Source organism: Ovis canadensis, chromosome 7, assembly GCF_042477335.2.
Source record: "Ovis canadensis isolate MfBH-ARS-UI-01 breed Bighorn chromosome 7, ARS-UI_OviCan_v2, whole genome shotgun sequence".
NCBI classification, from domain to species: Eukaryota; Metazoa; Chordata; class Mammalia; order Artiodactyla; family Bovidae; genus Ovis; species Ovis canadensis.
In genome coordinates, this window is record NC_091251.1 from 61,229,478 (window position 1) to 61,350,602 (window position 121,125).

The following is a 121,125-nucleotide window of genomic DNA, read 5'->3' on the forward strand; positions in this document are numbered from 1 at the left end:
TTATAATGAAATGAATGAATACCCACCAAGGTCGCAACGTGGGCATACAACGCATGCTGGGAACTGCCCGCTGCCATTAGTCCAGAGCCGAGATGGCACCCAGAGCTCTGGAGACCCAAGGATGGAGCAGCTCCCTGTGACTTTCCAAGTCCCAGCAGGTCTGCCAGGTCTCAGAGCACTTTATTTCAACCACCAAAATTTTCCCCAGGAAGCAAGAGATTTTTCTACCGTATTTTACCTAATTTACCTCCCATGAAAAGGCTTTTAAGAATCATACACCACATTGATTTGGAAGTTTTATTCTTTTTATTGCAAATTTCTGGTAAAGGAACGTACAGGGAAGCTGATTCTCATTTTAACTTTGGTGAAAAGAGGACATGGAGCTTAGGGACTCACAACACGTGAGTCACCTGGGGGCCTCTGACACATGCGGCTGCCTGCATCCCCTTCCAGAGGCTCTGACTTAGCTGGTCTGGGGGAGCAGCCCAGGCACTGGTAGCTTTTTGAAGTGCCCAGCTGATTTCAATCAGCCAGAGGGGCGAATCCCCGCCGAACTCCCGACAGGGGGACAGAAGCATCACCTGGTCACGTCACCCCTTGACCTTAGCCCCGCCAGTTCCCCTCCTCCCAGGTGTGATGTGTGCTGATTCCCCCTCCTCAGGGCTCCCAGAGGAGAGAGATGCTTGAGGAGCCGTGGCTGTCTGTGCTGTGGTCTGTGCTTAAACCAGGAGAACTGTATAAACACGGTTACTCGAGCACAAAGAGAAACTCACTTTCTGACTGCAGAAGAGCATTAACCTTTTTTTTTTTTTTTTCACTGTTAAGTGGAAGCAGTCTTCCTGAATAGAGACGGGAAGATTTGTGACAAAATAAGGAAATATATGTTGAATGACATATTCTTTGTATGACTTCTCAGGTACAAATTAAAAAGAAAAAACTTTGTCAAGCCACTGAGGGTTAACTATTATGTACTTTAGCAGCATAATTTATATGGGTAAACAGTAATAGCCAGTTACAGATTTCATTCAAGATTTAGTCTAAAATAGAAAATGCTTTAATTTTCCTGAGTCCTTGGCAGACAAAAAAATGTTTTTAAAATTTTCAAAGTATTCTTGTTTTCTTTTTCTTGGGTACCCTCACAGTTTGGAACGGCATGTGTCTCACTGTTAGTTTTTACATATACAGGTGAACAGATACCACTGGTGCCAGTTTCCAATGACTAATCAAATATGGCGATTGAAAAAAAACACCCATCATCTACGAAATTGCTCAAAATGAACATTTCTTGACATTGTTATAAATGCAGTATCAATTTGATTTTCTGGCCATACAAAAGTATGAATTTCTATTCCATTAATGATACTGAATGATTAACATCATAACAGTGATAAAATTTTTAAAACATTTAAAAAATACATAGGATCCCATTTTTACATCATAATTCTGATGTGCTATTGTGCCTTCTATTTTGTCTGCAAAACTTCTATAGGGTACAGTGCACTGATGTGATAAAACCAAGGCACAAGAATACAGTTACAATAATTGTATATAAACCTTTAGCACTCTGTGCCAATTTTGGAAAAATTTAGAGAGGAGATCAAAAAGCTTGAAAAATTTTCACATCCCATATGATTAATGAACAATCAATTATGTAATAAACAAGCTATTACCACCATTCCATTATTGAATATATGGCTCTCACTATATAGGCTGTGGATAATTGAAAAAGGCTTTCAGTATTAAAACCTGGTATAACTAGGTGGCTGATACAGATAATTGTGCCTTGCATTATCTAGATAAGTGTCTTAAGTTTCCATTTTAATTTGTAGTCTATATGGCAGTTATCAATTTTTAAACTATTTTCATTGCATAAGTGGTAGATTCTTTTCCCAAATGTTAAATCCCCTCCCCCTACAAAAGACAGAAGATTTACAAGAAGAGAATCAATATAAGAAATGCACAGATAACAATAATAAAATCCAAATAGGGACTCAAAGGTTGAATTCTAATCCATCAAAACATTAATTTAGAGTGAGGAGCAACACATTCCCAAGATGATTAATTAGTTTCTTAATTTTAAAAAAATCACCATGACATTTTCAAGAGTAAAGTCTTGGCTAGAGAGCATCACGAATCAAAGGGAAACTGTTAAGTCTTTTCATTCATAAAATGAAAGGGATAAAAGCCTTTTAAAATCCAGGGAGGGGAGGATATCTGATCGAATTTGAATAACGTGGTAAAAATTGTATGTAATCCTTTTAAAGAAGAGTGTTTTCAAGACTCAAGGTAAACATTTAGACCCATGAAAACACGTTTCTTGGCACATGCACACCATGAGCAGAACAATCCTGAAGGCAGCGACAGCCTGGCTACAGAGGTATCCAGCTTCTGGCCCCACTGGCAAAACCACCTTTGAGGTCCATGTCCCGAGTCCCTTCACATGGGAGCTTCTGGCTTCTGCATCTGTTGGATTTGCTTCTGTAGCTGGTCCTTGTCCAGCTTCATCTTGGCTTCAAGAACTTGCCTGAGGGATCCTATGCTTTCATAGATGGCAGTAAACCCTTTAAGAAAGGGTAAATTTCACAAGAGTTAATATTTAAAAACAACAACAACAACGCTGTATCAAATCCTACAGCAGACAGTACTCCTTGATTTGGGCAAAAATTATCAATAGATTCTCAAAGTACTGGAATAAAAGTTAAATGGGAAACAGGATAGTTGCATAGCTTCACAGTGTCTCCCTACAGATACAAAGGGAAACATGAAATATTACCATAGAGAAATGTGACAGACACCACTTTAACCAAGGGTCAAAGCTATCTTCACCAACACTGGGAGGATCCAACATTATGTACCCCTGATGAGAAAACCCTGGAAAGGAGCCTGGGCTCTGCATGCTAAGACAGACCACCTCAGTGCTGTCTGCACCTAAGTGCTCTCTGACTCAAGAAGCTAAATTCTGTGTCTCCATTAGTAGGATGCTCATGGTCTTCTTTCTTCACACTGATTTTGGAGAAGGGATTTCAGTACTGCCTCAGGACATCATTACTGGAAGTAGAGTCCTTCAGTTTCAGTCTGCTAAAAGATCAAACCCTGAGCCTCTGGAGTGGGAGCACTGACTTTAAGACCCTAGACTGTCAGAGAACTCCTAACCTTAGGGAGTATCAAATAGTGAGAACTTCTAGAAAGGAAACCACTTGAACACAAGACCTGACATCACCCAGCCACCAGTAGCCCCCTGTGCAGGACACCTCATCCAAACAACAAACAAGACAAAAATACAAACCCAATCATCAGCATTCAAGATTACCATGTCACTCAGCCCTGCCCATCAGAGGAAATAAAAAACTCAGCACAAATCTCACCCTATGTGAAGCTTACACAAAATTGGACCAAACTTAGGAGAAAGTGAAAGTGAAGTTGCTCAGTCATGTCTGACTCTTTGCGACCCATGGACTGTAGCCCACCAAGCTCCTCCATCCATGGGATTCTCCAGGCAAGAATACTGGAGTGGGTTGCCATTTCCTTCTCCAGGGGATCTTCCCAACTCAGGGATCGAACCCAGTTCTCTCACATTGCAGGCAGACGCTTTAACGTCTGCACCAAACTTAGGAGGGGAGAAACCAAAAGGAAGAAAGAATTCAACCTTGAAACCTAGGAAAGAGACCTCAAACACAATAAATTTAAAAATAATGAAAATCAGAGAAATACTGCATAATTGAAGGAACAAACTTAAACACAGAAGTCCAAATAAATAAAGAGGAAATAAGCAAACTACCTGAAAAAGAATTCAGAATAATGATAGTAAAGATGATCAAAACCCTTGAAAACACAATGGAGAAAATGCAAGAATCAATTAACAAAGACCTAGAAGAATGAAAGAATTAGCATACAGAGATAAACAACAGAATTACTGAAATTAAAAATACTCTAGAAAGAATCACTAGCAGAATACCTGAAGCAGAAGAATGGATCAGTGAGCTGGAAGATAAAGTGGTGGAAATAACTGCTGAAGAGCAGAACAAAGTAAAAAGAATGAAAAGAGCTAAGGATAGTCTCAGAGACCTCTGGTAAGATATTAAATGCACCAACATTTGACTTATAGAGGTCCCAGAAGAAGAGAATAAGAAATGGTATGAGAAAATTTTTGAAGAGATTATAGTTGAAAATTTCCCCAACATGGAAAAGGAAACAGTCAATCAAGTCCAAGAAGCAAAAGAGTCCCATACAGGAGAAACCCAAGGAGAAACACGCCAAAACATATACTAATCAAATTAACAAAGGTTAAACACAAAGAAAGAATATTAAAAGCAGCAAGGGAAAAGCAACAAGTAACATACAGTGGAAACCCCATGCATTTAACAGCTGACCTTTCAGCAGAAACCTGGCAGGCCAGAAGGGAATGGCAGGATATAATTAAAGTACTGAAAGAAAAAACGCTGGGAAGGACACATCACTTCTGCAGCATGTCTGTCCAAAACACACAACCTGAAGTGAATTAAAAAGAAGCAAGAAGACCCAAACGGTGGGACATTTCACAAAATACTGGCCTGTGTTCTTTAATGATGACAACATTACTGTGAAACTGATCCAGATTGAGAGAGACTAGATAAGCAACATGGTAACTAAATATGATGCGGTGATTCTGGATGAGAACCTGGACTGCGGATGGCTTGCTGTAAAGGAAACAATGGTGAAATTTGAAATGTGAATATTGAAAAATGTTTCGCCAATAGGACATTGTAGTATACTTGTTTAGTATACTTGTTTCATGATTTTCCACTAAGAAGTCTATTTTCATAACAAGAAAAAAGTAAATGTTTTTAATTTTTAAAAGGCTCATATGCATTTCTTATCACCATCTCATTAACCACTAATGAAATAGTCAAATATCATACTCTACTAGCCCAAAACACCAAGAAAGAAAATTCACTTTTATCTCCACGAAGTTCTAAAAGTCATAAATTTAATGGCACCCTCTCCTTAAATAAAATAATTAACTTGAGGTGGTTAAATAAGTAAGTAAGTATTAGCCGTCTAGTTGTGCCCAACTCTTGAGACCCCATGGTGGTTACAACAAAATCATTCTTGGGATGGGGCTACTTTTCTTCTCATGTAGCCAAAATAGAACAATTCCATGCAGAAAATTCACAGAACCAGAGGAACAGAAAGGAATCAGGAGATAATTTAGTTCCCCTTCCCACACTACCTGACTGTCTTCTCTTTCCTGACCACGGTCAACCAACCTTCACTTAAATACTTTCAGTAAAGAACTCCCAGGTTCACAAAGCACCTGTGTCTTTCTAAGACTTCTAACTGTAGATACTTCTGCTTCATAATATGTATTCACATAACTTCTGATTATTGGTCCCAGTTCTGTATTCTAGAGTTCACAGTATAAACTTAATCCCTCTTGGGACTTGCCTGATGGTGCAGTGGTTAAGACTTTGAACACTCAATGCAGGTGGCCTGGGTTCAATTCCTTGTCAGGGAACCATATGCCACAACTAAAAGATACTGCAAGCTGCCACCAAGACCTAGGGCAGCCAAATAAATAAATATTTAAAACGTAAATCTAATCCCTCCTTTATCTGGCAGCACTTTAGAACTTGAAATCAGCTCTGACACTGTGTTCCTAACAAGTGTGGAAGAATGAGCCCTGTGGGCTTCTGAGCAGAGAACACCATCCACTGCCATGGTGGGATACTGCCAGCAGCATAAAATAAGCCTTCAAAGGCCTCTCAAAGATATATGCTTGTTTCTGAGGCATACTGACCTTGGCTATGATCAGAAAAGAATCTGCAGACAGCACTAAAGCTATGTATGCAAGCTAAGCGATTTTAGGTTTGTTCGCCTGTCTCTCGAGGTCTGTCTGTCTTCATGTCCTTGAAGTTGAAGCAATACTTTAGCTCTACTTGGAAAATTACCTAAGGACATTCCATTATCCAGGTCTGTAGGCAGTTGTGGGGGAATACTAATTAGCTGACTTTCAGATCATACAGAAAATGAAGTGCGAGAACTGTTTCCTTACTGGCCTACCTGCGTCAACTTCGGCTTTCATTTCCTTCATGTCCTCGGTCATCCGTAACTCAAGCTTGCTGATCCGCCCATGCACCTTCTCCTCCTCTTGTTTTGTCCTCTGTACCTCCATATTCTTCTTCTGACTCTCTTCTATTTTGTCCAGTCTGGCTGACATCTGGCTGAGCTTTTTCTCCATGTCCCTTTCACTGGCTCCCTGAGATCCATGATAAGAACAGCAGGTGATTACTCCAAAGAGTCTGTATTGCATTCACATCAGTCATAATATCATTTAAGAACAATCTGCAGAGAACAGAATCAAAAAGGTTACTTGATGCTCACCCCAATATCCACTCTCCCCTTTTTCCATAACAGATCTCCAGTGTTCAGCTGGGTATAAGGTCACTCAGAATAAAGATTACCTTTTCTATTGTCTCTTGAGTTTGGTGTAGCCATATGATTAAGTTCTGGGTAATGAGACATAAGTATAAACATATGTGGCAACTTCTAGGAAAAGTTAAAAAAAAAATAGCTGAGACATAAATAAAAAACCTCTTCTTTCTTTCTTCTGTTCCTGGAATTCAAATGTAATGGCTGGAGCTCTAGCAGCCATATTGAGCTATGTATGCAAGGGTCACTGTCTAGGACTGGTAGAGACTTAAGCCAGAAAGATCATAGTTCACTGAGGATTGATGAGCTACCGTAACAGCCCTGCAATCCCTATACCCAGACTTCTTTTATGTGAAAGATAAATAAGCTTCTATCATATTAAAGTCACCATTATCCTGAAGTGTGTTAGTTATTAAGTCACCTCAGATATAAAAATAGTGATCCAAAGACACAGAAGACTACAAATCAATCAGTAGATCTGATAAAAACATGGAGACATGTAAAGAAATAGTTGAAATAGAACATTTTCTTTCCTTTTCTCTCTATCATGCTTCGTTCTTATGAGAATCTGGGTCTGCAGGCAAGCTTTAGAGGCCAGGACTACAAATACCAAGCTGTAAGTGGGCTAAAGCATAACAGAACTCTCATGATGTGCCCAGGGCACAGTCTGCAATTCAACAGCTCGGCATCAAGAGAGAGCAGAGCCAGAGATGCAATCTACACCAGTCACTTGTGCTCCATCAAAGTCCAAGGGAGAGGAAGCAGTGCAAGAAAAGAGAAGGGAGAGGGAGGTCAGGCTAGATAACCAAATCAAGAAGCATTTGCTTTCAAGTACTGATACTGAATGCTATATATGCAAGGCTTTCTGGGTATGGTTTTTGAGCACTTCTGCAAACCTTAGGCCTACAGGAGAGTGGGGTGAAATGAGAAGGAACACAGAAAAGAAAACTGGATGCTGCTGAGATGTTGCCCTGTGACACCTCACGCTGGGTTTACAGTGTGATGGAGGGGCCTGGCGCGAGAAATCTAGTCAAAGCGGCTTTTACCAGGCCATGAAACTAAAACTAAGATGAAGTGTGTAATTGCTATTTTTATTTAGAAATGCAGCTGGACAACTTGGTTCTTTAAGGTCTTGATTTGGATTTGTCTTAGTTGAAAGTACTGAAATTTTCTATTATTTTTCTTTGTTAACCAAACAAGTCAAAGTGCTCTGTCTCTTTATAACAAAGAATCAGTATGAACCATGGAAAGAGATTATAAGGCAAGAAACAAGCATTAACAGCTTAATGTAATGCTAAATAAATCAAACATACGTTACAAGGTATTATTCAAACGTTGCAGGTCTCACCGAATAACTTAACTATGTTATGGTTGAACATCAACACCTACACTGTTTTCCTTAACAACCAAGGAAAGCTGATCGATTTTCTGCAAAAGTTCTTTTTCTATCCGTTCTTGTTCCTGTTGCAACCAATTCCGCGCAGATAAAATCTGGTTACTGAGTTCCTCGATTGTACCTTTAAATCTAAAATAAGAAAAATTAGCTGTTAGATATAAAGCAACTTTAAAATGACATCAAACAACCTCCGTCTCTATCAAATCTCTTGGAAATATGTAAGCATTAAATTCCATTCACTCAGAATTACACGTTTTCCTTTTTCATAGAATTGCACTTGGCACTAAATTGAGAAGGAAGGAGAAGAGGAGGATGTAACAGAAAAGCACCCGATAGTACTCCCACCCGTGCAGACCTGATAGTGTGAGTACCAAGGCGTCACATACAGAGCCACTCCAAGCGCCTACCTCTGCAGTTTAAAAGGCCCAGGCTACTCCTGGCTAAAGACACAGTAGCCTGGCTCTCTTCTAGGCTCCTCCTTGCCCAGGACTCTTCCTCCTTCTCCATCTTTTCTCCCAGGACTGGAGCCTGGATCCCTTTCTCTCTTATGTTCTGCCAATTGCTCTTGTCCCATACAGATATTTCTTAGTTTAAATCAAACAGAGAATTTTTTTAAAACTCAAATTTCCATTCCTATAGTCCTCTCCCTTTCCAAATACCTTAAAATAACATCCCACTGCCTCCCCATCTGAATTATTTTTATTATGAAAACAATAAAAGTACACAAGAATATATGTGACTTAACAATAAAAATAATAAAATGTACCCCTCCCCTGTGGTATAAGTCCCCAATTCTCTGCAGTATCTGTTCTCTTCTTCCCTATTAAGAAACCCTCAAATGTGACCCGAGTCCACAACTACCTAGTTAAGACTACACTTATCAGCCCTCCTGGCAGCTATGTGTGACCACAGGACTAAGTCAGGCAATGGAACATGCATTGAAGTGATAAGTACACTCCCTGGTCATATCATCAAAAACAAAGCTTCTCAGTCTTACATGGGCAGGAAGTCAAGCCAGCAGTCCTGCCCCACTATGGAGACCCACCTGACCTGGGGGCCTGAGCACAGAGCACAGCATCTTTTATGAATTCATTTATCCTAACAGTTCTATGAGGGAGTCTTTAGAGTTTTCTCTATAAGATAATATCTGCAAGCAGGGATAACTTTGCTTCTTTTTTTGTTTTGAGTGTCTTTCATTTCTTTTTCTTGCTTAGTTGCTCTGGCCAGGACTTCCAGCACTATACTGAATAGAAGTGCTGAGAATGGGTATCCTTGTCTTACTTCTGATATTAGAGGAAAAGCTTTCAGAATTTCATCACTGAGTATTATGTTAGTTGTGGGCTTGTCATATGTGCCTTTATTATGTTGAGATACATTCTATTAATATACTCAAATTGTTGGTAGTCTTTATTATGATGTTGAATTTTGTCAAATGCTTTTTCTGCATCTGAGATGATATTGTTTTTATCCTTCATTCTGTTAATGTGATGTATCATACTGATTGACTTGTATATATTGAAACATCCTTGCATCTCAGGGATAAATTCCACTTGATTACGGTGCATGACTCTTTTAAAATGCTGTTGAATTGGTCTGTTAGCATTTGCAACTATGTTTATCAAAAATATTGGTCAGTAATTTTCTTTTCTTGTACTGTCTATCTGGTTTTGTTATCAGAATAATGCTCCTCGTAAAATGAGTTTGGAAGTGTTTTCTTCAACTTTTTGGAAGCGTTTGAGAATGACTGGCATTAATTCTTCTTTAATTGTTTGACAGAACTCACTCATGAAGCTATCTGGTCCTAGACTTTTTCTTCGTTGAGAGGTTTTAGATTGTTGATTTAATCTCCTTACTCATTATTGGTCTGTTCAGATTTTCTATTTCTTCATGATTCAGTCTTAGTAGCTTGTTTCAGGAGTCTATTCATTTCTTCTAAGTTATGCAATTTGTTGTCATACAATTGTTCATGGCAGTCTCTTATGAGCCTCTGTATTTCTGTGTTGTCTGTAGTAGTAGTTCCTCTTTCATTTATAATTTTATTTATTTGAGCCCTCTTTTTGTTTTGGTTAGTCTAGAGAAAGTTTTGTCTGTTTGGCTTGACAATTACTTTTTTAAATTTTCCCCCAATTTTTTTCTGTTGTTTACTCTTCTCTCATTTATTTCTGGTCTATCTTAATCATTTCCTTCTTCCTGCTATCTTGGGCTTAATTTGTTCTTCTTTTTCTAAAATTCCTTAAGGTATAAAGTCAGGTTGTTTATTCAAGGTCTTTCTTTTTTCTTAATGGAAGGATTTAACACTGCAGACTTCCTCACAGAACTGCCTCTGTGGCATCCCATAAGTTTTGGTGGGCTTCCCTGGTGGCTCAGATGCCTACAATGCAGGAGACCTGGATTCAGTCCTGGGGTCAGGAAGATCCCCTGGAGGAGGGAATGGCAACCCACTCTAGTATTCTTGCCTGGAGAATTCCACAGACAGAGAAGCCTGGTGGGCTACAGTCTATATATGCTGTGTTTCCATTTTCATTTGTTTCAAGATTTTTAAAAATCTTCCTTTTGATCTTCTTTGACCCACTGGTTGTTTAGGAATGTGTTGTTTAATTCCACATATTTGTGAGTTTTTCAAATTTACTCCTGTCATTAATTTTTAGTTTCATAGCATTTTGGTTTGAAAAGCTACTTGACATGACTTCATCTAGTTTCTTAAGACTTATTTTGTTGCCTAATGTATGATCTCTCCTGGGAATGTTCTGTGTGTACTTCAGAAGAATATGTATTCTGCTGCTGTTGGATGGCATGTTTTATAGCTGTCTGTTAGGTCTCTAGCTGGGCAGGGCTATTGCCCATGCTCTGAAGCACAGGTGGAGGGAGACTGTTGGCTGGGCTCAATGGTCACGTGATTCTCCTGGCTGGACTTCCAGGGTAGGCAGGGCTGCTGGCTGGGTTGCACAGTCAAATGGAGCCACTAAATGAACTCTGCCATTCCCTCTGGTCAGGTGGGGTCACTGTGTTCCCTGGTAGGGTGGTTGGACCCCCATGATAGGGCTTCAGGCTCCACAATTGGGTAGGCTGCTAACTATGCACCACTGGTAAGGAAGGTCACTGGCCAGAATCCCTGGTCAGGCAGGGCCACCAGCTGTACTGTGAAGTCAAGTGAATCTGGAGGCTGTGCTTGTGGTCGAGTGGGATTGCTATCTTGGCTCCCTAGTCAGGTAGGGTCACAGGGTATGTTCTGCTTTTAGGAAGTGTTGTTTGTTCGGTTCCTTGCTAGGGCAAGGCCAAAGGCTCTACTAAGCAATAAAGTGGGGTAATAGGCTAAGTTCCACTTCTAGGTAGAGTTATAGGCTGGACTCCAAGGCACCTGGGTCACTATTAGGCGCCCTGGTCAGGGAAGTTACATTTTGTTTTCAATGACTATATTTTCTAGAAGCCCAATTTGGTTGTTTGTCAATTCTGACTTTTTATTTTTTGGCCACACCATGTGGCTTGTGGGATTTTAGTTCCCCAACTAGGGATTGAACTGAGGCCCTCAGCAACAAGAGCACAGAGCCCTAAACACTGGTCTACCAGGAAATCCCCCTGACTGTTAATTTTTGGTACGCTCTTATTCCTTTGTCATATTTTCAAAAAGTGTGTGTGTGTGAATACTCACACATACGCATACATACATATATACACACACATCCATTTTATCCAATAATTCCTATATATGCAGTACTTAGGAGTCTGATTCTGCTTATTGTTGTTTCTTCTCACTTTATTATTTATGTGATTTTTTTTCCTTGTGTTGGTCTATAATTTCTGATTTACATTTATGTTCCTTAGAACTTAACTTGCCTGTGGGGAGCCTTGAAGACTGCATATTTGTATTTGCTTCGGCCAGGCGTCTTAGGCTACTACCGGAGATCATTCTAAGGTAAAACGTCTATTCTGGTTTCTTCAAAGTGGTTGGGTAATGTGAATTCTAACTCTAAATCCACATAAAGGTTGTACTGCGGTTTAGAATGTTTTAGGAATATCTTTTACACCTGTACTCAGAATCAAGACTAAGACAGGTAAGTTTCTTTATGAATTCTCTGCAGAGTGTGTTTTTTCCCTAGTTCATCCAACCAGGGTTCTACCTTTGGGTCTCTAATCTGTCTTTCTCCCTGACAAAGGCCCCAGGCTTAGTACCCTTTCCTCTGCGAACAGCCTTTGTGTCTAGACTTCTGGACTTTAAATTGTAGGAAGAAAAATAAAGATGTTCATGTCTGCTGACTAGTAATATCTCCTAAGGAGAAAATTCACAGAAAAAAATACTAATATGTTTATTTTCTTCCTGTATGATGGAAGGAAAGGGTCAGGAGATCTTTCTGCACTTGGCAAGCTTGTAGGATCTATGAGAAAGAGTGACATAACTCAGGAATGATATAAATACAGATAATTAGAGGAAAGGAAACATGGTTTCTGTAAGGGAATTCCTGTTCAATCATCAACGACCTTGAAGTGGTATTAAGCATGGACATAATGAGACAAAAGAACAGGAAGAATGATTAATTTAAAATTTCCAGAGACTTCCCCTGGTGGCTCAGCCGGTAAAAGCATCTGTCCACAATGTGGGAGACCCAGGTTCGATCCCTGGGTCAGGAAGATCCCCTGGAGAAGGAAATGGCAACCCACTCCAGTACTCTTGCCTGGAAAATCCCATGGACTGAGAAGCCTGGTGGGGTACAGTCCATGGGGTCACACAGAGTCAGACACGACTGAGCGACTTCACTTTCCCCTGGCAGTGCAGTGGTTAAGACTGCGCTTCCACTGCAGTTCCCTTAGTCAGGGAACCAAGGTACCATATGCCGCATGGTGTGGCCATAAAAATAATAATGATGATAGAAAACTGTCACAAATCTCTAACAAAGTCAGCTTCTAAAAAATATAATCGTCAAATACAAACATACATAAATAAACATATATGGTCACTATGGGCTCTGCTTTGGCAGGAAATTTGCCAAGCTTATGAAGATTCGTGACAGGGAAAAGTATATGGTTCTATGATTGAGCAGAAGAGCAGCAGATGAGTTTCACTGGGGGCAAATCCAGTTTAAAGTGTCACTGAAACACAATGCAAAGTATAACACCATACAATGTCCTAACGAGACAGCTCAGCTTCCCCCCCAGCACAGATCTCTCTCATCTAAATGCCTACAATGCCCCCAATCCACAACTCGGCTTCAGCCCTTGTGATCCATCTTCCAACTGCAATCAAGACCATTTTAAAAAATAACATAAATTGACTATATCACCCTACCTGCTTAAAATCCTTCAATGGCTTCTTCTTGCTCTAGAGAAAGAAACAGGAAGTCCTGACTGTGTGAAGTCCTGTACGCTGGCCTGCCTCCTCTCTAGCCTCATTCCCCACCCTCAGGCCCTGACCCAGCCCCTTCTACACTGTGCGTAGCCTTCACGTCACACTTCTCGCACGACAGGCTCTTCCATCTCCTGGGTCCTCACCGCACTGTTTACTTTGTTTTTCAGTTGCTAGGTCAAACCAAGCTCTCTGAGACCCTATGGACTATAGCATGCCAGGCTCCTCTGTCCTCCACTGACTCCTGGAATTTGCTTAAACTCTGTCCATTGAATTGATGATGCTATCTAACCATCTCCTCCTCTGCCGCCCCCTTCTCCTTTTGCCTTCAATCCTTCCCAGCATCACGGTCTTTTCCAATGAGTTGGCTCTTCACTTCAGGTGGCCAACGTACTAGAGCTTCAGCTTCAGCATCAGTCCTTACAATGAATATTCAGGATTGATTTCCTTTAGGATTGATGGGTTTTATCTCCTTGAGTCCAAGGGCTAGGGAATGCCATTCATTCTTCAGCTCTCACTGAGAACACCACCTCCTCAGGAAGGCCCCACAACCAGGCCTCTGTCACTCACCCCAGCAGCACTACTGCATTCAGTCCCCCAGCTGTTGTGACAAATCGCCATACACTTGGTGGCTTAGAACAACACATTTATTCCCTTTTGGTCCTGAGGGCCAGAAGTCTAAATTCAGTCTCACTGGACTAAAGTTGGGGTGTGAGTGGAGGTGGTCCCTTCTGACGGGTCTGAGGGGAGAATCATTCCCTTGCTTTTTTCAGCTTCTAGTGACTGCCTGTCTTCCGTGGCTTGTGGCCCCCTTCCCCACCTTCAAAGCACTCATATGACAATCTCCACTCTCATTGTCACATGGCCTTCTCTCCTGATTCTGACCCTCCTGCCTCCATCTGATAGGGACTCTAGAGAGTACATCAATAATGATGATACAAATAACACTACTCATCTTAAGACCCTCAATTTAATCACATTTGCAAAGTTCCTATTTGCCATTTAACGTGCCATAATTCAGCAGTGGCCACAGGACTGGAAAAGGTCAGTTTTCATTCCAATCCCAAAGAAGGGCAATGCCAAAGAATGTACAAACTATTACACAATTGCACTCATTTCACATGCTAGCAAAATAATGCTCAAAATTCTCCAAGCTAGGCTTCATCAGTACGTGAACTGAGAATTGCCAGATGTTCAAGCTGGATTTAGAAAAGGCAGAGGAACCAGAGATCAAATTGCCAGCATCCACTGGATCATCGAAAAAGCAAGAGAATTCCAGAAAAACATTTACTTCTGCTTCATTGGTAATGCTAAAGCCTTTGACTGTGTGATTCACAACAAACTGTGGAAAATTCTTAAAGAGATGGGAATACCAGACCACCTGACCTGCCTCTTAAGAAATATGTATGCAGGTCAGGAAGCAACAGTTAGAACTGGACATGGAACAACAGACCAGTTCCAAATCGGGAAAGGAGTACATCAAGGCTGTATATTGTAACCCTGTTTATTTAACTTATATGCAGAGTACATCATGAAAAATGCTGGACTGGATGAAGCACAAGCTGGAATCAAAATTGTGGGAGAAATATCAATAACCTCAGATATGCAGATGACACCACCCTTATGGCAGAAAGCGAAAAAGAACTAAAGAGCCTCTTGATGAAAGTGAAAGAGGAGAGTGAAAAAGTTGGCTTAAAACTCAACATTTAAAAACCAAAGATCATGGCATCTGATCCATCACTTCATGGAAAATAGATGGGGAAACAAAGGAAACAGTAACAGACTTGATTTTCTTGGGTTCCAAAATCACTGTGGATGGTGACTGCAGCCGTGAAATTAAAAGACGCTTGCTCCTTGGAAGAAAAGCTATGATAAAACTAGACAGCATATTAAAAAGCAGAGACATTATTTTGCTGACAAAGGTCTGTATAGACAAAGCTATGATTTTTCCAGTAGTCATGTATGGATGTGAGAGTTAGACCATAAAAGAGCTGACTGCAAAGAATTGATGCTTTCAAACTGTGGTGTTGGAGAAGACTCTTGAGAGTCCCTACAACTGCAAGGAGATCAAACCAGTCAATCCTAAAGGAAATCAATCCTGAATATTCGCTGGAAGGACTGATGCTAAAACTGAAGTTTCAATACTTTGGCCACCTGATGTGAAGAACTGACTCATTGGAAAAGACCCTGATGCTGGGAAAGATTGAAGGCAGGAGAAGGGGACGACAGAGGATAAGATGGTTGAATGACATCACCGACTCAATGGACATGAGTTTGAGCAAGCTCTGGGAGATGGTGAAGAACAGGGAAGCCTGGCGTGCTGCAGTCCATGGGGTCACAAAGAGCTGGAACAGTTGAGTGATGGAACAACAATGCCATAACATATTCACAGGAATTAGAACATGGTGATATTTGCAGGAACCATTAATCAGCCTGCCGCAATCATGTACCCTTCCTTCAAAGCATGTATCACCATTTAGTAATAACATAGCATGTACTCATTTAAGTGGTTATTCCATTAACATTCATCAGCTCCCTAGACTATCAGCTCCACAAGGGTAAGAACAAAGCCTATTCTTCTTCAGATTCTCAGCACCCAGGCCATGTTCATCTAGGCCCAGAAATATTTATTGGATGAATAGATGGATTATTATCCAGTTACTAAAAACAATAATTAGGAAGGTAAAGTGGTAACAGGCTACAAGGAAACTTTCCCTGTGAATTCCCATTATGGTTTTCACTTTGTACAATAAATAAAAACCAAAAGGGGAAAAAACTGTAGTATAAAGCACATCAACCAAAACAGATTTTTCTAAGTTGACTACTCACTTAGTATCCAAAAGCTGAAGCTGGTGGTTACTATCTCTGTGGGACATCTTCAGTTTGGTGCTTTGCTCTGATATTGATAAGTCCACTCTGTTTAAAAGCTGAGAGATCTGGAAAAGAAACTTCACTTGTAAACATCACATCAAACCTTTTCAGAGGTAATTTCAGAAAACATTAGTGACATGTATTTTCGTCCATGGCATTAAATTCAATCTAATGTAATAAATTCATTTAGGAGTCCACCTAATCTCTCCACTTCCAATTCTTTTACACACACCCATCAAAAATCAAGACCAGAGGAGTTTCCTGGTGGCCTAGTGGTTAAGATTCTGGGCTTTCACTGCTGTGGTCCAGGTTCAATCTTTGGTCAGGAAACTCAGATCCCAACAGGCTGCAGGGCATAGCCAAAAAAAAAATCAAGACCAGCAGCACTGCCAAAATATTCATCATGCAGTGAGCACTCAACTACAGGTCTCTGTTGAGCAAGCCCAGCTCCTGCCCAGGACCAAGACTTCCCCCTGCTGGCACAAAATAGAAGTCATTTTTACCTTGAAATTTCCACCGTTTGTGTGGCTACTAGTCATAAAGGATGGAATTCTTATCACTTACAAAACCCACTAGGTCTCAGATTTACCTCCAGATGCAGGTTAAGTTTCAGGAAACATAATTTTTCAGCTTCCCAGGTGGGGCTAGTGGTAAAGAACCCACCTGCCAAGGTTGTTGGCATTGGCATGTAAGAGATGCAGGTTCAATCCCTGAGTCGGAAAGATCCCCTGGAGGAGGGCACAGCAAACCACTCCAACATTCTTGCCTGCAGAATCCCCATCGACAGAGAAGCCTGATGGGCTACAGTCCATGGGGGGTCACAAAAAGTCAGACATGATTGAGCGACTAACACTTTTTCTTTCTTTTCATTCTAATAAAAGGGCGTACCTAGTCAATTTATTGGATTAGACATATTTGTGTCCTAGCTGCCTCCAATAAGGATCCAAAGCTGTTTCTGTAAAAAAATTAATTATTATAAAACTATGAAGCAGAATTCTCCAGGCAAGAATACTAGAGTGGTCTCTCTTCAAATGAAGAAGAGCAAGTAAAACAGACATTGTAGAGAAAGACCTAGAAGACAGGCCCCCTTATGGCAAAGGAAAACTTCTAAGCAGCCAAAAAACAAACTGTGAAATGCCAAGAATTTTGCTTTAAGAAATTAACCTATGAATTGCAAGGTGGAATACTCTGAAATTTATTAGCTAGCTAACCCTCTAGCTTTGTTCTAATCTTTCCCCATATACAAACTATGTGATGAGGCAGCCCATAAATCCTACGAATAAACTATTTCCTGAATCCAAAATTGAGATTAGTGGCCTGTAAAAGCCTGTAAAACCACACTTTTATCACTTACCTGTCTAAGAGATGGTTCTGGAGATATAAGTTAGAATTTCTGGAACATATTGTTTGAAGAATGAGGGAAAAGAATACTTAAAATTAGGAGTATACTGACAAATCTTGGCATTTTGGTTGCATTCTTACAAAGGGCCACTCCAGTGAAATAGAAGGAGGAAGAAGAAGAGGGATGCTTATGTTGAGTGCCCTGACTAGTTTCTCCTGCAGGAAATAATTAAACCCATGTTATTCTTAGATAAGAACAAATACCCACTTTCAAAAAGCTACCTGAAACAGGTCATACCTGTCCCTCTGCGTCTTTGATTTTTGTTTCCAAGATGAGTTTGGCAGCTTGCTGTTCTTTGTTCAAGTGCTGGAGGCCCTCATAGGTCGTTTTGTGCTCGGCAGAGAGTCTGGCTATGCTGGCGTCACATCTATCCAGATAAAGAACAAAGGAAATTCTTATCAAAGTTTTAAAACATGAGCTGAAGCTTCCTTGCATACTATAAAGTGCACGATCCCACTCAGAGAAACTACACTATGAATCATCCCTTTTAACAGAGATTTGGATGAATTCAGAGAGCTACTCACATTATGGTTTTTAAGTTAAACCACAGGGATGTTGCTCAGTAAGACTAGAGATGTAACCATTAACAAAACAAAGGCTTTACAATGCTCATCAGTACAAAACTGAATATGCAGTGAGAGCCCAGTAACAAAAAGCTTACAGAGTGAGCCAGATGTGGCCTGTCACTCTACAGTGCCCCCTCCACCTCTCAAGTTCAGGGCCTCTGGATTTTGGAGGCAACTTCTACCACATCTGAAAGCACTGTTCCCATTTTACCAAACCACCTATAAGGCTATGTGCTTTCAGTGTGCTCCAGAGCATGGGAAAGTTCTGCAGCTGGTCCCAGGTACTTTGCCCTTGAGCCTTATGACTTGGCAGTTCTAAAGGTATGCAAAGTATCTGTGGTAATCTGGGCTATGAAGCCTCTGTCAAACACAGAATGACCTCCTAGGAATTGAGAGCAAAGTCATGTCCTGTTCCAACACAATCATTCCTGCGCTAAGAAGGACCTGCCAGCTTGCTACTGGGCTCCAGTAGACACGACATGCCTAAGCAGGGGTCACTGGGGGACCAGGCAACCTGGGCAGCCCATTACGAACACCAAGCCACAGATGTGGGCACATGGGCAGGACACTATCTTGGAGGGGAAGGAATATGTAGACATCAAGCCTAATGGTCCTAAAGGCAGAAGTAAATTACGTGAGCCTGGGCCCCCGTGGCTTCTATTCTTACTACTGCCAGCTTTCCTACAACTCACATGTATGGCCTCGGATCAAGTGAGCTTAAAGTACATACGTGTTAGGTACTCAAAAAGGAAAGATAGATTAACATCCATCACGAGAACTCTTATTCTTTTTTAAGTAGAGATTAAAAAAAAGAACAAGCGGTTAAGAGAAGAAAATTAGAAATCCTAAAAATAAGCTAAAATTTTCTTAGTAGACCTGACAAACTCTAGACTAAACATGATTGAAGATAAAATCAATGAATTATAAGAAAGTAGCAAGGAGCCTGCTCAGAATGTACCAAAGCCAGACAGAGATGCAAAACATGAAGAAATAGTGAAGAAAGAGAGAGGACAAATAAAGAGATGCTAACATAAGTCAAAGGGAGGGTGAAGAATTTTTTAAAAAATGGAGAGAATGGCAAAGAGGCAATATTTCAGGTGTGAGTGCTGTAGATTTTCTAAGACTGAAGAAAGACATGAGTTTTAAAGTATTCAATGAATACCAAGTGGCATAAGTAAAACTAAACAGACTATGGTGAAATTCATATAACCCAAGATAAAGATAAAATCTTAAAAGCTACCAGATACCAAAGACAAAATGATTTTTTGACTGACTATAAGATTGATAGCACACTACAGATACCAGAAGACAATAAATATCAGAAGATATTGGAGAAACAGCTTCTATGGACTGAGGGGAACAAATCTATCATCCAAGAATAAGTGCAAAATAAAGACGTTTCAGACACACAAAGATTAAGAAATGCATCGCCCACACACTCATATTGAAAAAGTCATTAAATAATGTACTTCAGTAAGAAGAAAAGAACACCCAGAGAGAAGGAGTAGGATGCAAGAAGAAACAAACTGAGAAAATTTTTGGAAAATTTAATTTTTTGTAGACTCTGAAAAAAGTAAGCTACCAGCTCAATTACTTCAAACTTCTTGAGATTTTACTTGGTAATGACTCACATTTTCTCTAAGTTGAACAACCTGTTTAGCTTAATCATTTGACTAAAATGCTATAATCCTCTTTGGAAATAACAGAAAATGCATTAGGATAAAAAAATTTAATATTGATGAAAATATTTTTAATATTTTGAAACACAATCTGAAAAACTGCATATATACATGTGTAAATTTCAATAGTCATAATAAAATAGACACAAAGCAGAAATCATGTCACTATCCATCTATATTGGAAATATTTTTAACATTTACTGCCCAACATTGAAGTTTGTAGAATTAATCTACATCACACATTGCAGGTGGAACAGTAAATTTTACAAATCTTCTTGAGGGCAACTTGGCAGTATATACTCCAAATCTTGAAACATGAATATATTTTGATGTACCTTGCAATCTAGGTATTAACCCCAAAGAAACAAAAGTGTGAGCAAAGAAAAATCAAACTAAATTCTGCATTGCCCAACATTGGAGTTTGTAGAATTAATCTACATCACACATTGCAGGTGGAACAGTAAATTTTACAAATCTTCTTGAGGGCAACTTGGCAGTATATACTCCAAATCTTGAAACATGAATATATTTTGATGTACCTTGCAATCTAGGTATTAACCCCAAAGAAACAAAAGTGTGAGCAAAGAAAAATCAAACTAAATTCTGCATAAATTCTTTGTATGATTTCCTGCTTTTCTAGGATAAAACCAAAATCCTTCAAAATGCTTAGAAAGAGTCAGTCCCAAGCCACCTACCTCCCTGCATCATCTTATATATTCTGTCCCTTTTTTCCTCTGTACTCAGCCACACCATTACATTGCAGGCCTTTGAACTTACTTCACTTCTTCCCCACTTTAAGGCCTTCACCCGGGCTCTTCTCTCTGGATGAATTCTTCCTTGACCTTATCACTTGACTAGGTACTATACATCCCTCAAGCTAAGCACAATAGTCACTTCCTTACTGAACCCTTCCTGGAGATCAGGTATAGCAATTAAACATTTTCCGGATACCCCACATTTTTCTTTTGCTGAACTTCTTAAAATTTATTATTATTACTATTACTACCACTATTATTATCATTTTCTACTTGCTGTTGTTGTCCAGTCACTCAGTTGCGTCTGTCTCTTTGCAACCCCATTAACTGCAGCATGCCAGGCTTCCCTGTCCTTCACCAACTCCCAGAGCTTGCTCAAACTTATTTCCGTTGAGTCTGTGATGCCATCCAACCATCTTATCCTCTGTTGTCCCCTTCTCCTCCTGCCTTCAATCTTTCCCAGCATCAGAGTCTTTTCTAACAAGTTGGCTCTTCCAATCAGGTGGCCAAAGTATTGGAGTTTCAGCTTAAGCATCAGCCCTGCCAATGAATATTCAGGACTGATTTCCTTTAGGATTAACTGGTTTGATCTCCTTGCAGGTCAATGGAATCTCAAGAATCTTCTCCAACACCACAGTTCAAAAGCATCAATTCTTCAGTGCTCAGCCTTCTTTATTGTCCAACTCTCACATCCAACTCTCACATCCATACATGACTACTAGAAAAACCACAGCTTTGACCAGATAGACCTTTGTTGGCAAAGGTCTGCTTTTTAATATGCTGACTAGGTTGGTTATAACTTTTCTTCCAAGGAACAAGCATCTTTTAATTTCATGGCTGCAATCACCATCTGCAGCTCACTTTATTCATGGCTCACTTTATTCAGTTAATTATTTTTAAATACCTGTTCCTATTTTAAATCCTGTGTCACCATTCCCTTGTTCTCCTTTCAAGACTGTATTGCACACACACATACATGTCTGTTTATGTATTAGTATATATATACACACATATATATTGTGGAGAAGGCAGCGGCAACCCACTCCTATACTCTTGCCTGGAAAATCCCATGGATAGAGGAGCCTGGTAGGCTGCAGTCCATGGGGTCGCTAAGAGTCAGACATGACTGAGCAACTTCACTTTCACTTTTCACTTTCATGCACTGGAGAAGGAAATGGCAACCCACTCCAGTGTTCTTGCCTGGAGAATCCCAGGGACAGCGGAGCCTGGTGGGCTGCTGTCTATGAGGTCACACAGAGTCGGACACGACTGAAGCGACTTAGCAGTAGTAGCACACATATATATTTCTTAAAAGCATGTGTATGTGTGTATTAGTTGAATTCAACTGTTACAAAAGCCATTATGTCATAAGTAATATTTTGATACTTATTGTTTTCACTTATTGCTAAGCTTCAACTATATTGTTAAACACTACAGTAGTTATTCATTTTAACTACAAAATAACATTCTATTGTTTGTTACAATTTATTTTCCAAACTTCCACTAATGGGCACTTTGGGTTATTGCAAGACTTTGCTATTTCCAACAATGCTGCTATGAAGTACCCTCCTGTGGTACAACTTCAACAATTTATCTTGGGCATAAACTGATGGATCTCAAAGTACATGGATGTTCAGCACTGAGAGGTAATATCAGCCCTCACTAGTTTATACTCCCACTAACAATAGGTAAGAGATCTTGTGCACCTACAACCTCTCTAACGCTTGGCATTTTTGGACATTTTAGACGTCAGTCTACTGAGAGTGAGAAAGCATATATTGCTACTTTTTGAAATTTTCATTTCAATATCAACCAATGCTACTGAATCTCCTCACATGTTTATCGGCCATGAGTGTTTCTTCTTTGATGTCAGTTCATGTCTCTTACCCACTGTTACACTGGATTGTTTGCATTATTCTCAGCTTGTACATATATTCTTGACACAACTTTTTACTATACAATGTCTTCCTCCATTTGTAACTTCTCATTTTCTTATTTAAGAATGGTGAGCAACACTTGAAATTTTAACATAAACTTCTCAATGCCTTCTATATCAAGAAGAAATCCTCCCCTACCAAAAGGTCTAAAAGATATTTCTCTATATGTTTCTATTAAAAGTTTTAAGTCTTATGTTCAGCATTTAAGTCCTTTACTCATCTGGAGGTGATTTTATATCTGATATGAGATAGGGAAAAAAATGAATCTTTTTTGAAATGGATAATAAATTTTCTAGCTCCATTTACTTAACAGTCTCTTCTTTCTCCACGGATCTGCTACACCATCTATGACATATATCAAAGTCCCATACATGTGTGGTTCAATTCTGGACTTTCTATCCTGTTCCACTGTTCAATTTCTCTATCCCTAAGCCACCAACATAACATCTTAATAACTACAGTTTCATAGCAAGTCTTGGTATCTAGTAAGGCAACTCTCCCCTCTTTGGTCATCTTCATAAGTATCTTGAGTATTTCTGACTCTTAACTGATGTACAAACATTAGGATCATCTTATCAAGTTTCTCCATAAAACTCTGGAATCTAATTGGAATTTCATTGATTCTGAAGATTAATTTGTGAACACTGATATTTTTAAAGATATTAAAGACTTCCTACCCTTGAATATAATACCTGTTTCTATTTATTTATATTTTCTTATTATTTCTTAGCCAATTTTTTTTAATTTTCAAGAAGTCTTGAACAATTTTTGTTAGATATATGCCTAGTTATTACACATTCCCTGATTTTAGTTTAAATAACATCTTCATTTTAAGTATGTTTTCTAGTTATTTCCTATTGGTTTTTAGTAAAGAAACTGATCTTTGTACTTTAATATTAGTAACCACCTTGCTAAATTTACATTAACAGATTAAGAGAGAAATCTGTGATTTGAATAGATGCAAAAACACTTGAGAAAACTCAATACAAATTATAAAGAGTCTTAGTAAATCTGGAGTGCAAGAAAACTTCCCAAATCTGATGAATCCATGATTAATCATTATCCAAAAAATGTAAAAACTCTGAAGTATTCTCATTAAAGTTGAAAACAAGAGAAAGATGCTCATTGTTAAATTTCTAATGAACTGTACTGAAGATTTTACCCAGTACAAGATGACAAAAAAGACTAAGGATATGAGGATCAGAAAAGAAGAAATTAAACTGCCAATATATGCAGATGATACGATCGTTTCTATAGAAACTCCCCCCAAATCTATAAACCAGAATCATAAGTAAAATAAATAATTATTTTGCAATAATTTGCTTAATGTCTATCTCTCCTATTAGAAGGAATATAAACTACATTTAAGGAAGAAGGGCAACTGCCTTTTCTATCACTAAAACCCTAGTGCTGAGCACATTGCCTTGCTTGTAGTAGGGTCTCAATAAATACTTGCCAATGAATGACTGTAAGGAATATTTACTACGTACCATGCACTGTCCAAGATGCATAATATTATGCATGAATTAAACATGGACTTATGCATGAACTAAATATTAGTTCATTTAGTCCTCAAAATCATCCCACTCACAAATGATGCCTAAAAAACAATATCAAATACAGACCCCTCTTTTTAATTTTGAGCTCAAAATTTTTAAGCAAAACATTATCTAAATTATATTTGGAGAAATCTGAATTTTTAAATTACCATGAAATACAAAAATATTATTTTCCAATTCAAATAACAGCTTATAGGATGGAAATCTGTCAGATGGAAATTTACATCATACCAGTTTATCATCTTCACAAAGCAGTTCAAGGGACAGACTATGTTTAAATAAGTTACTTGAAAAGGTCTCAAAATGATCCTAAAGCTCATGGCTCACAGATTTGCACTAGCTATAGCTTGGCTTCCATATTTTGTCTCACTTTGGAAACACAAACACTACAACATTGTTGTTGTTCAGTCACTCAGTCATGTCTGACTCTTTGCAACCCCATGGACTGCAGCACACCAGGCTTCCCTGTCCATCATCTCCCGGAGCTTGCTCAGACTCATGTCCATTGAGTCAATGATGCCATCCAACCATCTCATCCTCTGTCTCCCCCTTCTCCTCCTACCCTGAATCTTTCCCAGCATCAGGATCTTTTCCAATGAGTCAGCTCTTCGCATCAGGTGGTCAAAGTATCAGAGCTACAACACACATTTCCATTAATACAGGAGTGGCTAAATATATTAAATTATGATACATACATGGAACAGAATATCCCATATTTAATTAAAAAGTCAGTCAGGTCATGTGCATACTGGAAGGAGGCCCACAATATACTGTCATGAAGAAACAAGTGACGGAATAGTATGTCTTCCTGAACCAGGGATCAAACCTGTGTCCCCTGCATTGGCAGGCAGACTCTTAACCAATGGACCACCAGGGAAGCCCCCTTCCTTTCTTCTCAAAAAACACACATCATAAAAGGCAGTCTTGAGGCTCACATGTAGCTGCAGGCATGACTTAATAGATTTAGTTAAACAAGAACCTGCACTGAATTCCGACCAGTTGTCCTGTTTTATCTTGATGTAATATTACAGATGAACTGCTGATGTATTCATTCCAAAATTTCCCTTTTCAGGTCTTTGGGCAGCTGTCTTCCAGGTACAGCTCTTGGTTGCGGCAGTTAGGTGGCAGAATGACTCTATCACTTGGCTGTCTGATCACTGATGGCAAGGAGGTGGTTAAAAGTCCAGAACAGGGTCCCAAATGTCTAACCACAGACATGACTTGAGTTTCATGCTGAGGCAGATCTTCTCTTACAGCTTGTGACACGGCAGCATACGGCGTTTAAAAAGCAATGCCACTTACAGGATGCCTATGCCATTCATTTCCCTTCACCTCTTCACACAGGCATTTTATAATCTCACAGCCTTGCCAAGGTAAATACACTGCACTAAGATATTCTGAGGGAGAGACCACATTCACACAATATTTTTTACAGTAAACTCTTATAATTATTCTATTTTATTATTAATGACTGTTAATCTCTTATTTTGCCTAAGTTATAAATTAGACTTTCTCACAGGGATAAGTATATAGGAAAAAACATAGTATATATTATAGGGAGGCTTCAGTGCTATCCCCAGTTTCAGGCACCCCCTGGGAGTCTCAGGGTGTATTCCCTTGGGATTACTGTATCATAACTAAGCTTCTAATATGGGTGTTACAGCCTAACAAAATATTGGCATGATCAAGAGGTGTTATGATATGTATGTATGGCTGAGTCCCTTCACTGTTCACCTGAAACTATCACAACATTATTAATAGGCTATGTGCGTGCTCAGTAACTTCAGTCATGTCCAACTCTGTGACCCTGTGGACTGTAGCCAGGTTCCTCCATCCATGGGATTCTTCAGGTAAGAATACTGGAGTGGGTTACCATGCCCTCCTCCAGGGACCTTCCTGACCCAGGGATTGAACACACATCTCTTGCATTGCAAGCGGATTCTCTAATGCTGAGCCACTGGGGAAGCCCTTTAATCAGCTATATGCCAATACAAAATAAAAAGTCTAAAAAAAAAAGAAAAAAGGAGGTGAGAGACGGGAGTAGAAACAGAGAGAAACATCCTATATCATCCTGAGAAGACCTTATTATTGCTCTACATCTTGTTTGTCCCCTTTGTGTAAATTTTGGTCTGTTCCCATGTTTTCACTGCATTTTGTAAGAGAGCCTTGGGATATATCTATATTAGAAAATAATTCAACATTAATAAAAGGGGTTCATGTTATAGGAGCACCTCAATATATAAGACAAATACTAACAGACATAAAAAGAGAAACTGACAGTAACACAATAATAGTAGGAGACTTTAACACCCCACTCACACCAATGGACAGATCATCAAAACAGAAAATTAATAAGGAAACACAAGTCTTAAATGACACATTAGATGAGATGGATCTCATTAATATCTTCAGGACATTCCATCCAAATGCAGAAGAATACACCTTCTTCTCAAGTGCACATGGAACATTCTCCAGGATAGACCACATCTTGGGTCACAAATCAAATCTCAGTAAATTTAAGAAAATTGAAATCGTGTCAAGCATCTTCACTGACCACAATGCTATGAGGCTAGGTTATCAATTACAAGAAAAAAGCTGCAAGAAACACAAACACATGGAGATTAAACAATATGTTGCTAAATAACCAACAGGTTACTGAAGAAATCAAAAGGGAAATCAAAAAATTTTTAGAAACAAATGACAATGAAAACATGAGAACTCAAAACCTATGGGATGCAACAAAAGCAGTTCTAAGAGGGACATTTATAGCGTTACAATCCTACATCAAGAAACAAGAAAAACATCAAATAGGCAACCTAACTTTACACCTAAAACAACTAGAAAAAAAAGAAAAAAAAATTAGTAGAAGGAAAGAAATCATAAAGAACAGAGCAGAAATAAATGAAAAAGAAATGAAAGAAACAATAGTAAAAGATTAATAAAACCAAAAGTGGGTTCTTTGGGAAGATAAACAAAATTGACAAACCTTTAGCCAGACTCATCAGGAAAAAAGAGAGAAGAATCAAATCAACAAACAGGAGAGGTTACAACAGACAATGCAGAAATACAAAGGATTATAAGAGACTATTGTGAACAACTATATGGCAATAAAATGGATAACCTGGGAGAAATGGACAGATTTTTAGAAAAGTTCAATCTTTCAAGGCAGAATCAGGAAGAAATAGAAATTATGAACAATACAGTTATAAGCACTGAAATTGAAATTGTGATAACTGTGATCAAAAATCTCCCAAAAAACAGAAGCCCAGGACCAGATGGCTTCACAGGAGAAATCTAACCAACATTTAGAGAAGAGCTAATGCCTATCCTGCTAAAACTCTTTCAAAAAACTGCAGAGGAAGGAACAACAGACTGGTTCCAAATAGGAAAAGGAGTACGTCAAGGCTGTATATTGTCACCCTGCTTATTTAACTTCTATGCAGAGTACATCATGAGAAACGCTGGACTAGAAGAAGCACAAGCTGGAATCAAGATTGCTGGGAGAAATATCAATAACCTCAGATAGCAGATGACACCACCCTTATGGCAGAAAGTGAAGAGGAACTAAAAAGCCTCTTGATGAAAGTGAAAGAGGAGAGTGAAAAAGTTGGCTTAAAGCTCAATATTCGGAAAACAAAGATCATGGCATCTGGTCCCATCACTTCATGGGAAATAGATGGGGAAACAGTGGAAACAGTGGCAGACTTTATTTTTGGGGGCTCCAAAATCACTGCAGATGGTGACTGCAGCCGTGAAATTAAAAGACACTTACTCCTTGGAAGAAAAGTTATGACCAACCTAGATAGCATATTGAAAAGCAGAGACATTACTTTGCCAACAAAGGTCCGTCTAGTCAAGGCTATGGTTTTTCCAGTGGTCATGTATGGATGCAAGACTCTCATGTATGGACTGTGAAGAAAGCCAAGCGCCGAAGAATTGATGCTTTTGAACTGTGGTGTTGGAGAAGACTCTTGAGAGTCCCTTGGACTGCAAGGAGATCCAACCAGTCCATTCTGAAGGAGATCAGCCCTGGGATTTCTTTGGAGGGAATGACGCTAAAGCTGAAACTCCAGTACTTTGGCCACCTCATGCGAAGAGTTGACTCACTGGAAAAGACTCTGATGCTGGGTGCGATTGGGGGCAGGAGGAGAAGGGGACAACAGAGGATGAGATGGCTGGATGGCATCACTAACTGGATGGACGTGAGTCTGAGTGAACTCCAGGAGATAGTAATAGACAGGGAGGCCTGGCATGCTGCGATTCATGGGGTCGCAAAGAGTCAGACACGACTGAGTGACTGAACTGAACTGAACTGAAGAACACTTCCAAACTCATTCTAAGAGGCCACCATCACCTGATATGAAAACCAGACAAACACAACACAAAGAAAGAAAACTACAGACCAATATCATTGATGAACATAGATGCAAAAATCCTCAACAAAATTTTAGCAAACAGAATTCAGCAACACATCAAAAAGCTCACCATGAACAAGTTGGGTTTATTCCAGGGATGCAAGGATTCTTCAATCTACACAAGTCAATCAATGTGATATACCATATTAACACATTGAAAGATAAAAACCATATGATCATCTCAATAGATGCAGAAAAAGCCTTTGACAAAATTCAGCACCCATTTATGATTAAAACTCTTCAAAAAATGGACATAGAAGGAACCTACCTCAACACAGTAAAGGGCATATATTATAAATCTACAGCAAACATTATTCTCAATGGTGAAAAACTGAAAGCATTCCCCCTAAGATCAGGAACAGGACAAGGGTGTACACTTTCACCACTATTATTCAACATAGTTCTAGAAGTCCTAACTACAGCAATCACAGAAATAAAAGGAATCAAAGAAATAAAAGGAATCCAGATCAGAAAAGAAGTAAAGCTCTCACTATTTGCAGATGACATGATACTGTACATAGAAAACCCTAAACATAGTATCAGAATATTACTAGAGCTAATCAGTGAACTTAACAAAGTTGCAGGATATAAAATCAATGCACAGAAATCACTTGTATTTCTATATACTAACAATGAAAAATCAGAAAGAGAAATTAAGCAATCAATCCCATTCACCATTGCAACAGAAAGAACTAAATATCTAGGAATAGACTTCCCTAAGGAAACAAAAGAGCTGTACACAGAAAATTATAAGACACTAATGAAAGAAATCAAAGATGACATAAACAGATGGAGAGATATTCCATGTTCCTGGGTAGGAAGAATCAACACTGTAAAAATGACTATACTATCAACCACAATCTACAGATTCAACGCAATCCCTATCAAATTACCAATGACATTTTTCACAGAACTAGAACAAAAACATTTCACAATTCATATGGAAATACAAAAGACCCCGAATAACCAAAGCAGTCTTGAGAAAGAAGAATGGAGCTGGAGGAATCAACCTTCCTGACTTTAGATTATACTACAAAACTACAGTCATCAAGACAGTATGGTACTAACACAAAAACAGAAATACAGACCAATGGAACAAGATAGAAAGCCCAGAAATAAGCCCACACACCTATGGGTACTTTATTTTTGACAAAGGAGGCAAGAATATAAAATGGGGCAAAGACAGCCTCTTCAATAAATGGTGCTGAGAAAACTGGACAACTACATGTATAAGAACGAAATTAGAACACTTCCTAACACCATACACAAAGATAAACTCAAAATGGATTAAAAACCTAAATGTAAGACCAGAAACTGTAAAACTCTTAGAGAAAAACACAGGCAGAACACTTGATGACATAAATCAAAGAAAGATCCTCTATGACCCACCTCCTAGAGTAATGGAAATAAAAACAAAAGTAAACAAGTGGGACCTGATTAAACTTAAAAGCTTTTGCACAGCAAAGGAAACACTAAGCAAGGTGTAAAGACAACCCTCAGAGTAGGAGAAAATAATAGCAAATGAAACAAAGGATTAATTTCCAAAATATATAAGCAGCTCATACAACTCAACACCAGAAAAACAAACAACCCAATCAAAAAGTGGGGAAAAGACCTAAACAGACATTTCTCCAAAGAAGACATACAGATGGCTAACAAACACATGAAACAATGCTCAACATCACTCATTATTAGAGCTATGCAAACCAAAACTACAATGAGATATCACCCTACACTGGTCAGAATGGCTATCATCAAAAAGTCTACAAACAATAAATGCTGGGGAGGGTGTGGAGAAAAGGGAACGCTCTTGCACTTTTGGAGCAAATGTAAATTGATACAGCCACTATGGAAGACGGTATGGAGATTCCTTAAATAATTAGGAATAAAACCACCATATGACCCAGCAATCCCACTCCTAGGCATATACCCTGAGGAAATCGAAATTGAAAAAGACACATGTATCCCATTGTTCACTGCAGCACTATTTACAATAGCTAGAACATGGAAGCAACCTAGATGTCCATCAACAGATGAATGGATAAAGAAATTGTGGTATATATACACAATGGAATATTATTCAGCCATAAAAATGAATGCATTTGAGTCAGTTCTAATGAGTTGGATGAACCTGAAACCTATTATATAGAATGAAGTAAGTCAGAAAGAGAAAGATAAATATCATATTCTAATGCATATAGATGGAATCTAGAAAAATGGTACTGAAGAATTTATTTACGGGGCAGCAATAGAGAAATAGGCATAGAGAATAGACTTATGGACATGGGGACAGGGGAGGAGAGGATGAGATGTATAGAAAGTGTAACATGGAAACTTACATTACCATATGTAAAATAGATAGCCAATGGGAATTTGCTGTATGGCTCAGGAAACTCAAACAGGGGCTCACATGCTAGTAAAGTAATGCTCAAAATTCTCCAAGCCAGGCTTCAGCAATACGTCAATCGTGAACTTCCTGATGTTCAAGCTGGTTTTAGAAAAGGCAGAGGAACCAGAGATCAAATTGCCAACATCCTCTGGATCATGGAAAAAGCAAGAGAGTTCCAGAAAAACATTTATTTCTGCTTTATTGACTATGCCAAACCCTTTGACTGTGTGGATCACAATAAGCTGTGGAAAATTCTGAAAGAGATGGGAATACCAGACCACCTGACCTGCCTCTTGAGAAACCTATATGCAGGTCAGGAAGCAACAGTTAGAACTGGACATGGAACAACAGACTGGTTCCAAATAGGAAAAGGAGTATGTCAAGGCTGTATATTGTCAACCTGCTTATTTAACTTCTATGCAGAGTACATCATAAGAAATGCTGGGCTGGAAGAAGCCCAAGCTGGAATCAAGATTGCTGGGAGAAATATCAATAACCTCAAATATGCAGATGACACCACCCTTATGGCAGAAAGTGAAGAGGAACTAAAAAGCCTCTTGATGAAAGTGAAAGAGGAGAGTGAAAAAGTTGGCTTAAAGCTCAACATTCAGAAAACGAAGATCATGGCATCTGGTCCCATCACTTCATGGGAAACAGATGGGGAAACAGTGGAAACAGTGGCAGACTTTATGTTGGGGGGCTCCAAAATCACTGCAGATGGTGACTGCAGCCATGAAATTAAAAGACGCTTACTCCTTGGAAGGAAAGTTATGACCAACCTAGATAGCATATTCAAAAGCAGAGACATTACTTTGCCAACAAAGGTCCGTCTAGTCAAGGCTATGGTTTTTCCAGTGGTCATGTATGGATGTGAGAGTTGGACTGTGAAGAAAGCTGAGTGCCAAAGAATTGATGCTTTTGAACTGTGGTGTTGGAAAAGGCTCTTGAGAGTCCCTTGGACTGCAAGGAGATCCAACCAGTCCATTCTAAAGCAGTCCTGGGTGTTCATTGGAAGGATTGATGGTAAAGCTGAAACTCCAGTACTTTGGCCACCTCATGAGAAGAGTTGACTCATTGGAAAAGACTCTGATGCTGGGAGGGATTGGGGGCACGAGGAGAAGGGGACGATAGAGGATGAGATGGCTGGATGGCAGCACTGACTTGATGCACGTGAGTTCTGAGTGAACTCCGGGAGTTGGTGATGGACAGGGAGGCCTGGCGTGCTGTGATTCATGGGGTTGCAAACAGTCGGACACGACTGAGCGACTGAACTGAACTGATTATATGTATACATCATTAGCCCTTAAATGCTGGTGATGGTTTAACTGAATCCGACTAAACAGCAATTTACATCCTAGGACATTGTCAAAAACAGTACAGCATAATGGATGCATACTACTATACATACACAGGGCTCCCCTGGTGACTCAGGTGGTAAAGAAACTGCCTGCCAATGCAGGAGACTCAAGAGACACAGGCTCGATCCCTGGATAGAGAAAATCCCCCGGAGAAGGAAGTGGCAACTCATTTCAATATTCTTGCCTGGGAAATTCTATGGACAGAGGAGCCTGGCAGGCTATATATAGTCCATGGGGGTCACAAAGAATTGCACATGACTGAGCACTCATGCACTCAGATACATAAAATAGATAACCAACAAGGCCTACTATATAGCACAGGGAACTATACTCAATATTTTGTAATAATCTATGAGGGAAAATAATCTGAAAAATATACATCTATATATACACATATTTGTATAATAGAATCACTGTGCTATCCATCTGAAACTAGCATAATATTGTAAATCAATTATACTACAACTTAAAAAAGAAATATATTGGGGATACTAGGTTGTATAATACAATAAAAGCAATGTTTAAAATGATTAAATTGCAAAGAAGAACAAAGTAAGCAAACAGGAAAGAAAAAAACAGTAGAGTAATCTGCAAGGAATCAGTGGAGCCTAAGATTTGGGTGTGACACCAACAGAGGCAGGCAGCTTAATAAAATAAGAAGGAAAGAGATAGTCACAGAGAGCCTTGCAAAAACTGCTATCATCACAGGCTGACTGTGCAGCCTCTGAGGATCGGCATCAATCCTGTCATGAGAGGCTTCATGTTGTGGGAGAAACAGACCTCACTAACATAGGCCAGCTAAGTCACTTAACCAAACAAACAACACAAACAAGCCCAAGGGCATCAGCTTCCAGGACTGCTACAATATACTACCTAAATATCCAGTTTTTAATTAAAGTTAAAATATATACAAAGCATATTACTCAACAGCTATACTCCTAGGTATACACATCCAAGAGAAATTAAAACATATGACCACACAACCTCGTATGTGAATGTGCATAAGAGCATTATTCATAATGGCCAAAAAATTTTAACTTGATGATATCCAATCGGTTTCTTTTTTTCTTTGCCCCTGGACTTAATCTGAGGGAATGTGCACACCTGCCTCAGTACACAGGTATTTTTCCTCTGAAACTCTGATACTATGCAAACAGATCTCAGAGAGGAAAGCGGAGGAAGCTCCTGAGTCCTGGACAAATAAAGATGGTAAGCCAAAAAATGGACCAAACGTCCCAATAGGAACAGAAAAGCTAGACTCCAGGCTTTGGGTCAGGGAGGAATGGGAAACTGAGACAGTCCTGTTCAAGTGTGTTCTGCTTAGTGAAGTAAGGGTGTCTATCATTTCTGCAGAGAATTATCCTTTGCCCTTTCCTGTTGGCTCTCCAGGGAGGTATCAGGGTTTGTTTCCTATCAGTTACTTCACCAGTGGATCCATGAACACTATAAACTAAAACCTGAAACAGTACTGCAGCCTGGTAATCCAAGACTATCACTTAAAGAGTTCATATCCTTTCAAAACCATGACATAATTAATGCAAGAAAGTTAAAACTTTCCCCAGGAATTATTTCACATGAGTTTGTTTCAACAACCAAAGCCTCATTAGCATTCCAGAAGAAAGATGGAATGCTAAAATAAAGCAAAAATATGTGGTGTTCACAACACATTATTTTGACTGTTTCAGAGTAAAAGCATTTGTTACAGAGAAGGAACAAGCTGGGTAGAGACGTTAATAAGAAACTGCAGAGGAAAAATGTAAAATTCCTACAAGTGTTTCAAAACAATTTCTCCATTTTGTAATTAGAACCAGTGTTACAAGGATAATTTCATGGCCGCTGCATAACAGGTCCTGTCTGCTCTATATTCACTCCATCTCAGGTACACACTAAGCCCCTTCCATATATCACCTCACTCAACCTCCATCTGCAACTCAAGTGACTAGGAAAATTTCTAGAGTTCTCCTGAAGTTCCTACTCTTGCCTTGTAGCTCTGAAGCTCTTTAGATCCTCCCAATTCTGAGAGGTATAACAGAGCTGGGGTTTCCTTTCAGCTGATCTCCACAAAAAAAAACCTTCAAGTCCAATTAACAGTGATTTTCCAAATCTTAATTCATCCAAATAAACATTTATTGAGTATCTACTGTCTTCCAGAGACTGGTTCTATGCACTGAGGTTACAAAAAGATGACGTACTCCGCCCCAAGGCAACAGAGAGACTCAATAGCACAGAGAGTGGTAGGTAAGTTCAGGAGAAAGGGATCTGGGAAAACTTCCTGGAGGAGGTAAAACTTAAGCTGAACTTTAAAGGCTGACTAGAAGTTAGGAAAGAAGGGGAGAGGGCAGGTATAAGAACAAGTGAAGTCACTCAGTCATGTCTGAGTCTTTGCGACCCCATGGACTGTAGCCCACCAGGCTCCTCTGTCCATGGGATTCTCCAGGCAAGAATACTGGAGTGGGTTGCCATTTCCTTCTCCAGGGGATCTTCCCGACCCAGGGATCAAACCCAGGTCTCCTGCACTGCAGGCAGACACTTTATCCTCTGAGCCACCAGGGAAGCCCAAGTACAAGCACAAAGGTACAGATATAGGAGAGCCTGATCCAATCGGGAATAACAAGCAGTACTGCTCAAAGTACAGTGCAAGGGGAGAGAGACAAAAGGCGCTCAAGGGGGCATCTGCCACCACGGGCCTTACAGAGACTGGTGTTCACCCAGACGAGGAGAGAACTCACACAAGAGTGGCAACCTGGAGCCCTCTGCCATGAGACCAACGTCATCCAGCAAACCTGAATTCACAGGCCCAATATTCAGAGTCCTTCAAGTTTTGTTGGCACAAATACCCCCTAAAATCCTGTCTGGTCCAAAGAGACCTTGGATTCTTTCCTTCCTTGCCACTCTCTGCAGACCACCCTCACTTTCACTGCAAGCTAATTCAAACTGCCTGTTAACTCCACATCTCCTGTGTACACTCATGCTTGACTCTTAATATCAGCAGAGGGCAGAAGAGGCCCGAGAATGCTTCAGAGATTGTGCATTTCTGACAAGCCCCCGGTGACAAGCCCCCGGTGACAGGGACGCTGCTGGTCGGTCCATGGGGCACTTTTTCAGTAGTAAGTCCCTAGAAAAGCACCCTTCCTATGACCTGAGAGGAAAGGTCTCTTTTTCAAGTGTACAATCTACCATGGACTGATACTTTCAGAAAAGGTAATAAAAAAGAATAAGGAAAAGATTTAAAAATTTTATTTTTTATTGAAGGATGATTGCTTTACAATATTGTGTTGATTTCTGCCATACCTCAGAGAAAATGAAATTTTAAAAAGACACACCAACTACTGTAAAGCAACTATAGTCCAATAAAAATTAATTTAAAATGAGAAAAAATAGATATTAGATTTACTTTATTAATAAAAATTTTAAAATCAGTTAGTCCTGATCATCTTATCTAATAAATGAGATATATAAAATGCCCCCCTCCAAAAAAAGACATACAAACTATAAGTTCCAACATTGTATTATTGGGCTCAATAAATATAACATTAATCTAACAAATTACACAGGTCAGCTGAGCCCTCCACTCATCACCTTCCACACACACAGCTCCAACTACAGAAGTACAGTTGAATCAGGGCTACTCAAAACAAGGTCTAACTTCTGCCAGTAGATTTTATGGGCAAAGGAGACAATGTACCAGAAAAAGACAAAGACTGCTTTGGTGCGTCATAAATATATTCCCCATTAAAATGAAGTTGATGAGAAATCACTCTTGATACACAGAGATACAAATACCTGACTACCCACCTGGCCACTCTTCCCCGGAGATCCCCCAGGCCAGAGAGCTGCCTCATCTCCAGGGTCTTTAAGGCAGAATTAGTTCCGTAGCTAATGTTGTCCCGGGCACGGATCTGCTCCTGGAGTACCTGGGCAACACACAAAAACACCAACGAGGTCATCTGGGAACTCGCAAGATACCACAGACGCATTTGATACTTCTGGCAAAAATAAGACTGTTTAACTCCTTTCAGAAGAGGCTCCTTTGTAAGCATAACCTGATGTACACATCCACAGAGAACCAGGGGCTTAGAAAGAGACCTGAGATGTCACTCAGACCAAGCGCCTGCATTTACCAGTAAAAACATTTAGACTCAGACGTCAGGTGACTGGATGGAGGTTCCACCGTAGGCAGAGGCAAAGCTGAGACTAGGAGCCTGGACACATGGAAGGTGGTACAGAGGTCTTACCCCACCCTAGTGTGCTCTTTGATTGTCATTGTTTTAGGCAAACAATACCTAAATCTGAGAAGTAATATATCAAGAAAAAGGAGCAGAGTAACATCAGACAAAGAGGTTCAAATGTCAGTCCCTCTAGCTGTGTGATTCTGAGCAAGTGTCTAGAGCTTTCTGAGCTTCCTTTTCGTCATCTGTTGATAGTAACAGTGACTATACTCTTAAGGCCACTTTATGGGAAATTACATAAGATAATGCATATAAAGCACTAAGCACAATGCCTGCTGCTGCTGCTAAGTCGCTTCAGTCGTGTCCGACTATGTGCGACCCCAGAGACGGCAGCCCACCAGGCTCGCCTGTCCCTGGGATTCTCCAGGCAAGAACACTGGAGTGGGTTGCCATTTCTTTCTCCACTGCATGAAAGGGAAGTCGCTCAGTGGTGTCCGACTCTTCACGACCCCATGGACTGCAGCCTACCAGGCTCCTCCGTCCATGGGATTTTCCAGGCAAGAGTCCTGAAATGGGGTGCCACTGCCTTCTCCAAGCACAATGCCTACTACACGGTAAATACAACAAATGCTAATGATTCTTTTTAGTACTTATTCGGTAACAATATTTATACTGGACTGGTAGAATGCATCTCAGAGAAAAGACAATTAGTGAAAGCAGAACTGCTGAAAGATGGAGTGACCCAGCACAAAAACAAGACCCCAAGGAGCATCCATCCCGGGAAATCTGCAAAGGAGTGATGGCAATGAAGAGGACCCCCCTGAGGTTTATTGAGCACGTCCTGGGAGGAGCCTGGGGCTGCCCTACATGCTGACATGCACAAATCCACACAGCATTGTGAGGGAGGTACTCTCAGGGTCTCTCAGGCACCAAGAGCTGAGCTGATACATCTGGAGAGCAAGTGGCTAGCTGGGACTGGCCCAGGCCTCTTGGCTCCAGAATCTGCGCTCCCAACCATGCTGCAATGTTGCCTGCCAAACCAGCAAAGAATCAGAGACTGAAGCACTAAAGAGAGACAGACAGACAATAAAACCTGAATTCTAGGGAACAGGAGATCCCTCAAAAGCAAAAGTCCGAATCAGATGTTTCTCTGAACATTTCATGATTCTTTTGCTCACCCTTTTCTTTCTCTTCCCTCCTCCACTCCCCATATTCTCTCCACACTCCCTGCCCCACTAGCCACTCTCTTTCCATCTTTCCAAAGAGAATGCTTTTGACTTCTCACAGTATCCTTCCCCTTTCATTTTTTTTTTAAATTTCCGATTTGTCTGATGTCAGCCTAAGCATTTATGAATTCTCTTTAGCTTTTTTTTAAAAAAAACTTTTGGTTTTAAATTTTAAAAGATGAGCATGACATTCTTTTAACTATTTCTTCCTTAATAATGAAGATATTTTCCCTTTAGTACACCATTTGCTGTGTGCATAGGTTGGGTGTAAAGTGTTTTTACTGTTTCAATTTCAATTTTGAATTCCTCTTTGGTCTAAGGATATCTAAGTATCTTTAGAATTACTTAGAATTTCTTCATTTTCAAGTTTTCATCACTTTTATTATTTATTTCTAATTGTATTAGTTTATGATCAAAAGTATGGTCTGTAATATACCTAATTTTTTAATGTATTAAATTTTGCTTTGTCACATGACTGATTTTTCCAAAGTTCCATGCAAAAAAACTACCTGAAGAACAAAAGTTTCAATACTGCATATTAGACTGAGTTTGCTGATTCCATTACTCATTTTCTTTTCTTTTTTTAGAGTTTTTATTTATTTGGCTGTACCCGGTCTTTGTTGCAGCATGTTAACTTTTGGTTGCAGCATGTGGGATCTGATTCCTTGACCAGGGATGGAACCCAGGCCCCCTGCAATTGGGAGCATGGAGTAGTCTTAGCCAGGGGACCACCAAGAAAGCACTCATTATTCATTTTCTCTAGATCTTGTCTATTTTTGCCTGCTAGATCTTGAATTCTCTCACTGTAAAATGTCTTCCTCAAGTTCTCCTTTTATTTGTAATGCCGTTTACTTTATTTAGCTGCCATTTTATTTGGCACATACAGATTTAAGATCAAAGTGCCCATGGCCATTATATAATAACCTTCCTAATGGCAGAAAGTGAAGAGGAACAAAAAGCCTCTTGATGAAAGTGAAAGTGGAGAGTGAAAATGTTGGCTTAAAGCTCAACATTCAGAAAATGAAAATCATGGCATTTGGTCCCATCACTTCATGGGAAATAGATGGGGAAACAGTGGAAACAGTGGCAGACTTTATTTTTGGGGGCTCCAAAATCACTGCAGATGGTGACTGCAGCCATGAAATTAAAAGACGCTTACTCCTTGGAAGAAAAGTTATGACCAACCTAGATAGCATATTCAAAAGCAGAGACATTACTTTGCCAACAAAGGTATGTCTAGTCAAGGCTATGGTTTTTCCAGTGGTCGTGTATGGATGTGAGAGTTGGACTGTGAGGAAGGCTGAGCGCCGAAGAATTGATGCTTTTGAACTGTGGTGTTGGAGAAGACTCTTGAGAGTCCCTCGGACTGCAAGGAGATCCAACCAGTCCATTCTGAAGGAGATCAGCCCTGGGATTTCTTTGGAGGGAATGACGCTAAAGCTGAAACTCCAGTACTTTGGCCACCTCATGCGAAGAGTTGACTCACTGGAAAAGACTCTGATGCTGGGTGCGATTGGGGGCAGGAGGAGAAGGGGACAACAGAGGATGAGATGGCTGGATGGCATCACTAACTGGATGGACGTGAGTCTGAGTGAACTCCAGGAGATAGTAATAGACAGGGAGGCCTGGCATGCTGCGATTCATGGGGTCGCAAAGAGTCAGACACGACTGAGTGACTGAACTGAACTGAATCTGATTTAGTGCTTGTAATATTGCTTCATCTTACCTAATATTAAAATTGCTACTAGACTTTATAAATAATAAAGCAAACATTGCTTGGTCTAATTACACTAGGCACTGTTCTAAATGCTGTAGGTATGTTAACTCGTTTAATCCTTACAACACCCTATGAAGGAGGGACTGTTATTATCCTCATTTCACAGATGGTGAAATTTCTAAGTGGTCAAGTAACTTGCCCAAAGCCACAGTCAATACATGAGGGAGCTGGGATTGGCACCAGGAGTCTGGCTCCACTGACTGTGCTCTCACTCATGACATTATGCTGCTTTCTGTCTTTGTTTGTCCCTCCATCTCACTTTTTTTAAAAAAAATTTATTGTTGTTCATTTACAATGTTATGTTAATTTCTGTTGCACAGCAAAGTGACTCAGTTATACATATATATACACATATTTATACATATTTATATATACATATATATATATTTTCATATTCTTTTCCATTATGGTTTAAAATAGGATATTGAATATAGTTCCCTGTGCTATACAGCAGGACCTTATTGTTACATCTCACTTTATATTTACAACTTATGTTGCTTTTTGTTGTTTCCTTTCTCCTTTCCACTGTTTTGCCTGGTTTAATCAGGTTACCATGCATTACCTTTTCTCCCTTTTGTTATCTGGGGAGTGTCCCTGGCCATTGATAGTCCATGAATGGCTCAGCTCACCTTTCCCAACCTTTATAACCATATCTGCACCTACTTCTGGCTCTTTCTCTGCACAGCACTGCTCTCCTCCACATAAAGCACACCTGCCCTCCTTCACCCTTCACCCAGGATGACTTACGTGGAAGGATTTTTACCTTTGTTCCCTCTTGCTCTTCCCCACACCAACCATTCTTTGCTAAAATAACCCAGTACTTCTAGTTGAGATACAATTAGAATTTTGCTTGAATGGCCCTTCTTGTCTTTTTTTTTTCTTCTTCTTTCTTTTTTTAAGGCTTCTGTTAAATTTATTGATATCCATTTACATGAAATGATAGGGTTTTGGGGTGTTTTTTTTTTTGAGTATAGTTGCTTTACAATATTAGTTTCTGCTGTATAGCAAAATGAATCGGCCACACCACAGAGCACTGAGCAGAGTTCCCTGTGGTATACATTTAGTTCTCATTAGAAATGATAGGTCTTTTTCTAAAGATCACCAATTATCTTTCGTGTTTCTCCTTTTCCTTTCCCCCATCTTAGGATCTCCGGGCACCATCATTGTGTTTTGGTTAGAGTCCTTCCTCCAGCATTTTCCTTAGACCAGACACTTGGATGAAAGACCCTCTGGATCCCTGCTGTGTCTGTTCTCTTCCTCCCTCATGGTGAAGGATGGGTGATAAACTGAAAGGGTATGAAATTCTTGACATAAATGCCTTTCCTCCTGGTGAACTGTGAAGCTGACAGGAAGTCTGATGCTTCTTCCCCTAGAAGTACCTTGCCTCCTTATGCCTGCTGCTGCTGCTAAGTTGCTTCAGTCGTGTCCGACTCTGTATCACCCCATAGACGGCAGCCCACCAGGCTCCCCAGTCCCTGGGATTCTCCAGGCAAGAACACTGGAGTGGGTTGCCATTTCCTTCTCCAATGCATGAAAGTCAAAGTGAAGTCACTCAGATGTGTCCAACTCTTAGTGACCCTATGGACTGCAGCCTACCAGGCTCCTCCATCCATGGGATTTGCCAGACAAGAGTACTGGAGTGGGGTGCTGCTGCCTTCTCCTTCCTTATGCCTAGATGCTTGTTTTTCATCTTCAGAATTGAGGATTTTTATCAGGAAAAAAACTGGATTTTTTTAAAAATTCATTTCTACCTAGAACTCATTGAACATTTCAGATTTACCTTCAACTCAGGTAAACATTCTTGTATTATTGTATTTTTCTCCCTCTGCTTTTTGTCTCATTCTGCAGTTCCTATTATTCACAAGCTGGCTGTCCTGGATCCGCCCTCCAAATCTTGTATCTTCCCCCTCATGATTTTTCTCCCCTTGTGTCTGGCACTGATTTTTCAGCACTTCATCTACTTTCCCTTGTAGGCAACTAATTCAATTCATAAAAGCAATCATCTGTGTCTCTACTGACTTTTACAAATGTAAGTTCAAGAAAGAAATTTTATGTTGTATTCAGATCCCTTAGTCTCTGTCTTATTACTCAGTTGAGGCTGTTATAACGAAATACCTTATAAATAATAAACAGACTGAGTAAATAAACAATAAATATATATTTTTTTGCAGTTCTGAAGGCTAGGAAGTCTGAGATCTGGGTGCCAGCATGTACTATGAGGGCTCTCTTCCTGGCTTCTTGACAATTACCTTCTCACTGGGTCCTCACATGCCAGAAAAAAGGAGCTCTACCTCTTCTTATAAGAGCACTAATCCCATAAGGGCCCCACACTCATGATCTCATCTTAAACCTAGTTACTGCTCAAAGGCCCCACCTCTAAATACCATCACACTGAGGTTAGAGCTTCAGACATGAATTTGGTGGGGGCGGGGGTGGGGGCCAGAAGCATTCAGTCCATAACTTGCCCCAGTTATTTTTCACTCAAGGGCCACCTTCATTTAGGTCTGTTCTAACGGCTGTGCTTATTCTTCCTCCCTCTGGCTGCTGGGCCCCCTTAGGTGGGACATCTCTTCTTGTTCTCCGCTCACTGGAGTAAGACTAGTGGAAGGGTATGCTGGAAGAAGCTGAAGAGCTGGAGGTGCAGCCAGTACCCTCACAGAGCCTGCGTCCAGGTGAGGAGCCAGGAGGGAGCACCTCTGCACCTCCTCTCCGAAGCCTGCCCAGCCTGTGAGGGCAGAAGACAGCTCAGTCACAGGGTGCATGAGCCCAGGGAGACTGGCCTTCTCTCTCTGACTCCTAAACCACCATGTCCAGGACCTCACTGTCATGCTCTCTCAGGCCAGGTCTCTGCCAGCTCCCCCAGGCCTTCCCGCCCGCCCATCCCAGCTGATCAGGAAGGTGGCCCTAGAACCAGCGATAGGAAAGAAGGCACACCAAGCCCCTGACCTTCCTATGGCCTCCTGTACCAATCTAGACATTTAAGCATATATTCATGCATAACTACTTGGTTGCTACCATTTCTGGAAATTTGATGATTTCTGGTATCCTGACAATTTGCAGTCCAATTTGCAAAAAAAACAGGCAAGCTCCATTAGAAAATATGTTTATGCCTTGCATAACTGCTTCTGTGCTCCCTTCTATCAACTATTTTTAAAATTTTATTTATTTATTTATTGGCCACACCATGCGGCATGGGAGACCTTAGTTCCCCAACCAGGGATCAAACCCACGGCCCCTGCAGTGGAAGCACAGAGTTTAGCCACTGGACTACCAGGGAAGTCCCACTATCAACTATTTTTTAAGTATAACATATAGGCAGAAAAGTACACTTTCATACATGTTTTTAAGGATTTTCAAATTTCCTTGTAAAAAACAGAAATGAGGAATATGAGGATTCTGCATTTTCTTTATTGGAAATCTGGCTGAAGTCACTATAGACTGAGTAACACTGATAGGGACAGTAAAAAAAAAATTTCACTGAAAGGAACTTGGAACTGCGAGACCTATCTTACTTGCTGCAGTTTCCAGCTTTTTCTGAATGAACCTGCTCAACACAATAGAAGAATGCAAACCCACTTACAATCACCTGTGAATAATAAAATGTTAGTCATCAGAACACAATCTTGCAAGAAAACTTGAAATCTGACTAATCTGGTTCTGACACTCTCCCACTGATGAAAATGTGCTGGTGAGCTCTTTCTCTTTTAACAGGAAATAATGCTTATTGTTGCAGTTAATAGAAAGTTAATACTTATTTTTTGGTAGATAATGCTTCAAATCTTTGTTTCTAATAAAGCTTATGACTATGGATTCTCAGCCATCTTTGGGGTGTGTAAGGACACCCACGTGGCCTGTTAAACACACAGGTTTCTGGACCCCACTCCAAGGGAACCGAAGCAAGGGCCCAGAAATATAGAAGGTCATGGTTCACAGACCCCTCCTGAAGAAACACCGTATTAGACACTGTACAAATGACAAAGGCTCCAACCAATAATTTCGTCTGTTTCTCAATCAAAAAAGTCACCAAGCAGGGCCTCCCTGGTGGTCCAGTGGTTAAGAATCTGCCTTGCAATGCAAGAGACACAGGTTCAATCCCTGGTCTGGGAAGAACCCACATGTTACAGAGCAATTAAGCCCCTGCGCCACAACTGCTGAAGCCTGTGCTCCACAACAAGAGAAGCCACTGCAAGGAGAAGCCTCCACACCACAATGAAGAGTAGCCCCCACCAGGCAAAGTTAAAGAAAACCAGCAATGAAGACCCAGCATAGCCAAAAAATAAAACACATAAATAGATCTTTTTTAAAAAATCACTAAGCAAAGAACATGAGTGCAATTCACAAAACAGGTGCTAAAAATAAATGACACTTTTTTTTAAACATCCAGTCTTTCTATAAGCAAAGAAACGGGAAATAAAACCATACCATTATAATGTACCACTATGCTGCAGATAAGGACAGTGCAAGGAGGCTGTGCTTGTGTGGGGACGGGGGTATGTAAGTCACAACTCTGAACTTTCTGCTCAAGTCTGCTGTGAACCTAAAGCGGCTCTAAAAAGTGATGTCTATTTAAAAGTAAAAAATTTTAAATTGTACCATTTCCATCTATTGAAGAAGTAAATACTTTAGTCAATTTCTAATTTTAAAATGTATATCAAAAATTGAAAATGCACAGTTGGCCGTCATGCTACAACGCTTCCAGAGCAGTCCTTCAAAAATATATTCATAATGTTCATAACCTTTGACCAGTTCTGGAAATAAATCTTAAAACAAACAATAAGTATTATGACAAAAATGAATGCACAAAGATGTCTTCATAGTATGATGCATAGACCAAGTATTTTACAAGGTATCTACATGGTATATTATTATGTAACCAGTAAGAGGTTCATGGAGTGCTCTTAGAAATCAGAGAAAATGTGTACAATTTACTATTAAGCAAAAAGAAAGAGTATAAATAAATACACAGCATGATTCCTGCTGTGTATAAGGTGCATAAAAAATAATACTAGAATAGTAACGCCTCGCTTATCTCTAGGGTTAGATTACGGTTGATTCCTTTTTTGTATCTTCCACAACGTGTTTACATTATTTTTATAACCAGAAAAAAAGTGAGTGTGTGTGTGTTAATGCTTAGAGTATATGTGTGTGTGCTTCAATGCTCAGAAAAGCCCATTTAACTTTCAGAATTCTTATGCAGATGAATGAGATATTATATTAGAAGTGTTTTCTTTGAATAATCCAGAGAGAATTATGTCTGAATTTAACACAACATTCACATTACTGAAAAGTTACGTGAAAACAGAAGGCATTCTAGAGCTTATTACTTAAAGAAATTCTATGATGAAGTCTAAGTGTCAGACATGACTGAGCAACTGAGCACCCCCACATGCTGAAGCCTTAGAAAAACAATCCTTCTGTAAAGCCAGAAATGTTCTCTAATTTGTCATTTGGGGACAATATATCATCATGATGTGTTTACTTTAAAAAGCATATCATCAACTCTCCATTATTGCCGATTCAATTCAAGAAACTCTTTTCTGCAGAGCAACTATGTGCTGAGCACCATGCCTTCAGGAAGCTCAGTTGTAGCAAGTAAGACTACAGGGTGGGAAGTACATGGTCTAAATCCACATGAGTAGAGAGAAGACGCCAGTCACCTTGAAAAAGTGATGTCCTGAGTCTTCATGTATTTTTTCTAATATGTGGCCTATCTTTAAGGATGATCCCTTGCCAGAGGCAGTAGGAAAGGCCCGCACTGTGTGAGCCTCACAGCATTCTATCATGCCTTTTATGCAAAGGAGATATAAACCCATGCCCAGGGATCTCACCACAGACAGGCTAGGGGTACCTTGGAATGACCAAGAACAGCCCTCCATGTTTCTCTTTCTTCAACTCTCCTCAGATTTGTGAGGACTTGGGAATGAAAATATAACTCCAAAATCCCATGAAGGACCCAATTACAGCAGCGCAGGGCCTTATAAGACAGCATCTCCTGACAATGGCTCTTTAATTTTCACACTGCTGCTGCTGCTGCTGCTAAGTCACTTCAGTCGTATCGGACTCTGTGCGACCCCATTAACGGCAGCCCACCAGGCTCCCCAGTCCCTGGGATTCTCCAGGCAAGAACACTGGAGTGGGTTGCCATTTCCTTCTCCAATGCATGAAAGTGAAAAGTCAAAGTGAAGTTGCTCAGTCGTGTCCAACCCTTAGTGACCCCATGAATTGCAGCCTACCAGGCTTCCCTGGTGGCTCAGAGGTTAAAGCGTCTGCCTGCAATGCAGGAGACCTGGGTTCGATCCCTGGGTCGGGAAGATCCCCCTGGAGAAGGAAATGGCAACCCACTCCAGTATTCTTGCCTGGAGAATCCCATGGACGGAGGAGCCTGGTGGGCTACAGTCCACGGGGTCGCAAAGAGTCGGACACGACTGAGCTACTTCACTTTCACTTTCAGGCTCCTCCATCCATGGGATTTTCACACTAGGACTTAAAAATCCCCAGAGTTCCAGCCTCGTATATCAACTGCCTTCTTGGCATGTCCACCCGGATATCCGATGTGTGTGTGCTCAGTTGCTCAGTCATGTCTGACTCTTTGTGACCCCATGGACTGCAGCCCCACAGGCTCTCTGTCCATGGGATTCTCCAGGCAAGAATACTGGAGTGGGTGCCATTTCCTCCGCCAGGGGATCTTCCTGACCCAGGGATTGAACCTTCATCTGTTGCAACTACTGCACTGCAGGTGGATTTTTTACCACTGAGCCACAGGGGAAGCCCTGATGGACCCTAAAACTTGCCAAGTCCTAAGCAGAAGTCTTTCTAACTCTAATGTGCAGGAAGTCCTATCAGCACCACTTCCAAGGCAGATAGATCTAGCACCCATCCACTTCTCTCCATCTCTACCCTGACTCCCGAACCCAAGCCACTCTGGATGCCCTCTGCCCCCATTCTAGCTTCCCTACATTCCCTTCTCCAGGCAGCAGTCAGTGTGATCTCTCTGAAACACAAATCAGTCTGTAAGCAACATGAGGGCAAGGGTTGTTCATCTGTTTTATTCACTAGCGTATCCTCAGTACCAGACATATGAATGATTTCTCTAAATTCTTTTGTTTAAAATTAAATAATGGCTTCCCATCACCCACTTCCACCCACCTCCCACCCATGACACTCCAGTCCCATTGGTCCTCCTTCTGCTCCTCTAACATGCCAAGCTTCTTACACCTTATGCTTTGGAACCTGCAGTGCCTCCTCTTCAGAATGTTCTCTTCTCTGTGTGTCTCTTCCCCCCACCCCATCACCTTGGCCTTGCTGGCTCTTCTGTCACTCCAGTCTCAGTTTACATGTCACCTTATACCCCTATCTAAAACAGCCCCACAATCACTCTCCATCAAATTACCTTTTCAGAGCCCTAGACTTAGGCTGAAATTACCCTGGCCACTTAGGGTTTACACCTATAAATCCCACTAGAACATGCAGCAGGCCTAAAAGCAGGGGTCTTGTATGCCTGAGTCACAGCTTTAGCCCTAGCTTTAGCCCTCATATAAGGACTGGCTCCCAGTAGATGGCTGAGTAATTTATTATTTTGCCTCCATGTTCTAGGGTTTGATCGTCTACACTGAAGGCTCGAAGACTCTATCTAGCTGGTGCCTGGAGCTGATCAGGCCCTCAAAGATGGAGACAGACAAGCTAAAATGTATTACAGACAGAGCAGACACCAAAACACCAATTTGTTAATTTACGTGGAAAATCTTTATCAAATATTCAGAACTAAGCAAATATTCAAACTCCATTCACTATCTTCTCCCCCTAGAGTCAAGCCACATGATAAGCCAAGTCTAGTGGGTAGAGGTAAAAAAAAAAAAAAAGAATTTGGATAATGTTATAGTTAATTACGTCAGCTTAACTAGGCCATGGAATGCCCGGACAGCTGGATAAATATTGTTCCTGGGTGTGTCTGTGAGGGTGTTTCCAGAAGAGATTAGGGTCTGGATTGGTGAAGTCAGTAAAACAGAAGGTCTTCCCCAACTTGGGGAGGCATTAGCCGATCCATTGAGTGTCATAATATAAAAAAAAGAAGGAAGGTGGAATTTGCTTTCTGCCTACCTGAGCTGGGATACTGGCCTGCCCTCAGCACTCCTGATTGTCAGGTCTTCAGACCTGGACTGAAGTGAATCCACACTATTGTCTCTCTGGCTCCCAAGCCTTGGAATTACACCACCGTCTTTCCTGTGCTCCAGTTTACAGATGGCAGATTGGTGGAACTTCTCAGTCTCCATAATCATGTGAGCCAATACCTTATCGTAAATATATGCTATTGGTTCTATTTCTTTGGAGGTCACAGACTAATACACATGACAATCATCAATGTTATTCCACTAATATGTCTGTTCCAATGGGACAAGACAACAGAGCCACCAGCTGAAATTCCCTTTTTAGGTAACTATATGAGGTCCAATGGCCAAGGTTCTCTCCTCACTGATGGTACCCTAGATTCACGATGAACCAGGTTCCTGTCTGTTCATCCAACTATACGTTAACATCATTTGTCCATACCTCTGCTGTGACATGCTAATAAGGGCCCCTATGCACTCATCACTTGACTTTAGCAAACTCTTCAACAGCCCATTTGCAAATTATTAAGACAGAAAATTATGTATCATCTAGTGAATTAAATAAGGGTTTGATACATTTTCCCATTTCCCAACTCAGTCAAAGGAAACACTCCAAGCCAGCAGGACATTATGAAACCTGAGCACATGGAAACCAGGAGAAGGTCTTCAGATTCCAACCAGCTGGGTAGCAGACCCCACTGCTTGGCTCCCCAAAGGCCAAAGACATGATGAAAGGCCCGAGGGGAAACAGGGGTCCCAAATACTTCCCTAGGCCATCAAATTGGCAGGAAAGGGAAAGCTCACCCTCCCCTCCCAAAAAAAGGGCCATGGACTGCTTACCAGGACTTGGCTCCCAGGGACTGATATGAGCTTAAATCAAAAACAGTATAGATAATCCAGACATGTATAATTCATAGTTGACTACCTCTTCTGAATTTATGATGATGATAATTTGTAGGAAGTTTCTAAGGAATACATAATTGATAACATACTCCATATAGCAATGCAAACTGCCAAGGAGACAATGAGTCAGGATGTATTAAAACAATAGATCCTTTTAGTCAACATTTATCAGGCACCTACTAGATACTAGCCCACAGGAATCATCTGTTTTGTTCTTTGTATCTGCTGAAAGAAAATGGGCAATAACTATGGGGTTTTCAAAGAACCAAGGATCCCAGAGCCTTTGATTATGAAAGATTTCTTGAGCTCCTACAATGTGCTAGACACTGTAGAGGTGCTAAAAATAAATTAAGATTCATTTCTAGTTCTTGAGGATCACATAGGCTAGTGGTTTAACAATATATTTTACTTTTCTTCTTGTATATAACTGTGTACAGAGCCACATGATAATCATAACGACTTATTGAGCCAAACTTACCAAGATAGAGTATTTTCTTAATATTTATTTATTTATTGGGTTGTGCTGGGTCTTGGTTGCAACACACAGAATCTCAGATCTGCATGGCAGCATGTAGGATCTTTAGTTGTGACACGGGGGATCTAACTTCCTGACCAGGGCCTCTTGTACTGGGAGCACAGAGTTTTAGCCACTGTCCACCAGGGAAGTCCCAGGATGTAGTATTAACATACCTCAATTCAACTAGCTCCATCAGGAGCCTGAAGTGAGCTGTATATGTTGAGAATGGTTTCAGCTTTAGTTTTCTACTACAAAATCACTCTGTGGGGATATATTTTTACAAAACAAACACCCAGTAAATTTTACTGAGTGAACTGGGAAACCAGTGTGAAGCAGTGATGAAAATAACCTAAAAACCAGGCAAGGACTTCACTGGTAGTCCAGTGACTAAGAATCTGCCTTCCAATACAGTGGTGGTTGTTGTTAGTCGCTAAGTCATGTCCGACTCTTTTGAGACCCCATGGATTGTAGCCCACCAGGCTCTTCTGTCCACAGGATTTCCCAGGCAAGAACACTGGAGTAGGTTGCCAAGCCCTCCTCTAGGGGATCTTCCTGACCCAGGGATCAAACCTGCATCTCCTGCTTAGCAGGCAGATTCTTTAACATTGCACCACAGGGGACATGGGTTCAATCCTCGGCCCAGGAAGATCTCACATGCTGGGGGGCAGCTAAGCCCATGCGCCACAACTTCTGGGTCCATGCTGTAGAGCCCGTGCTCTGTCAACAAGAAAAGCAACCACAGTGAGAAGCCTGTGCAACACAACTAGAGATCTTGTAGCCCTGTTTGCCACAACTAGAGAAAACCCACACACAGCAACAAAGACCCAGGGAAGCCAAAAGAATATTTTTTAAAAAGGCAATTTGCAGAATAAATTCATTAAGAATCTACAGACAAAAAATACACCTTTCATATCATTTAAATACAATTTGAATATCTTCACATCTCTTTGCTTTAAATGTGCATATCACCTATTCATAGTATCCATCCTTACAATTTTATGTTGTTTATAAATAAAGACTTACTTTTAGTACTTTAAAAATTTTAATCTACACTATGGTTTCATTTTAACAGAGTTTGGCTACAATGTAGCAATTCTGATGTCTCATTAAGCATCTTAATTTTAGTTATGTTTGGGTAAACATGCTTAGGCTCACAATATATAAAAAAAAACTATGTAATTAGTGTTTCATATAAAAGTCTATTAAATTTCCAAACTATCTTCTGTTACTTCATACTGATATACAGTTATAACTAGTTATAAAAAAGTAAGTGCTCATATATGCAAAGTAAAATTTTTTTCCAGAAATAGATTTTCTTCAGACTTCCCTCTCTAAAATGGAAATCATCTATTCATTTGCAAACTACACACTCCAAAAATATATGTAAGTGGAAGAGTGCTGTCTGGTTAAGGAAAGAATAATCATTACTTAAAATGTGTTTCAGATGGAAAAAACAGAAGAACTGAAATTACTATAAACCCCCACTGTAAATTATTTTAAAAATCATCTTAAATACACATTAAAGAAAAACCATGTTAAAAACATATCCTAAAGAAAAATAATTAGCAAAAGCCTAAATGATTGATGATTTTGGATTTCTAGGTATGCTTGCTACTAACTCACATTATCCAGGCAGTTCAATGAACTCACACCAAAGGAAAGAGAGGGTAGGGTATAACTCAGTGAGAACTTCATCTTTAATTACTTAGTTTTATGAAGAAATTCTTCCTGGGGGTGGGAGGGGAGCCAAGGGTAGAAATACTCAGAAAGCAAAGAATGACTGAATAGCACTGCTTGTCACATTTGAGAGTTAGTTACCTAAGATCAGAGTTTTAGAGGAGCTTTCAAGAGGCAAAGTAGAAAAGTGAAAGGGGCTCATCTTCAGAGTTTAACAGTCTGGGTTTAGATCCTGAGAGCTAAGAGAAAGAAAGGCAGAGGAACCAGAGACCAAATTGCCAACATCTGCTGGATCATAGAGAAAGCAAGGGAATTCCAGAAAAACATCTACCTCTGTTTCATTGACTACACTAAGGCCTCTGACAGTGTGGATCATAACAAAATGTGGAAGACTCTTGGAGAGATGGGAATACCAGACCATATTACCTGTCTTCTGAGAAACCTGTGTGTGGGTCAGGAAGCAACACAGAACCTTATATGGGACAACTGACTGGTTCAAACTGAGAAAGCAGCACAACAAGGCTGTTTATTGTTACCCTGTTTACTTAACTTATACACAGAGCACATCATGAGAAATGCCAGCCTGGATGACTTACAAGCTGGAATCAAGATTTCCGGGAAAAACATCAACAACCTCAGATATGCAGATGATACCACTTTAATAGCAGAAAGCGAAGAGGAACTAAAGAACCTCTTGATGAGGGTGAAAGAGGAGAATGGGAAAACCGGCTTAAAACTCAGTATTAAAAAAACTAAGATCATGGCATCCGGTCCCATCAGTTCAGTTCAGTTCAGTCACCAGTCATGTCCGACTCTTTGTGACCCCATGAACTGCAGCACACCAGGCCTCCCTGTCCATCACCAACTCCTGGAGTTCACTCAGACTCACGTCCATTGAGTCAGTGATGCCATCCAGCCATCTCATCCTCTGTCATCCCCTTCTCCTCCTGCCCCCAATCCCTCCCAGCATCAGTCTTTTCCAATGAGTCAACTCTTCACATCAGGTGGCCAGAGTACTGGAGTTTCAGCTTTAGCATCATTCCTTCCAAAGAAATCCTAGGGCTGATCTCCTTCAGAATGGACTGGTTGGATCTCCTTGCAGTCCAAGGGACTCTCAAGAGTCTTCTCCAGAGACCCAGCATTAGGGTCTTCTCAAATAAGTCATCTCTTCACATCAGATGGCCAAAGTATTGCAGTTTCAGCTTCAACATCCGGTCCCATCACTTCATGGCCAATAAAAGGGGAAAAGGTGGAAGCAATGACAGATTTCCTCTTTCTGGGCTCTTAAATCACTGTGGATTGTGATTGCAGCCATGAAATTAGATGATTGCTTCTTGGCAGGAAAGCTATGACAAACCTAAACAGTGTCTTAAAAAGCAAAGACATCACTTCACCAACAAAGGTCCATACAGTAAAGGCTGTGGTCTTTCCAGTAGTCATGTACAGATATGAGAGCTGGATCATAAAGAAGGCAGAGTGCTAAAGAATTGATGCTTTCAAACTCTTGAGAGTCCCTTGGACAACAGGGAGATCAAACCAGTCAGTCTTAAAGGAAATCAACCCTGAACACTTAATGGAAGGACTGATGCTGAAGCTCCAATACTCTGGCTGACTGATTGGAAAAGACCCTGATGCTGGGAAAGATTGAGGGCAGGAGGAGAAGGGGTGACAGAGGATGAGATGGTTGGATGGCATCATCGATTCAATGGACATGAACTTGGGCAAACTCTGAGAGATGGTGAGGGACAGGGAGGCCTGGCGTGCTGCAGTCCACGGGGTCACAAGAGTCAGACATGACTTAGCAAGTGAACAACAACAACAGAGATCTCAGAGAAGTCTCTTCACTTCCCAGGGCCTTGGAGGCATCATTTGAAAAGGACACAGTTTGCACAAAGGACCTCAGGGTCTCTTCTAGTTCTTTTTGCTACCAGAAGATCTGCAATGGACTTCCATCTGAACTGGGCATTTATTCACTTAAAAAGCATTCATGGCATTTGTTCCAAACATTGTGCTGGACAATGTAAAGATGAGAAAGACAAAGTTCCTTTCTTTTTGAAGGGCTCCCACTCTATCAAGGGATACAGACGTACAAAGAAACAATGCCAGACTTATTCAGTAGATGCTGTGGAAACAGTGCCAAGTGCTGGGTGCCCAGGGTAAATTAAGGGAAAAAGAATTGAGGCCAGGGAGGGAACCGGTGGTGAAGGCTTCCTAGAATGAAGGAGCTATTAAACAGCACTGGGGGCTCAGCTGAGGTTGGAAATTACATATTGAAATGGTTCTGACTGTTGGATTAGTACACAGCAGCTACCAAAGGGGAAGTTATCCCCCCAGATATCCCACAGCTGCAGCATAAGTACTATCACCTCATTTGCAGACAGAAAAAATTCTAATAGTAGAGTTATACTCTCTACTTTTACCTGAGGATAGTACTGCAGGATGGTTTCCAGTCTCTGGTCTGTCCACCACCCACATAAGCAAACAGAACCAAGCAGAGTACCCACAGCGAAATGCTGGGTGTGGGAAGAATGGGGAGGTCACACCATCTTCTAACATGAAACATGAGGGTTTGCAATTTTTTGAGGCACATTTCTCACCACTGGTAGAAGGATCAGGGATTTGAGCATCATCGTTTCTCCCCAATCACTTTGATATTATCCATCACCCTTTACAGAATGGAGTACAGCAGGGCTATCAGCCTCCTAATATATCTCGCTCTTCCAAATGGAAATGTTTAAGTTGGGGTTCTTCAATCTTGAGAAGGTGCCAACTTGGGGCTGCCAAATTATTCAGTCTCTGGGATAAAACTACTTTAGCACTCAAATATAATACTGGAAAGATCATTCTAAATATAGACACCACTTTCCGAAAACAAGTAAATTATCTGCAGCAGTCTCTTACATGTTCTATGCTTCTTGGATACCATTAGAGTTATTTGGCTGCCAGCAACTGAACCTGATTCTGGCTTAGGTGAAAAATCTGGAATTTATTGGAAGGCTATAGGGGAGAAGTGCGTACAATCAACAGGGCAGCTGGGGATCCAGACTGAGAAAAATGACAAAAGGCAATTCCTAGGGTCCAGGCAGTAGGACCACTACCTAGCACCCTACAGGTACAGCTGCTGGAAAGATACTCATGTCCTTGGGACACTCTGCTCAGGTTTCAGACTCCAGGAAGTGACAGTCTCAATGCTCTGGTTTGTGTTTTGGACTCCAATCCTCATTATCTAAAAATGTGATAAGGCACTCTGATTAATAGCGATCTTAGCCTGTATCCAATGGAAAAAAGGTAAACTCCAAAGGGAAAATAAAATGCTATGATCCAAAGAAACTGAAATGGATGCCATCAGTCACCAAAGCAACAAAGATCAACTCCATCCCCTTATAAAAACAAAAACACATGGTCCTTTTCTTTAAACATCAAAACAAGCATAGACCAGAAATTTTAGAACCCTGAAGACCAATGTACTCCAATAGGAGACAACTCTGAGTAAATCTCTGTCCTCAGTAAAGGTGTGCTGTAATCTCCAAAGACAGTGGAAACTGTTAATCATGTGGTACTCTAGGTTCTCCCTTGGGTGTAAGCTGAGTGAGACTTCTCAAGAAAGGAAGTCAACTATGCACACAATAGTCATAAAGAGCTGGAATAGCTATATTAATACCAGACAAAAGAGACATGAAGACAAGAAATATTACTAGAGATAAAGAGAGACATCTTATAATGATAGAAGAATCACTGTATCAGGAAAATATACACATTACAAATGTATACACATGTAACAACAAAGCCCTGAAATACATGAAGCAAAACTGACAGAACTGAAAGGAGCAATAGGCAATTCAACAATAAAAACTGGACATTTCAACAGCTGAAAAAAAGTCTCAGGACTTCCCTGGTGGTCCAGTGGTTAAGACTTCACCTTTCAATGCAGGGGGTGCAGGTTTGATCCCCAGTCAGGGAGCTAAGATCTCACATGCCTTGCAGCCAAAAAACCCAAAACGTAAAACAGAAGCAATATTGTAACAAATTCAATAAAGACTTCCAAAAAAAAAAAAAGATGCACATCAAAAAAACCTTTAAAAAAAGTCTAAATAAATTCAAAGAGATTAAAGATATACAAAGTTGTTCTCTGCCCACATTAAATTAGAAATCCACAAAATATCCCCTAAATATAGGGAAACCCCAAACATTCAGAAATTAAATCACATACTTCTAAGTAACACATGTATCAGAAAAAGAAATCACAAGGTAAATTTTATGATACTTTAAACCAAATGAAAACAAAACCACAACATATCAAAACTCATGGAAGCAGCCAAAGCAGTGCTCAGAGGCCACATTATGGCTTTAAACACCATTATCAGAAAAGAAGAAAGATCTCAAACCTATTCCCTAAGCTTCTACCTGAAGAAACTAGAAAAGCAAACTAACTTAAAATAAGCAGAGAAAAATGAAACAACCTAGAGTTGAAAACAATGAAATAGAAAACAAAAAAGCAAATATGAAAAAAATAAAACCAAGAGCTGATGCTTTGAAACACTGAAGGCTCAATATTAAGACAGAAATTCTCCCCAGACCGATCTATACATTCAAAGCAATCTCTGCCAATATCTCAGCAGAGTTTTTAATAGAGCTAATCCTAAAATTTATAAGGAAATACAAAGGACCTAGAATAGCTGAGACAATTTTGACAAGAGCAAAGTTGGAGGGCTTACACTGTATGATTTCAAAATGTACTCTTAAGCTAAAAATTAAGGCAATGTGGTATTGGCATAGGAAAGCCATACACTCAATGGCATTCAGAAATTAACCCTTAAATTTTATGATCCATTCGTTTTTGATAAAGGGGCAAAGGGGAAAATGATAGATTTTTCTCGGATATCCATATGAAAAAAAAAATTAACTTAGATCTTTAACCTCACTTTATACATGAAAATTAACTCAAAGTAACTCACAGACCTGGAGGTAAAAACTAAAATCAACTTTTGAAGAAAACAGAGCACAAAAGCCTTGACCTTGGGTTAAGCAAACAGTTCTCAAGACATACCACCAAAAATATAAACCATTTTTTTAAAAAACTTGTAAGTTGGACTTCATTAAAATTTGTGCTTCAAAAGACACCACTGGGAGAATGAAAATAGAAGCCACAGAATGGGAGAAAATATTTTGCAAATCTCCTATCTGATATGGGACCTGTATCTGTAATATACAAAGAAATCTTACAATTCAATAATAAAACAAATAACCTAATTTAAAAATGGGTTCTGACACGTGTTACAACATGGATTAATCTGGAAATCATCATGATAAGTGACATGACAGAGACACAAAAGGACAAATACTGTATGACTGCACTTATGTGATATACCTAGAATAGGGACAGAAAGAAGAATACAAGTTATCCCGGCTGAGGTGAAAGCACAATGGAGAGTTATCGTTTACTGGGAACAGAGTTTCTGTTTGGGATAATCAGAAAGTTTTGAAAATCGACAGAGGTGATGGTTTGCATGTAACACTGTGAATGTAATTAATGTGAATGAACTGCACACTTTAAAATGGTTAAAACGATAAATATCTTACCACAATAAAAAATAATTTTAAAAAATGGGCAGAAGACTTGGGTAGACACTTCACCAAAGAAGACATACAAATGACTAATAAGGGCATGAAAACATCATTAGTTATTAGGGAAATGCAAATTAATAGCACAATGAAATACCATCACAAGGCCACTAAAATGACTATAATCAAAAAGAGAGATGATAGCAAGTGCTGGGGATGAAGTAGTGAAACTGGAATCCTCACACATTCCCGGTGGGATTGTAAAATGGCATAGCCACTTTGGAAAAGGGAGAGGGTGGGATGATTTGGGAGAATGGCATTGAAACATGTATACTATCATGTAAGAAATGAATAGCCAGTCTATGTTCAATACAGGATACAAGATGCTTGGGGCTGGTGCACGGGGATGATTCAGAGAGATGATATGGGGTGGGACGGGGGTTCATGATTGGGAACTCATGTACACCCGTGGCGGATTCATGTCAATGTATGGCAAAACCAATATAGTACTGTAAAGTAAAATAAAGTAAAAATTAAAATTAAATTAAAATTGAAAAAAAAAAACTTAAACATAAGCTTACTGCAAGACCCAGCAATTCCACACCTAGTCATCTACCCAAGAAAAATTAAAATATATCTCCATACAAAGACATGTTCACATGTTCACAATACCTTTAGTCACAACAGCTAAAAACTGGAAACAATCCAAATGTCGATCAGCTGATAAGTGGAAAAACAGAATGCTGTATAGCCATATACTAGGATACTGTTAGGTATGCTTGGGGGCGCCTGGTGGGCTGCCGTCTATGGGGTCACACAGAGTCAGACACGACTGAAGTGACTTAGCAGCAGCAGCAGTCGCTAAGTCATTTCCAACTCTTGCAATCCCACAGACTGTAGCCTGCCAGGCTCCTCTGTCTATGGGATTCCCCAGGCAGGAATAGTGGAGTGGGTTGCCATTTCCTTCTCCAGGGGATCTCCCCGACCCAGGGATTGAACCCAGAGGTCGAACCCAGGTCTCCTGCATTGCAGGCAGACTCTTTACCACTGAGCCACCAGGGAAGTCCAATAGGATACCACTCAGACATAAAGAGAAACGAAATACTGATACGTGCTAGAGCATGGTTGCACCTCAAAAGGATTATGCTACGTGAAAGAAGCTGGATGCAAAAGACTTCATATTGTAAGATTCTGTTCATATGAAATGTCCAGAAAAGACAAATTATCTATAGAGACAGAAAGCACACTAGTGGCTGCCTGGGTCTGGGGTAGAAGGAAGGATTACCCGCAAACAGGCTGATAGAAATTTGGGGAGTGATTGAAATGTTCTATAACTGAACTGTGTTGATGGATGCACAACATTAATTCTATTAATTTACTACAAATCATTGAATTGTACACTTACAATGGGTAGACTTCTGTGGCTTTTAAATTGTACTTCAGTAAAGCTCTTAAAATAAATAAATACAAACCTGAAACTGAAAAAAAAAGTCTTGATTTCAGGAAGCATAATTAAAATACAATCTCCATGACATAAGACATCCTTAATCTAGCCATATACCTTTTATTCATATATTTTCAAACTACATGTGTAAGATACTGACATTGTTCAGTGATGTCAGCCCAGGCCCTAAATGATCTTAAGCTTTCTGAATTAAATTCTGTGGTCCCTGTGATTGCTCAATAAACAGCAGTAAATTTACAAACTCTAAAAATAGACAATACTGGCCTTTTCTTGGGCTCATTTCAGAGAAAAATAGAGCAATAAAAGCGAGCCTGAGAAGCAATTCAAATCCCCAGATTGTCTGAGTAATCAACTGTATTATATATAATCATTATGACCTAGAAACATTTCATCTGAAGCAGCAAAGGCTGACCTAGTAATTGATTTAATAGCTGTCTTCAACGACAGGAAGGGTTTTACAGGGAAACTATCTGACGAGTTCTCCTCTCTTTCCATTGAGAGCCAAACAAAACAAAGTGATTTAGTAATCAGCAAGGTACACCGAGATTAAACCCAAGTAACACTGACAGTAACTGCTACCAGATACTGGAATACACTTAATATATTTGTTCAAGCCATTTCCTTGGCAATCATTAAGACTGGACAAGATAGACGGCTGTGGTCTGATGGCAGAAACGCCTGTGAGGGTCATCAGGTGTGGGGCAGATCTGTCTGTGGGAACGCAGCACACTTCCGCATGCCATACCTCGATATCCCGATTCAGTTGCTTCACTATGGCAGTGATGTTTCTGATGTGCTCCTCCAAGAAAAGCCTGGCCAAGCGGTCGCCTCCCCCTTTGTTCTGCATTTTCTGCAAGCTGCTGACGATGTCGTCTTTGATCCGGAAGGCGTGCTCCACAAGGGCGGCCGTGGTTTTCTCGTGGCAGAGGATCCTGTCTTCCAGTTGCTCCACTAGGCTTACGGATGAGTAGGGTGCCATGGTCAGGGACTGGCTGTGTCGGGGCATCGTTCGAACTCGCCTGCAGAAGGGAGCCCCACATTACTAGGGTTGTCAGTTGGGAAAAAAATCATTTTTAAAGCCAGATTCAAGACTTCCCAGGAAAGGCAAATTATCTATCCTTACAAGCTAAATGAAGATTTGAAGCAGTTTCTGCCCCAAAGAGTTTTCTTTGTGAAACAGGCAGTAGCTTTAATCAATGGTCCACAGAGAGTCAAGTGCGCTGGTAGCAGGCTCCATGCCCTCCCAATGCAAGAGGCTGCAGGATCAAAGCTTATTAACAAAATCACTGGACCTGCTTTCCTTTCCCCTTCCCCTAAAGCAGAGGCTACAAACTCAAATGCCTCCAATGGTCAGGCTGTGGATATAAATGAGTGAAGCATACCACACAGGATACACTAGGGCATGTCAGGGACTTTGGGAAACTGAAAGGGGCATTCCTCACCTAAGGGAGCCACAATTCTGTTCCACCTATGAGTAACCATTTGGGAATGCAGATTCTTTTTTTCCAGATCATCTGATATTTTAAGAAGAACCAAGAATTTTAGGCTTGTATGTGAAGTCACCTGATTTTTATTTATGTATTTTTGGCCACGCCACAAGGCATGTGGGATCTTAGCTCCCCGACCAGGGATCGAATCCATGCCCCTAGCATCAGAAGTATGGAGTCTTAACCATTGGACCACCAGGGAAGTCCCCACCTGATTTTTAAAATGTTAACAACTCATTTAAAAAGTATTTAAGATGATCCAAGCCAAACAATGTATTACTTCTATGAGCCAGTTTTGGCCTATGGACACCCAATTTGCAACTTCTCATTTAAAAGTTTTAGTGGGGATATCAGCCCATAAGCCTCCAGAGGTACATTTTACTGTTAATCAGAAGTATAACCGTAATGCAGGGCTACTGTGAAATCCCCACCAGTCACAATTACTGAATGGCCCATAGTGTCCTACAAGCCAGAAGCTGGAAAGGGGACACGACAGTACTACTCTTGCCCTTAAGAAAAGTCATTCTTGGATATCAAAGAAGCTGCAAGCCTTCATGCCCACTAGCAGCCCTCATGGAATTGGTGGAAAGAAAAAGTATACCTTAGATGCATATTTTCCATATATTATACCTTTCCTCGGTGACAAGAGAAGGAAATACAGTGCTCCGTTGGGCCATTTTCTTTCTAATAATTCACATCTGTTGAAAAAATAAGCATTAAATTATTTAACAGTTTATATCTAGAACATAAAAGACCTTGGGGATTTCCCTGGTGGCTCAGACAATAAAGAATCTGCCTGCAATGCTGGAGACCCAGGTTCAGTTCTTGGGTAGGGAAGATTCCCTGGAGAAGGGAATGGCAACCCACTTGCCTGGAGGTATTCTTGCCTGGAGAATTCCATGGACAGAGGAGCCTGGTGGGCTATAGTTCATGGGGTCGCAAAGCGTCAGGCATGACTAAGTGACTAACACATACGTATACACAAATCTTATTATTAAGTTACCAAAGGGATCAAAAATTATGCTGACATGCTGATCAATTATATTATTAAATATCTTACATATTATAGAAACAGGAGATGTCTCAAAATAAGGAGAAAAGAATCAAGAATCAAAATGCTCTTGAACTTAATACCATAAGCCCTGCTGGATAGATCAACATGCATGCGTACATGCTAGAGTCAAGTTTCCTGAAGTTTTCTCACCCCATATCTGCATCTCAAGTTTGAAAAACCACTTTTATAGAAACAAGATAGTTCCTTCAACAGACTTAAGTCAATCTTGTACTTCTCCCTAGAACTGTACAGAAAACTATCCTAGGAAATTTATCTCAGCAAATTTAGTAAATTCCATAGCAAATTAAGAGCATTATCTTTAAAATAATCTTAATAGAATAATACATGATCAACGGGATCTGATTTGGGTGAATTTATCTATCTACTAAGAGAATGAAATGATACTTTTCATTAAAACTTTGCTGTATTATAAGATATGATCATTTACATTACATCAGGTGTATACAAGGAACATTTGATCATCACAATGCATCAGACATCTGAAAAAATTAGAGGTTTTAAAAATATTTCATTACTTAGGTTTCTCAATACTGCTGTTAATTGCCTTAAAACAGTGAAAGCCTAGTAACTATGATAAGATTCAGTAGTTAGTTCTCATTTAGATGCTGGATTGAGAAATGGTTTTCTGATTGAAACCATTGTTTTGGCATCATCTATCCAGTATGTTATTTTTAGAGTTTCAAAATGTGAACTTTTCCCTTTCCTAGACAAATAACTTTGAATTTAAACAAATTACATTTAAGAAAAAAAAGTGTTCCATGCCAAACAAGCTACGATGCCAAAAGATCTCTTCAGTATTAAAGAAAATAATTTCTGTCATTTAAACTACAAAAATTAGGCCAGTGTGAAATATTCAGAATCACAGAATCTTTACAACTTTAAAGTTGTAAAATATCTTAGTTGAGATACTAATCTATAGAATAACCCAACCTAAGAGACATTCATTGGAAGGACTGGTGCTGAAGCTCCAATACTTTGGCCACCTGATGCGAAGAGTCAACCCACTAGAAAAGACCTTGATGCTGGGAAAGACTGAAGACAGCAGGAGAAGGCGATGACAGAGAATGAGACAGTTAGATGGCATCACTGACTCAATGGACACGAGTTTGAGCAAGCTTCAGGAAATGGTGAAGGACAGGGAAGCCGAGTGTGCTGCAGTCCATGGGGTCGCAGAGTCAGACAAGACTGAGCCACTGAACAACAACAACAAAGAGACATTTGGCATCTACTATATAGTCAACTAACCTAGATAGATACAACAAAAATCCTCTCCCTGAAGGGCTTTCTATCCTACAGAACAGTAGACATCTAAAGCAACTTTGAAACGATGCAGTAAGTGGCCAACTAACCATATGAACAAAAAAGCATGGGTAGAAAACACTAACTCATAAAGTTACATTTAGGGACTTCCCAGGTGGTCCAGTGGTTAAGAATCCACCTGCCAACGCAGGGGACATGGGTCGATCCCTGGTCTGGGAAGACCCCACATGCCTTGGGGCAACTAAGTCCATGCACCACAACTACTGAAGCCCATGCATTCTAGGGCCCACAGGCTGCAACGTCTAAGCCTGTGCACCCTAGAGCCTGTACTCTGCAACGAGAGAAACCACCGCAATGAGAAACCCACACACCACAACTAGAGAGTAGCCCCGCTCAATACAACTAGAGAAAACCTACGCAATGAAGACTCAGCACGACTATAAACAAATACATAAACAAATATTTTTAAGTTATATTCACCCTCATGTTCAGTTCAGTTCAGTTGCTCAGTCGTGTCCAACTCTTTGCGACCCCATGAATCGCAGCATGCCAGGCCTCCCTATCCATCATCAACTCCTGGAGTTTACCCAAATTCATGTCCACTGACTCAGTGATGCCATCCCACCATCTCATCATCTGTTGTCCTCTTCTCCTGCCCTCAATCTTTCCCAACATCAGGGTCTTTTCCAATGAGCCAACTCTTCGCATGAGGTGGCCAAAGTACTGGAGTTTCAGCTTCAGCATTAGTCCTTCCAATGAACACCCAGGACTGATCTCTTTCAGAATGGACTGGTTGCATCTCCTTGCAGTCCAAGGGACTCTCAAGAGTCTTCTCCAACACCACAGTTCAAAAGCATCCATTCTTCCATTCTCAGCTTTCTTCACAGTCCAACTCTCACATCCATACATGACCACTGGAAAAACCTTAGCCTTGACTAGACGGACCTTTGTTGGCAAAGTAATGTCTCTGCTTTTCAATATGCTATCCAGGTTGGTCATAACTTCCCTTCCAAGGAGTAAGCGTCTTTTAATTTCATGGCTTCAGTCACCATCTGCAGTGATTTTGGAGCCCCCCAAATAAAGTCTGACACTGTTTTCACTGTTTCCCCATCTATTTCCCATGAAGTGATGGGACTAGATGCCATGATCTTCGTTTTCTGAATGTTGAGCATTAAGCCAACTTTTTCACTCTCCTCCTTCACTTTTACCAAGAGGCCCTTTAGATCTTCTTCACTTTCTGCCATAAGGGTGGTGTCATCTGCATATCTGAGGTTATTGATATTTCTCCCGGCAATCTTGATTCCAGCTTGTGCTTCATCCAGTCCAGCATTTCTCATGATGTAGTCCGCATATAAGTTAAATCAGCATGATGACAATATACAGCTTTGACGTACTCCTTTTCCTATTTGAAACCAGTCTGTTGTTCCATGTCCAGCTCTAACTGTTGCTTCCTGACCTGCATACAGGTTTCTCAAGAGGCAGGTCAGGTGGTCTGGTACTCCCATCTCTCTCAGAATTTTCCACAGCTTATTGTGATCCACACAGTCAAAGGCTTTGGCATAGTCAATAAAGCAGAAATAGATGTTTTTCTGGAACTCTCTTGCTTTTTCCATGATCCAGCGGATGTTGGCAATTTGATCTCTGGTTCCTCTGCCTTTTCTAAAACCAGCTTGAAGATCTGGAAGTTCACGGTCCACGTATTGCTGAAGACTGGCTTGGAGAATTCCAAGCATTACTTTCCTAGCATGTGAGATGAGTGCAACTGTGTGGTAGTTTGAACATTCTTTGGCATTGCCTTTCTTTGGGATTGGAATGAAAACTGACCTTTTCCAGTCCTGTGGCCACTGCTGAGTTTTCCAAATTTGCTGGCATATTGAGTGCAGCACTTTCACAGCATCATCTTTTAGGATTTAAAACAGCTCAACTGGAATTTCATCACCTCCACTAGCTTTGTTCATAGTGATGCTTTCTAAGGACCACCTGACGTCACATTCTAGGATGTACAGCTCTAGGTGAGTGTGAGTGATCACCCCTTCGTGATTATCTGGGTCACGAAGATTTTTTTTGTACAGTTCTTCTGTGTATTCTTGGCACCTCTTCTTAATATCTTCTGCTTCTGTTAGGTTTCACCACACACATACAAAACTTTGTAACTCTGTGTGTTGATACATAAGACTTATTATCATGATCATTTTGCAATATGTACAAATACCAAATCATTTTATTATGTACCTGGAGTTAATACAATGTTCTATGTCAATAAAACCTCAATTTACAAGTTTTTAACATTTTTTTTAAAAATGGGGAGGAAAAAAGGGAGAGCGCTTTGTTTTCTTCCTGGTTAGCAGCCAGATCAGGAAAGAACTGATGAGAATGAATAGGATTTCCCAAAGTAGAGAATGGAGAGATGGTGCCATACTTTTTCTCTTCTACATTCCCGCCTTACCTCTGTGTCCTTTACTCTCAACATACTCTGGCCTAACTCCTCCCAGCCTCATCCTAGGCCACTTCATACCACAGTCATGTCCTCCAGCCAGCTCTAACCCTCTGCATGGCGACACTCCCCACCACTGTCCTTTAGCATGCAATGCACTTCACTACCATCATAGCTTTGCCTGTGTGCTCTATCAGAAACGCCCTTCCCTTCCCTGCCTGCCTAGAAACTCACCCCCATCCTGAAAGAGCCCACCTGCCCTTCAAGTCAATAATACGGCTTGTCTGTATTCTTCAGCTCTTTATCCTATGAGTTTTATATTTTATATTTATATATTACATTTTATATTTATACTTATATATCAGCTGTTTAGCAGTCTGTCTCCCCCTACTTATATGCCACTTAAGGGCATGTATTAAATATTTTTTTCTTTTTTAAAGATCTTTTGGTTGTGGACCATTTTTGAAGTCTTTATTGAATTTTTTGCAATATTGTTTCTGTTTTATGTTTTGGTTTTCTGGCCATAACGCATGTGAGACCTTAGCTCTCCGACCAGAAATCAAACCCAAATCCGCTGCATCAGAAGGTAAAGTCTTAACCACTGGACCACCAGGGAAGTCCCTCAAATTTTAAGGAACACAGAGCTGACCTACAAGGATCTACACAAAGAGAGCATGACTAGCACTCCAGTATCAGAAACTGCAGCAAGTAAGGCATTAGAGTGGAGAAGGTCATGGCAACCCACTCTAGTATTCCTGCGTGGAGAATCCCATGGACAAATAAGCCTGGCAGGCTACAGTCCATAAGGCCGCACAGAGTCAGACAGGACTAAAGCAACTTAGCACGCATGCACGCACGCAAGGCATTAAAGAATATGGTTTAGTTAAACGTACAGTTGGCTTCCCTGGTGGCTCAGCGGTACAGAATCTGCCTGCAATGCCGGAGACCTGGGTTCAAACCCTGGGTCGGGGAGATCCCCTGGAGAAGGAAATGGCAACCCACTCCAGTATTCTTGCCTGGAGAGTTCCAAGGACAGAGAAGCCTGGCAGGCCTCAGTCCATGGGGTTGCAAAGAGACAGACACGACTGAGCGACTAAAGCACATCACACGCAGTCGTCAGGCCGCCCTACTGGTCCACTGGAAGTCCCCTTCCAAGGCAGCGGACTCACGTTTGGTCCCTGGTTGGGGAACTAAGACCCCACATGCCATGGAGCCTGCTCACCACAACCACTAAGCCTGCGCACCACAACAGAAGATCCCATGTGCTGCAGCCAAATAAATAAAATTTTTCTTTAAAAAGAATCATTCTCTACTGAGACTCCAACCCCAACATTAGCCACTCAGTATAATACCTGTGAATGAATGGAGACCTTTGCAACACCCTTTTCCGAAGGTCATTTTATCCACCTGGAATTATCCTGCCTGAGCTATAGAAACCCAGTCATACCCCATTTCTGAAAAACAAGTCTATCCACTACTCATTGCCTGAGATTGCTTTTCAATAACACATCTCCCTGTAACAAACCAAGCACTGTGCACTCTCCGTGACAGAAAATGTCCCAAGGCATGAGTCCACAACACATACTGAGGTCTGTTCCGAACTGGCGCCCCTTTCACGAGTGTGGCAGATGTGTTTATCTGTCAGGTGTCTTAGTTGGTTAGTGTTCTTTTTGGAACAATCTTTGGCGATCTGTATTGCCAATAAGCAAGGATTCATAATAAACATCGGATTTTGAATTGGATTCAAAGTCATGGGATTAAGTGACATCTCAAATATTCTTTCCAGATCTTCCCACTGTCAGTTCTGCCCACTGCCTTAAGTTTTCAGCTCCTGCGCATTTTATAAATCTGCCCTCTAGCACACGAGTGGGTCTGCAATATGAACAGGCAGGTCTAGGTGGTACACTGTTTTGATTGTGCCATGTTTCACTATTACACTATCAAACTCCAGTTTATGAGGTTAGAAACTTTGGAAAATTTAGGGAAGAGACAGGTAGGTGAAGCAAAGACAGGAGAATTAAAAGAAATAAGAAAAAACAAAATCTCAATGCCTGATATATGCAATGTATCAATAGAATTTGGAGGTTCACATAAGAGTAAAGGAAAATGCTGTTATCTAAACCAGAACACTTATTTGTGGTTAGGAAGATTCTAGGTACATACATATGTATATATATTCTCAGATACACATATATGATATTTTAATGACAAAAGGAGACATTAATGCCAAGCAATAGTTCTATTTTTCTAAGCAAGATGACACTAGAGTATTATTTTAATGTAAAATGATACATGAACAAATTAAAATGATAATTTTTACAGAAAAATTAAAATTTAGTTTTTCAGTTTACTATCAAAATACAGCACTGATATGTTCTACCAAGTGTCAGAATTTAAAAAAAAAAAAAGGCAAAGCATTTATGAATAAAGTGGTTGTAACGCGGTGGTGGGAAAAAAAAAACCCTGATTTTCTTATAGTTAAAAATAGTGAAAAGATAGAGGGCGGAGAGTAGTGGAAAGCATGTCTAGGAAGACAGGTGGGAGTGTTCCCTAACTGATCTCGGAGGCCAGGCTCAAGCATAGACTCTGTCCTGGTGCAGCGAGGAGTGATCAGGGATGGAAGACTCAAGGGTGGTGAATGGCCAGCTGCGAGAGCAGCTCAGAATAGGGGAGAGGTCACAGTGGTAGATGCTGCACCAGAATCCAGACTAGGAGGCATGGGATGGGGCCAGGGAGAGAGGAGGAACAGAGGGTTCCCCCAGGGCCCCTTTCCTCCTTTCTCCCCATCGCTCTTCAGCCCTTCTTCCTCCCCTCTCACTGCCTCCTGTCATTTGATTTTCTCTTTTTTCCCACTCATCCCTCTCCATCCATCTTCCTTTTTTCTCTTTCCCTCTTCTTCACTTTCCCTTTCCATGGGCCATTTTCCTTCCCTCCACTGTCTTTCCTTTCCCCTCCCCCTTTCCATGGCTACAGTCTGACATACCTTTCCATCATGGAAGACAAGGGTGATGGGGTCCTTACTTGATGGGGTCCTTACTTGGTCCTTACTTGAAGCATGGCTCCCCCAATAACTGTATGATCCTAGCAGGCTGACCTCAGCTTATCCGGTTGGGGACACAGAACTAACAGCTGCTCCCTTTTTGGGGTGTTGACCCCTAGTCAGGCACTCAAGCAGCGTGTTTATGGACATTAATGGAATTCACCCTCACAATCATTCGTGAAGGGACTGATCTTATCACCTCCATTTAACCAGAGGGAACGTCTTGTTAGGCAACTAGCTTGACGTCACAGGAAAGAAGACAGCAGGGACCTGGGCCTAAGGGCCCCACTTCTTCATCAGCAGGCATCATCCACAAGGAGGTGGCAGGGTGTCTAGAACAGTCTGGCCTCAGGGCACTTGATATGCTTCCAGAAAAGTCTCTTCCTCTCACTTCCATAGTCAATATCCCTTCATCACATCTGATAGAAAATATATCTATCTTAAAAACTAAAACATATAAAAAGTTCACCAAATAGTATTCATTTGCTTAAAGTGATACTGTTTATTGTGGGGAGCTAGTGGAGGAAATCATTAGGTACTTGCTTTCACACTTTCATTGGGCCAAAGCTGTTTCTCCTGGCACAAATATACGCTGAGGTTACAGCTGGACTGACACCACGCTACTATCACTTATATTTTCAAAACCACAGCAACATACACACACACACAAAATGCCTTGCAACACATGTACTTTGTATGAAGAAATTTGGAACATTTTAAAGAACACTTTTCCTTAAAGTGAAAAAATGCTTTTCATGATTAATAAAATAACTTTAAAATTTAGGCTCTACATAAATGCATGAAGAACAAATTGAAAATCACCACTCAGTAAGCGCTGATGTTTATATCAGCTTACCTTTTCTTGAGATCTCTTTTCAGAATATACATAATTTTTCCTTTTTTGAAAAAAAAAATGACATCCTACTCTATACTATAAGTACCCTGCATTTCCTAAATGATACTATATCCTGAACATTTTTCTATCAATATATGAAGATACATATCACAATTTCTAATGCCTGCATAATATCCCATTAAATGGACATACTGTCATTGTTGGGCAGCTCCTGACTGATGGGATATTTACACTGAAATACTAGTTATAATTAGGGTTTGGTTCAACTTTTTGGTCTCTTATTTTCCCTTTGTTCTATGAAATAACACAGGTAGTATTAAAAAGTCAGTGGGGCAAATTGTAAGCTACTTCCAAAACTGAAGTTTAGATGAGACTCTGCCCACGAAATCTAAAGAATCAAGAAGGGATGAAGTCAGCAGATCTGTCAGAACAACCCAAGGTCCTGCCAACGTTTACAAGTGAAACATGGCAAACAGTCACCACACCTGTGATCACTGGCTCACTGTCAGCCTTTGACTCTATGCTGTGAGCTCCATGGGAAGCTGTACCATCCACAGCTCAATCCCCAGCACCTGGCGCGTAGCTGATCAATAAGAGTTTGCTGGTGAATCAGTCTCAAGGATAGAGGACTAAAACAAAGTCATTTCAAAATGCTGAATTTAATCAACTGAATTATATTCTGACAAAAGAAGGAATGTGCAACCAGAAAGGGAGATGGTACACACAGCGTGTCTAGGAAAAGCAGAGTACCGAGAGGCTAAACTGATCAGTGTTTCCAAGAACCTGGGGCAGCAGGAAGAACCCTATTGTGGAGAGGGATGCATTAAGCTCTCAGGGCTCAGTGACACCGACCACTAAGAAGATCCTGCTCACTCCTCCTGCCCTGAGCCCACACTCATCAAGCACATCATTTAGTTTCCAGTGTGGATGTGCACAAAAGGAGAAGACAGGAACCAGCAAACTCGAGGCCCAGGCTAACAGCCAGCTACTCTTATCATGAATCAATACTCTGAAATGACAGCCCTGATGAGACTTGGACTTGGGTAAGTCAGTCTTCTGAAATCTGAACGTCTCTGACTGTCCTAACAGGGCTGAATACTTAAACCACGATGCTGAAACATGGTGATCACAACATGGTACCTATTGTGAAAGCCAGGCTTCTATGTAGATGGCCCCCACGCTCCTCACTCTCAGGAATTCATACCAGTGTAAACCCTTCCCTGAATGTGGAGGAACCTGGGACTTGCTCTTAATCAACAGAACACAGCAGAGTGGCAATTACCTGGCCTCTGCCAGAGGGTGTAGTCACCTGGGATTATGACACCAAATTATATAAGGTGTGGTTCTCCTTACTGGGAAGAAAATAACTATGTCATAATCTAACATTTAAGTCTGTTAATAGATTTCTAAATGGTTTCTTTGCTTAGAAAAATCTCAAAAGGATACTGTAGGAAGAATAAGAATTTTAACACTTTTTTTCCTAACATTGGCTCTGTTGTGGCCAGTAGAAGCAAATCATGAAATAAATCTAGTTTGCTGCAAGAGATAAAAACACAAGAAATACCAATTAATCCCATTAGACTGGCAAGTGAAGTGTGAACAGGAACACATGGGACACACTAGGGACAACGGGAACACCAGGTGGGAATGTGGGTCAGTACCATGACTTTGGAAAGTAATCTTCAAGATCCAGGAAAGCTGAAGATACACAAGCCTCATGGCCCAACAATTTCACTGCCAAGAACTGCCCCAAAAGCTTCTCACACATCCACAGGAGACCTTTAGAAGAATACTTAAGGCAGCACTGTCTTCTAAGAGCAAAAAAGTGGGCAGAGAGGGGAACTGAACACCCATCATTAGGCAAATGGATGGATAAACTGTGACAGTTATGAAATGAAAGAAGTAGTAGTTGTGGGAAAATTGGATTACAATGACGAGTCCAAAATGAATGAATCTCACAAACATATTAAGTAAAACAACAAGCTGAAGAAGGATATGGACATGATGATGACATTTTAAAGGTTGACATTTATGACACCATAAAGGTTTAAAATGTGCTAATTAACCTGCCAAATCTATAATATCTAAAGATGAACAAGGAAATGACCAACACCAAATCAGGGTCATATTCATCTCTCAGTGGGAAACAGAGGACTACAGGAGGCTTCAACTCAATGTATAACACTTCAGTTTTTCAATTTAGTTGTCATTATATCACTGAAAAAGAAAGTAGTAGTTCCTCCTGTCCCCACCTTAAAAAAACACAAATCTGTAAAGATCATGAGCTTGAAGGGGGTCAAACTGTTAGTCCTTCAAGGACATGCACAGAACTCAAACTTGCCCTGTACATTCTGGGGAGCACCAGATTAGAATTACAAGGCAACAGTAACTAATCTCCATCAAATCTCTACCCTTCATGCCTTTTTCCATACTTAATATGTGATCTTATCTAGACGTTAACATCTCTATAAACACCTATTGGTTAAATGTCTACCAATAAAAGAGTAGTAAATTAAAATTAACTGTGGTGTTGGAGAAGACTCTTGAGAGTCCCTTGAACTGCAAGGAGAGCCAACCAGTCAATCCTAAAGGAAATCAGTCCTGAATATTCATTGGAAGGACTGATGCTGAAGCTGAAGCTCCAACACTTTGGCCACCTGATGTGAAGAACTGACTCACTGAAAAAGACCCTGATGCTGGGAAAGACTGAAGGCAGGAGAAGGGGATGACAGAGGATGAGATGGTTGGATGGCATCACCAACTCGATGGACATGAGTTTGGGCAAGCTCTGGGAGTTGGTGATGGACAGGGAAGCCTGGCATGCTTCAGTCCATGGGGTTGCAAAGAGTCGGACACGACTGAGCAACTGAACTGAAATGAAAATTAAAATATGGCACACCCACTCAAAAGGATATCTATAGCTATTTAAAATAATGGTTACAAAGAGTATGAAGTAACATGGAAAAGATTTACTGTCTATCATGTTAGGGATTTTTTTTTTTTAAGAACAAGATTTGAAAATGGATTTTCAATACTATATAAAACCATAACCAGGGCCTGGAAACAGAGCTTTACTCCATGGCACCATAATTTAGGTGGTGCAAACATTTTATTTAGAGGACCCCATCAATTTTTAAGTTCTACCTCTGCCACCTTCCTCTCCTCTACCTCTCCAAGGTGGGGCACTTGCCCAACCTGGGGCCAGCAGAGATGGATGAGTCATCAAGGACAAGACACCTACTGCCCTTCCGGGTGCACAGGCCACCCTCACGTGCCTCCATCCCTCTCCCATCAGACTCCCCTGGGCCCCTCTCTGCATGCTTGCATGCTCTTGCCACTTGGGGCTGTTTTCTCAACCCACCCCACTCTGTGCCAAATCACTAATATTGTTCTGTGGTGTGAAGAGCCCGTATCTGAGCAAATGATGTGTTTTCAATAAAAGGAAGAGGAAGAGGGCTGCGCAACTGAGGCCAGAGATGATGACTTTCAAAGCCAAAGTATCCAGATTGATAAGAAAGTCAAAGAGCTTTCCATAAATTAAGACAGGGTGCAGACTGGGGGAATGTCTCTGAATTATGTGCACAAATAAGCATCCCCTATCTCCTACTTAGAGACAGGCAGTTTCCCTCTCCCAACACCTGGTCAGAATTTTGGAAAAGAAATGAGCATCTTTATTAAAATATACTGGGTTGGCATACTTTGGGAGGTAGATGCATTATGGTTATGAGGTGGATCTGGGGGAAATCTGGGTAAGTCACAAAGGATGGAATGTTATAAGGCTTTGCATGTGTGCATGCTAAGTCACTTCAGTAGTGTCTGACTCTTTGCAGCCCTATGGACTATAGCTTACCAGGCTCCTCTGTCCAAGGGTTCTCCAGGCAAGAATACTGGAGTGGGTTGCCATACCCTTCTACAGGGGATCTCCCCAACCAGGGATTGAACCTGTGTTTCCAGCACCTCCTGCACTGGCTGGTGGGTTTTTACCACAAGTGCCACCTGGGAAGCCCGTCATAAAGCCTTACACAGCCTCTAGGATGCTGCTGCTAAGTCACTTCGGTCATGTCCAACTCTGGGCGACCCCACAGATGGCAGCCTACCAGGCTCCTCCATCCATGGGATTTTCCGGACAAGAGTACTGGAGTGGGGTGCCATTGCCTTCTCCCTCTAGGATGCTAGGCATCCTCATACCAAAACGTCCCTCTTTGGACACATTGCTGCTGCTGCTAAGTTGCTTCAGTCGTGTCCAACTCTGTGCGACCCCATAGATGGCAGCCCACCACGCTCCTCCATCCCTGGGATTTTCCAGGCAAGAACACTGGAGTGGGTTAGGTCAATGGCAAATGAAGCTTACCTGACACAGCCTAACATTTTTTTCAACAGCGCATTACACCAGCAACCCAGAAATCCCTCAGCCATTCTGGAGACTGTGGCAGGGGTTCAAGTTAGAAGTCCTACTACAGTAATTTTTTTTTAATAGTGCAAAGAAATAAATCAATATATAAATAATGGCACTGGATACATTTTTATTCTACTTTTCCTTCTTTTCAAAATACTTCAATGAGTGTACTATTTTCAAGACAAAACTTTAAGTAAAAATTTATTGCATAAAAGAATGAACCAATGAGAAGACACCCGAACAAAAACTGCAGAAATCGCCCATTTCGAGCTATCAAAACCAAGGAAACACAACTGATGTTGGATTTAAAAGACAAAATGGTTCAGTTAAAGTAAGTTTACTGTTCAATTTTTACTGTGGTTAAAAACATGTAATAACATTTACCTTAAACATTTGTAAGTTTACAACACAGTGTTAACTACTCACACAGTGCTGTACAACAGATCTCTAGAACTTTTTCATCTTCTAAAACTGAAATTCTGTATCAGCTGAACAACTCCCAGTTTGCTAATTTGTACCTGTTTGTTGTGGGCCAACACAGCAGACTTAAAAAGAGATGTGGCTCAATTCCTGGGGTGGGAAGATTCCCTGGAGAAGGAAATGGCAATCCATTCCAGTATTCTTGCCTAGAGAACCCCAGGAGACGAGCCTGGCAGGCTACAGTCCATGGGGTCGCAAAGAGTTGGACACAACTGAAGTGACCTAGTACACACCTGTGGACACCAAATGAGACTTGCGCCCAGGACCCTCATTAAAGCCTTCATGGAGCCCCTGATCACCCTTATTTCAGGCTCTGGGCTGCCCAGTGAGAGACACCAGCACAGCATTCCAAATGCATTAGGCTCCAGGGAGAGTGTGAGATTTCCCTCCCACCCAACTCTGCCACAGGGTCCCAAGACAGATATTTTCAATTACTTTTGTGCAAATGGCCTTGATTCCACTTTGCAAGAATTCTTTCCTTTCCTCTCCACGCTAGTGCATTCACCAGAATTCTGTTGAGACTGGAAAGGTGAAGCGTGGCTGTATTTCTGACCCCTGCAAAAACAAACTTCAAAACATTCCAAGTATTTACAGTGGCCTTCCGGTCAAGGCCGGGACCATTGCATAACTGATGGGATCTCGTAAATCTGCAGCACACATGTGACTCTGGCAGGTCCAGAGGGATTCATGAGTGGGAACTGAAATCACTAGGACCCCTGGAACCCAAGGGATGGCCACAATGCTGCTCTAATCCACTCTGCACAGCTTAAAATGATGCTAACAATTTTAGGAGAACCCCTGCAAAAACAGATTGGTTTCTGTTCCCATCTATTAATAACAGCTATTTTGAAATGCTATTTAAATCTTCTATTGTGATTTGAACTTCTCCTGGATTCTGTTTCCCCAGCTGAGCTGCTGGGGGGCAGCAAAGACTACATAGCCCATGAGTCTGTAACCCCCGGAAGCTCAGTACAGTGTCCCTACACAGATGCTGATAAACATTTCTTCATTTGCTGGTCCTTCCTTTGTAAGGCCCATCGTTCTAATTAGTTGGTGGCCCTGCCCAAGTGACATAGCAATTGCTGACTCAAGGTCCCTTCCAGCTGTGAGCTCAGCAGGCTGCTTCAGGGTCCCCTGCACTGAGACAGGCTCTCACCCGTGCCCACACCCACACCACAAGTGTGTTCGTATTACCTTTCGGATGTTTTAGTATGATCAACAGCTATATTTGGCAACTTTTCTTTCTAGCATTAGAGAAGGCATTAGAGAATACACATTACCGAGTGTTAAAAAGGGAATCTGCCAAATGCACCAGCTAGAACAGAAAAAGTATTATTAAAAACCAGCGTAAACGCTCTCCCTCCTAAACCACCTCCACCTCCGATGCATCCAGGATGGAACAGAAGAAGGGAAGGCATCATGACTCTATACTCACACAGACACAACGCTAGTCGTGACTCTGGGGTTGTACCCGACACGAATCTCTGGCTGAAAAGCTAAGGATTGGGGATGGGAAGAAAGATCCAGCCTCCGGTCTCTGCCTTTTTCCTCACACACAGCGGGAAGGGGCTGGACTTCTCTGCTGAATACAGGGGTCTGTGAGAGACTCTTTTATTTGGAGGAATGACTTGAGTTTAGCACATTAATATTATAACTATTTTAGAGCATGGGAGGCCTCCTGAGCTCTTCTAGAGATAATTAAAACCAGGGGGGAGAAAAGAAATCTGAAATAAACAAAAAACGAGCTGAAGGCACCACAGGTTTCTGAATAACATCTTCCTGGTAAAACAATTTTAAGAATTTCATAGTGCAAAAGCAACCCTACTCATTCTCTCCCACATAAACACGCCTGTTATTCCAGCCCCACTCAGTCAAGCAGCAGAATCTCTTGCCTTCACTTCTGTAGCTACTCTATCCAAAGACGTCATCCACACAAAAGCGTTCTTAGGACAGAAAAAAGGCTGACCACAGCCAGCCAGTGAGGCACATCACGAGGAGGAATACTGTGGTTCCAGTAACCTCGACAACTCACCATCCTGCAATCAGATTGTTAAGCACAAATACCAATTTTGCCTTAAGAGAGACTGAAAACTTCAGGTCTTTCGATGTTTATCAACCAGTATGTTCCTGGTAATTTTCTTGCTGTAGCAGAAAGATAATCAAATAAACCATTTTCAGGACTGTCCTGGCAGTCCAGTGGTTAAGACTCTATGCTTCCACTTCAAAGGCACAGGTTTGATTCCTGTTGGGGGAACTAAGATCCCACATACTGTGCAGCAAACAAGAAAAAAAACTTCATTATCACTGATAACTACATTTTCAAATACCAAGAACTTCTGACGCTTGAGGGTATGTGTGTGCTCAATCATGTCCGACTCTCTGTGACCCCACAGACTGTAGCCTGCCAGGCTTCTCTGTCTATGGGATTTCCCAGGCAAGAACACTGGACTGAGTGGCCATTTCCTGCTCCACAGGATCTCCCTTACCCAGGGGAAGAACCCGGCTCTCCTGCATTGGCAGGTGGATTCTTTACCACTGTGCCACCTGGGAAGCCTGACCCTTGGAGGGGATGGGATCAAAAAAAAAAAAACCCACCAAAGTACAAAGCCATTGTTTTATCCTTTTTCACCTGTTTCTATGTTAAAAACCCACAGAATGTCAAACGGTATCCAAGAAGTCAAAAAATAAAATCATCAAACTAGGAAGAGGGAAGAACACAGATTTATTAAGAGATAGAACAGGCAGAAAGAGTGAAATAAGGAAGAGGAGCCAGGGAAGGGAGCGTGGAGGGAGAAAGGCAGTGCTCACGGGAGCAAGGGAGAAGGCCAGACAATGGGGAGGAGAGAACAGGTGGTTCCAGGGCTCGAGGGAGGATGTGAGCCTGAGAAACTGCTCCTCACACATTCAGCTGCTCACTTTGGGTGTGAAGAAATAGACGGGCCATTTTTAATATGCTGGTAGGTTTCTCTACTCTTTTTCAAGCCAGTCTGCCCTCTCTTCGTCTTGACACGTAGATGCAAAGTTAAGATGTCATCGGGAGAGAATCATTTACTCCACTTACAACATGGAAATACCTTTCCGAATTACGCATCATTTTGCTAGGAGGCCTTACTTTGAGCCCACACCCACCTGACTCCCGGAGTAAAGCACAGGTTTCACACCCACCACCATGTACCACATGGCAGATAACTCTAAGGTCAGCCTGCGCCTTTGCTTAATGATTTTAATCAAGTCAGTTAGTCCAGTCAACAAATACTCATTGAGCCTCTGCAGTGCTGAATAAGACACAGCCCCCGCACTCAAGAGCTTCGCTTCAACAGGGAACTAGAACAGACAAGCCACCGTGCAGGAATGAAGAGGCTCGTACTAGCTGAGGGGTGGGGCTGCCTCCAGACAAGAGGCAGAATGGGTTTGAACTGGGCCAGCCAGAAATGCATTTGAGAATCAGGCACGTGAGTGGGATATTCAAAGGGGTGGATCAAGTAAAGGCAGGACAGGTTGAGAAAAGGTGGAGGGAGGACAGAGCAGAGGAAGTACTGACTGGTGAAAACTGACATGTACAGGGGCTCCTGGTGGTAAGCCATGAGGAACAGTCACCAGGACCACGTACAGAGGCCTGGACTCCACAACAGGACAAAAAGGAGGAATGGAGGAAGGGACACCCTAAGGGAGATGGTGCAGGGAGCGCTGCACCACTCAGCAACCGGCTGCATGGAGGGGTGTGAAGAGTAAAGTCAGAATAACCCAAGAGAGAAAAAGCAGGTCACAGAGAGCGTGACGACAGCACGGAAATCATGTCAGTGCACCAAGAGGGAGACAGTATCTCCCTTTAGGAGGCTTCCCTGATGATGGATAACCTGGATCTACTGCAAGAGAACTGCAAACCCAAGTTAAAGGGTATTCTACAAAACCACCAGCCTTGCCCTTCCTAAGTGCCGAGATCATGAAAGACAAGGGAATGACTGAGGAACTGTCCAGAATAAAAGCAGTGAGCAAGGCAACTAGAACAGCACAAGGTCCTGGAACGGATCCTGGACAAGTAGGAGGCGTGTGTGTGTGTGTGTGTGTGTGTGTGTGTGTGTGTGTGTAGGACTTCTGGTGACACTTTAAAAAGGTCTATAGAATAGATAATAGTACCAACTGAATCAATGTTAATGTACTGATTCTGCTGCTTGTTATGTCAGAAAATGTCTCTCTTTTAAGGAACTATACACTGACATATTGGAGAGGGAGGTAAAGCGGCATCATGTCTATAACTTACTCTGAAGCTTCAGGAAAAATGACAAATATATATGTGCGAGTCTGTGCATGATGTGTGCGTCTATGTGTGTAGAGAGAGAGTGAATGCGTGAGAAAGAAAAAGCAAGTGTGGTAAACAGTTACATTTATAGAATTCGGATGAAAAGTATACAAGAATTATTTAAATCTTGCAACTTTTCTGTAAATCTGAATTATTTCAAAATAAAAAGTTAAAAAGGGAAAAAAGATTAAGGAAGCTAGGAGGAAGAGCTCTTTAGAGACAAAATAGCTGGGTTTCTGGGTATGATATTCTGAATGGGGCTTCCCTGGCGGATCAGTGGTAAAGAATCCACCTGCCAATGCAGGAGACACGAGTTCGATCCCTAATCTGGGAAGATTCCACATGCCGCAGGCAATTAAGACTGCGCACCACAACTGCTGAGCCCATGCTCTAGAGTCTGAAAGCCGCGACTACTGAAGTCTGCACGCCCTAGAGCCTGTTGCTCCACAACAAGAGAAGCCACCCCAATGAGAAGCCCATGCATGGCAGCGAGAGAGTAGCCCTCGATCTCCGCAACCTGGGAAAGGATCATGCAGCAATGAAGAACCAGCACAGCTAAAAATAAATAAATAAAATTCTTTTTTTAAAAAATTCTGAATGAAATTCAGAAGGCAGGGCTGGAAATGGAAGTCTGAAGGCATCTGGGGGAGCTGAGCAAAATCTGGCTAAAAGTGGAGCTCGAAGGCTGGGACTGAGTAAGGAGGAACCAAAGAAATTAGAGAAAGGGAATAACAAATGGAGCAAGTTTCCAAAAGAGGCAAGAAGGAACGGGAAAGCCCAGAGGATACCGCATGCAGAGCGCACAAGTTAATCTTGGGTAAGGGACTGACAGACATTTTCTTCCTCAGATGAAGAAAATAAAGAAGGTCAAAGCAGAATTAAGAAAGAATGCTTAAGGACTTCCCCAGTGGTCCAGCGGCTAAGACTTCAAGTTCCCAGTGCAGGGGGCTCAGCTCAGGGAACTAAATCCCACATGCCTCAATTAAAAGATCCCACATGCTTCACTAAGACCTGATGCAGCCAAATAAATAACTTATATATATATATATTAAAAAAAGAATGCTTGGGGTAGTGAAGAGGGTACAGTGGAAACTTAAAGCAGAGGGCAGTTAGCTCCAGTGTAAACATCCTTAATTTCATCAATGAAAAAAAAAAAAGGAAGGAAACTGACTGGATGTTTAAGGAATGGAAAAGTCTGGCATTACCTCTAAAGAAATGCAGCTGGGATTTCATAAAAGATGGATTTCTTTTTTAACAGAAAAGTAAGACCTAGGTGAAATTAGAGCTAGCATAAATCTGCAGTGGGACCAGTGCAAAGGTCTTTGTGATAACTTGGCAGATAACATGGCAGACTGGGAGAAGAAAAAGCAGATGTTGAGGGTGATTTTGAACTGACGACTGGAATATGAGAAGCCCAACATGTTAAGACAAAGGATTTGGGATTCCAGACAAAACCAAAATGGTTGGGAAGTATATTCTCCAAACAGAGAAACGGAGCCATAGAAAGATTGGCACAGCAGGTGACTAAGAGACCAGAGTCCTCAGTGATGGTTAGTCTGGTGTAGTAGGTGGGAAAAATCTGCCAGGAAAACTGACATCCAAGTTCCAGATCTTGAAGGTGGAAAAAATTCCCATGACTACACAAGTCCAAGAAGTGAGCCATTAATGTGGAAACTAAGGCCACAGGCGTTAATAGGAATGACCTTCAAGAACTCGGTAAATTAACAGAACCTCAACATAAACACCAAAATCACCGGCGAGAGACAAGGTAGAAAAGAGAACCAAGTTAATTAATCATGCTTGTTTGTTAATTTTTTTTGTAGCATCAAGTGAAATGATTCTGTCAACTTAGAAAAAATGTACAATGTGAGAGTTTCGAGTTAAGTTTTATTTGGCACAGAAAGAGGACTGCAGCCGGGGGTGGGGCGGGGGGGGGGCAGCACCTCAGATAGCTTTGAGAAACTATTCCAAAGAGGTAGTGGGAGAAGGTCAATACATATGACTTTGGTGAAGCTTCCCTGGTGGTTCAGAAGGTAAAGCGTCTGCCTGCGATGCGGGAGACCCGGGATCGATCCCTAGGTCGGGAAGATCACCTGGAGAAGGAAATGGCAACCCACTTCAGTATTCTTGCTTGAAGAATTCCCATGAACAGAGGAGCTTTGCAGGCTACAGTCCATGGGGTCAGAAAGAGTTGGACCCGACTGAGCAACTGGCACATCAGTTCACTTTTTGGTAAAGGAAGAGTTCACATAAACAAGAACTTATCTTTGCCAAGGTTTTTTGCTAGTCACAAGGAACTGATGTCACCATGAAGGGATTAAGTGCTTTTCTAGATATGAGGAGATGCAAGGATTGGGTTCATAAAATCAGTTCCTGAAAATATCTAACTATCCGAAGACCTGTTCTGCCAGTTTTCCCAAAGCACAGACTGCCTCATTCCTGTTCACCCCCCTACCCCCACCAGCTCCCTTTAGGACATGTCGAAGGTCACACAGTTGCAGTAACACTGGTTTCAATTCCCACAGAGGCAGATGGCAAATGCCCTTGGCAAGCACCAATTTGTAGTTAATTCCCAAACTCGGGTGTATATCAGAATCACCTGAGGAGTTTTCTTTTCCCCTTCCCATCTCTCCTCCCCCTCCTCTTCCTTCTTTTAAGGTTTGTTTTAAAATTAAAATGTTTAGGTCCTTTAAAATTAAAATGTTTAGGTCCTCCCAATGCGGTATGTTTGGGAGAGTCAAAGGGCCATGTTTTTCAAAGTGCTCCAGGTGATTCTGAAGAGCCACTAGGTTGGGCAAGCACTGACTCAGACAATAAGAAGGAGGGTATGGAGCACAAGCAGATGGCAAGAACTGTAGAGAGAAGACTGTTAGGGATGGGTTAATGGTTTGGAGGCGGCACTGGGAAGCAAGAGAAAACCCAGCCCTGCACCAGTGAGATGAGAGAGGGATGTTCTGAGGGAAGTTGTTCACTCAGCCTCTGGAGCTAGGGAAGGGACAGGAGATGGACTCAGCTGCAGCAAAATAACCACAAAGGCATGTGGCTGCAGGAGGTACAAAAACAAGAGACTGAAAGGCAGGCTGGAGACACACAGGCTAGCAGCCTACAGGACAGGAGCCTGAATAGTTGGTTACTAAGGGATCCAAGGGTAATGAGGTGTGATTCATTAAAGGATTCCTAGGGCTTAGTGGCGGGATTCTTGGGCAGTAATGATTTGGTATCTGAATGCTATCAGATTTCTAATATGTAAACCATTTAAGATTACTAAACCTTCCGGTAAAGCTTGCAGAAGCTTATTCATTAACACTGGAAAATCTGTCTTCCCAAACCACATTTTTATGCAGATGAAATCACACTGGAAGGAATATCAAGGTTTGCTTTGGAGCAGAAAGCCGGACAGGGCATTGCCTTCCTTCCCTCTCCCAGGAAGAGAGAAATTCATGAACTGAGAATATAGAAACGGGCCCCAGCCAACGTCAAGGACAGAAGAGGTGATACAACTGACTGAGTCTCAGGAGCACTACTACCCACCCACCCCCCAACATACCCCAGTGGGCAAATGCTAGGGAGCTTTCTCAGTAAAAGCTTAGTTACCTTCACAAACCCAACTGATCTAAAGAACAGGCGGCAAACATTCACCCCTGCTTCTCAGAGAGCTGCACTTTTGTGGATTCAAATCATTCGAGCATTATTTCTGCTTACTCCTATGAAATAATATCTGACACTGACACACACAGACTTTAAGATGAGGGCGTGAGCGCAGCCACACAAGCACGCGCGCGCACACACACAACCTCGTGCATACTGAAGAAATGACTCACTTAATTTGCTGCTGCCTGCCACTATTGGGTTTTGATTCTACCTGTTCAAATACAAACTTTCCTATTAGATTAACTACAGGAAACAAGAACTTAGGAGCTTTAACCCTGATTTTCTTCACGACTTTAGAGCACCCAAGAGGCTACCTGGGCATCATGAGAAACCACTCTCTAATCAAGCCACTGCTTTCTCTCCACAATCTTTCACAAAACGATAACATATCTTACCACTTTGAGAGCAAATTAATGGAAACTCCTGGTAGAATTAACATGGCTAAGGCTTGTATGTCCGGCACCTGCAGTACTTGGGGGACCCTTCTCGGCTCACAGTACCATGGCAGCACCCAGGAACTGCAAAGAACCCGAGCCCCTCCTTTTAAAGATGAGAGAAGGGTGGGGAGGGGGCAGAGAGATGAATCCACCGAAGGTCACTCAGCTCTGAGTAGCGGGACAGCTGACTGGGAACACTGCCCCCGGGAATGTGTGCTCCACCCCAGCTCCCCCAAACAGTCCCTCGGGGCTTCTGCTGGTGTGCCAGCATGCAACCTCCCCCGGCCCCCGCAAAAATGCAATGCCAGTCGCGCTCGGTGCCCAACTTCATCCCTTCGCGTCAGCATGCAGTTAACCCTCTCGCCGGCAGCAAGTCACATGGGCCACACTCAGCTCTCTCTCCCCCAAGCCTGGCCCACCTCACCCCGGGGGCCGTCCCAAGGTCACCAGCGGGCCCCGGGCGCTCCCGCCACGGGGGACGGGAGAAGCCCGGGCGGGGGTCCGGGACGCCGCACTCACCGGCGCGGGGGGCGGGCGCGCCGCGGCTGCCCATGTCCTCGCCGGCGCGGCTGGGTGCGGCGGCCGCTAGCGCGGGCTGTGCGGGGCGCCCGGCTGCGGGCCCGCGCCGCGGGGAGCGCCGTCCAATCAGCGCGCGCCTGCCGCCTGGCCCGGCGCGCGGCCCGGCCGGGTTCGCGGCTCCCGGGGGGCGCGAGCCGCCGCGCGCCGCCCGAGCGGCTTCCGGGCGCGTTGCCTGGACGCGGTTGCCGTGGCAGCCCGAGCTGGAGGCTTTCCCCGCGCCCGCGCCCGGCCCCGCGGCGCCGCCCCTCCTCCCTCCGCGTTCCCACACCCAAAATAGCCTCTCCGGCTGCTGTTTCCCACCCAGCTCGCAGCCCAGCGACTCCGAGTCGGCGGGCGGGGATTTCGCTTATTGGAAAATAAATCCTGTTGTAGGGCTGCTTGACTTGAAGGCAGAGGTGTTGAAATGGTGCCTGATTAAGATAATAGCCTTGGTGGCTGCACTGTAATTCTCCTCAGAGCCCTTACGTCCCTTTACCAAACCTCTTTCCCACAAACAGCGTTATTATCTCCCCCCATCCTCTTTCTTCCGCATCGGGGAGAAGTTATTTTATGAGGCCACTGTCTGGAAAACAGCTTCTGCGTTGACGCCCCACCTGTGCAGGGGAGCTAAGTAACCCTCGAGGCGGCCAAGTGACATCTTAATGAATCACCTTGACAATCGCCACCGGGACCAGGGGTGGTGTCTCATTGCAGCAGACGCGAACGCAAGAAAGATCTGTCTCCACCCGTCTTCTTCACCTCCTTTCCTCCTCCCTTCTACCTCATCCCCTTCCCAGAGCCTCCTAACTCTTTCCACCTTCCTCTCAACGTGGATTCTGAGCAGGATGCACAAGCCGATCCACTCAGAATTTTGCTTCCTGTCCGTGGGCGGGATGTAGCAGAGTTGGGGACCCCCACCTATGCCCGCCTCGCCGCCTCCGGTTCACGTCTCTTTCACGTCGCTAGTATTTACCCAGTACAGGTGTTCCTATCCGTCTACCCTACCAGTCGCAGCCTCTCCAATCCAGGGAAAGGAGTAGGACTTTGTAGACAGACCCTGAGCTGTGGAGTCAGGCTGAGCTATTCTGGAATCCTCTCTCCAGCAGTGATTTCTGTGTGGTCTTGGATATTCCGTTTCCATACGTATAAAACGGAATAATACCCCTATAAAGGGTTAATGCATCCTTAACGTTCAGGGAACAGTTTATTGGATGCTTGTCAAATGCTGGAAACTGTGCTTAGTTAGCCCTAATACATAATGGTGAAGTAGAAAAAGAGAAACAGATTTCTGTTCTCATAGAGCCTACAACAAGAGACACATCAGTCAAATAACGACACCCTTGAAACTGCCATTGCCGTAAGGAGAGTGCATGACCTTGAGACCTGTGGTGTGAAGATCCAACCTAGGAGCATCCCTTTAGTTCAGTGATTATTCTTTCCTTTTTTCCCTTTGATTCCCACTGCCTGGCACATGGTATGCACCCAGTAAATACATATGGAATTCAATGCTATGTCATGGTGATAACAGTATCATGCAGTTTCGCACTAAGTTTTTGGCACTGAAAATATATTTGAAACATACATAACCGGCTGCTATGTCTGGAAAGATGTGCAGATCTTATCAGAAAGTACTCATTCAAACCCAGAGCCCATCATGAAGTCTCAAGAAAGGTTCAAAGTGTTTCTCGCCTATCCACATGGGGTTACTATAGTAAGGTGTGCATCTCAGATGGGCACATGAAAGTCCTCTTTGCCTCATCCCTCTCCCCTCACTATTCCACTCTCTGCCCTGGTCCCAGCTCCATTCTACCACTTCCCCTTGATACAGAGCTGCAGGACACCCATTCCTGACTTCCTAGGAGAGCAGCTGCATCTTTAAAATCCTAGTAGAGCATCTATAAAACAGAAAAAACTCTCTCTTGTACTTCTGCCGCCTTTGAAGCATAACTGTGTGCTGTATTTGCCACAAGACTCCATCACTCTCAAGGGTAGAGAAGAAGGAGACCTGGTGAGTGAGGGCCCTTGCTACATATATACACCATTTTATTCTGACTTTTTAAAAATCATATCAAATAGCATGAATAGAATCCAAAATTTTAAAAGATTCATTAGTAAGACACTTAATTGTAGCTCTTTCAAACTCTGAATTCCTTAATAGGAATCCTGAAGTTTCATAGTAGCCTTGAATTAGCACCATGACTTCCCACTTCTGACCTTTTTTTTACCCCTGTTCGGGTGACATGTTTTGGCTCCTGAGGAGACACAGTGCACAATGATTTAAGCCTACCTTATTTTTTTCCAGCTCAAACTATTTCTGTAGAATAAATTTCAAAGAACTATCTGTTTTTCCAGGATTGTTTGATTGTGACTCATTACAGGAAATGGATTTTTTGCATTAAATTAAAAAGCTGTGTATTACAAATTATTTAATACTGGCAAAGCTTGCCAAAAATAATTTCATCAAAGAGAGCAATTTTATAAACTTGATGGCTATCGTACTGTTTACCAGTTATTAAATACAAATAACAAGTGCAATATATTTTGCTAGATGCTATAGAGATTTTTTAAAGTGATTTATGACTCGTGGGATCTGAGTTCCCTGACCAGGGATTGAACCCATGTCCCCTGAAATAGAAGCATGGAGTCCTAAACACTGGACCACCAAGGAATTCCCACAACTGAGTTCTGGTCCTACTTGTGTTTCAGCACCAAAAAAAGTCATGAAGATACAATATAAGGGGCTTCTCTGAGGCCAGTGAACAGGCTCATCCAGGGACAGGTCAAGGGATTGTATAGGTCAAACTGGTATTTGTAAAAAGGCTGGAAAACAGGCCAAATATATGGTGAGCCCTGCAGGGTGGTTAACACTTTATCTTCTAGTCAGTAATTCTCAACTAACGCTTATAACTCAGTGGGGTGTCGGGATCCATTGTGAGCTGTGTCACACAATGTTCTTCAATAATAAAGTGCCAAAGGATTTATCCACAAGCGATGGTCAAATCTAGGAACCAGGAAGTGGAAGAGGGTTCCCACAAAGGGAACAATGAGGAAGAATAAGAGACACTAGGGATGATCTCAGAGAGCCTCTAGGCGAAAAGATTCAAGGTGACAAGTCCCACAGAAGTCAAGAAAATTTAGGGACTAGAAGGTCACTGATGACCTTCATGGGTATTTTTGAGTTATCGGACTGCTGTGGATTAAGAAAAGGCTGGTTGCTAGGAAAAGGCAGCAGCAGGTGTGGGTCACTCTTTAAAGAAATTTGAAGTGCAGGGACGGTGAGGAATAGGTCAGGAGAAGGGTTTTTGGTGCTAAGTGAACATTTTCAATATAGGAAAAAGTAGCCTTTGCATATATGTATTGTTGGACTCATGAAGAAACGCAGAGCACAATATATCATTGTGCACTAACTCAATCTAAATTCTGCCACTAATTTCATCATCACCATATCCATTTTCTTCTTAAAAATCTTTCATCAAATAAGAAGTCTTACACTGAACAAAGGTGGGGTTCAGACCTCGGGACATTATTCTGTTAATAGCCAGTTAGTAAAATATGTGTTATTCCTGGTGGCTTTTCTTTGGTGGCTTTCCTTGTTGATAATAATAACAAAGCTATTTGTAAGGCCTCCCCAGACAGCCATTTTGCTTTTTTGCATTTCTTTTCCATGGGGATGGTCTTGATCCCTGTCTCCTGTACAATGTCACAAACCTCTGTCCATAGTTCATCAGGCACTCTGTCTATCACATCTACTCCCTTAAATCTATTTCTCACTTCCACTGTATAATCATAAGGGATTTGATTTAGGTCATACCTGAATGGTCTAGTGGTTTTCCCTACTTTCTTCAATTTAAGTCTGAATTTGGCAATAAGGAGTTCATTATCTGAGCCACAGTCAGCTCCCGGTCTTGTTTTTGTTGACTGTATAGAGCTTCTCCATCTTTGGCTGCAAAGAATATAATCAGTCTGATTTCGTTGTTGACCATCTGGTGATGTCCATGTGTAGAGTCTTGTCTTGTGTTGTTGGAAGAGGGTGTTTGCTATGACCAGTGCGTTCTCTTGACAAAACTATATTAGCCTTTCCCTGCTTCATTCCGTACTCCAAGGCCAAATTTGCCTGTTACTTCAGGTGTTTCTTGACTTCCTACTTTTGCATTCCAGTCCCCTATAATGAAAAGGACATCTTTTTTGGGTGTTAGTTCTAAAAGGTCTTGCAGGTCTTCATAGAACCCTTCAACTTCAGCTTTTTCAGTGTTACTGGTTGGGGCATAGACTTAGATTGCTGCTGCTGCTGCTAAGTCGCTTCAGTTGTGTCCGACTCTGTGCGATCCCACAGACGGCAGACCACCAGGCCCCCCATCCCTGGGATTCTCCTGGCAAAAATACTGGAGAGGCTTGGATTACGGTGATATTTAATGGTTTGCCTTGGAAACAAACAGAGATCATTCTGTCGTTTTTGAGATTGCATCCAAGTACTGCATTTTGGACTCTTTTGTTGACCATGATGGCTACTCCATTTCTTCTAAGGGATTCCTGCCTGCAGTAGTAGATATAATGGTCATCTGAGTTAAATTCACCCATTCCAGTCCATTTTAGTTTGCTGATTCCTAGAATGTCGATGTTCACTCTTGCCGTCTCCTATTTGACCACTTCCAATTTGCCTTGATTCATGGACCTAACATTCCAGGTTCCTAAGCAATATTGCTCTTTACAACATCGGACCTTGCTTCTGTTACCAGTCACATCCACAACTGGGTATTGTTTTTGCTTTGGCTCCATCCCTTCTTTCTTTCTGGAGTTATTTCTCCACTGATCTCCAGTAGCATTTTGGGCACCTACTGACCTGGGGAGTTCTTCTTTCAGTATCCTATCATTTTGCCTTTTCATACTGTTCATGGGGTTATCAAGGCAAGAATACTGAAGTGGTTTGCCATTCCCTTCTCCAGGGGACCACATTCTGTCAGACCTCTCCACCATGACCCATCCATCTTGAGTGGCCCAACATGGCATGGCTTAGTTTCATTGATTTAGACAGGCTATGGTCCATGAGATCAGATTGGCTAGGTTTCTGTGATTATGGTTTCAGTGTGTCTGCCCTCTGATGCCCTCTCACACACCTACCATCTTACTTGGGTTTCTCTTACCTTGGACGCGGGTTATCTCTTCACAGCTGCTCCAGCAAAGCGCAGCCACTGCTCCTTACCTTGGACAAGGGGTATCTCCTCACGGCTGCCCTTCCTGACCTTTGACTGCAGAGTTCCAAAGAATAGCAAGAAGAGATAAGACAGCCTTCCTCAGCGATCAATACAAAGAAATAGAGGAAAACAACAAAATGGGAAAGACTAGAGATCTCTTCAAGAAAATTAGAGATACCAAGGGAACATTTCATGCAAAGATGGGCTTGATAAAGGACAGAAATGGTATGGACCTAACAGAAGCAGAAGATATTAAGAAGAGGTGGCAAGAATAGACAGGACTGTACAAAAAAAAAGCTTCATGACACGGATAATCACGATGGTGTGATCACTCATCTAGAGCCAGACATCCTGGAATGTGAAGTCAAGGGGGCCTTAGAAAGCATCACTACGAACAAAGCTACTGGAGGTGATGGAATTCCAGTTGAGCTGTTTCAAATCCTGAAAGATGATGCTGTGAAAGTGCTGCACTCAATATGCCAGCAAGTTTGGAAAACTCAGCAGTGGCCACAGGACTGGAAAAGGTCAGTTTTCATTCCAAAGAAAGGCAATGCCAAAGAATGCTCAAACTACCTCACAATTGCATCTCACATGCTAGGAAAGTAATGCTCAAAAATTTCCAAGCAAGTCTTCAGCATTACGTGAACCGTGAACTTCCTGATGTTCACGCTGGTTTTAGAAAAGGCAGAGGAACCAGAGATCAAATTGCCAACATCCGCTGGATCATGGAAAAAGCAAGAGAGTTCCAGAAAAACATCTATTTCTGCTTTATTGACTATGCCAAACCCTTTGACTGTGTGGATCACAGTAAACTGTGGAAAATTCTGAAAGAGATGGGAATACCAGACCACCTGACCTGCCTCTTGAGAAACCTATATGCAGGTCAGGAAGTAACAGTTAGAACTGGACATGGAACAATAGACTGGTTCCAAATAGGAAAAGGAGTACATCAAAGCTGTATATTGTCACCCTGCTTATTTAACTTATATGCAGAGTACATCATGAGAAACACTGGGCTGGAAGAAGTACAAGCTGGAAGCAAGATTGCTGGGAATCAATAACCTCAGATATGCAGATGACACCACCCTTCTGGCAGAAAGTGAAGAGGAACTAAAAAGCCTCTTGATGCAAGTGAAAGAGGAGAGTGAAAAAGTTGGCTTAAAGCTCAACATTCAGAAAACGAAGATCATGGCATCTGGTCCCATCACTTCATGGGAAATAGATGGGGAAACAGTAGAAACAGTGTCAGACTTTATTTTTGGGGGCTCCAAAATCACTGCAGATGGTGATTGCAGCCATGAAATTAAAAGACGCTTACTCCTTGGAAGAAAAGTTATGACCAACCTAGATAGCATAATCAAAAGCAGAGACATTACTTTGCCAACAAAGCTCCATCTAGTCAAGGCTATGGTTTTTCCAGTAGTCATGTATGGATGTGAGAGGTGAACTGTGAAGAAAGCTGAGTATGGAAGAATTGATGCTTTTGAACTATGGTGTTGGAGAAGACTCTTGAGAGTCTCTTGGACTGCAAAGAGGTCCAACCAGTCCATCCTAAAGGAGATCAGTCCTGGGTATTCATTGGAAGGACTGATGCCAAAGCTGAAACTCCAGTACTTTGGCCATCTCATGTGAAGAGTGACTCATTGGAAAAGACCCTGATGCGCAAGGGATTGGAGGCAGGAGGAGAAGGGGATGACAGAGGATGAGATGGCTGGATGGCATCACCAACTCGATGGACATGAGTGTGAGTAGACTCTGGGAGTTTGTGATGGACCAGGGAGGCCTGGCGTGCTGCGATTCATGGGGTTGCAAAGAGTCAGACATGACTGAGTGACTGAACTGAACTGAACTGAATAACACCTTGCTGCTGCTACTGCTAAGTCACTTCAGTCGTGTCCAACTCTGTGCGACCCCATAGACGGCAGCCCACCAGGCTCCCCCATCCCTGGGATTCTCTAGGCAAGAATACTGGAGTGGGTTGCCATTTCCTTCTCCAGTTCATGAAAGTGAAAAGTGAAAGTGAAGTCGCTCAGTCATGTCTGACTCTTAGCGACCCCATGGACTGCAGCCTACCAGGCTCCTCTGTCCATGGGATTTTCCAGGCAAGAGTACTGGAGTGGGGTGCCATTGCCTTCTCCGAATAACACCTTAGAATTAAGGAAATACCTTGTTTTCCTCTTTTATATGTAAAAATAATGGATTTTTATATGCTTTGAGTAAATTGTAATTGACTTATCTTTATTGCTAATAACTTTCCTTCATGTGGTGGCTAATTCTCTCAAATATTATGTTTTGCTTCTGAATTTGTTGGTACCTATCCATCTCATAAGGGTTTTTTAAGTGATTATAATTAGGGTACAACCAGGAGGGAAGCATAGTATATTGGAACATTCTTCCTAATAGTGTTAACTTAGGAGATGTCATCTTGTCTTAACTTAGGTATCTGCTGGTGTACATAGAAGGGCAAAGGCCACCTGGGTTGTATGGAAATAGCAAACTGAGCTTTAACATGATACTACTCAATAGAAAGTAAAATCTGGAATAAAGGAAAATTTATCTAAAGAACTTATGGCCAGAAGCTCTAGAATAATTCTATAATTAAACTGATTCATCCCAAACTCACTTCAGTGGCAAAGGGAGTCCTGTAGAACATTCCATTGCAAGGACTTCCCTGGTAGTCCAGTGGTTAAGAATCTGCCCTGGAAAGGGAGCCACAGACATAGAGAATAGATGTATGGACACTGGGGCCAGGGGCGAGGTGGAGAGGAACGAGTAGTAGGAGAGGGTGGCAAAAATGAGAAAGCAGCATAGCAACATATACACTGACACATGACGAGTAGATAACCAGTGGGAATTTGCTGTGAGACTCAGGGAACTCAGACTGGGGCTCTCTGGTAACCTAGAGGGGTGGGATGGGTGGGAGGTGGGAGGGACGCTCAAGAGTGAGGGGACAAATATTTACCTATGGCTGCCTCACGCTGAATGTATGGCAGAAACCAACACAATATTGTAATTATCCTTCAACTAAAAATAAAGAAAACAAACAAAAAAGAATCCACCCTGCAGTAGAGGAGACATAGTTTCAATCTCTGGTCAGGGAACTAAGAGCTCACGTGCTAGGAAGCCACTGAGCCCACATACTCTTAACTACTGAGCCAGGGTGCCACAACTAGAGAGTTTGCGCACCACAACACAAAGTCCCGCATGACGCAGGGAAGATCCCACAAGCCACAGCTAAGACCTGATGCAGCCCGATAAACAAATAAATCAGTTAGGTTCAGTCACTCAGTCATGTCCGACTCTTTGCGACCTCATGGACTGCAGCACGCCAGGCCTTCCTGTCCATCACCAGCTTCCAGAGCTTGCTCAAACTCATGTCCATCGAGTCGGTGATGCCATCCAACCATCTCATCCTCTGTCGGCCCCTTCTCCTCCTGCATTCAATCTTTTCCAGCATCAGGGTCTTTTCCGATGAGTCAGTTCTTCACATCAGGTGGCCAAAGTATTGGAGTTTCAGCTTCAGCATCAGTCCTTCCAATGAACACCCAGGAATGATTTCCTTTAGGATAGACTGGTTGGATCTCCTTGCAGTCCATGGGACTCTCAAGAGTCTTCTCCAACACCACAGTTCAGAAGCATCAATTCTTCCACACTCAGCTTTCTTTATGGTCCAACTCTCACATCCATACATGACCACAGGAAAAACCATAGCTCTGACTAAACAAACCTTTGTTGGCAAAGTAACGTCTCTGCTTTTTAATATGCTTTCTAGGTTTGTCAGAGCTTTTCTTCCAAAGAGCAAACATCTTTAAACTTCATGGCTGCAGTCACCATCTGCAGTGATTTTAGAGCCCAAGAAAATCAAGTCTCTCACTGTTTCCACTGTTTCCCCATCTATTTGCAATGAAGTGATGGGACCAGATGCCATGATCTTTGTTTTTTGAATGTCCAGTTTTAAGCCAGCTTTGTCACTCTTTCTTTCGCCTTCATCAAGAGGCTCTTCAGTTCCTCTTTGCTTTCTGCCATAAGAGTGGCATCATCTAAGCATCTGAGGTTATTGGTATTTCTCCTGGCAATCTTGCTTCCAGCTTGTGCTTCATCCAGCCCAGCATTTCACATGATGTACTCTGCATATAAGTTAAATAAGCAGGGTGACAATATACAGCCTTGATGTACTCCTTTCCCATGGGAGGGGGGTTCAGGATGGGAGGACACATGCATATCTAGGGCCAATTCATGTTGATGTATGCCAAAAGCCATCACAGTACTGTAAAGTAATTGTCCTCCAATTAAAATAAACAAACTTTTTAAAACATAAAATTTAACAAAGAAAATTCCATTGCACATTGATTTCGGAAAAGTTTTCCTCAAAGCAATTTTCAGAAAATAGACATACACACACACACACACACACACACATATATACACACACTGTATAATCTTTAAGCTTTTTTGAAGTTTCATGTCACAATGGTTCAGTTTAGTATAGCTGAGCAAACGTATTTGTTTACTGTGTATTAACCAGTCAGGTCAGCACAGTGTAGAAAATGGAACCCCACATAAGCTGACACCCTTGTTTCCACTTCTCTGCCAAGCAGTGCATTACTAGACAGTAATCCTCACAGGTAGGAGAATTAAGAGACAACTTTCAGTTCTGTTCAACAACAAAAAAGAAATGACAATACCTACTACATGACAATGTACGCCACATACATGATACATTATACAGTACCATGCTAAACCACATTGAAGTGAGGCAAAAGAAAAATCAAGACTACCAATCCTGTACTTGTTCAAATTTTTGATAGTTTGTTCATCACTGATTTTTGGTGTTAATTGTCAATTTTCAAAGTATTGCATTAAAATGTTACTTATCTTCATTACTGAGTGTTTTGGGCACCCCCTTAAATTTCACACTTAAATGCCTTACCTCACGTGGGCCCTATCTAGCTCTGATGCTACAATAGCCAGTGTTTATGTATCGGGCCCTAGGCTAACTGCTTTACCTATAGTATTTAATTTATTTCTTGCAACAATCCATGAATAAAACTGCGACTTAAAAACATTACTAAGTCTCGTCCAAGTCCCAAAGCTGTTTAGCACTGCTGCTGCTGCCACTAAGTCGCTTCAGTCGTGTCTTACTTTGTGCGACCCCATAGACGGCAGCCTACCAGGCTCCCCCGTCCCTGGGATTCTCCAGGCAAGAACACTGGAGTGGGTTGCCATTTCCTTCTCCAATGCATGAAAGTGAAAAGTGAAAGTGAAGTTGCTCAGTCGTGTCCGACTCTTCGCGACCCCGTGGACTGCAGCCTACCAGGCTCCTCCGCCCATGGGATTTTCCAGGCAAGAGTATTGGAGTGGGGTGCCATTGCCTTCATTAAAAAGAATACACAGATAAAGAATATGGAGGCTCTGTTTGCATGTAAGTTTCAGATAATTCATCTGTAGCTCATGGACAGATAGGAGTTGTGGATAACTAGAAAGACTCCTGTTGGGATTTGCAATATTAGGCAGATTTTTATCAGTGAGAATTTCATCATAAGATATTTGACAGGGCTCGTAGATCAATAAATTAATTGGCAATAATCTTGATTCGTGGGTGGCATTTTCAGATGTTGGTATTTGATGTTCCTGGATTTGAAATATAATGACAATTTTTTCATGTTATTGGCCCTAGTCAGATTTCATGTAAAAATAGTAATAGAGAAAACTAAACAGATACAGCATAAATTTTAAGTACTATTTGTGTGGAATTTGAAGTACTATATGGTGGAATTTGAACCTGGGCACTTCTGATGCCACGACCTGTTTTCTAACCAGATGCTGGATGGCCTTCCGATGACCACATCAGTCTGAGAGGGAACAATGCATCACAAACTTCAGTACATAAAGCGTGTGGAAAAGTGAATCGTGAATAAATGCTGTTTTTGTTTCCCTTTTTCTTCCCCCAAGAACTGCACATATCAGAGAATATGAAGAGTAACATAAAAAATTTTATTTGGGGGAGAGCAAATTAATTTTAACACGAATTTCTTACACCTTCACCCAGGTCTACACTGGGAAAGAATGAAGATTTAGTGTCATTTTCAAATGAACCTGATAAAAGCATCTTTAGTTTGATATACAAAGAACCAAAAGCATTTTGGGATTTGAGTACCTTCTTAAATAATGAAACTGAACCAAGAGCTTTATGAGTGCATGCTTCCTAGCAAAACGTACACAGAGTGATTTTTTAAGATCTAATTGATAGACAATACACATTCTGTACTTTAATATTATCCAATTGCTCTTAAATGAGAAATATCAAGTATAATCCTCTTTGTTTCCTCTCTAGCATTTAGCTACTTTGTTTTCATGTACATATAGCAGATTTCCCAAGGTAGTATAAAGGAGTTTTAGGATTTTCTAGGAGAAGGCAATGGCACCCCACTCCAGAACTCTTGCCTGGAAAATCCCGTGGGTGGAGGAGCCTGGTAGGCTGCAGTCCATCGGACATGACTGAGCGACTTCACTGTCACTTTTCACTTTCATGCATTGGAGAAGGAAATGGCAACCCACTCCAGTGTTCTTGCCTAGAGAATCCTAGGGATAAGGGAGCCTGGTGGGCTGCCGTCTATGGGGTCGCACAGAGTTGGACACGACTGAAGCGACTTAGCAGCAGCAGCAGAAGCTGTAGTTCCCCCCACCCCACGTAGTCATGGAGCAGGTTTTCATCACTACAGACTCAGGAAGCAACTTTTTCTTCCCCTTAGAATCATAAATTGTGAACTTGACACTTTTTTTCTTTATGAGGATTCATGCTGTGAACTTCCTGAACACTATTGGTATGTGTTTAAACTAGTTACTTAACCTCTCTTTGACTCAGTTGCATCATCTGTAAAATGGGGGTAATATAGTGCTTACTTCATTGGGTTCTAATTGAGAGCAAAAGCACTAATTCATGGTAAAAAATTTAGAACATTTAAGTTACTATTTTAATGTGTTTATTATACTTAATATCATATAAGTTTTATTATTACTATTTTTTCCAAGGACCCAATCAGAAGAGTGGAAGTCTAATTAATATTGGCTCAACTATTTTATCTTACATATGCAGACAGAAGTTGGTAATTAATCTGGTTGACTCACACCCTACACTGTTTTCTGATGTTGCTTGTCTTGGAACAATTCTAAGTTATCCTTCTGGTGTCAGCCACATCCCAAACCATCTCTTTCCCTTGCATGAAACTATCAAGTCCTCGTCAAGTGGATGTACATTTCCAACATCCTAGATCATTTTTGGCTGCACCTAATACAAATGCCAAGGTCTCCTCTAAGAACAATGAGTGAGATTGTCACAGTACAGCTTCTGCCTTATTTATCTGAATCCTTCCTGTCCCACCTATATGATTCAAACAAACTAAGCACACACCCAGGTCCTTGAAAACAGAAAGAGGCCTATGCATTTGGTGCCGTGGGAAAAGTGCAAATGGCATCACTAGTCCATCCTTCTTCCTCCCACTGCAAATTGAAGTCTTTCTGCTCACAATGGACATGTCTGAGGCTGAATGTAGCCAGCAATGGCTGAGGAGTTGACAAATACAAGTTTCTTGCTAATTCATTATAAGTTTAAAACACAAGCATACATAGTATATAATCTGTTTCTTTGTTGTTGTTGTTGTTGTTTTAGTTCTCCCAGTTTATTGCTACCAACTCATCTCCCTCCATCCCCATGCACACGTGCTCAGTCTTGTAACCCCATGGACTGCAGCCCACCAGGCTCCTCTGTCCATGGACTTTTCCAGGCAAGAATACTGGAGTGGGTTGCCATTTCCTTCTCAACACGTTATCTAATCTTAATATAATAAGTTTGACATTCCTTTTTCCAAAGAGGAGCTTACTCCCTTTCCAAGGGGAGGAAATAATGATATCTGTAGAAAATTTTTCACAAGAAATATCAGCTTTCCTTTTATTAAATTGAAAGAGAGAAAATTATAAGTAAAGCTTTAAAAAAACTTCAACGCAGGCATTTTTATGACCAGTATTGGATGACAGGACAACCAATCAGATATCCCATAGCAAGCCCTTTAAAGCTGCAGAAGTTACACAAGAAAATGTCTCATAACTGAAGGACATGATCATCTAGATTGAAAAGAGTCACCAAGTCCCTTCAAGGGCTTCCCTTGTGGCTCAACTAGTAAAGAATCCGCCTGCAATGCGGGAGACCTGGGTTCAATCCCTGGGTTGGGAAAATCCCCGGAGAAGGGAAAGGCTACACACTCCAGTATTCTGGCCTGGAGAATCCCATGGACTGTATATAGTCCACGGGATCACAAAGAGTTGGACATAACTGAGCAACTTTCAATTTCACCAAGTCCCTGGGAGAGTGAATAAAAAAGATTCATATCAAGGCAATTCATTTTGAAATATCAGGCCACCAAAGATAAAGAGAAGATCCTAAAATCTTCCAGGCTGTTAAAACCACATACAAAGAATCAGAAGTCAGAAGCACATCTTGGTAGTAATATTACCAAGCCCAAGCTCATTCTGCTCACCACATGACAGGCCAATAAACTGGGAGACTCTGTTATTGGAACAAGGAATAATGACTTTAATTAGAAAGCTAGCAGATGGAGAAGATGGCAGACAGCAGCTCAAAAAACCATCTTCCCTCAGTCTTAATTCAGGCAACTTTTACATACAGGAGGGGAAGGGGCGGGGCCCACTATGGCGCCAACCAATGGCTGAGCAGTACCGCTAAGGGCACCAACCAATTGCTGAGTGCCTCTGCAGGACAAGCAGAAAGGTGCAACTCCAGGAAGCGGCTGGTCTAAAGGACCCTGCTTTTGCAGAATGTCCTCCTCCAGCCCTCCGTGGAGAGAGGCATGCAAGCGGCAGAGACCACAGTGGCCATGCAGAGGCAGCGGACATGCCTATTAACCAGGATCACTGTCTGAGGCTACGGGTGCCGTGGGATCAGCTCACCACTGGCCCCAGCAGTCAGCTTGTGCCAACGAGGAGGCCTGGAAGCTGGTGCCCTGGAGCAGAGCTCCCACCTGCCCGCTTGCCTGTGGGTGGGTGGTGGGAGCAGGCTGGCCTAGTGGGCTAGGTGGAGCGGGTCAGCAGCTCCTGCCTCAGCAGAGCACTGAGACTGGCACCAGGGCGGGAGCAGGGAAGGGCCATCACATCTGGGTTCAGGCTGAGGAAGCCACCACCGCAGTAACACTGGAAGCAAGACCGGTACCTGTGAAATCCTGAGAGATGCATGTTTCCACTCTAAACTTCCGCATGCAGATGAGCTATCCATTGAGTCTGAGGGCGAAACAAAGACACTGTCATACCGGCTTCTTCCCACAGATGTACCCCATCTGCACACTTCCTAAGGAATTTACTTAGAAATGCAAACCATGTGAGAAGTAAACCAAAAGGTCACACTATGTACAAAATAGATCAACAACAAGGATTTACTCTACAGCAGAGACCTGTATTCAATATTTTGTAATAACTTATATGGGAAAGGAATCTAAATATATATATATACATATATGTATACATAACTGAATCCCTTCATTATACACCTAAAAAATTAATTAAATAAATAAAAATAATTTTAAAAGAAAGTAACCCAAAAAGAAATAGACATGGGTCCAAGAAGTAGAAAATCCACTCCAAAAGAAAATTCTTAGGATTATGACAAAAGTCATCCCAGGACTGATATCCAGCAGGTCTTATGGAGAGCAATTAGTGCAGACTGAAGCAAGAAGTAGAACATCACAGGGAAGATATTCCCAAGAAAACGAAAGAGAGCTAGAGAGAATGTGTGAGAGAAAGACGAAACAGCTTACCTAGTATGTTTGTACCACAGTGAAGGGAGTTATAATTCTATCAAAAAGTTTATAGATGAATTAGTGAGAAGTGCAAAAAGAACTAAAGCAGTGGCCAAAGAAGGCAATTATTAATATGAAGAGAAGAAAAAAAGTTGTACAACCACACATAGCTCAGCTGTGAACAACAGACATAATATAAACATTGATTACCAGTTTAATCAAAAGCTGGTACATTGCCAAATTGGGAAGATTGGAGGAAAAGCATATGTGGCAGAAAGTCCATAGGCAACTGTGAAAGACCAGGAAACATCATATAAGCAACTTAAAAAAATTATTTTTATTGGAGTATAGTTGATTTACAATGTGGTGGCAGTTTCAGGTGTACAGCAAAGTGAATCAGTTATGCATATACATATATCCCCTCTTCTTTAAATTGTTTTCCTATATATATCATAGAGTATTGAGTAGAGTTCCCTGTGGTATACAGTAGGTCCTTATTATATATTTTATATATAGTCGTGTGTACACACCAATCCCAAGCTCCCAATTTATCCCTCTCTCCCTTCCCCTCCTGGTAACCAAAAGATTGTTTTCTACATCTGTGACTCTGTTCTGTTATGTAAATAAGTTCATTTGTACCATTTTTAAAGATTCCATATATAAGTAATATCAACCAGCCTGACAATCTCTAGGTCCATTTATGTTGCTGGAGCATCTTTGACTTTATAAACTAAGTACATATATTTCTTTGATGCAAAAAAGTTAAAGGAAAAAAACCAGAGTTATGAGGAGAAAATTATAGAGTATTTTTTAAAATACATGTACCTATTATTTTGAAAATCCTCAGGTTATTTATTCGTCTTATTACCTCCTTTCTTCCTAGGACATAATTTCTGTATTTCTATTTCAGACACTTTCAAAATGTGTGGTTAGCAAACCACAGTTCTCCCCTTTGAGAATGGCATTATGAAACCTTTTTCAGAGGACATAAGACACTAATTTAAAAGCCAATTTTGTTCAAAAGAACCTAAACCCATTGACTACATAGTAAATTGTTCCAAATTTATTTTAATAACTTTCTGACAAAAAAATCAGTATATGGCTTTTCCTATCAGTTTTAGCCCATTAAAAATAGGATAGTCAAGGTAAGGCCTATTTTATTAACACAAAACATTTTCCAGATACATAAGAGTATTCATTTAAGGTCTGCGTATGTGTGAATATAATAATGTTTTACAGCAAGGAAAAAGAAGAAAGTTATTTTAGTTAGCTTTTTATAAGCTTTACAAATAACAAAAAGCCAGGGGACTTTTTTCGATTACTCAGATAATGAAAATAATTGCGTTCTGAATGTATATTACAAGCATTATCATGTAGTAGAAGGGCTCCAGAATTCAATGTGAAAGACTTGGGTTCAAATTTTGGCTTCATCTCATACTCACTGGATGATTTTGGACACATCATTTAAGGTTTTTGATTCTTAATTGCTTCATCTGTTGAGAACCTAGACTGTGACAGGCACTATTTCAAGCATGGGGGTACAGTAGTCATGTGCAGTCTATCCCTCATGAAGTTCATCTTTTAAATGGGGAAGATACTAAGCAAGCAAAGCAATATTAGAGTAATGAGGCTCCTGGAGAAAATTAAAAGAGCCATAGGGGGACTTCCCTGGAAGTTTAGAGTCTAAAACTCTGCACTCCCAATGTAGGTCAGGGAAGTAGATCCCACATACCTCAACTAAAAAAAAAAAAAAAAAGATTCCACACGCCACAACTAAAAATCCCACATACTGCAACTAAGACCCTGTGCACCCAAATATATAGATATATATTTTTTAAAGACCCATAGGATAGTGACCAATGGGGAGCAATGTCAGCCAGTTTTAAAAGGAGGGCTATCATGGACTTTCGGAGAAGGCAATGGCAACCCACTCCAGTACTCTTGCCTGGCAAATCCCATGGATGGAGGAGCCTGGTGGGCTGCAGTCCATGGTGTTGTTAGGAGTCGGAAACTACTGAGTGACTTCACTTTCATTTTTCACTTTCATGCACTGGAGAAGGAAATGGCAACCCACTCCAGTGTTCTTGCCTGCAGGATCCCAGGGATGGGGGAGCCTGGTGGGCTGCCGTCTATGGGGTCATACAGAGTTGGACACGACTGAAGTGGCTTAGCAGCAGCAGCAGCACGAGCATGGACTTCTCTGTGAAGCTGGTATTTGATACCAAAGTCGGCTATGTGACGATCTAGGGGAAGAGAATTCCAGGCAGAAGGAACAGCCAGTCAAGAAGGGACTTGGCATGCTCGGAGCTAAGAGAAAGCTGCTGCTGTTGCTGCTGCTAAGTCACTTCAGTTGTGTCTGACTCCGACCCACCAGGCTCCGCCTTCCCTGGGATTCTCCAGGCAAGAACAAGAGAAACCTGGTGCGGCTTAAATGCAGAATGGGGGCAGGGACAGGGAGGTTGTTTACTGAATGAATTCAGAGGGCATTGTGTGCAGGAGCTTGAAAGCAACAGGAAAGAGTTTGAGTTTTATCTGAGAAGAGAAACAAAGGACTGTTTTAAGTAGGGGAATAACCTGATCTGATTTGCTCTGATGGCTGTTCTAAAAATGAATTACAGGAGGGCATAAGAGAAAGCAAAGAAACTAGTTTTAAGCTATTGTGTGTATTGTAACAAGAGATGGCAAGGGTGAACGTCAACATTCTAGGAATCAGCGAACTAAAATGGACTGGAATGGGTGAATTTAACTCAGATGACCATTATATCTACTACTGCGGGCAGGAATCCCTCAGAAGAAATGGAGTAGCCATCATGGTCAACAAAAGAGTCCGAAATGCAGTACTTGGATGCAATCTCATAAACGACAGAATGATCTCTGTTCGTTTCCAAGGCAAACCACTCAATATCACAGTAATCCAAGTCTATGCCCCAAGCAGTAATGCTGAAGAAACTGAAGTTGAACGGTTTTATGAAGACCTATAAGACCTTTTAGAACTAACACCCAAAAAAGATTTCCTTTTCATTGTAGGGGACTGGAATGCAAAAGTAGGAAGTCAAGAAACACCTGGAGTAACAGGCAAATTTGGCCTTGGAATGAGGAATGAAGCAGGGCAAAGACTAATAGAGTTTTGCCAAGATAATGCACTGGTCATGGCAAACACCCTCTTCCAACAACACAAGAGAAGACTCATGGACATCACCAGATGGTCAACACCGAAGTCAGATTGATTGTAGTCTTTGCAGCCAAAGATGGAGAAGCTCTATACAGTCAACAAAAACAAGACCAGTAGCTGACTGTGGCTCAGATCATGAACTCCTTATTGCCAAATTCAGACTTAAATTGAAGAAAGTAGGGAAAACCGCTAGACCATTCAGGTATGACCTAAATCAAATCCCTTATGATTATACAGTGGAAGTGAGAAATAGATTTACGGGCCTAGATCTGATAGATAGAGTGCCTGATGAACTATGGAATGAGGTTCGTGACATTGTACAGGAGACAGGGATCAAGACCATCCCCATGGAAAAGAAATGCAAAAAAGCAAAATGGCTGTCTGGGGAGGCCTTACAAATAGCTGTGAAAAGAGAGGCGAAAAGCCAAGGAGAAAAGGAAAGATATAAGCATCTGAATGCAGAGTTCCAAAGAATAGCAAGAAGAGACAAGAAAGCCTTCTTCAGTGATCAGTGCAAAGAAGTAGAGGAAAACAACAGAATGGGAAAGACTAGAGCTCTCTTCAAGAAAATTATAGATACCATGGGAACATTTCATGCAAAGATGGGCTCGATAAAGGACAGAAACAGTATGGACCTAACAGAAGCAGAAGATATTAAGAAGAGGTGGCAAGAATACACAGAAGAACTGTACAAAAAAGATCTTCATGACCCAGATAATCATGATGATGTGATCACTAATCTAGAGCCAGACATCTTGGAATGTGAAGTCAAGTGGGCCTTAGAAAGCATCACTATGAACAAAGCTAGTGGAGGTGATGGAATTCCAGTTGAGCTATTTCAAATCCTGAAGGATGATGCTGTGAAAGTGCTGCACTCAATATGCCAGCAAGTTTGGAAAACTCAGCAGTGGCCACAGGACTGGAAAAGGTCAGTTTTCATTCCAGTTCCAAAGAAAGGCAATGCCAAAGAATGCTCAAACTACCGCACAATTGCCCTCATTTCACATGCTAGTAAAGTAATGCTCAAAATTCTCCAAGCCAGACTTCAGCAATACATGAACCCTGAACTCCCTGATGTTCACGCTGGTTTTAGAAAAGGCAGAGGAACCAGAGATCAAATTGCCAACATCCGCTGGATCATGGAAAAAGCAAGAGAGTTCCAGAAAAACATCTATTTCTGCTTTATTGACTATGCCAAAGCCTTTGACTGTGTGGATCACAATAAACTGTGGAAAATTCTGAAAGAGATGGGAATACCAGACCACCTAACCTGCCTCTTGAGAAATCTGTATGCAGGTCAGGAAGCAACAGTTATGCCTCTTGAGAAATCTGTATGCAGGTCAGGAAGCAACAGTTAGAACTGGACATGGAACAACAGACTGGTTCCAAATAGGAAAAGGAGTACGTCAAGGCTGTATATTGTCACCCTGCTTATTTAACTTCTATGCAGGGTACATCATGAGAAACACTGGACTGGAAGAAACACAAGCTGGAATCAAGATTGCTGGGAGAAATATCAATAACCTCAGATATGCAGATGACACCACCCTTATGGCAGAAAGTGAAGAGGAACTAAAAAGCCTCTTGATGAAAGTGAAAGAGGAGAGTGAAATGTTGGCCTAAAGCTCAACATTCAGAAAACGAAGCTCATGGCATCTGGCCCCATCACTTCATGGGAAATAGATGGGGAAACAGTAGAAACAGTGTCAGACTTTATTTTGGGGGGCTCCAAAATCACTGCAGATGGTGACTGAAGCCATGAAATTAAAAGACGCTTACTCCTGGGAAGAAAAGTTATGACCAACCTAGACAGTATATTCAAAAGCAGAGACATTACTTTGCCAACTAAGGTCCGTCTAGTCAAGGCTATGGTTTTTTCAGTGGTCATGTATGGATGTGAGAGTTGGACTGTGAAGAAGGCTGAGCGCTGAAGAATTGATGCATTTGAACTGTGGTATTGGAGAAGACTTTCTTGAGGGTCCCTTGGACTGCAAGGAGATCCAACCAGTCCATTCTGAAGGAGATCAACCCTGGGATTTCTTTGGAAGGAATGATGCTAAAGCTGAAGCTCCAGTACTTTGGACACCTCATGAGAAGTGTTGACTCATTGGAAAAGACTCTGATGCTGGGAGGGATTGGGGGCAGGAGGAGAAGGGGACGACCCAGGATGAGATGGCTGGATGGCATTATGGACTCGATGGACATGAGTCTGAATGAACTCCAGGAGATGGTGATGGACAGGGAGGCTGGAGTGCTGCAATTCTTGGGGTCGCAAAGAGCCGGACACAACTGAGCAACTGAACTGAACTGAACTGAACTGATGATGATGGGTGGATTACAATCGTTACAGGGGAGATGGATTGTACTGATTTGGAATATAATGTAAAGACAGATTTAAACTTATCATGAATTAGTTAGGGATGAAGGAAAGAAAAATTCAGTTTAGTCACTCAGTCTTGTCCGACTCTTTGCGACCTCATGGACTGCAGCACGCCACGCCTCCCTGCCCATCACCAACTCCCAAAGCTTGCCCAAATTCATGTCCATCAAGTCGGTGATGCCATCCAACCATCTCATCCTCTGTCAGCCCCTTCTCCTCCTGCATTCAATCTTTTCCAGCATCAGGGTCTTTTCCAATGAGTCAGTTCTTCACATCAGGTGGCCAAAGTATTGCAGTTTCAGCTTCAGCATCAGTCCTCCCAATGAATATCAGGACTGATTTCCTTTAGGATGGACTGGTTGGATTTCCTTGCAGTCCAAGGGACTCTCAAGAATCTTCTCCAACACCACAGTTCAAAAGCATCAATTCTCAATGCATCAATCAAAAGCATCAATTCTTCTTTATGGTCCAACTCTCACATCCATACATGACTATTGGAAAAACCATAGGTTTTACTAGACGGACCTTTGTTGGCAAAGTAATGTCTCTGCTTTTTAATAGGTTGGTCATAGCTTTTCTTCCAAAGAGCAAGCATCTTTTAATTCTGAAGGAAAAAAAAAATTACGGTTTTTTTTTTTTTCAAATCTGAGCAGATGGGTAAATTTTGATGCCATTTATAAGATGGATATATATCTCTGTGGGAGGATCAAGTTTACGGGTAGAAATCAAGAGTTCCATTTTAATCATGTTAAGTATGACATGCCTATTAGACCTCCAAGAAAGAACTATGCTGGAACTATGAGTTTGAACTCTGGGGGAGAGTTTGAGCAGAAGATATAATTGGATTAGCATTAGCATATGGTTGGTACTTCCAGTCAAGGGACCAGATAAGATCATATAGGGAATACTGACAGGCAGATGAGGAATAGTCTGTGTCCTGGAACCAAGCCCTGAGACAAAGGAAAACAAACTATATGCTGGAGTCAACAACCAAGAATCAGAAAGGAGACTGAGAAGGAGAAGCCTGTGTAGATGAAAGAGAGTCAAGGAAGTATGGTGATGCAGAAGGCAGAGGAGTTTCAAGGAGGGCGTTGACCTTGCAGTTAGCAGGGTCAAAACTGCCAAAAAGTTTCAGAAGGCGCCAAAAGAGAATGATGGATGGAGTTCAAAGGAGACCTTGATGAGGGCTGTTTCAATGGAGTCGTGGGGATGGAATCTATTTGAACAAGTTGATGAAAAGATGGGAGATGATTGAAGGAGTGACCACAGACAATGCTTTCAAGGAGGCTTGCAGTGAAGAGGAGCAGAAAAACAGGAAAGTAACCAGAATGACTTTTTATTTTGTTTTTTAAAACAGGAGACATTAGAACAAGTTTCCTTTCTGATAGTGGTGATCCAGGAAAAGATCACCTGGGTGATGCAAGAGAATCATGATTTTAAAATCCTGACAGGACTTCCCTGGTAGTCCAGCTTAACCACTTCCCAACGCAAGTGTGGGATCAATCCCTGGCTGGGGAATTAAGACCCCACATGCTATGGGATGCAACCAAAAAAAAGTAAAAAAAAAAAAAAAAAAGACTCCTAACAGTTGAATAATTAAATAGAAGTCCATTAAATTATATGAAAAACTTCCAGCAAAACTCCCTAACTCTGAACAGATCTATGAAGATTTCTGGGGCTTCCCTGATGTCTCTCCGGGTAAACAATCCACCTGCAATGCAGGAGACACAGGAGACTCAGGTTTGCTCTCTGGGTTGGGACGATCTCCTGGAGGAGGATATGGCAACCCACTCCAGTATTCCTGCCTGAAAATTCCCACAGAGAGGGGAGCCTGGAGGGCCACAGCCCAAAAGGGTGGCAAAGCGTCAGACATGACTGAGTAATCACATGCACGCACGAAAATTTCTGGTGTTTTGTTAGCTTTTTCTCATTGCTTGTTTTTAAGCATTTAAACTTGAGTTTACATGTATCTAGTTTTTTTGCTTTCTGAGAGTTTAACTTTCTTTATAATCCATACTTGTCACAGATAATAAGTCTGTGTCCACATGAGGTATTATTTTGTTGTGATTAAGAGATCGAGTCCTGGCTGCAGATTGGCTTGGATTAAGCCTCAGCTCTGCCACTTGGTAGAAAGAGGAGCCTGGCTGGCTACAGTGCCTGGGGTCACAAAGAGTTGGACACAACTGAGCCACTAAGCACAACACAGCACTGCCACCTGGTAGCTGTGTGGCCTTGACACGCATTAACGAAAATCTCTGAGCTTTGGGGGTATTTTCTATCCTTAATAATAATACCTAGTTCATTAGGTTATTCTGAGCTTAAATAAGCAGCTATATGAAAAGTGTCTGGCATGTAGTAGGCATTCCATAAATAACAGCTAATATTATCATTACCACCTAAGCAAACAAACAAAATTAAAAAATATTCATGTAGTTAAAATATTTACGATTTTCAGAGTTAATAATTTGCCTAATAAATTCAATAAATGACAGAAATTTTTTCCTGAGTCACCCAAGTAATCTTTACTTTCATACAGCTTTGAAAAGGTAAGTGTTAATTGTTTTGGGGAGTAGACAGAGATGCTTGCACCAAGCATGAGTGTATACTGTACACTTTAATACATGAGTGTATACTGTACACTTTAATACATGAATCACACACTTGCAAATGCTTGATTTTATTTTCATGAATTTTACCTCAATTTTTTAAAAGTGTGCAATGAATACCTCCTATGTGCAAAGCACATACTATGTGCCTCTATCTTATTTTGTTCATGAAAATATAGCCACAATGTGGGCTTCCCTGGTGGTGCCTCAGATGGTAAAGAATCTGCCTGCAATGCGGGAGACCCAGGTTTGATCCCTGAGTCAGGAAGTTCCCCTTGAAAAGCCACAAAGAACTTTCTTTTCCTTTATTGGTCAAGAACATCAAATTAAAGCAGAGATGGATGAAAATAGGTGGATGGATGGGTAGATGGATGAGTACAAGATAGACAAGAGACAGACAAATGATCAGGGTTTCGTGGTTTAGAGAGTCTATCCCCAAAGAAAGAGCTTAAAGACCTCAATATTTTTTCCCAGGCAGGACCAAAGGCTCCAGATGTTAGCTAGAAATAAACACGAGGGATAGTCAAGCATCAAAGTCCAAGAAGGGCACATTTTCAAACAAGGATTTAGATTGATGTTTTCGATAAGAGCTAAAATTCAGAAGGGGATCCTGCAAGGAAAGGAGACTGGGAAGAAGTCTCAAGCAGCACCAGGGAGAGCTCCCAGCCAGTAGGCATTTCTGCCTGCTAAGAACAAGCTACCCATTTTCCTCCAGAAACTCAGGTCTTCCTCAGCTTGTTCTGCTTTCAGTACAGGGCTATCCTTAAATGGAAAGGGAATCCACGGAAGAGGGAATATATGTATAACTATGACTGATTTACTTTGCTGTATAGCAGAAAGTGACACAGCAGTGTAAAACAGTTATACTCCTTTTTTTTTTTTTTTTTTTAAATAAGAGGATTTTATTGATGGCATTTTTATTGTCTTCATAATAAAATACGAAGCTCAAAACTGGATCACTTGGCCCTTTCTCTTCTTATCACCTCCCAGCTCAAAATGCTTGCATCTCTTAATAGCCAGCATTCTCTTTGATCTACAGTTGGGCTCAACACATTCAAGCCTCAGTACAATCTTCTTTGTAGTTTTAGCCTTTTTCCGGAAAATCGGCTTAGTCTGCCCACCATAGCCACTCTGTTTCCTGTCATAACGCCGCTTTCCCTGGGCATACAGAGAATCCTTGCCCTTCTTGTACTGTGTTACTTTGTGGGGCTGATGCTTCCCACACTTCTTACAGAAAGTCCGGCGGGTTTTTGGAACATTCACCATGTTTGCGAGAGTGATACCAGCACAGAAAGCTTTTTTTTTTTTTTAATGGCAATTAAAAACAAGAAAAAACTGGGTCATCTAAAACTTAAGGACCTTTCTGACCTCCAGCCCTAGGGACCACATCTGCTTGCACACAAGCAATTTCAGTCAAGCTTTCAAGGACCTGCTTCTCCACAGAGACTTAACTCTATTTAGAACATTGATACCCAAAGTCTGGTCTGTGCACCAGGAGCACCAGCACCATTTCTGTGTTAGAATGGAGATCCACAAGCCTATGAAACTGAATCTTCATCTTTACAAGATTCCAGTTGATTCACATGTATCTCAAACACTGAGAAGCATTTGTCTGGCAAACACAACGCCACCAGAATCAGACTCTTGGAGACCTTTGTTTTTTTCCCCTGGATAAGAAACAGTGGTTCAAGAGGCAGGAACCCTGGTCATTGGAACCGCTGGAAAAAATCTAGAATTTTGTGTTCAAAAAGAATCCTAGTGATGTCTTGTCATTTGGAATTTATAAGGAATATCTATTTGATTATATAATAACTCATATAAACCACCAGGAAGACATGTGATTAAAAGGAAGAAACAAATGGGAAAATTCTCTCTAGGCTGATATTCAGCATGCAACAATATGCAACAGATATTCAGTACGAAACATGTTTATTTTTCCATTAAACTCAGCTGTACTAATGTAAGAGACTCTCCAAAAATATCAGTTGCTATTTAGCCTCCCTTGGTTAAGAGTTGTTTAATTTTTCTATAGACAATTGAGTTGATTCTCATCACCACAGAAGGGAGAACAGAGTGTCATAAAGTCACAGAAGGACGTCCCCACTTACACATGGTCACAGTGCTATAAGAAGGGGACACTGTGACTAAGGGCATGTTCTGGTCATATAAACTTAGAGGGATATGATGGGGATTGCCAGAATCAGAATCAGAAGTTGTATAAAGTGATGTGTTTGCTGCTTGTGTTTGCTTTTTGCATTTCAGTTTCCCAGCAGGAGCATTTTTGTCCTGTTTCTTAGACGTCAGTCCCCAAGGAGTGATGCTCCGTTTTTATCTTGCAATGGATTTTCTAGGTCATCATTTCAGGGAAACTCTCTGTGAATCAATCAAATATGCACCAGGCACTTGCTCTGAGTCCAGTTCCAGGCTGGGGAGTGTGAAGGGGTGAGGGGAAGGGAATTGGGGAGTGAGACTCAAAGTGTGTTTAAGTTCCTCGATTCCTAGCCTTGACAGGTTTCTTGTCTTGCTGGCTAGAGTTAAAATTAAAAAGATATATATACACACACACACAAAACAACACAAACAAAAAAAAAAACAGAAACCATTGGGAAGAAATGAGAGTAATACAGTGCTAAATTATGTGGTTCACACTTTGAGTGCTAGAGAAGGTCAGAAAAGATGGAGTTCTTTTCACCACTATTCCACACTGGCCAAGCTTCACAGCTTGTAAGTGATGGTCCAGTGGTTAAGGCTCTGCACTCCCAAGGCAGGGGGCCTGGATTCAATTCCTGGTCATTGAACTAGATTCCACGTGCCACAAATAAGAGTTCATATGCCACAACTAAGACCTGGCACAGCTAAATAAGTAAATAAAATATTTTTTGAAAGGAATCATTGCAAGAAATGGGCTTTCCTGGTAGCTCAGCTGGTAAAGAATCCGCCTGCAAAGCAGGAGACCCCAGGTCAATTCCTGGGTCAGGAAGATCCCCTGGAGAAGGGATAGGCTACCCACTCCAGTATTCTTGGGCTTCCCTGGTGGCTCACCTGGTAAAGAATCTGCCTGCAAGGTAGGAGACCTGGATTTGATCCCAGGGTTGGGAAGATCCCCTGGAGAAGGGAATGATTACTGACTCCAGCATTCTGACCTGGAGAATTCCATGGACTGTTTATTCCATGGGGTCGCAAAGAGTCGAACACAACTGAGTGACTTTCATCATATTTCATAGAGCAAGAAACATTATTTATTAAAGTTTTCCCTACCTTGCCTCCTGTTAGCATAAATAACATTTGGAGGAAAAAGTAGCTGAAAAAGTGAAGTGGTCCTTATACCAGTCTTGAGGAGCACTTTTGCAACTTATGAGCTATCAACCAGACTACATTCTAACAACCTGTTTCAGCTTTCTTAACTCACTCTTGGGAAGATTAGATTCCAGAGAGATCACAGAACTACTGTGTTTATCCCTGTGAAGTACAGGATATTGTCTTCTAAAAGAGGAAACATTAAGTTACAGCTCATGAGTTTGATGGATTGTGAAAATCAGTTTGGATAAGTTACCAAGCACCTTTTTCCTGCATCAGGGAGGTTTTCTGTTGCCACTGTTCACTGCCTCACCTCTGCAACTAGTCCATCAGCCCAGTCTTAGAACTAGCTCCCAGCTCATATTGTATCCTCAATGTACCATGAAGCTTATACTAGAATGTTCATTTGGTTCCCTGGAAGAGAAAGGCTTAATGCCTTCCTGGTAAAGCAGAATGAGTTTTTGGCTTTTTTTTTTTCCTATAGCTATGTTGATCCCAGAGTAAATTTAACACTTAGAACTTGAGGAGATGATATTTAGAAAACCAAGTAAATATGAAAGGAGAGATGAGGGAATTCCCTAGTGGTCCATCAGTTGGGACTCCAAGCTTCCACTGCAGGGTCACAGGTTTGGTCCCTGGGTCGGGGGACTAAGAGCCTGCATGCTGCACTGCTTGGCCAAAAAAAAGTGGAGAGGGAGATGGCAATGGAGCCACTGACTCGGCATCCACAGAATTTGGGGGATGGGAAACTACTGAATCAAGATGCTGGAGATCTCAGCACTCATCCATTTGGAACTGCAGTGAGCTCCACTCATGCTTTTAACCTCTAACATCTCCAGTTCTGATTTTCCTTTAAGTTATTTCTCAAGATTCTTCAAGGGTAATGACAGGAGCTCCTCCAGCTGCTTCACTACACACTCCCCACCCTACCCCCCGTCAACTCTTTCAGTGATTCTGGGCACATCACTTGGGAAGACACACATGCAGAAGTCTAGGACGGTGGTTTACAGACTCTTCAACTGCTTACAAAGAATTTTGAAAAACTATAAACCCCCACATACATTTTAAATTTGACATCTCAAAATTTTCACCATAAATTCAAATAGTTGCAAAAGATGTAATTTCTGGCACAATAACATTTTAGAACTGAACTGTTCCAACACACTTTGGAATGATTCCAATATCCTCTAAGCACTAAAGCTCTTTGAAATGTACCCTGTAGGGTCATTATAAAGACTCAAGGACTTAAGAGATGACAGTGCCCTGCACATGATGAATACTATGCATTTGCTATGTGTATGTGGTGTGGAGAGAGGTGGAGAGGGGTGGCAAGATTTTAGGTGTTAGTCTTAGGAGGGGTTGTAGCAGGTGATATCGATGTTTCACACCACAGCTCCTCAGCCCATGTTTGAGTTCATGCACTCCTGCGGGTCACAGTTTCTGCTGTGCTGAAGACTTTTATCTCTCACATGGTACACAGCTCTGCTTTGCTGCCAGAGAGCTCTTTCCAGCTCAAAGGAGTTTACTAAACTGATGCTTAGACACAACCTGCAACCTGAGGCCGTTGACTTCCTCAGAGTCAACATTCAACCAATGGGAGACAGGAAGCAGTGGAACAAAGCCCCAGTCCCCCCTTTCCATTCTCTAGTGAGACAACTGTGAAATGTGTTGTACAATTTCCCAGATGGTCCCCCAGCAGGACTGAGCCCAAGTGGTCCACTGTCTTATTAAAACACACATTATTGCAGTTTTTCCTTTCCTGTCTTTTCAAAGTAAATAAATAGATTTTTAAAAAACGTTTTAGAAAAGCAGCCCCATGGGATGGTTGGGCATTGTTCCTGGCTGTATGCTGTCTAGCCTGTTCCATGGCCCTCCCAGAGTTCCTGTAAGCTACAGAATGTCTCTTTATAAATCTATTTCTGCTTAAAGAGAAATCTTTGGTAGTTAGTAACAAAAGGTACAGAAGAATGGTTCTGAAGGAGTAATCATTCTGTCATTTAAGGATACCTCCTCTTTCTACCATTAAACAATTACCTTGAATTTGGTGGCTTATCATGACACAGATTATTATCTCACAATTCTATACATAAGAGGTCCTATATAGATTTCACAAATGGAGGTGTTGGCGGAGCTGCATTCCTTTCTGGAGGCTTCAGAAAAGGCTCCCTTCCATTGTCCTTTCCAGCTTCTAGGGGCTGCCCACATTCCTTGGCATGTGGCCACTTCCTCTACTTTCAAAGCCAGCAACAAAGGGATTGAGTCTTTTTTACATGACACCTCTCTGGTCCTCTCTCTGCCTCCTTCCTTCATTCTGAATAACTCCTATGACTAGATTGGCCCCATCTCAAGATTAACTGACTAGCAATCTTAACTGCACCTGCAACCTTAATTCCCTTTTGCCATGTAACACATTTTAAAGTTCTGGGATCAAGAACATCTTTGGACATCTTGGGAGCACCATTGTTCTACCTATCAGAGCCTCAAGACAGCTTGATCCCCATCTCCCTAACAATGACAGGATCACCTGGGAGGAAGCTATGGCTTCCCAAACCGATAAGTTTCCAGGTCTTTTCCTGAGAAATGAGCACAGCCATCTACCTGTGGCCTAAGTAAGAACTCCTGCATGCAAATAAGGAAGAGCAGGTAATGGCTTAGAACTCTTCAAATTTAGGCTTAAGTAGAGAGATTTAGAATGGTTTGCCTTGGAAACGAACAGAGATCATTCTGTCGTTTTTGAGATTGCATCCAAGTACTGCATTTCAGACTCTTTTTGTTGACCATGATGGCTAATCCATTTCTTCTGAGGGATTCCTGCCTGCAGTAGTAGATATAATGGTCATCTGAGTTAAATTCACCCATTCCAGTCCATTTTAGTTCGCTGATTCTTGGAATGTCAACGATCACTCTTGCCATCTCTTGCTTGACCACTTCCAACTTGCCTTGATTCATGGACCTGACATTCCAGGTTCCTATGCAATATTGCTCTTTACAGCATCGGACCTTGCTTCTATGACCAGTCACATCCACAACTGGGTATTGTTTTTGCTTTGGCTCCATCCCTTCATTCTTTCTGGAGTTATTTCTCCACTGATCTCCAGTAGCGTGTTGGGCACCTACTGACCTGGGAAGTTCCTGTTTCAGTATCCTATCATTTTGCCTTTTCATAAGAGTCCAAAATGCAGTACTTGGATGCAATCTCAAAAACGACAGAATGATCTCTGTTCGTTTCCAAGGCAAACCACTCAATATCACAGTAATCCAAGTCTATGCCCCAACCAGAAACGCTGAAGAAACTGAAGTTGAATGGTTTTATGAAGACCTCCAAGATCTTTTAGAACTAACACCCAAAAAAGATGTCCTTTTCATTGTAGGGGACTGGAATGCAAAAGTAGGAAGTCAAGAAACACCTGGAGTAACAGGCAAATTTGGCCTTGGAATGTGGAATGAAGCAGGGCAAAGGCTAACAGAGTTCTGCCAAGAAAATGCACTGGTCATGGCAAACACCCTCTTCCAACAACACAAGAGAAGACTCTACACATGGACATCACCAGATGGTCAACACCGAAATCAGATTGATTGTATTCTTTGCAGCCAAAGATGGAGAAGCTCTATACAGTCAGCAAAAACAAGACTGGGAGCTGACTGTGGCTTAGATCATGAACTCATTGCTAAATTCAGACTTAAATTGAAGAAAGTAGGGAAAACCGCTAGACCATTCAGGTATGACCTAAATCAAATCCCTTATGATAATACAGTGGAAGTGAGAAATAGATTTACGGGCCTAGATCTGATAGAGTGCCTGATGAACTATGGAACGAGGTTCGTGACATTGTACAGGAGACAGGGATCAAGACCATCCCCATGGAAAAGAAATGCAAAAAAGCAAAATGGCTGTCTGGGGAGGCCTTACAAATAGCTGTGAAAAGAAGAGAGGCGAAAAGCAAAGGAGAAAAGGAAAGATATAAGCATCTGAATGCAGAGTTCCAGAGAACAGCAAGAAGAGATAAGAAAGCCTTCTTCAGTGATCAATGCAAAGAAATAGAGGAAAAGAACAGAATGGGAAAGACTAGAGATCTCTTCAAGAAAATTAGAGATACCAAGGGAACATTTCATGCAAAGATGGGCTCGATAAAGGACAGAAATGGTATGGACCTAACAGAAGCAGAAGATATTAAGAAGAGGTGGCAAGAATACACAGAAGAACTGTACAAAAAAGATCTTCATGACCCAGATAATCATGATGGTGTGATCACTCATCTACAGCCAGACATCCTGGAATGTGAAGTCAAATAGGCCTTAGGAAGCATCACTATGAACAAAGCTAGTGGAGGTGATGGAATTCCAGTTGAGCTATTTCAAATCCTGAAAGATGATGCTGTGAAAGTGCTGCACTCAATATGCCAGCAAATTTGGAAAACTCAGCAGTGGCCACAGGACTGGAAAAGGTCAGTTTTCATTCCAATTCCAAAGAAAGGCAATGCCAAAGAATGCTCAAGCTACCGCACAATTGCACTCATCTCGGTGGCTCAGAGGTTAAAGCATCTGCCTGAAATTCAGGAGACCCAGGTTCGATCCCTGGGTTGGGAAGATCCCCTGGAGAAGGCAATGGCAACCCACTCCAGCACTCTTGCCTGGAGAATCCCATGAAGGGAGGAGCCTGGTAGGCTACAGTCCATGGGGTCGCAAAGAGTAGGACACGACTGAGCGACTTTACTTTCACATGCTAGTAAAGTAATGCTCAAAATTCTCCAAGCCAGGCTTCAGCAATACATGAACCGTGAACTTCCTGTTGTTCAAGCTGGTTTTAGAAAACACAGAGGAACCAGAGATCAAGTTGCCAACATCTGCTGGATCATGGAAAAAGCAAGAGAGTTCCAGAAAAACATCTATTTCTGCTTTATTGACTAGGCCAAAGCCTTTGACTGTGTGGATCACAATAAGCTGTGGAAAATTCTGAAAGAGATGGGAATACCAGACCACCTGACCTGCCTCTTGAGAAACCTGAATGCAGGTCAGGAAGCAACAGTTACAACTGGACATGGAACAACAGACTAGTTTCAAATAGGAAAAGGAGTATGTCAAGGCTGTATATTGTCACCCTGCTTATTTAACTTCTATGCAGGGTATATCATGAGAAACGCTGGACTAGAAGAAACACAAGCTGGAATCAAGATTGCTGGGAGAAATATCAATAACCTCAGATATGCAGATGACACACCCTTATGGCAGAAAGTGAAGAGGAAATAAAAAGCCTCTTGATGAAAGTGAAAGAGGAGAGTGAAAAAGTTGGCTTAAAGCTCAACATTCAGAAAATGAAGATCATGGCATCCAGTCCCATCACTCCATGGGAAATAGATGGAGAAGCAGTGGAAACAGTGTCAGACTTTATTTTTTGGGCTCCAAAATCACTGCAGATGGTGACTGCAGCCATGAAATTAAAAGATGCTTACTCCTTAGAAGAAAAGTTATGACCAACCTAGATAGCATATTGAAAAGCAGAGACATTAATTTGCCGACTAAGGTCCGACTAGTCAAGGCTATGGTTTTTCCTGTGGTCATGTATGGATGTGAGAGTTTTACTGTGAAGAAGGCTGAGCACCGAAGAATTGATGCTTTTGAACTATGGTGTTGGAGAAGACTCTTGAGATTCCCTTGGACTGCAAGGAGATCCAACCAGTCCATTCTGAAGGAGATCAGCCCTGGGATTTCTTTGGAAGGAATGATGCTAAAACTGAAACTCCAGTACTTTGGCCACTTCATGAGAAGAGTTGACCTATTGGAAAAGACTCTGATGCTGGGAGGGATTGGGGGCAGGAGGAGAAAGGGACGACAGAGGATGAGATGGCTGGATGGCATCACTGACTCAATGCACGTGAGTCTGAGTGAACTCCAGGAGTTGGTGATTCACAGGGAGGCCTGGCTTGCTGCTTTTCATGGGGTCGCAAAGAGTCGGACACGACTGAGTGACTGAACTGAACTGAACTGAGAAAGATTTTGGGGTCTTCTCAGGTAACTCGGTGGTAAAGAACCTGCCTGCAATGCAGTAGACCCAGGTTTGACCCCTGGGTAGGGAAGATCCATTCTGGAGGAGGGCATGGCAACCCACTCCAGTATTCTTGCCTGGAGAATTCCATGGACAGAAGAGTCTGGAAGGCTACAGTCCATAGGGTCACAAAGAGTCAGGCACAGTTGAGCAACTAACGTGTTTACTTCTTTCACTTCAGAGAAACTTTTGTATGCGTCTAGGTTTATACGTCCACTAAAATAAGGAAATGACGCTTGCATCCTTAGGTTCATAAAGTGTCATATGGTTTATTCAAATACTGACGACTGCGTTTTGAGGGCCTGGCTAGAGTGCAGTCACCTCCTCTCTCTGAGCAGTCCATTGAGTCCACACCCCAGCCGCCTCCCTCATCAGGCACTCACACTCCAAGCTGCTCTGCACCATACTAGTCACTCCAGGGCCAGACACCAGACAAGCAGGGACAGCCCCTGTGCCCCGGAACCTGCTGAAATCATTCAATTCAGCCAGTGCTAAACCTCGCTTGTTCCTTCTCACAGAATCCACAATAAGGTGCTTGCACATGGTTCTGCTTTTTTATGCCTGTGGCTGGCCCCAGTATTTCCCAGCCCTGGCCTGGCTTCTCTAAGTGGCCCTGGAATGGCTTCTCGTTTCTCCCCAGGGATCTGTGAGTCCAGAAAAACTGTAACACTCTTTCCAGTTGCTCTCATGATCGGTGTCTGGCTTCACTCAAGGTAATACAGTTAAAACACGGGGTAAGTGTGTTTAATCGATTTTTCTCACTTTAAATTTTGATTAGGGCTTCCTCGGAAATCCAATGCAGAGGGCACAGGTTCACCCCTGGTGGGGGAACTAAGATCCCACATGCCACATGGCTGAGCCAAAAAAAAATTTTTTTTAATTGATTTTTCTCTCCACAAACGGTTCAGAAAAGACCTTTCTCACTGGGTTCAAGGCAAATTTTAATACCAAAAAAAGGAAGTCCAGAAATCCCGAGGCAGCTCTGCTGAGGGCACCCAGCTGTTCTCTCACCCCTGATGCTAAGAGATCTGCTCAGGCCACTCCATAGCAGACGGCAGGAAAGAAAGTGCAGGGAAGGACACTGATTGCAAAGCAGGTCTTTGGAACTAGCTTTTGATTGGTCCCCAAACCAGCCTCCAGGGTGGGAACAGGAATTCTGACTGGAAGAGATGGCTCTTCATCACAAAGAACCCAGACTGCTTCTCAGATCCACGACACTCCAGCAAGTCGTTCCAACAAAACTCCCACAGTTCCTTGCCTATCACAAATGCTGCACCATCTGCCCCAAACATCCAACCTTTCGTCTCCACCTTATACATCTCAGGCCTCTTTCCGCTCAGGAGCCCTAACTCTCTCCAACATCATCTCCACACTCAGGGGGCAGCAGAAAGCTAAATCCATGTACACATCTAGGCAACCAGGCCGTGAATTCAAAGCCCTCCCCCGATTGCTCCCCTCCTATCTCACTCTGTCCCATTCTCCCCCTTTCTCTTCCCCAGTGGAGTCTCTTCTCCCTCATTGTTGTCCTACCCACTCAAACAAGGGCAGCAGCAGATTCCAGCCAGAGGCAGGGACCCGGAAGAGACACAGACAAAGCACTTGATTCCTCTGGTGGAGAGAAGTGGAGAGATGGTCACTTTTCCTACACTTGTGTCTGCCCTGCTCTGAAGGAGACGTGCAGTCGTGACAAGTCTGTCATGTTTGAGGACTGCTCTAGAAATCCCCTAAGGGACTTCCCTGGTGGTCCAGTGGCTAAGACTCTCAAGGCAGGGAGTCCAGGTTTGATCCTTGGTCAGGGAACGAGATCCCACATGCTGCAACTAAAACCTGTGTATTGTAAATAAACAAATACTTTTAAAACAAGAAATTATCATTAATGCTTGGAGTAATTTCTTTCCCCTAGTCTTGCTTCCAGCTGAATTCTTACTGGGAATGCCAGTGTTCTCTATGGGAAGATACATACATAACACTATTTCTGCTGAGGACCTAGGTTCATTCTGCTTCTTCTTCCACGCCCCCAAATCCAGCTCTGGGCTCCCCACAACCTCACAGCTCCAGACACCCCTCCCTCCCGTGTGTCCCCTACCCCAGTTACCCTTCCCAAAGCAAATCCTAGCCAGTGTTCTGTGCTCTGTCCTCGCCCCTCCCTACCTGTGGGACTGAGATTTATGTTCATTCGTACAACAGAACTAATTTCTAACTTTCAAGATGGTTTCTTTCTCCCCAACATATGATGTGGGAACATTTCCCAGGTTAATTAGTTACCCATTTCACTGCAGGTCCTGCGTTACTAGAAAATACCTGAAATTCTTTCTCCTTCAGCTACTGTGATGAATTCTCAAAGTCCCATCTCAGATCCTCCTTCCCCTGTGCATGAGTATTTCCTCACCCTGCTTATTTAACTTATATGCAGAGTACATCATGAGAAACACTGGGCTGGAAAAAGCACAAGCTGGAATCAAGACTGCCGGGAGAAATATCAGTAACCTCAGATATGCAGATGACACCACCCTTATGGCAGAAAGTGAAGAGGAACTAAAAAGCCTCTTAATGAAAGTGAAAGAGGAGAGTGAAAAAGTTGGCTTAAAGCTCAACATTCAGAAAACGAAGATCATGGCATCTGGTCCCATCACTTCATGGGAAGTAGATGGGGAAACAGTGGAAACAGTGTCAGACTTTATTTTGGGGGGCTCCAAAATCACTGCAGATGGTGACTGCAGCCATGAAATTAAAAGACGCTTATTCCTTGGAAGAAAAGTTAGACCAACCTAGACAGCATATTCAAAAGCAGAAATATTACTTTGCCAACAAAGGTCCGTCTAGTCAAGGCTATGGTTTTTCCAGTGGTCATGTATGGATGTGAGAGTTGGACTATGAAGAAAGCTGAGCACCGAAGAATTGATGCTTTTGAACTGCGGTGTTGGAGAAGACTCTTGAGAGTCCCTTGGACTGCAAGGAGATCCAACCAGTCCATTCTAAAGGAGACCAGTCCTGGGTGTTCATTGGAAGGACTGATACTGAAGCTGAAACTCCAATACTTTGGCCACCTCATGCGAAGAGTTGACTCATTGGAAAAGACTCTGATGCTGGGAGGGATTGGGGGCAGGAGGAGAAGGGGACGAGAGGATGAGATGGCTGGATGGCATCACCAACTTGATGCATATGAGTTTGAGTGAACTCCGGGAGTTTGTGATGGACCAGGGAGGCCTGGCGTGCTGCGATTCATGGGGTTGCAAAGAGTTGGACATGACTGAGTGACTGAACTGAACTAAATTGAACTAATGGCACCAGATGCAATGATCTTCGTTTTTTGAATGTTGAGTTTTAAGCCAACTTTTTCACTCTCCTCTTTCACTTTCATCAAGAGGCTCTTTATTTCTTCTTCACTTTCTGCCATAAGGGTGGTGTCATCTGCATATCTGAGGTTATTGATATTTCTCTTGGCAGTCTTGATTCCAGCTTGTGCTTCATCTAGCTCAGCATTTCACATAATGTACTTTGCATATCAGAGAAGGAAATGGTAACCCACTCCAGTATTCTGGCCTGGAGAATTCCATGGACAGAGGAGCCTGACAGGCTACCGTCCATGGGGTCGCAAAGAGTCAAAGATGACTGAGCGACTTTCACTCATTTGCTCATTCTGCATATAAGTTAAATAAGCAATGTGACAATACACAGACTTGACATAATCCCTGCCCAAATTGGAACCAGTCTGTAGTTCCATGTCTGGTTCTAACTGTTGCTTCTTGACCTGCATACATATTTCTCAGGAGTCAAGTAAGGTGGTCTGGTATTCCTATCTCTTGAAGAATTTTCCACAGTTTATTGTGATCTAAACAGTCAAAGGCTTTGGCACAGTCAATAAAGAAAAAGTAGATGTTTTTCTCGAATTCTCTTGCTTTTTCAATGATCCAACTGATGTTGGCAATTTAATCTCTGGTTCCTCTGCCTTTCCTAAATCCGGCTTGAACATCTGGAAGTTCATGGTTCATGTACTATTGAAGCCTGGCTTGGCGAATTTTGAGCATTACTTTCTAGCATGTGAGATAAGTTCAATTGTGTAGTAGTTTGAACATTCTTTGGCATTGGAATGAAAACTGACCTTTTCCAGTCTTGTGGCTACCTCTGAGTTTTCCAAATTTGCTGGCATATTGAGTGCAGCACTTTCACAGCATCATCTTTCAGGATTTGAAAGAGCTCAACTGGAATTCCATCACCTCCACTAGCTTTGTTCATAGTGATGCTTCCTAAGGCCCCCTTGACTTCACATTCCAGGATGTCTGGCTCTAGGTGAGTGATCACACAGTCATGGTTATCTGGGTCATGAAGATCTTTTTTGTACAGTTCTTCTATATATTCTTGCCCCCTCTTCTTAATATCTTCTGCTTCTGTTAGGTCCATACCATCTGTCCTTTATTGAGCCCAACTTTGCATGCAATGTTCCCTTGGTATCTCTGATTTTCTTGAAGAGATCTCTAGTCTTTCCCATCCTATTGTTTTCCTCTAGTTCTTTGCATTGATCACTGAGGAAGGTTTTCTTATCTCTCCTTGCTGTTCTTTGAAACTCTGCATTCAGATGGGTATATTTTCCTTTAGCTTCTCTCTTTTTTGTAAGGCCTCCTCACACAACCATTTGCCTTTTTGCATTTCTTTTTCTTGGGGATGGTCTTAATCACTGCCTCCTGTACAATGTCACCAACCTCTGTCCATAGTTCTTCAGGCATTCTATCAGATCTAATCCCTAGAATCTATTTGTCACTTTCACTGTATAATTGTAAGGGATTTGATTGTAAGGGATTTCAGTCATACCTGAATGGTCTAGTGGTTTTCCCTACTTTCTTCAATTTAAAAGTCTGAATTTGGCAATAAGGAGTTCATGATCTGAGCCACAGTCTGCTCCTGGTCTTGTTTTTGCTGACTGTATAGAGCTTCTCCATCTTTGGCTGCAAAGAATATAACCAGTCTGATTTCAGTATTGACCGTCTGGTGATGTCCATGTGTAGAGTCTTCTCTTGTGTTGTTGGAAGCGGGTGTTTGCTATGACCAGTGCATTCTCTTGGCAAAACTCTGTTAGCCTTTGCTTGCTTCATTTTATACTCCAAGGCCCACCTAATCACTTTGCTGTACATCTGATATTTTGTAAATCAATTATACTTCAAAAAAACTGGCTTGTTTTCAGGTCTTGGTAAAGAAAGGAACACTTCTGAGAGATGGGGGCAGGGGAGAGTATCACCTTAGCTTGAGGGCTTCATAAACCCACTTACCTCCTTCCCGCCTCTGGAGAGAATTTGTTCTTGGTGAGAAAACAAGGGGGTCGGAAATGACTAACCCCACTGGCAGGGGTTTTGTTCTCTCCCTGGGGGGGATGGAAGCTTCATTCAAAGGAACAGGGATGGTGTTGGGAGGAAGGAAAGGGTTTAGCTCCCTCCCTTATCTTTCCACCTAGGAAAGGAACTTAGGTCTTCACTTCAGAGAAAGACGTCTCAGGAGTAACAGAGGGTCTGGAAGCACTGGAGTAAGATCCCTAGGGAGACCCAGGTCTGGAGCAGAAATAAATGTTTAAGTTTTTATGGCCATAGTGGGTGGGAATCGGGGAGAGAGTCAGAGGAATTTACTCTTTGCTATTGTCTTTCATGCTTCCGCTTCCAGGGAGCAGCTTCCTTACTGGGTACAAGCTGGGCTGGTGCACTGTAGGTTGGTCCCCTGCATTATGTTTTTTCAATAAGATTTGTAAGGCTTCATTTCACTCTCTGCATTTTTTTAAAAAATGGAAACTTTCCTGAAACTGTTTCGAGTAGAAGTTCTTGAATTAAGATCAATGATTCCACATGTTTGAAGAAAACAGAAAAATCAACAGGGATGATTCTCCTACTTTGATTTTCTGCTCCCAGCCTGGCAGCACCCAGGTGAGCCTCCTTAGAAGCCAGGACCAGTTAACAAACACACTTCCACTCCAGGCCTGTCGCAGAAGTGGAGGTGCAATGCCTTCCTTCTTGGGTTTATCCACAGCACACCTCTGAACTGAATGTTGAGAAATGATAAACAGTCTTCACAAAACAAGTGTGTTTTTTCATAAAAGATAATGCAGGATGATTTCATTTATACAAAGTATCTAAAGAAGCAAATTTGTAGAGATGAAAAACAGATCAATGTTTGCCCAGGGCAGAGGGTGGGAGGGGCATTACCTGCCAATAGGCATGAAGAAACATTTGGGGCAGTGGAAACATTCTGAAACTGCAATATGGTTATGGTTGCCTTCAATTGCCAACTTATAGTGGGTGAATTTTATGATATGTAAATTATGCCTCAATAAAGCTATTTTTAAAATAGTGTAGGTAACTGGTTTAAATTAATGTACCGAATAACAGTGGTTAGTTAGTATCCATTATGGTCCTGACTACTTGCAAACCATGTGAGTTGGAGAAAAGTAGTTCACATCCCTCAGCTTCAACTGCCCCATGTGTAACACGAAAGGTGATAATGCATATCTCTTAAACAGAACAGCAATTAAATGGGATAGCTTGCAGAAAGCATTGAGCTCTGCAGCTGGCACAAAGCTACTGCTTTTTCTTTTAACCTTTTATTTTGTATTGTTGCTGTTGTTCAGTTGCTAAGTCACATCCAACTCTGAGACCCCATGGACTGTGGCATGCCAGTCTTTCCTATTCTTCACTATCTCCCAGAGTTTTCTCAAACTCATGTCCATTGAGTCAGTGATGCCATCCAACCATCTCATCCTCTGTCACCCCTTTCTGCCCCTGCCCTCAATCTTTCCTAGCATCATGGTCTTTTTTTCATATTGGACTTTCACTTTTCACTTTCATGCATTGGAGAAGGAAATGGCAACCCACTCCAGTGTTCTTGCCTGGAGAATCCCAGGGACAGCAGAGCCTGGTGGGCTGCCGTCTATGGGGTCACACAGAGTCGAACATGACTGAAGTGACTTAGCAGCAGCAGCATAGCTGATTAACAATGTTGTGATAGTTTCAGGTGAACAGCAAAAGATCTCAGCCATACATATACATGTGTCCAATCTCCCCTAAACTCCTCTCCCATCTAGACTGCCACATAACACTGAGCGTAATTCCATGTGGTATAGAGTAGGTCCTTGTTGGTTATCCATTTTAAATATAAAAGCCACTGCTTCTTGAATATTATATTTTATCCATAACTAGAAAGGT

The 121,125-nt window shown here is 41.8% G+C and overlaps 2 protein-coding genes across 11 annotated transcripts; both read right to left on the reverse strand.

The window, feature by feature from the left end:
• Nucleotides 1-287: 287 nt before the first annotated feature.
• Nucleotides 288-81,800, reverse strand: FAM81A (family with sequence similarity 81 member A). 10 transcript variants are annotated; one of them, XM_069596348.1, is made up of 9 exons: nt 81,410-81,800; nt 59,592-59,659; nt 58,220-58,493; nt 35,869-35,987; nt 17,653-17,782; nt 15,972-16,078; nt 7,798-7,933; nt 6,040-6,235; nt 288-2,561 (listed from the first exon to the last, which is right to left on the reverse strand). In XM_069596348.1, the coding sequence occupies exons 2-9, from the start codon at nt 59,636-59,638 to the stop codon at nt 2,437-2,439; spliced, it is 1,134 nt and encodes a 377-aa protein (XP_069452449.1). In that variant the 5' UTR covers nt 59,639-59,659; nt 81,410-81,800; the 3' UTR covers nt 288-2,436. The 10 variants fall into 10 exon arrangements, with proteins under 10 accessions (XP_069452449.1, XP_069452452.1, XP_069452451.1 ...); XM_069596351.1 differs by having other exon boundaries at nt 59,563-59,659; nt 81,410-81,715; XM_069596350.1 differs by lacking the exon at nt 81,410-81,800 and adding an exon at nt 80,849-81,193.
• Nucleotides 81,801-105,504: 23,704 nt separating this feature from the next.
• On the reverse strand, nt 105,505-105,882 carry LOC138444399 (large ribosomal subunit protein eL42). Its single transcript, XM_069597893.1, has one exon. The coding sequence runs from the start codon at nt 105,868-105,870 to the stop codon at nt 105,550-105,552; it is 321 nt and encodes a 106-aa protein (XP_069453994.1). The 5' UTR covers nt 105,871-105,882; the 3' UTR covers nt 105,505-105,549.
• Nucleotides 105,883-121,125: the final 15,243 nt, after the last annotated feature.

Excerpts from the sequence above, each read along its gene's own strand:
- FAM81A (XM_069596348.1), bottom strand. The coding sequence starts at position 59,638 with ATGGCCCAACGGAGCACTGTATTTCCTTCTCTTGTCACCGAGGAAAG. Across the intron at positions 58,494-59,591 it reads TCTCTTGTCACCGAGGAAAG|GCGAGTTCGAACGATGCCCC; the intron begins GTATAATATATG and ends TCCCTTCTGCAG. Across the intron at positions 2,562-6,039 it reads GAAAGCCGAAGTTGACGCAG|GGTTTACTGCCATCTATGAA; the intron begins GTAGGCCAGTAA and ends CCTTTCTTAAAG.
- LOC138444399 (XM_069597893.1), bottom strand. The coding sequence starts at position 105,870 with ATGGTGAATGTTCCAAAAACCCGCCGGACTTTCTGTAAGAAGTGTGGG.